Source organism: Pavona decussata, unplaced genomic scaffold, assembly GCF_977016875.1.
Source record: "Pavona decussata unplaced genomic scaffold, jaPavDecu1.1 SCAFFOLD_215, whole genome shotgun sequence".
NCBI classification, from domain to species: Eukaryota; Metazoa; Cnidaria; class Anthozoa; order Scleractinia; family Agariciidae; genus Pavona; species Pavona decussata.
This window is the reverse complement of record NW_028145620.1, coordinates 2,599,931-2,727,500: the sequence shown is the minus strand read 5'-3', so window position 1 is coordinate 2,727,500 and position 127,570 is coordinate 2,599,931. Positions and strand designations below refer to the sequence as shown.

The following is a 127,570-nucleotide window of genomic DNA, read 5'->3' as shown; positions in this document are numbered from 1 at the left end:
GGACATTTTGGGGTGATGTAAAGTGGGTTAAGTGATAAGTCAAAAACCCCCCGCGAATGCCGTGAATTCACCCCTCATCCAAGATATATGGTCAATTGTGCATAAAATGGGCATTTTGGGGTGATGTAAAGTGGGTTAAGTAGTAAGTCAAAAACCCCCCGCGAATGCCGTGAATTCACCCCTCATCTAAGATATATGGTCAATTGTGCATAAAATGGGCATTTGGGGGTGATGTAAAGTGGGTTAAGTAATAAGTCAAAAAACTCCGCGAATGCCGTGATTCACCCCTCATCCAAGATATATGGTCAATTTTGCATAAAATGGGCATTTTGGGGTGATGTAAAGTGGGTTAAGTAATAAGTCAAAAAACCCCCGCGAATGCCCTTAATTCACTCCTCATCCAAGATATGTGGACAATTGTGCAAAAAATGGGCATTTTGGGGTGAAGTAAAGTGGGTTAAGTAATAAGTCAAAACACTCCGCGAATGCCGTAAATTCACCCCTCATCCAAGATATATGGACAATTGTTCGAAAAACGGACATTTTGGCGTGATGTTAAGTGGGTTAAGTAATAAGTCAAAACACCCCGCGAATGCCGTGAATTCACCCCTCATCCAAGATATATGGACATTTTGGGGTGATGTAAAGTGGGTTAAGTGATAAGTCAAAAACCCCCCGCGAATGCCGTGAATTCACCCCTCATCCAAGATATATGGACAATTGTGCATAAAATGGGCATTTTGGGGTGATGTAAAGTGGGTTAAGTAATAGGTCAAAACACTCGGCGAATTCACCCCTCATCCAAGATATATGGACAATTGTGCATAAAACGGGCATTTTTGGGGTGATGTAAAGTGGGTTTAGTAATAAGTGAAACTCACCCCGCGAATGCCCTGAATTTACCCCTCATCCAACACATATGGTCAATTTTGCATAAAACGGGCATTTTGGGGTGATGTAAAGTTGGTTTAGTAATAAGTGAAACTCACCCCGTGAATGCCTTGAATTTACCTTTCATCCAAGACATGGTCAATTTTGCATAAAACGGGCATTTTGGGGTGTTGTAAAGTGCGGAAAGTAATAAGTCCGCGAAGGCCGTGAATTCACCCCTCATTCAATTTACGTGGGATCAGCAGAAGGTTGGAAGTTCCCCCATTTAATTTGGAGTGTATGCATCGATCTTTTACCTTTTTGGTCAGTAATCTGTGGAATGCGCTACCTCCAATGGTTAGAGAAACTGAAGACATTGTATCTTTTAAGCGGGCTCTTAAAGTTCATATGACTTGAAGCATGGAGAATTGAAAATTTTTGAAGTTTGTAAATTTTGTATATAGATTAATTACTAGTTAGTATTTCGGTAGTGTTTATTGATTAACTGATTAATCTTATTCTTTTACATTTGTACAATTTTATTATTTTACATTTGTACACACGTGCATGTCTTAACAAGCACTGAGGAGCTCCTTGGTGTCACGTGTATAAATAAAGTATTATCATTAAGTATTATTAAAGTATCCAAGATATACATCTGTATGGACAATTGTGCTTAAAAGGGGAATTTAGGGTAGCCTGTGTCCAACATACAATCCATTATGAATGTGATATTGTACCTGGGGTTGTGATGTAAAACCTTGAACGTACCAGATTTTTTGGTGTACAATTTTCTGCTGGGAAGCTTTTAACGCGTGGTCTTTACCTAGGGTTAGGGTTAGGGTTCGAGGAATGTTGATGTGCCAACAATTTTTTTGAAAGTTGAAGATTTTCGTAATTTTAAGAGATTTGTTATGTGTTCTGTTACATTTTTTTCGTTATGGGAATCATATTTATAATGGTGTGCAAGCCCAAAAGAAAAATTTTCACATTTTAAAATTTCTTCTTTCTTTTGGCGGCCATTTTGTATTTTTCTATTCATTTGTTTTTTCTTGTATTGCTTTACCGTTAATAAAGATTTTCATGGTATTTGCGTGTGCGATGTTCTACCCCTGACCTTTATAGGCATTGTCACATAATTAAGATTTCATGTATTTTTCCTGAGGTTTTGGCTTGTAACCACAATGCTTTTTGGGGGGTTAGGGTTGGGTTAGGTCAAATGCCTGTCAATCAAAGGGATTAAGATTTACGAAGGTCTCACTTGAAGATGGCATTACGAGGGCCTATATGTATATTGTGAGGGTGGCAGCAGGGTAAGGTATGGTGATAAGTGGCAAAACTGTCTGTTATGATATAACAGTCATTTTTGTTGAAGAACTTCAAAGATATGCGTTGGTTAGATAAAAGGAAGGTATTTATAGAAAGGAAATACCTATTGTTATATTGTTATTGTCTGGAATAAATAAAAAGTGCAAGAGACTAGGAAAAAATTAGTAAAGAAGTTAAGTGACTACATTTATTCATAGGTTAACCCCTTTAGAAATATTCCAAGATTGCCACCATAGGGAGAGTTGTGTGGTAGACTTGGGTTTGAGGATGTGTGGAGATGGGATTGGTTTCCTGGTCCCCCCTTTAACTTTCATTCAGTCAAAGGTATTAGCCTGTTAAACAGGGGGTATCATCGGGTAACCACCCCGACTCATTGTTGCCAGGATAAATGCTGAAGACTGCAAGGAACGGAGGAAAATTTCTTACTTCATAGTTCACTGGAGGAGCATTTGAGAGGCTAGAGTAGCAACGATGAAGACTGTCAGGAACAGTGGGAAATGTGTTGCTTGATAGTTCACTGGAAGAGTATTTGGGTTGCTTGAGTTCCAAAAATGAAGACTGTTTGAACAGTCTTGAAATGTCTTGCTTGATAGTTCACTGAAGGAGCATTTGAGAGGCTGGACTGGCCAGGATGAAGACCGTAAGAAACAGTGGGAAATGTACTGCTTGATGGTTCACTGCCAAGTTTAACCATTTGCAGATTTCTGCGAGGATTCGTAACTGTTGTGGGACTTCAAGATTCCAAACCTTTCGCCTGTATAAGGATTCATCATACTTTCTGTACAGTTCTGCCACTTTTTGAAGGATATTGTTCCACAAAGTTCAACATTTTTCTCGACGCCAGAAAGGATAGTACCCAAAGGAGGACTTCTTATGTTCTTTCCAGCAGATATTTTACAGCCAAATAGCGCATCAATGGACTCAAGTTCCTATAGAAAAAATACAAACAATAATCAACTGAGATATGTAAAATGGTTTGACATTGGTTTAAAAAACGTTAAAAAGCAAACATTTTGTAAAAAAAAAAAAAAAAAAAAAAAAAAAAAAAAAAAAACACTGAAAGACGTTTTGGCGTAAGAGCTTAGGTATTCATCGTCTATGATGGAGTGAAAAAGTGTAACTTACAGTCCAAAATTATGAAAATGTGAAGACAGCAAATTAGTAAAGGGAAGCACAAATGTCAGGAATGTCTATGTGGTCATTCTCTGCATTGGGGTCTATTTGGAAATACTACTTAACACTTCCATTAAACTAGAGTGCAGATGAAGATACTTGATGACAAAAAACATTTGAATTCATGATTTCCCACAGTTTTACAGTACAGTACAGTCATGAATTTCCCTCTTTGTGGCAATAATAATTATTGTGAGTTTGCTAGTACACATGCACTCCCATATGTCATGGGTAACTATACAAATAAACTTAATTTGGAACAAAAACTTTGAAGAACTTGAGTTGCAGAAAATTAACTACACCAATATTTCACAAAAAGGATGGGACACAAGAAATTCATACTGTAATCCAGTAGTTGAGATCCCAAACAATAGAAAAGAATTATAACATACATGTACTTAAAAGTATGAAACCTTTTTTGATCAATACATTTGCACTTTCTTTAACAAAACACAATAAGAATCTATTAGCCTTCCTTACATGTATATTATCAATCAATCAATCAATCAATCAATCAATCAATCAATCAATCAATCAATCAATCAATCAATCAATCAATCAATCAATCAATCAATCAATCACCCTAGTGGCCATTTACTTGAACACTTACATCAAAAGCAATTTTGGTTTCAACTTCTAAGCTCTGTAAGGCAACAAAAAAGTCTTTTGCTGCTATTTGCCATTTGCAGGTTTAAGGCATGGAGGAACTCTATAAGAGAAATGCTAAAAGCCAACTCTGGCTTGGATGGAGTAGAACACATTTAATTAAGGGGGAGCCAAATTAATTAGGAATGGAGGTAATTACATTCCAAATTAAAGAGTACCATAATTATATCTATTAATTAATTATCACAGCCCAATGTAAGACATTGTCACTTAAATGGTTCTTGCAACAGATAATAAATATTACACTCAGACACATATTTGGTCAAAATTATGGAGGTTTATGCAGGCTATCACATGTGATATATGTACAAGTCTGTTTAAATTCAAAGTCAACACAAATAACTGAACAGAAAAAAATTGGAAAATTCATTTCAAGAGTGTATTAGTTCCCTGCACCCTTATTTCCATGCCAATAGGTATATCCTCATCTCATTGTAAACACAATAAAAATGTATTTAGGAAAATACTGCCTGTAGGTAAATATTTCAGGGTAACATGATAACTAATGCACGTATACTTAGACTTTTACTCAACAAAACAAGCACTGTGATTGGTTGATTCTTGGTCACATGCCGCTGATCAAATACAAATGTATCCCAACAGGGATACAATTCCGCAGTTGTTGCCCTCTCAGTTGTTTGTTTGTTTGTTTTGATATGATTGTCGAAGGGAAAGTCTAAATATATAACAAAGCACTTAATGTATGGTCCCTCGGGAAACTAGTTAGTTTTGTTTTCCCAAGGGACCATACATTAAGTGTATAATATGTTACTGTCAAGTGACAATGCACTAGATTAAGAATTAAATCAAACATGCCTACGTAAAGTTCTCCAGGGTGAGGCGAAATGTAATTAAGACCAACCCTCACAAATATAAAGCAACTTGTAGTTGAAAAGTACATGTACAGCATGAAAAAAGGACCTGACCACAGACCTGACCTTTGAATGTCAAGACAAATAGTCTACTAATCAGCCATAGAGAAATAATGACTGTGGTTCCACCAGTTTTATGTAGTACTTATTGTCATGGAACTAAGAAGTTCATTACTAACCATTCATTGACAATCTAACTTTTCAGCAGTGGACTCCATTGGAACATTTATGATTTGGGGGGTTAAGTGAATTTTGTAATCAAAGGCTTCCTGGAGGTCGGCAATTTGACCTTCACAAGGTACGGGTGGGGAATTTGAAAGTTTACATGTAGCCTAACTCCAGCACTTGCATCTGGCAAAATCTGGCAAGAGTACTCTGCTTAAATTACACAATTTCAAAGGACAAAACAGCGCATTTGTTTGCAAGTGGCTGTAAAACAAAATAAGAGCCAGAAACAAAGAAAAAAGAGATAGTAGTCAAGAAACACACCTAAAAAAAGTATTCAAAGGAGAAATTTGACAGCTTCTCTTGATATTTTGGCAAATGAAAATGACTATACTGAAATTTATCCTGTAACAGTTGTAAGTCTAGCTTGCCTAGATTATTAGCACTGGCTACTTGTGGGCCAGTCTAATTCCTTGTTTTTCTTGGTTGGATTTTTGAAAAATATTGAACTTGAACTTGAAACTAAAAGACAAGATCTAGTGAAATGAGCAATGAAGAGATAATCTATTTCCTTTCTCATGTTCCTAATAACACCATAACGCCAAATTTCATGTAAAAAGCACTAGTACACTGTACTAATTAATCACAAAATGAAGAGGTCAAATGCGATCTAAGGTTTTGTTATCAAAATTTGTTATATTTCTATGGTTACCAAATAAAAGCTATATTGCATACACCGAACTGTCTGCTGATTGGGGAACAAGTTACATTCATTGTTACAAACAACAGTATGTCATCGAACAATGTTTGGTTCAAATTCGCTCGTGACATCTCTGGTGAAAACTTACTAGTGGTTTGACATCATGTCTGGGCAAATTTAATAAGAGATTATTTCAGAAAAATGTTTAATGCCATTGTTAGAACCATGTTCATGTTTGTGCAGTTATTAAAGAAGGAGAAACTCATAGTAACCATGACAGAGTCGGATGACATCCCTGTTTTGTCCACCCAAAATGGTGACTTGGTTGTCAAGGAAGAAAGATTATTAATTTTGCAGTTCTGTATAGAAGGATGCTACAAACAATGGTTGAAAAAAAATATGGTCGCACATTTAAGCACCTAAAATATACTTTTGATGGGGTATTTTGGGGGGTGGGGGGGATCAAAGTTGAATTTGAGTGCATGGCTCATAATGGACCACCATCCCATTTAATATCTGCATCCCCCCCCCCCCATTGAAAGACTGAGAAATCTGAGGGGGGGGGAGGGGGTCTTTAAGAGTAATTTCTGAGCTGAGGGGGCATGTATGTTGGTATCTTTGAACTCTTTCTTTTTTCCTAAGGGGGAATGTGTCGGCACTTTGATCTTAATTTCTCAAGGGGTCTTCAAAAGCAAAAGATATTTTTGATAGGGGTAGACGTGACACAGAAGCCTTCAATGGGGGGGAGGGGGTGCGAATAATAAATGAAATGGCCCAATACAAACAATAATATCACACGTTTTACTAAGCATTCGAATAAGAGGAAAGATTTCTGCACAGCTCATGCATAACATGCACTTATACATGCAACACTGTACTGACCAACCCTCTTGTAAGGAACCAACATGAAGAAAGTTTGAGTTTCAAAATCTGCAAAATGTATACATAAAAAATAAATCTATGGGGCTGTGCGGAAATCTTGCCAAAACATGTAACTTCTCACCTTCAAAATTTCAACATGGTGGAAGATGATATGCCCTGTGTTTGTTTACTGCACAAGACTTACACGAGCTCATTAAAGGGCTGCAGTTAATCAAGGCAACGAGAACAAGCGACTGAGGAACAGAAAAAACACGTTTCTCCAAACAGGGAACCTTTGATTTGAAGAGTGGTTGGTTAAAAGTGCGGTCTTCTGCACCTTTGAGCAAGCATCTCTACAGCTCTTCGAAGTCTCTAACATCATCCGTTGGGCGAGATGAAGCTGCACTGTAGTCCTTATTACAACGTCGTACCATACACTGACTTCCACTTTCAACCGTTTCCCCTTTCGCATGGGCCTAGCGCACGAGTGAAAAAGAAACGATCCACTTCAAAACTTCAAACAAATAATTACAAGCCTTTAAAAGCGGCCAAGATTGCCAGTTTCGAATATTACGGTATAAATCTCGAACAAGCAAACTCAGTTATAGCAAAAACACTTACCGATCCATAACCGAAGAAAACACTGTAGTCGGAGGTTCAACGAGCTTATGGCATAACCAGAAGACCTACCGAACTTCTGTAGGAATCATCGAAGCAAAAAACAGTCGTAAAAATAAAACCTATACTGTGTCATAAGCAAACGCGATCTCAAAACAGTAAAACGAAATCATCTGACACTTCGCCAATATGGCGTCCCCTGAATGCTATACGAACCTCAAACAAGTCGTACAAAAGTATACGATCACCGGCTGATAGCCGGTACGATGGGTATCATTTTTGCGGCTGTCAGCCAGTGCTGTCCGAGTGAATCGGGGGCCCGACGGGCGCAGGACCACGATCCATTGGGTCAGTGGATTTCCATTGGACGCATGCTCCAGAAGGTCAGTACGAACAGGAGGCCAACATGGCGCTCCTCAACCAGAAAGCGTTTGAACGCAAGCTGCAAAATATGTCGTCTACACAGGACAGTGTACAAACAGTGTCGCTGTGGATGATTCATCATAAAAAACAAGCAGACGATATGGTAACTGTATGGTTGCAGCAGCTGAAGAAAGGTAGCGCTTTCATTGTTTACCTCGATAAAGTCAACGATAATTTCTCGGGGTTGTGATTTAAGCTTAAATTTGAAATGAAATTGGCGTAAATTTACCGTCTGTGCTTTTGATGCATTTGCTAAATGGATGAAATTATCATTTTAGCTTCAAAGGCGGATAGACGTCTGGTTCTGTTTTATCTGGCAAACGATGTTCTTCAGAATAGCCGCAAAAAAGGAAAGGAATTCTCCAACGCTTTCACCAAGATTCTTCGAGATGCCATGCTTTTTCTGAGGTTCGTCTTGTTTTAATGTTGCGTTAATCCTTATCTCGTGCCTTGAAAGATCAACTAGTATCTCAAATTTGTTTACATCTTTACTTTTAGTGAGAAAACCATCAAACCAAGTGTTGAAAGAGTTATTAAAATCTGGGAAGAGAGGAGGTTATTTGAAAGTGATTATCTGGAGGCCCTGCGAAGCAAACTAGGTATGGTGCTATTGTAAGTTTATGGGATAAGCTGCATCACTGTTTTGTTCCACTCTGAAGTATCAATATGTAGGAACACAAAGGGGTCTAATATTTATTCTTTAAATATGTAAATAAAATATTTTTTGCCTTAAAATAATCAAATCGTTTAGTTTCAAGTCTCAACTTTCAATTAGTGAATTACCACAGATGGGAGAGTCAGCTTTTAATAAGCACACTACTCTTCACACCTGCTCCATGGAGGCACCTATGGTATATGCCTAGAGATATCTCTGTAAAATGGGGAGGTGGATCACAGCCTTCCTATACAATCAGGCATTGGTTATGTGAAAAATGCTTTTGTTGGTTGGAAACTAAAGAGCCTTCTAATCCATTAGTCAACAAGTCATTTTATCTGTCATGCAATGATCATGGCTGGGACTAAGACTTGGCTGGTGAGGCAGTCACCTTAGGAAAATCAGGGGAGTCATTGACAAATTAAAATGCCCAGTGGGTTTTCTTTTTGCAAAAACAGGGAGGGGGTAGTGATAGTGTTTAGAAGTGTATGAGTTTTTTAGTGACACTTGCATGTATACATGTTAACATACACATGTATATGAGGGCAATAAATTTATTGTGGGTATTCATTGTAATACATCATGTTCTTGAAGAGGTTGTTATAAACTGTAAATGAATTTTGTAAAAGTATTTCATGTGCCCATTACTGTACCTTCAATAACATGTGGACTCTGAAGTTCAAGATTCAAACAACGGTTACGCTTTTCACTGCCATCCATCACTGCAATGGACCTCTATGACAACAAAAATGTTTGGTTCAACAGGGTTGAAAGGTCATGTTCGTGCACTTTGCAGCCAGCCTGTTTTTGCCGTAGTTATGATTAGCAGTAGTAAAATAAGCAAAATTGTAAGTTGGGGTTGAAGTTCAGAGTCTGTATGTTATTGAATTGAAAGGTGCAATAATGTCTAAAGTATAATTTCCATTTTTACCAGAATCAGGTGATGTGCCAATAATTATAAGCAAGAAGCCAAAAGAAAAGGCTGTAGAAAAAGAGAAGGAAAAAGAGGTGAAACCGCCAAAGCAAAAAAGATTACCTCCAGCAGATTTTAAGGTAATAGATATTACACTTATATGGAAGACTGAAGTGATTTTTTTCTTCCTCATTTTATATGTGCTAAAAGTCCTTGAAATTTGTCATGTACACATTTCTTTTGTTTCCTGACACATTTTGGTAGATGGTTGTTTATGTTTGCTCTCTAAATCAAGCTCTGGTTGTAATTTGCAAAGAAAGTTTGTGGTCTTGAAAATATGACATGAGTAATGGTACATACAGTAAATGTGAAGTATGTTTGATTGGGTCTTGTCTGACAACAGCTGTGTGAAGCATGTTCTCAAAATCAAATCTACATGTTTTTATGTATCAGATTCACATTTATCATTAGAAAAGACACAAACAAGACTCACAAGCCCATGCCGCATGGTTACACCAACCAATAAATTTGGTACCACTAACAACTTGCCACATTTTGATGTCATCTGTGTATTACAGACACATGGCAAAATAGAATAAATTCTATTAACTTTTTGTTAAGTAACTGATGTTTGCATGTCAACTTGTCTTCAAGAGTTAATTGTTCTAATGTGCCGCTATCTTTGACTTCATTAAAAGCCAACCAAACTGATAGATGCTCTGAAAGCCCTGAGGGATTTGGAGGGTGAATTGACTCTTAAGGAGTCTCAGTTGAACTCTTTGAGGATAGATGCATCAGATTTGGAAACTGTGCGCCAGTTGAAAGGTTTGTCACATGTTGGTCTTGTCTTTAGAAGTTGTGGTTCACTATATTCTAGGTTCAATTTTTATTTTCCTTTATCTTAGTATATGGACACTGAGTATGACAATGAGTATAAAACAAAGAAAAATAAAACTTGAACTGAGGATAAAATTGAACCACAACCATTTCTATGATCTTCTGTGATGTATTATTTTGTTTTTGCTCTTTTGTGCTGTTTAGTTTGAGCTACATGCAGAGCTATTTTGTTATTAATAAAATATTTGCTTTTTAGTACCTTTTGTTGCCCATTTGTTGTTCAAAGGGCCAATCGTTCTGTTGGTTGCCAGTTTTTTTTTTTCAAGTTTCATTTTTTCCACAGAGCTGCAAATAAAAGTCAGATTTCAGGCAATGTCCAACCAACATCAACCCTTGTGCTATAAAATCCCAACTTTGATCAGACATTGAGTTCAGACAATGATTTAAATACTGGCAACCCGTGTGTTGTAAATTAATAAAACTCTGTCTTGAGTCTAATGATTTCTCTGACCAAAATGAAAACTAAATAATTTGCAACCCTGTTTCCATCTTGAAGTTGTGGTAATACCTGTAGCTAGAACAACTCCCTATTTCAGGTGTATAAATTAATTAATACCAACAAACCATTTAGGAAACCTAGCAACAGTAGCCTGTAATGGGCAAACATTCAGCTAGAGTACACAGTGATTCTGGGTTATAGTTGCTTAATATCTAACTCCACTGAGCCTCCTGGCTTGCATTGGACAGTCAGTCTTGTTATGGAATTTTGTTGTATAATTTCTGCCAACACTACAGCAAAACATTACTCAGATGTGTATGTGAACAGCTATTCTCTTATTCACAAGTAAAGATTTGCCAGTTTAGAAACCTTTTATATTTCATGTTTGTAAAAGAACTTTAAATTACCATGACAGCAAGATGCTTCAATCAGAAATACAACATTCAAGTTGTTAGTGCTACCAAATTTATTGATTTGTGTAACAATGGGGTATGGGATTGTGAGTCTTATTTGTGTCTTTTCTAATAATAAATGTGATTCTTATACATTAAGAAGCTCTATAGTATTTTGATTTTTTTTAAAATTTATTATTGTAAAGTTACAGTAACTGTTATTTTATACCCTTATCTTATGTACTGCTGTATATTTTATTGCTGCATGTACTGCTGCATATTTTATACCGTTTATAACATATGTTAAACATTACAGAAAGTGAACATGTTTTGGTGTTGATTGTGGTTAGAGACATGAAGATACTGTAGCAGGGCTGGGATTAAGTTTTTAGCCACACACTGACTTGAGCTTCACATCCATAACAGTTGTCTTGCTCTCTGAGTAAAATGACCGTACAACCACCAAGATCAGCTGTAACATCAAGGATCTTTCAAGGGTATTTGGCTGTATCAGGTGTTACAGGATACAACCCTTAATGACAGCTCTGGATAGTGTAAAATACTCTAATTTACATGTATAAAATGTAAGCAATGCTTTTTGATGCCTTTTGAGCCACTTTTGTCACCACAGAAGTCCAGCATTTGCTTCTGCTCATGTTCAGTGTTTATCTTTTTTTTTTTCTCAGATCGCACTGGTGGTGGCAAATTTTGTGAAGAATATGAACTGGCTACAGCCAAACTTGAAGAGTTTTCAGAGATGCTGAAACGAGAACAACAGGAAAGGCTGGATATAATAAAAGTATTGGAAGATGGGGAAGCGTTTTACGATACTTCATATGGAGAAGTAAAAGTGATAGTAAATGTAAGTGTTAGGGTGTTTGCTAGATTGAAGGTAGTGCGTATGTGTGCAGCAATAGGGGGGGGGGGGGGCAGGCAGCTGCTTTTGATCTTGTCGCTTTTTGGCTGTACATGATTGCCCAAGTAAAGAAATCTGTCAATCATTTGAGGATTTATAGGGAGCATGTGTGGAAGTAGTTCAACTTCATTCACTGTCCATCATAATTATTGCAATATGGAGAAGTCACTTGATGCGTTTCTGTCTGAAGAGATGTAGCAAATACTAATGATTGCCTCATCACTGTCAGCCCATCCCATGGGGGTGGGGGGTTGGCTGTCAAAATTGGGCTTGTGTAAAACAAAACTCATTTTAAAAATGACACGTGAAACTAAAGGTAGATAAGCAAGTTAATCGGTGTTTTCTTAACAGTCAGTTTCTAGAAATTTAGGTGCTGATGAAAGCTGAACAAATAATTGTTTTGGTAAATGCCATCACTTGGAGAAAACATTTATAGCTCAAGTCTGTCTGTTATCAGCATTTTAGGTAAAAAGTGTTGTATTCCATTTGAGAAAGAGTCCAGAATTTCTTTACAAACTCAGTAATTTGCAAAAAAAAGACTTTGCTCTCAAGAGGACTTGAAAAATTCCATCAAGCAAACGATCCTGTTACAGAGGTTTCAAAGATAGTGAAAATTTCTTTCAGCCCTGTAATGTTCAATATGATGAGCAACATTTAGCACAGCCCAAAGAAGCCATAGTAGTAACCTAATCCGGAAAAAAAACTATCTAGAACATCTGCACTCATCAACAACTTGATAACTTGCATTCAATGTTGACCTTACATGCACAACCATCAAATGCACAAATGTAATCTACTAGGCTTCAAAGTAAAGGACTTGGATAGTTAGTAATAGATTAGAATTAAATTATTTTGGTTTAGAGCATAAACATCAGCATTTTCATGTATTGAGACTTCTTTAACAGTTGCCCTCAGAGAGATCTTCTTGAGTTGCCAAATCTAGTCAGGTCTTACTCTACTACAACAGACATTTCTTTTCTTGTTGAGCTGCAATATGTGACACATGGCTGACTGACAAGGCACTTTTTCCCTTGGACCTCTGCTAACTCAGCACATGATTTTAAAGTGGATTTGTCATTCACAATGTCCCCGATTCAATGAGTTGCTGTTTCAAAGCTAGAGGAACAGCTCATTGAACACCGAAACATGGAAATATTTCAGATATTTTTTCTCTTTGAAACACAAATTCATGGCTTCCATGCTCGTTTTCAACCAATTTAGTACTTAGTTTTACTCTGTTAAAATTCTTACTGGGACAATCATATAAATAATATTAGGTTCCAGACCTCACTGCCTGTCCCCCCACCCCCTTCATACGCAGTGATGTAAATGTCTTACTGTAGTTACATACTGCCAATGTTCGCCAAGGTCCCTCATGACATGTGCAGCCTCCATCCCACAGACACCTCATGCCATATTCACAGTGGGCACAACATATGCAAAAGTTGCATTGTACTACAGTAGGACCCTGTTACCTCAAACTCACTTATCTCAAACTTACCACTATCTCCCTTGGATTTTGCTAGTAGTTTTTCAGTCATTTACTTTAAGGTGGTACTGGAGGCTAAATCGGATCTTTCGGATCATGACCTTTTTTAAACATACGGGAGATTACTTAAAATGGGACATGTACGCCAAATTTCAGAGATCAAGACTGAAGCGTTCACGAGTAATAAGCGAGAGAAGTTTGGTTTCTACGGGGTCTTTCGCGGAAAAAAACACGGACTGCCTACTGCGAAAATCCTTGTGTTGTCTTCGTGTACAATTCCCCAAAGAGTATGATGTTGAGAGATCTGTCAATAGTGCTCTCTTTTACGTGAAAGATGAGACCGTTCTGGATCTCTAGATGGATGAAATAAAATTATTGTCTTCGCTAAAGACATCATCTTTTGCGATCAACTCAGTGGTGACAATTTAGGAAATGGAAACATGGACGCTTTTGACGCCGGAAATTTCCTCAAAACCGGTAATTTGAACATCTCAGCAGTCTATTACATGATTAATATTGTTTGTAGTAATATCGCAATTCGCTTCTTGGCGCGATAATTTTACAAATAAACGCTATTTCTTATTTTCACCACCTAGCCAACTACCCAACAGCACACGCTATTCCAATATTTTTCTTTCAGGTTTGCTGAAACGCCGAACGGATACGGGTCGCCTTGTGTAATCCAACGAACGGCGATCTATGACTGCGAGCAGCCGTACTTTCCCCCCTCATATCACGCACGAAAAGTGACGGTAAAATTATGCGACTTCGCCGCTCGCTAGATCTATCGTGCGCTAGATGCGCGCTCCAAAAATTAGGAGAAGACAGAGACTGCTCGCAGTCTAACGGCGATCTCGAAGCCAGGAGAAAACAGGAGAGAAATGCGTGATTCTCCAGCCAGCTTCCCTCAACTTATCAAAATCTAGCTCTATCCTCGACTGTGATCCTGAACCACAAGCTTCGTTAGCCTTTTCGGACTTCTCCTTCATAGTGTGTCACCGCTTTCTTGGCGGCATCACTTATACTTTTCCCTTTTTTTAAACGTATATTTCCTCTCTAAACTAGCTTCTTCGATCACACGTGTTTGCCTGTTTGATTCAACGCCGTCACACTGTTGGGGTTCTGTTGCGGGTGCCGTTGCTATCCAGAGGTGTCATTGTTTATAATCGCTTCTCCTGATTGGTTTCGCGGGAAAAATAGCACCCCAAAAAAGGAAAGAAAGGGCCTAAAAAGGACCGTTTTTGATGATTTACCGCTGTAAACTGTTATTACAGGCGTAAAAAAACATGGCTGCCATTGAATCCAAGCCGACGAAAGCTTTCGAGATGATTTTTTGACGACTCCAGCGCAATTTTGAGAAAAAAATACATGTTGATAGGAAGGTGGGAGTTGGATCAGTGCAATATCTCTTCATTGATTTATAGCATGGACTAGAAACTTGGCAGACGTAAACTACATTAGCGAAGGAAAATTTTTGTGCGAGTACGTCAGATAGCTGCGAATGCGAGACAGATAGCCTCATTGCCTATTTCGAAAGGGTGCATTGATGACATTTCTAGTGGTAATTCGTTTCCATTTGACTTTTCTGTGACGTACTCCTACCAAAGTTTAGATTTTAATGATATGTGTCAGATGGCCCAAGTTTAAATAAGTGGAATGAATTCTCTTTAAGCTACATTCGAAAACACGAATTGGGAAGATATCAACCACGCCCATTGAGAGCTCAAATTTCACAAATTCCTTTCATTCTTTCATATTGAAAATGTTTTTTGCAGGAACTACATACATAAACGTTTTACATGTGAACATATGATAAAAATTGAACAAGTATTTCAACAAATATGATTCATGTAGATATGTGACAAAAATGCGAAAATTAGCCTCCAGTACCACCTTAAAAGGAACCCCATAATACACTTGGTTATCTCAAACTGCCTGCTAACTTGAACAATTACTGTTTCGCTTGATTTAAATGTAACCTTATTTAACCCCTCTATCTCGAACTGCGATAATGGTGTTGATTCACTACCCACAAGAACAGCTGATCTTATGGAAAAAAGCATTTATTTGCACCAAACAAATGTGCAGCTTTTCCTCATCTTACAAAATGAATGTCAGTTTTTGTTACCATAACTTGCCGAATTTAATGTCAAACTCTGTGATTTTACGTTGAATTTTAACAGAGAATTTACATTAGTTAGGAATTTAGGTACCTAAAGTACCTGTAAGTTATCAGGATTTTGAGAAATAGGCTGCTGGACTATCAGACACTCTGTTATTTTAAAGTATAACAGTTTGGTTCTTGTGTTATGCTATTGCTTTTTTGCCCACAAGCTATGAGCCTCAGGCAACCTTGTTTCACTTTTGTACAGTTTCAAAGAATCTGTGGTAATGCTGTAAGATACATTATTTTACTGTGAATTGCACACTAATGAACGTTGTTAAACCATAGGGACTGGTTGTGAAACCTTTCCATTTAAACAATGGTGCTGCAATTTATGTTGGAAGGGCCGTCACCATGCACAACCCTTTGTTTTAATGTTCACACTACAGCTGAATATCTTAACAGGAATGATTCTGTTGGTTGGTATCTCCAACACTTTAAAATCTATTGTGGTTTGTGCACGGTCAAGGCCAAAAACGCTAACAAAAACATATAATGTACAAGTTTGTCATGCTTCATAACCATTGCCTTTTGTTAACTATGTTTAAGCAAGGCACAGAGTATGGTTGAAAACCATTTGTATCAGGACACTGTTTTTCTTTAAAGAAACAGTAATCTTTCACTTTGGTTGTTGAAGTTGCAGAACAAGTTGCACAAAATATTACCTTTCTAACAGTGCCTATTTGTCTCCTTCAAATATAGGCTTACAAGACCTTTGGGAATCGCCTGACCTCCTTGAAGAAGAAAGTGGATGCCAAGGTTAACAGGCTTGCCCAGAAAGCAGCAGAAAAAGCCAAAACAGGTCCTGTGTCTGCACCACAGGCCTCTTTTCTGACGTCAGGTCTCCCAGATGTTGGTGAAGGATCAGCATCGTCCACTCCCTCACAGACACAACCAGAAACAGATAAATCACCAGACGAGAGTAAACCCATTGATCCAACTGTAGACAACATTGAAGTTGCTGACATGGACATTGAAGATGATTCAGATGATGAGAAGTCAGATACAAGCGAGGAAGCAAGTGCCGAGGACCCCAAAAGTAGCACTGATCAAACTTCCAACTCCACTGAGAGTCCCGACTCTCAACCAGCACAGTCAACTCCACAGGAGCTTGAGAATACTCCAGTGATTTCTGCTGCTGTTAGTACAGCTCCTGCTCAGCCACTAGTCCCAAGTGTGAGGGCCATGATGCCGGTTCAAGGCTCCCTGTTGCCGGGTCAGCCACCAATAGTTACTCCCCAGCCTGCAGTTGGAATGGTTATTCGCCCATTCATGGGTGTGCAAGGTTTTTCTGGTCCTGCACCCCGGTTCAGGCCTGCAGGTCCTCCAATGCAGCCTGTCCCTGGTGTCGTTCGAAATCCATTATTACAACCATCAGGAACTTTGCCTGGTCATGGACAGATGCCTAATCAAGGACAGCCTTTTTCACAAATTCCAAGACCAGCAGGCTTACGTCCTACTGCAAATGTACCGATTCCACGTGGCATGGGAACTATACAAACATTTCCACTTGGAACTGGCTTTGTGCGCAGCCAAGTACCACTGCCAGTTGCTGCAACAACTGTTCCAGGACCTGTTCAGATGACACCTAATGCAGTCCCAACAAGTAAGCCATCTCAGGACAGCGGAACTCTTCTGCAGGGTGTTGCTAATGTGGGATCGCCAGATTCAGAGGCTTCTGCTCCTTCACCAGTAGGATCACCGGAGCTCCACTTGGAGGAAGGAGATGAGACACCAGAAACAACTCCAGCCCCACTTGGAAATGTGGATGTCAACGACAAGACTGGTTTTGAGACTAATGAGTCCTTTTTGGAAAACCCAGTAAAAAATCCGACAGCTAGTTTAGGAATTGGCCTTTCTGGGACACTGACTGTAGCCAAACCATTTTCCGGACCTCCATCCTCTTCCAACAGTACACCATCCACTCCTGACCAGTTTGGAGGACAGCTGCAGGATGCTTCATTGGCGCAAAAGGAAAACGAACAGAAAGTGACTGCTGTAGACATTTTGGCTCAGTTACTTAGCAGAGGAAGGAAGTTGAAGGAAACAACCGACCAAGGAACTTCACATTCTACACCCATGTCTGTTAATCAACCAGCCCCTGTTGCTGCTGCTGAAGCCCCAAAGGAAAACTCTGGGAAGCCACAGAGTAAACCACTTCTTTCCTTAATTGACTCGTTATTTCCAAAGCTGAGTGATTCTATAAAGACTCTGAAAGAAAAGGAAAAAGTTGGTAGCTCATCCGAGGCTCAATCCCAACCTCCAAACATGCAAATTGGTAACACTCCATCCAGTTTACCTGCTCGTCCATTGCCCAGTGAAGCCCAATTTCAAGGTCCCTCGGGTGTTTTGAGGGAGCCACCATTCCAGCAGACAGGGTTGAGAAGCATTCTGAAAAAAGGACCGAAAAAAGATCAAGAAATGCTGGAAGTTGAATCAAACCATGCTGATGTTCTAGGTGTGCACAACCAAGGTCCTCGAGAAGCTCCCCTGTCCTCTAACTTCTCAGAGGAAATACCTACGGGCATGCCAGTGCAAACGCGTCCAGAGTTCAGGGATGATGCACAAACTGGACTGAGACATGGTCATGATTTGCGGGAACAGCAAAGTAACCGGCTGGGCCCCAAACAGGATGCCCCTCTTCCTTCACCGACAAGCCACGTTGCCCAGCCAGGGGCCCAGTTCCATACTCCTCCTGTCAGAGGAACTTTCCCTCAGTTCTCAAATGAAAGGCCATTTGAGCGGCCTCCTGAAATGTTACCCCATGGACCAACACCATTTGGTCCAAGAGGGTCATTTCATGGACCTCGTGGTCCTCCATTTGACCAGTCCAGGGGTAATACGGGTCCGCCTTTTGTTGAAGGGCCACCAGATATGCATGGGCCACCCCATATGCATTTACCCAGAGGTCGACCGTTTGAAAGACATCCTGAGGGGCCAGCTGATATGCCTGCACGTGTCCCTACTGATCATCTACAACATGGCCGTCCTCCCAGAGGTCCTCCAGATATGCATGAACAAGTCTCTCCCCATGGACCACCACTTATTCATCCGCTCAGAGGTCCACCATTGGAAAGACATCTGGAAGGACCACAGGATATACCTAGGCGAGAACCTACTGATCAACCACCACATGTTAAATCTCCCAGAGCACCAGATATACACGAACAAATACCTCCCCATGGGCCACCTCATTTCCATTTGCCCAGAGGTCCACCGTTTGAAAGACACCTGGAAGGACCACCAGATATACCTGGACGTCTACATACTGATCAAACACCACATGGTAATTCTCCCAGAGGTCCACCAGATATGCACGAACAAGTTCCTTCCCGTCGACCTCCGCATGCCAGTTCTCCTAGAGGTCCACCAGGAGATATGCTTGAGAAACGTCTTCCTGTTCAGTCACCTCGTGGCCATTCACCCGGAGAGCCTTTAAAAGATGGTCCTCCTCGGAAAATTTCAGACACTTCACATGTTCAGTCTACAGAAGATCCTGTCCCTTCCGTTGGTGGTCCAAGCAAACCATCTGATGTGCTTGTGGAGGAAAAACGTGCAACTACTAACGAAGAGGGCACTTACGTTAATGGCCCTCCTGCGTTTAGAAGGCCCTCACGTGAGGGTCCTCCTCATGTGCCTCATGAACAAGTGCCCAGGAACAATGGTCCCCCTCCCCACCGTGCGTCTTTCCCTGGAGTCATGGATAACTTAGAGCGACGAAAAGAATTTGAGCATTGGGAAGATTCCCGAAGAGAACCATACAGAGATCATGCAAGAGGTCCGTGGGACTTTCCCTATGATCGTCCAGGGCTTCCTCCTCCAGACTGGAGGGCCCCTCCTGTGTCACCTAGTGGTGATTCAAATCGTGCGGATTTTCGCGAGGAAGATCCTTCCATGTGGACTTCATTTGAAAGCGCAGGAAAGTCACCTGGCCGTCGTATGGATTTTCCTAATAGAACTCACGAAGGATTCCGAGATGGCACAGCTGATTTTGACAGATTTCGTGATTATGGACCTCCTGGAAGGAGGCGCCATTCTGTGGGAGATTTTGAAGGTGACTGGATGCGCTATCCAGGACCTTTGAAAAGACCCGGGCCACCACCGGTCCCATTCCCTGGACCTTCAAAGCGCCCTTATTATTAATGTACTCGCTGCCTGTTGTCTTTGTTCTCCCATTTGTATGTTGTAATTGGAAACGAAACTATGCAAACTATAATGCAGTCGTCAGCCAAGAGTTCACTCTCATTACGAAGGGATACGTTTGAGTGTACCTTTTGGTAGTGGATCGTACGTGTCTTTTATCTTAGCCACAGTCAAAGAATTTTTCATCAAATCAGGGCAAAATCAGATTCAGTGAAAAGAGAAGGAATGTCATTTTCAGACTGATGCAGTTCTTTGATTGTCTTCGGCACTTTTAGGCATTGAACTAGTTCAAGGAAATATTTTTTTTCGTCAGGAAAATCTCCGAATTTTTCTTTTCTTTCCTGATAGATTGCAACCCAAGAAAGCAAAATCTTTTTTCTTGTCATCATGATAATCGTTTTCTCAAAGCTTTCCACGTGTGTTTGCTGTGTTGTGTAGTAAATAGAGTTCTCGACCAATGTTTTTGGTAATTATGCCATTACGACCCCGATGTAACGAAAAAAGAATCTGTTGTACGGCAAAACAGTTCTACTAAGACTGTTCGTTGTATCCAATCCCCTCGCTCTTAATTGTTTCCGTCTTTCTTGGAATAGTGACAGTTCCGACCAGGGGACGAAAACAAGATGAAAAATTTCTGTTACATCAGAGTTACGCTATACAGATTCAGGGGCGGATCCAGGATTATTGTAAAGAGGGGGTTGTCGGTCCGCGTGAGCGTTCATGCGAGGTCGAGGGTGGGGGCGTGCTACACCAGAAGTGTTTGAAAACGTATGTTTTATAATAAGGTAAATCAGGTATTTTTAACTCCTTGTAGTACCCTCTCTCTGGATCCGCCCCTGAGGTTTCATTGGTGAGGAGATATGGTGAGGTGTTTACTGGTTATATGGTGAAATGCGGCGAATTTCCAGATATTCCAGAATTTCGGTGAAAACTTGCCCCGCCAAAAAATTTGTAAGGAAATGTATGGATTGTAGCCTAGCCTCCAGTCTCCAGTTTCTTGCCAACCCATCTATGGTTGCGCTGTTTTCCGTGGAAACAGTTTTTTGTCTCCTTTACTTTTTGCTTCAAAGTGTTTAAAACCGCATCGCTTTCAACGCGGTTGCGCCTCGCCTTAGGCTATGTCTACACTGTGCTGGATAGCATTTTACGCTGTTGTGAAAAATACTCCGGCCTGGTGTGAACAGAAGTGGCCCAATGCCGCCGCCGTCTTTCCACTAGAATCCAATTCTCGCTCGTCGTTGACTTCCGTTGCGGTTCGATTCTCTGTTCACACTACTCAAGAAAGTGTCACGAAAGCCTATCCGATATGTGACGATTCACTTTCAAGACCGAAGCAGCGCTGCATCGCTCCGGCACAAAAAGCGATCCGAAATCCGCGTTTTGTTTGTGAAAGAAAGCCCTATACGATATGTTTTTGGTGCCGGCACAAGAGCTATCCGGTATAGTGTAGACATAGCCTTCTTGAGCACAGCGTGAACGCTGTAACAAAATGGAGCGTGAAATGTACCGTGAAACATCGAAACGTTTTGAAATTCGGTCGACAGCTTGTGTTCTAAATGCGCCGCATTTTGCTTTCCCAACAGTTCAAATTCGGTAGTTCAGTTATGTCATGTAAACAGACAGTAAAAAGGTAAAATATCTTGGAAAATACACTGTACCTTTTCTTCGTCTTTGATTCTGATTGATAATTCAGTTTGGACACCTCGAAATTTTGGTTTCAGCAAGGATTGGTCACTGGTTTTACCATTTTTCCCATCGGTGCGGGGCGTGGTATTGCTTGTGAAATTGTAACCTTCGTCAATGTTACGATTCATGAGGCTGTTTTGATAAATCGTATACTTGCATGTATATTGGGCATGGGTGGTAACAGCAACCACCTCTCCTGATTTGATATCAGTGCTGTCCTTCCCCTAGACAAGCTGCCCTATGGGGTACAAGCCTCATTTGCCTGATGCAAGCTGAGAACTATGGCGTCAACCTTCCCTGGCACTTGCAGAATGTGCAAAACTAATCTCACGACAGGCACGCTTCTGTTAAGAGCTTGGCTAGGAGAGGCTACCGTAAAGTGCCGGTTACAAGCTTTCTGCTTGTAGGCTCATCCACCTGTAAACAAACCTGAGCAAAATAAAACCAACTAAAAATTCCCCTAGTATATGAGTTCGAGCTTTCCTCTCCCATTCGTTGTTTCCTAACAGCAAACTATAAGCAAGGAACCGCACAACGAAGATGCTGTAGGTATACGCAGGATCTGTAAAAGATCCAATCAGCCAAAAATATAAATGATCAAATTTATGCAAGGCTGGACTGCGTAGAAAACTTAAAACGACAGCGACGTGATAGAGACCAAACCGAGAATCAACAGAATGCGGCAACCGTGGACAGCTGTTTCGAGCGTCAGCACGGTGTAGCACAGTAAAAAGTAGAACACTAACGCGAGTCGAGTGTTCTACCAAATGCACGTGGTAGCCGATTTCGCATGGTCCCAAATTCAGACATCCGTCCACGTCATAGCGCGTGACTACCGCCGTTGTTTTAGCCTTGCTACGGGCCTACGGGCCTGCCTAATATGAGCACGTTTACAGACTTCGCATAGAAAATTTGCACGTACACCGTACTATTTCGTCCAATACCATGAAAGCAACTCTTCAATGTTTTGCGAGGGTCTACTTAGCGGTGCTGTATTCCAAGCTATCAGTTGAAGCTAAAATTTCGGCTACTTCTCAGCTATCGGTTAAAGATGCCAGTTTCGGTTGACTTTTACCTCTCACGTTTTTTTTTTCTTGCGGTAACGGTGTCCCTCTTTTAGCCAAATAATGTCGAGCGTCATCCGAAGATTTCCGAAGAACTTTTGAGTGATACCTTTACGAACACTGCTTATCGTGTTCTGATGACCTCGAAGAACTTTTGAGTGATACCTTTACGAACACTGCTTATCGTGTTCTGATGACCTCGAGCCATCTTCGTTAGCAACTTTCTAACATTTCTCAGCTATCATTTGTCGGAAGACAGTTAAAATTTTGGTCAAATCACAGTTATCCTTTAACCCATTCTTCACCCTCTTTTAGTAGAAGCCGGTATGTAGAGCATTCCTTCGACAGGCTAGGCTATTATATGGTTGTAATACCGCTTGTATACACCTCCCCACCCCCCCCCCCCCGCTCACCGTTAAACCCACCCAGCCCCTTACAAAGTTGAAGAAGCGTAGGGCTTACAATTTTACGCGGACATTTAATATGCCACTGAACGATCAAATCCGGAGGTCGTAGGTTCGATTCGCGCTGAGATCGGAAATTGTTTTCTTTACCTCGTGCGATCTCTCATTGCCTTGCTACTAAATTCATGGGTTCACTTTTGCACTCTCACATACACTACAGAGTTAATTCTCTGATCCATCATTTGTGTCCTTAGTGCTAGCGGCACAACTTTTATTTAAAATACCGGCAGATAAATCAGAACATTTCCAACTTTAGGGCCCACTGTTCTGCAGGGAAATTTTTCTTGCAACCTGTACCACTTTTTTGTTGCGACACAAGTTCCACGAAATGCTATCGACTATTGTAAGACTATTGTAACATGCCCTTAAATGAACGCACAATCGTTGCGAAAAGTTGAGGTCCGTTCTACTTCTTTTACTGATAGTGACTGCAAAAATACTCTAATTACGTATACGTTGCGGGACATGTTAATTTGGAGGCATAAAACGCCTGCATTTTACTTGTATATCCGCAGTTAGTACGTGCGGTGATTAGTCAATTTTGCGGGCTGTATTTCACTGTACGGCCCGCTTAACTTCAACTAGTTTCCTTTCCTGCTTGGCCTATATAAATCAACGGGAACAAACCAGAATCCGTAACTTACAGTACGGACCTCGGACTAGGTTGGTAAGGTGTGTATGAGGTGAAAATGAACTTCCAGCAAAATGAAGGGTTCGTGCTATCAGAGGTGCTGGTGACGAGCAGTACGACTGCTCAAGTTGAGAAAGCGTTTTCAGTTTTTTTGTTCGAAATGTTGTGTATGGCCGGAACTTTGCGCACAACTTAAATGGGCTAATACGATGTCAAGTATATTTTTGTGTCGGGTTGTCGACCTTTGGGATGAACAGTCTCCTCCAATATTCCAAGGGGAGCACACAAAGTACAAAAACTGTTTTCACAGATTGCGGTTTGCAATATACCCAACGAGTAGAGGTTCATTTATTGCAGGCATAAAAGGCCCTCTGTCCCCAGGCCGGGGTATTTTCAATCATATTGAACTCGGCATAAAGGTACGGTGAAGTTTTCAGACTTTTCACAATAGTTTCTATCGATTCTGTGGAGAAGTAATTTTTATCGAAAAGCATATTTGCTGGTAACAAATTATTTGCAGAGTCTTCCTGTGTGGAGTGTAAAAAGGTCTAAAAATATCCCAAAAACCCACGAAAATTCACGGCAAACTGTATGCTCCTCGAATTGGTAGCCCGTGAAGGACTGGTAACAAGATAATGAAAACATGGCGGTCGTGCCGGCGGTCGTATAAACTCTGATAAACTATAATTTTTTTTTTAACGCGAATGGAACCGCAACTTTCAACGAAGCTTGACAGAAGTCATACGACCTAAATACACAAAATGAACATTCTTGAATGAATAGCGAATAGCAGCACAATTTAACAGGTATGCTAAGAATATCTGCGAACTAGCAAGAGCCTGGAAAGAATCAGGATCCACCGGATAAAAAAGTTTGGAAAACCCTAGATGACTACTGTCTCCGTTACAGGGCACACTACACAATATTATGATCAGAACCTTAGCTGTTGCAGTACGACATCAAGCAATCGCAACGATATTTAAGCCATGGAAGCCAAGCCGCACGCGCATTTGTCAACACGATGGAGTCTTTTGGCATGGAACCCTTTCACAACATTTTTGTTGTACGTCTAAATCCGGGAAAACTGACGATCTTGTAGTGGAGTATCCATTAGAGGTATGTAAATTCAATATTGTCATGAAAGTTAGGAGAGAAATGGCAGCATAAAGGAACGGTTTGGGAAATTGGAAATGGTCCGCCATATTGGATGAGTCTGTGAAATGTCAGCTGTTTCGATATTTGAGTATGGTCAGTAAGCTTGATTCATTTTTCGCTCCCAAAAATTAAAAATCCACGTTGACCTTTAAACTATGTCGGGTACCGGCTTGGAAGAGAAAGTAGAAAACATGAATGTGGATGAGAAGGAGGCTAAAAGCCATAAAGGAGGCAAAGGTGCGGGAAAAGTTAACGTAGAGAAAAAGAAAAAGGACGAGCACAGTGGTTTTCCTCTTGAAGTAAGTTGTTTCACGCACGATTGCATGCGTGTCACTCCCTGATGCGTGGTAAACTTTTGGTAAATTTGATTTATCTCCAGTTTTGATACTTTCTTTACCTTCATTTAAGATGCACCACTTCTACATCATTCAATCACAATACTCTTTTTCTTTCAAAGACAGTTTCCAAGGTCAACGATATAGAGTTGATTATAGACGTATGTTTAGAATGGCTTTAACACGTGCGCCCGATACAGTGTATAGGTTGCATTTCCAACTAGGATTTGGTAAAAAAATTTTGCCGGTCATTTATAATATTATTGAAACACTGTCGGAACTGTCTGCTAAGAAAATAATTGTATGCAGGTCGTAATTCTGAAAAAACGCCTAGTTAAGTGGCTGATGCAATATTTTGATCGGGTGGTTATTTTTGACAATGGTGATTTTTCTTTTTATTGAAATTGCAATACAAATTAGGACAATTACTAGCTAAAAAGCGAAGTGTGGATGGATTTGTACAATGTACATTATTTTTTGCACCAACCATAATAACAAACAATAGATGACACTGTTTAATAAATTTTCATATTGAACTTCATTAGTGATCACTTAAGGAACTATCCAAGTTATGTATCAATCAATTCCAGTAGTGCCCATTTTCCTCTCTTCGGGTGTAAGTGGGGTATTTTCCCACTTATTTTTCTGTCTTGGGGATGGGGCATTTGTCTATCCCAGGGCATTTGCAGACCTCTCAACCTCAAAACATCAAAAATCTGGACACTGAGGTAAAAAAATCTGGAGATTGATCGACCAGCGGACAAAACCAAGAAAACACAGGTGCTAATCAAAAGAAAGTGCAATTTCCACCATTTTGAAAATATGAGTGACCAAAATGCGACAGACTGGTAATGAAAACCTAACTTGGCAGATGTCTTCTACATATGGTCATGGACTGTGTTTCCAGCAAACAGACGGATGAACTTAGGGTTGTTTACTAACCATGGATTGATTTGCACAGAATTGGGACAAGAAAGTCACCTAAGCAAGCCAAAAATGAAATTATAGAAGGAAACTACAGTAGAACCCCAGTTACTCGAACTCTAAAGGGAGACGAAAAACTGTGCGAGTTAGAGGGGTTTCGAGTTATCGGGGTCGATTAAAATATTCAATTTTCCAGGTTAATAATATTATTAATAGTTTATTGATTTTCAGCACATCGGTATACAATACAGTGCAAATTAAATTTATTTCACAAGAAACTAATCCATTTTGTATCTGTTCGTTGCACTAATTAAAATCAAATTGCTCCAGTCTTTGTTCTAGAGTTAGAATTTGATCACACGATAAGAAAAGCTAATGGGAAATCTCAATGGGCATCCGTGACGAGTTATAAGAACCAGAAATTCAAGTTATCAGGGTAAATTTTGATGAAGGGAAACAAAATTTAGTTTGAGGTAGCGGGGTTTCCGAGCTATCGGAGTTTGAGTTAACCGAGTAAAAATGACTGAAAAGTTGGGTCAAATCTAAGGGAATTGAGACTCAGTTCGAGTTATCGGGGGAGTTCGAGTTATCCGAGTTCGAGTTACGGGGGTTCTACTGTATTTTCAGCTTGTGACTCTGTTTATCGTGAGATTTTTGTGTCTCGTCGTGAGACCGTGGGACTGAACTGAAAACCGTGAGTGTCACTGCAAAATTGTGAGACTTGAGAGGTCTGCATTTGACGACGTCAGAATTTTCACCTCACAATGGAGAATTTTCTCTTGACATCAAAGCTGCTATATTAGCTTACCACAACAACAGATTTTCAATGAGTTTCTTTTGTTAGGTACAGTAAAGCTTCCATGCCCTTTGTCATTCAAATCTCTATGCACTGCTTGAAAATGCTCTCTATATACTGTCATTTCCTTAAAATGATAAGTTGATCGGGAAAGATGATAAATTTGTCCTGAAAGGAGCTCTGTCTTTAGAAGTAGGAAATTAAGCCCAATATCGATGATATCAAGTTAGCATTTGGTAATCATGTTATTCCAACCTTACCTTTATTGTTGTTCCTAGTTTTGCTACTTTGTAACTTGCATTTGTTTTACGTCTTGAAGAAAAAGTTTAGGTGGAAGTTAAAAAGCAGCCTTGTTTAAGGTCCATTTAACTGTCATATAAATTTTAGTTAGGCATGTGTCAATCATCCTGGGAGTACAGCCTCTCTTGACTCCCCAGAGAAGGAGGAGAAAGAGAGGCTCTGCAAATATTGAATCAAGTCTTTCAAGTTTTCTAAGTTGTCTATCATTGAGCCAGTGGTTTTGGTACAGACATACATTTTGTTGATAGGCTGAAGGTTGAGACTGAATCCAAAGCAAAATGGTTTCAAAGTAGCTCTTCACTATATCAATAATGAAATCAAATATTTAATATTTTTGATAGCTGGTACATTTGTGGGAGTGGATTTTTAGTTCTATATTCCTACCACATAACCATTAAATAAATGTTCTTTTCACAGTTGAATCCACAACCAGCCTTCATTAACAAAAGAATAGTATTGTTTGAGAAACGGAAGGCAGAGTATGATGCACAACTTGAAGGTAAAATGTCTTTATCGTCATTGATACATTTGAACTTGTGGCCCTTTTAGTTTTGATGGTGAAAACGATAATATTAATGATGATGATGACGAAGATGACAAGAAAGACAACAAAAGAGTCCTTAAGTGATGACGTCACAAAAACTAAATTTTTGAAATCATGGGAGTTCCAAACGTTTAGGAACTGAGACAAAATTAGAAGGATTTGTATGGAGTCATCGGGGCATAACAGAGCTAATATCTAGCCCCCAAATTGCAATAAGATGCTAATTTTTGGCAAGAAGGCATTTTTCATCATGCTCTTTCCAAATATACAGTACTAACAAATCCCATAATTTAAAAAATTCAAATATTTGTGACGTCACACTTTAGGACTCTATGGCAGTAATAGGAACAATTATGATGATGTTTTCTTTTTATGGTAATCAGATGGTGTTCCAGCCTGAATTTCTTTAGACGCTTTTTTCCCCTACTCCTTAAGTTGTGTTCAGAACTGGGATGGTCCTTTGTTTATTTAATCATTCATCTGCAGTTCACATAGATCTATAAATTTTCATATATTTAACATTGTTTATTTATCCCCATGGGTATATTATGAACACAAATGACCAGCTCCCAATAACTGGATAAGCTCTACTCAGTTGGTAGCACACTACAGTGGTATCATAGAGGTCTTGGATTTTAATGGTCTACCTCCCATGAGTCTCCCACAGCTCGGTGGTAGAGTATTGCATCTGAGCTAGTAATTGGAAAGTCATAGGTTCAACTCCTGTTGAGAGAACTCGGATTTTCTTTTTCTGACTACGTCTATTTCACTGACTGAATAAATACCTCTATCATTAAATTTTATTCACCATGCTTTAGACAGAACATTGCATTTCTTTCACAGACCATCATATTTATTGTGGTTCTGGTAGAAACTCTGTGGTGATGATTATAACATTCTTTTTCACATTGTTACATGTGCTTCTTATTTTAGCCAAAGAAAAAACACCTATCAAGGTGACTTTGCGTGATGGTAAAGTTGTAGATGGACTGGCTTGGAAAACCACACCGTATGAAATTGCAGCTTCAATCAGGTATGAATTTCTGTTTTAAGGTGAAGTTAATTTAAATTTATTACGTGGATTTATTATGGAAGTTAATTTAAATTTGTTGCGCGGTATGCCCTGAGGGCATACTGTGTCTAAAACTGGGCTCCCTATCTCTCTTTTTTTTCCTTCGTCGTAGTCGCAAATGTGCATCTTTCAATAATATTAACTCGTTTTACGTGTATCAAATTCAGTTTTCTCCTAGAGGGGATATTTTTGTCTCCTATTGTCCTTATTGTCTTTAAGAAAAATGGTCCAATCAGAATTCCATTTTCTAGTGCATGTCAGGAGGGATCGGACGGGAGTTTTTTACTATTGTGACGTCACATACCTGGAACTGAGAAGGAGCAAGCGGCCATATTGTTCTAATGTTTTAGATTCAAATGCGCTGTTTACATAAAGAAAATTAACCCTTTTAAGGCGGTAAATCAAAAAGATAAGTTCTAAGAACTACTCGACATTTTAAATGATGGAAAATGGACAACTCGTGGCGAAGAAATTTGGTATTGACTGCGGAGCAGATTGTGTTCCACAGTACGGAGAGTAAAGGGCAAGCTTAAGCTTAAAACATTACCTGCGCTGCAGACTTTGTTGAACTGATGCCTAAACATTACTGGAAATCCACTTCATTAAAAAATTAAAGGTTTGATTGTCAATTTCTACTTAAAGTTTTTGTGTTCATTTAGGAAAGCTCTTTGTCTTCAACAATAATATTGTCTATGAAAGAAATGTGATGGTATATTTCCAGCCTGGTGAATGAATGAGAATGATGATTATTCAACTCCTGATAGGAGCACTCGGATTTCTTTTTTCCGAGTATGCCTGCGTCACTTTCTTGAATAATCATCATTCTCAATAATATTGTCGTATGCCTTCTTAGTCAGATAATGTAATCTGCCCCGGGTCATGACGTTTTCTGAAAGCAGTTTCCGGTATGATCTCAGATAAATAGGAAATATAAATAGCCGTGAACAGCGCGCGAGTCAGATATGTATCTGCCCCTTTCATGACGTTTTCAGAAAGAAATTTCTGATATGATCTCGAGTACCGTAACGCAATATTTCGGTGTCAAGTGTAAATGCCAGTATAGGCATCTTGTTGATTAATAAAAAACCATCTATTTTCTAGTACCTCTCTAGATATTGATCTATCACTGTTCCAGTACATTTCTGGTACTGAGTTCCCTGTATTCCCTTGGATTTTTTATATTTACTTATTGCTCCTGTTTTGTATGAAAGGTTTCAACACCTTTGTCACTGGCACAGTAATAAATCATAAGAGACATATAATTATGTACTATACCTTATTTATTCAAAAACATGACCCCCTGCCCTTGCTCAAAGCTCAAACAAGAAATTAATGGCCAGGAGTTTCTGAAAAGGGGATGTTTATAAACTATTCACGCTCTCCTGTTATTTTAAAACCATAATTAACAATAATTCCAATTTAATTTACCAGATTTACCTTTTATTAGTAATGTAAAAAATGCCAGAAGCATGTAAGGCCACATTGTTACCTGAAATTGTCTTAATTCCAAATTGTTGGTGCAGCTCATCAGTGAGAACACCTGGAAATGGTTCCAAATATATACAAATATAATAAAGATGCTACTGAACTACTTTAATTACTACCACTATTAACTACATTGCGCACTACACTAAATAAATGAAACTATGCCACCCTGGGCGTTTGTTTGAGAAAATGTGATCCTTATCCTCAAACAATAAATTCCTTGTCTCACTTGTTTACAAATGTACATGTATGTTTTCATTTTAGCCAAGGTCTTGCTGATAACACTGTGGTTTGTAAGGTAAGTGACATTTATCATAATTGTATTTTAGTTACTATACTGTAACTTATCAGTGTTTGAGGTGTCTTCTGACCAACATATTTTTTGTGAAAGTTTGTCTGTTTCTTATCTTGTAAACCCATGGACAACAGCAACAATGTTGAAATCTTCAAAACCAAAAGGACTTTTTTTTAACTTTCCAGACATGTTTTGATGGTACATCCATCATCATCGGTGTGATGGTTCTTAAAGAAAGTCAATAATTGACTTTGTTTAATAACCATCGCATTTTTTAGATCTATAGATGTTTATGTGTTTTAATGATTGTGTTACAAGCTGTACATGTAACTAGTGCTATTATTGAACTATCATTACTGAAAATGTTCAACTATATTTTACTACTGTAGGTAAATGGTGAGGTGTTTGACTTGGACAGAGTTCTTGAAGGAGATTGCTCTGTTGAGTTTCTTAAATTTGAAGATGATGAAGGTGAGTAAATTTATATGGCTTAGCCAAAGTGGTTTTGCAAGTTGCTTTTGTTGTTACTGTTCTTGTCGTTAATTATTGAAACAGGGTCTGAAAGTGAATTTTATTTATTGAACTTTGTAATTAGCACAGAAGAATGAGCAGCTATGCTAACAAAATGTCAAAGGAATTTTTTCCTGTTTCTTATGTTTTAAATGCACAATTTAGCACAAGTAATTTAAAGAAACACAAGCCACATGTTAAAATATCAAATAGCTTCACACAAGTTGTTGTTGTTGTTGTTTTTTTTTTTCATCTAAAACTTTATATTTGTCATTTATAGTTATTAGCTTAAATGAAAGTTTTGAAATACCAAGGTTGTATTATACATGTGGGTCAAGTGTCGATACACACTCGGCAAATGTTGTATTGATAATGCTGGTTCATTTTCTTTAGCCAGAGCTGTGTTTTGGCATTCTAGTGCACACATCATGGGTGAGGCAATGGAAAGACACTATGGAGGACATCTGTGTTATGGGCCACCAATAGAAGAAGGATATTACTACGATATGTTCTGTGATGGAAGGTTATCTTGCCTGTTTATTTACATGTAGTTTCATTTACTAATTTTCATCATTCTCCAATTGCCAATTTTTTTTGAAGGAGGTGGTGGTGGGGAGGGGCGGGGGGGGGGGGGCAATCTGGTAGAAAAGTGGACAGGAACATGTGTAGAAAGTGTTCATCTCCAGGATAAAACAACAGTTGTGAGATGGCAGGTAGTGGTAGGGGAAATTGTTTTAATTTGCATGCTTTCTTGTAGTATTTGCAAAATTTAGCAAGGATGTAAATTTTTGGAAGCCAATGCAAAAAGGTGGAGGAACTGGGAGGAAAGAGTGTAAAGAGCGGAAATGTTGACACACCCTATACAACTTTTTAGGAAATGATAAGTACCCTATTTGTAAAAAAGTTGCCTAGATTTGGATCAGTGTTTTCTCCCTTTTGATTATCTTGAATGTGTTAAGTGTCAAAAGTTTTAAACTCAACAAAATAAATATCGACACAGATGTTATTCTGAGGTTATCTTTGTGTTGGCTACAGACAGGTATCATCCAATGACTATCCTGCCCTGGATACCTTGACAAAATCCATTGTGAAGGAGAAGCAGCCATTTGTCAGGCTTGAGATGACAAAGGAAGACCTTTTAGAGATGTTTAAGGTGATTGGTGTTTTTATGAGAATTTTGTGTAGAGGAAGAGTTGTTATGCTCATAAGATTAACATAAAATTGAAGGGTTGTATGCAACACTATTATCAGAATTTAGCTGGAGTTGTTTGGTATCTCTGACATCTTGGGTTGTTACCAAGAGAAAAGTCTACAGCCTTGTTACACCCAGTTTGGATGCTGTACATCTTATGTGCGGAACCTAATAAATTTTTGCTCAGATGTCATATTATGTGTCAAGCTTTGCCATACCTTGAGATTTTACCTTGGCTAATTGAAGGGGTGCACAGAATAAGGCCCTAAGTGACTTTTGATGTAAGGTCAAATTCTCCTTTTGTTTCACAAGGGAATACGAGGCAATTTGTAAGGAGAATCTAGCAATTTATCAGAAGTCACTAGGGGCATTTTTCCAGGCACCCCTTCAATTGAAGGGCCTGTTGAAAATGGGCTTAAGTGACGATTTGGATACAGATGCATACATTGTGATTCAAAATGTTTTTTGGTTTAAAAGTTTTCAAACCAGTTTGATTTTCACTTAATGTGGCCGAACACAGTTTTCAAGTATACAGGTGTTAGTAAACATTATTTGAAAACTACGTACTTCTGAGTACCCGAAATTAGCATGGTGCAAGATTAACTAAGAAGAAATAAATTTTGATACTTCTTGTTGAGCAAGGTGCCGTTGCCATGGCAACACAGCAAGCTATTAACCGTCCACAAATAAAGGTTTTCCTTAATTTTTAGAAAATGCACTCGTTAGATTTTTTCCATTTTTTGTATCCAGAAAAACTCACAAAATACTGACATAGTGACGCTGCTTTCATGTAATTTTAACAGAGAGATCTCCTGTAAATGTTGGTTTTGCACATTAATGTTTTTTGAAGACACCCTCTGTTAGATTTTGTTTTTTGTTTGTAGGCGAGTTATGCTTTTAGAGAACTACCATTTTGCTAGCCTCCCACACAGACGTTCTTAGGGTTTCGTCACGCGTTCCTGCCCCACGAACGTCTGCTGAAACGAACAGCCACTTCCGTTCGTCGACAAATTGCCTTTGTCTGAACAGACCAATCAGCATTGACTCATTATGACAAGTAAAGCCAATAACATACTGCGAAACAACGGAAATCATCACCCATGGAGATATTTTCGCTTCCGGACGTGCATATAGTTTATACGATTCAATTTTTTCCTTCCACAACACCCTGCATTTTCTTCGGTGATTTCACTGAGAGAAGCGGCAAGAATTCCAAGATTGCCAATTTGTCTACGTGGTCTTTAATAAGATTTACAAGCGGCGAAACCACAACAACAATCAGTGACCAGCAGCTTCAAGAATTAAATTGTAAACAAACGATAGAGCTTGATAAATAAGTGACTTTCCATAACCAATTGGAAGGGTTACGAACACATCAGTTTTCTTCTGCGCAAATTGCACTATGACTTCTCTTTGATACGCATTCAACTCCCTTATACCAAACGTTTGGCACACATGACCAAAAACCACATTTAAGTCCGCCATCCTGTCTAGGGTAATATTTTTAATATCAACACGAGTTTACCTAAAGTTGGGAACCGGCTCCTGGTTGGTCCGCAGTCGACGAACGGAAGTGGCTGTTCGTTTCAGCAGACGTTCGTGGGGCAGGAACGCGTGACGAACCCCTAAGAACGTCTTCGTGGGAGGCTACCGTTTTGCCAAATTTTACGAAATTCTAACGAGCGGTTCCTTAGAAAACAGTTCATTTTCATTAAAACAACCAGTAGCAATTTTTTGCTCAAATGCGCATGCGTGGCTTTTAGATTTTTTCAGCAAAGATGAAAAGCGTACAACAAGGCTTAGCTCTTCGTGAAGTCACTTTTTTGGTTGGCGATAAATAAAGAAGGATTCACAAACAAGAAACTGAGTTATTTTAAGAGCTAAACTTACCTTTGTGATCTATTTGGTATAAAATCGAGGGATCGATAGTATTTGCTTACCACAACCCTAGCACGCGCTTAATAGCACCACTAATAGAATCTGTAAAGCGCGCGCAAACTGTGTTCGGCCACCTTTTTAAAAACGCTCAGAAAAAATTCTCAAAACGCAGCTTTTTATTTTGGTTTGTTATTACATCAACATGTGCTTCCAGGTTCTTTAAATCTCCAAGCTTAGTTCTCATACCAGTATGGCTTCATTCTGGTACATGATGAAATCTACCATATTTCAATTAAATAATAATACTGATGTTTATTATTGTAATGGAATGAACGTTGGGTTTTTTGTACCAAATGAGTGTTGACTCTACATTAATCACTTGCCTGAGATTTTGGACTGGCTGGTATTGTGGCGATGGGAACAGGGTCACAAAAGGAACAGGGAAAGGGATGAAATTGTGCTGTTTAGAACACCTGTACTGTAGAACACAACCTTGTGTTGTACATCATCTACCAGCCTTTGAGCTTTTGAGGTTCTTATCCATGGATTTAATGTTGTCATTATGTTTCAGTATAATGAATTCAAGTGCAGGATTATAAGAGATAAAGTGAAAACTCCAACAACCACTGTTTACCGGTGAGTCATTTTAGGATTGTAGTTTAGCGTTCAATTTTTTTAAATTGTTGTTTGCAGTGTTTTGTCAATACACTAAGGAAAACCCAATTTTTTCAAGTTGAAATCCATTTGTACCCTGGCCATCCACAGCCAAAGGTAATTGACAAGCTGGCGGAATAAGGGGCCTACATCCAAGAAAAAAGTGGACATAAGTTTCTTGAATGAAGTGTTACAGTCCTCATGGTAAAACATGACGGTAATCCAAAGAAAATAGGAACAAAGTAAGGTTTTTCTGCATTTGACTTTGGATTGTTCTGATTTATGGTGTGTCCACCTGTACAACAGTTCATCGAAGAAACTCATGGACAAGCTTGTTATCTTCCAGGAATTTGGTCATATTTGTTTATAAAATTCAAAAGTGTACAGAAACTTTTGCATACCTGTAGGCCTTTATGCTGCCAGCTCTTCAATTCGTACTAGTTTCTGTGTAGCAGCAGAGTAATAATATTAAATATTGCTAATAAAGTGGACCATTATAATTTTAACATTTCAATAAATACACAATAATATTTTTTTGGCTATTCAAGGTGAGGCTGAAGTGGGTGACATTGCTGTTTTAATATCATTTCTACACACAAATAGTGGAGTACATCCAATCTCATGTATCACGTGTTTAAGTGCCACACATATTATATTAATCTTTCAAGGTGTGGTCCACTCATTGACTTGTGTCGAGGACCTCATGTACGGCATACTGGCAAGATAAAGGCCATGCAAGTCACTAAGGTAACTTAATCACCTTGGAGGTGTACATACATGTAAAGTTCTGAAACAAAGCAATGTTCTTTTCATTGTGTAAAGGAGTATCAGTTTGAGGACTACCTGTAATCAGAGTTTTCAGTAGGAATAAATGGACTGGCAAAATCTATCCGTCTGATTGATAATGTTTTGATGTAATGTTTAAAACAGGAGCAGCAGTGTTTTATCGGGATTTAAAACCACGAGCGCAGCTGAGTGGTTTTAGACCCGATAAACACGTGCTGCGAGTCTTTTGAATGGCTTCAAAAACATTCCTGGAAAAGCGTGTGTCAATAGAGTTCATAACAATGATGCTTTTGTGAACACTGGAAATTAGCATATGAGAAAACATTAAACACTGCATACTAATAAGGAGGAGGTTTTATCAGGTTTTAAAACCACTGCACATGATGTTTTATCAACCATTTGATAGATCAATGGACTTATGAATGATAAATGAGTTTTTGAAGGGAAATGAGCTGCATCAATCTACCACTTCACAAATTTTTACCATCTATATGTACTGTAAAATGTATACAATACCTTGGTGTCTCAGCTTTGGTTCATGGAAATTGTGTCATGTTGATTCGTCCTTGCTTGTTCTCTCCTCACTAAAACGATTTCCTCTGCTTTCCTCTGTCAACATTCCCAAATTCCAAAATAGAGAACTTACCACTGGTGGATGATGTGACTCACCTCTGTAAATGCCATGAACACAATTGATTTTAAGTATTAGGTAACAATAATTTATTCATTTTTTGGTACTGAATTTGTTGGTTGTCGTCACTTTTAGAACTCTGCTACATACTGGGAAGGAAACTGTGAGGCAGAATCTCTTCAGCGGCTCTATGGAATCTCATTTCCCAATGATAAACAGGTTAATATACATTTACCACTACATAGTTCAAAGACTGCACATTGCTGTAAAATAGTCTTCCTTTGTCATTGGAAATTGAATTTGTACCTCTATCTTACACTAGAGTTAATCATTGTTAGTCAGTGTTTTTGTGCTATTGGTAAAGTACTTACTGGAACAAAATTTTTATGTTCATTTTTTTATTGCCTTAATTTATAGTTTGAAAGGTTCTTGAGCAAACAAAACTCAAACCTACTTTTGAACTGTGGTGATAATGCAAACTGAAATAAAGTTGTTCAGGGTTTCTAAAAGAATAAGTGTTTGAAATGAAGTGAGGATTTTCTCCTGGATTTACTGAAAAGGGATCTCCTAAAGGAATTAGCACCTACATCTCAAAAAGTTAAGGTTTTATGGTCACTCTAATTTTTTTTGGCAAAGATGAACTTACTTTGTTTGAGGGAGCAGTGATGGAGCATTGGTGAGAGTACTCTCCTCCCACCAATATGGCCCGGGTTATATTCTCAGACTTACCCCACATGGGTTGAGTTTCTTGTTGGTTCTTGTCCTTGCTCCAAGGGTATTTTCTCAGGATACTCTGGTTTTCCCCTCTCCTCAAAAACCAACATTTCCAAATTCCAATTTGATCTGGAAAGTGTCCTTGAGTAATGCTCTGCACTAAACACATTGACACATAAGTAAAGCGATTTATTTTTATTTTATATTTTATCATGATTCAGCTGAAAGAATGGAAGAAATTCCAGGAAGAAGCTGCCAAAAGAGACCATCGAAAACTAGGCAGGGTATGTATGTTCAAGGTGCCAGCAGCCTGCAATTTTGCCGCCTACAGTGGAATATTTTCTGCTAACTCTAACACTTGCTAATTTTAAATAGGAGGCGTTACTAGTTCAAATTGTGACCAAACACAAAGGTCTTAAATCCATACCTACAAGATATCCATTTGTCATTAAATTAGGTTAACCCTTTCGTTGGCAGTTTCCTGTGGAAAAGGAGTTTGACTAGGAAATGTAGGTTGTTTATCTAATGTAACCAACTCATTCTTTTTTTTTTTCCATTTTTTCTTAGGATCATGAACTGTTCTTCTTCCATGAGTTGAGTCCTGGAAGCTGCTTCTTTTTACCCAAAGGAGCTCACATATACAATACACTTATAAACTTTATCAAGGTTAGACTTCTTTATTGTAACTTTACTATGCCCTTCTTGAAAATATATCACATTCTTTAAATGTAAACTATCTAAATCTTTCTGTTTCTTTGGTAATCAGGAGGAGTATATGAAGCGAGGATTCCAGGAAGTGGTGTCACCAAACATTTACAGTACCAAGTTATGGGAAACGTCAGGCCACTGGCAACATTACTCAGTAAGAACTGTGTATTTATCCGTGGAGCTGAGATTATTCATGTGTGGTTTTAAACCCGGCCTGTATTGTACATGCAATGAGTGTCACAAAACAGTAAATGACATTAAATGACAGTAAGCGACAGTAAGCATTGATTTCCTTGTAAATGAAAGCACAAGGATGTTGATGTGTGTGATACATACACACACAGTTGGACATATGTGTGCAATTGCCTCTAAACTTTGATTTTGACGAGAGTTTTGTATGCTAGATTTTGTTTTCCTCATGTTTGTGTTTCTACATGATTCACGTTATCAAGCGGTTTAAACAGACAATATAATGATGCAAGCAGAAAAGCAGGAACATGAAAAAGAAAGGTTTCCCTTTCTTGTGCTTGCATTTATTTTTGTGTCTCTTTTTGTAATATTATGCTGTTTGCTTGTTGTTTACCCGCAGGAAAACATGTTTTCTTTTGAAGTAGAGAAGGAGAAGTATGCTTTAAAACCTATGAATTGCCCAGGACATTGGTAAGTCTTATTATTTTATGTGAGCCTGTATAGGCTATAGACTTAAGGTGGATTCCACATCACATAACATTTACACACATGGACATGAATTTACAGTACTGAAGTACTGGCTTTTTTGTGCATACAAATAAACTTATCTACATGTATAAGAAGCAGGTTACACTTGGTGTTTGCGTAAACATACACTATTTAAGGAGCAGGTTTTTAGCAAGGAATTAGAAATTGGGCAGAAGGCATGTCTCATGTCTCATTTCAATGAAATTTGGCAAAATGTGGGTGTGCATAAGATGCCTAGACACCCTTCTGGCTATAATGTATGTAAGGAATTGAGTGTAATTTAATTGTCCGTGAAATTTTCACCCAATATTGGCTTCAATGATTGTTGCAGCCGTTGGTCATAATCTGGACAATTACCCAGCCTTTTTATTCAGCAGTTTACCAACACTGATGAGGGGGCGGGGTTGGGGGCTGAGTTGTTGATGTATGTAGATTGACAAGAAGTTTCTTAACGGTTTTGTCCAAGATTGTAGGTATCTTCACTGAAGGTAGTTTGATTTTAATTTATAGCGTAATGTTTGATCACCGTCCACGTTCATGGCGTGAACTTCCTCTAAGGATGGCTGACTTTGGAGTTCTCCATCGTAATGAGCTGTCTGGTACACTGACTGGTTTGACACGTGTCAGGAGGTTCCAACAGGATGATGCACACATCTTTTGCCGTCCAGATCAGGTAATGTAAGCTGCTTCTTGAAGTTATAATCCTAGATGTGGCTTCATGACTGAGTTGAGTTATTTTGTTTGTTATTTTCATTTATGATCAGAAGGTTTTTCTCCAGGTTCTTATTTTTTCTTTAAGAATTGGTTCATGCTTTTAGCTGTGCGTATGTTGAGTTATGGATGTATGCAGGAAGTTTGGAGAGCATGAGAGAAGTGTAAGAGTTGCTGAGAGCAACTCTAGCTTCTTGAGTGCTCTCCAAACTTCCCAAGTGCATTTATAACTCGACATACACACAGCTAAAAGCATTAACCAATTCTTTCATAACACAGTGACAACAAAGTATTGAAAAGTAGTACGTGGGAGCAGGTTTTATTGGTGACTGATTACAAAATTCTCTCAATGCACTGTACCGAAAAACAAAGGTTCTTATCAGCTGTTTACAAACACGCCACAATGGTATGGTCTGAACAAGAAAGTTTCATTTGAAATTGTCAATGAAAATTTGCCTCTTTGAATTAGTTTGTGTAAACTAAAACTGAGCGAGGGAAACCTGAGTTTGTCTGCAAGTTGCACACATCATTTTATGGACGCACGGGCATGCGTATGTTGAGAAATGTACCATGATGATGCCAATAGGAATAAGATAGAGAAGCACACCCTTCTTAAAGTGCTACTGCGACGAAAATCAAAAAAAAAATTTTAACGAGATTTTTGGGCTTCAAGGCCCAACTCTCCATGTGGTTCACAGACATTTTTGAATTGGGTAATGGCCGCAAACCTAATGTGGAAATTACGCTTGAAATAATTGAGCTTCCGGTTAGGAATTACAACTTAAAATTTGGCATCGGTAATACTTTCCTCCTATACTTTCGAACGATTAAGATAAAAGGAAAGGTAAAATTTTGATCACAGTAGCTTTTTAATTAAAATAATTATTCTTTAAATTAGAGTGTGATGACCACTCTTATAGCTTTCTTGTTGTTCTTTTGTACAAAATCCTTCAATTTGAACCTAATCCTGAATAATTACTGCATGTTTTTTGTGATGTTTTCCTTTATGATAATAAAACTATTATTTGTGATGGAATATTTTTTGAAATATTTTGTTCCCTGTTTTATATCAGATTGGAGAGGAAATTAAGAGTTGCTTGGATTTCCTGAGATTTGTCTACAACAAGTTTGGTTTTTCCTTCAAACTGTATCTGTCCACCAGACCTGATAAGTTCATGGGCAAACTGGAGCTGTGGGACAGTGCTGAAAAGGTAACAAAAGGAATGTCTGTAAACCTAAAAACAATGGTTACATTTACCATTACAGTAAAAGTTTGGCTGCAGATGACGTTTGGGCATTGACTGCAACTAGCAAACATTGGCAAACCTTGTAATGTTCTCCTCCATTGCTTTCCAGATTAATCGTAAAGAAAATTGTTCAGAGTTTGTTCCCTTAAAAAGCCGATTCATAAGATTAGCACTTGGTGATCTAGGAACAGTTCTTGTAGAACCAAGCTGCCAAGGCGTACTGTGAGTGCAGTTTGGAGAGAGCCATTCCACTACTGTACTGAGTGATCAGCTTACATTGTGTCAAAACAGACATGTCAATATGACATCCATCTGAGCCAAGAAAAACCCTTTTCATTAATCTTCTACCTGCTGGAAACAGCTGGTGCTGAAAGACAAACTTTGACATTTTTTGTAAAAAAAATCCAAAAATATATTGCAGAAATTCAATGTTTAAACATGATACCAACAAAGGTCCTTTTTTACATTTGGGGATATTATCTAACCTTCTTTGCTGTGTACATGTAAGTAGATGAAATCCAAGACTTGCTTTTTGGGAGACAACTTTGATTTTATTTCCGTTTATTTCAGGAGCTGGAAAAGTCATTGAATGAATTTGGAATGTCTTGGACTTTGAACCCAGGAGATGGAGCTTTTTATGGGCCAAAGGTACAGATTTTCCTTAATGTCAACAAAAGGTTTTTATTCTATACATTGTCAACATTGTGGAGTGATTTAAGGACAGTGCCTACTTTTGTTACTGTGCATACGTTCTGCGCGTCTCGAGATACTTGGGTTTCCTATGGGTGGTGCCTATTAATACGGGAATATTTTTGCATGGTTTAGAACTATGCGGAGAAAGTAGAACTTACCAAGTGCTCTTGGTATCCAAAAAGAAAATTGGGGGTAACCATGCATTTTTCAGAGATAATAAAGCTTCAATTTGGAAAAAACACCATACATTGCCTTGTATTTTACTGTTTTTAAGAATATTATTGTTGCTTAATTATCTCTGAAAAAGGCGTGGTTACCCCCAATTTCCTTTTTGCATTTTAATAGCCCTTGCTAACTTTCCCAACATAGTCATAAACCGTGCAAAAATACTTCTTTAATAGTAGGCACTGTCCTTAAGACTTTTCTAAGTTGACCATAATAATTATTTAACTTTTACATTACTTTTGTACAAGCCATGCAAACATGTTTTCAAATAAAGGATACACTAAATCCATCCAGGAGAACAACTGATGGCATTACCAGTATAAATGAACATTGTTCTTAATTAATGGACCTCTTGATGGAAGATTATACAGTAAATGGTTTGAATTTAATGAGTCTTTAGTAGACCATCTGGTAAGAGCAACTGGGCGACAATAGGCCTTAGTCAATGACATTGCACAGAGGATTATACACAACTGTCAGTCATAATTGTGTTATTGTCTGCCGCAGATTGATATTCAGATTCAAGATGCATTGCGCAGATATCACCAGTGTGCTACCATCCAACTTGACTTCCAGCTTCCTGAGAGGTTCAACCTGCATTATGTCAGGTCAGTGCTCTCCTGAAAATAATCAAATCCTATCTTGCATTCCTGGCTGAACTAAAAGTTTATCCTTTCAGTGTGAGAGTCAGACTATTTAGTCTGCGTGCAAAATCTTAGTGTGATCATTATTGGGCTTTCGCTCTTTAGCGGAAAATTTTGTGATGCTGTTTGCTCCTTAATCCTTAATATGAACGAGCAAATTCCCCTACGTATCCCCATACTTCAATTTGTTATAAAAGTACTGAGGAGAAGTTATTAAAATATTAAGAAAACTCACCTTCGGTGATCATATCCTTAATTCTCATGACCTCAGGGGTTGAGCAAGCATTGATATTACAAGGAGAAATTTGATGCTGATCACTGTTAGGGCTTCAAGGGTTGACAGTTTTCAAAACAAAATGTAAGAATAAATTATTTTACCCTGATTTGGCTTCACTCAATCTAGACTGTACTGTTCTGTCAGACTAATACTGTGAGGTGACGAATCTTATGAGGGAATGTGCTGTTGAGCCCCACTTTATGAATACAGCTTAGTGTGAATACTCTGTTATCAGAGAGCGCTTCCATGGTCTTTGTGCAATATACTTTCTCTAAAATTAACCTGCTTAATACGGACACCTGTCAACACACCCACCAAATACCAGTATTGTCCACAGTAATGGCATTTGACTGTACATTTTATAGAAATGTTTGAACATGTCGGTAAATCTGAATACAAACATTTGCTATGGAATTGGATTGGATGGCATGACTGACTCTCCCCTGATTTTGCATGCCTTACTAGCCTCAGTGATTGAACGCTGAATATAAGCGGTCTGATGTGTCTTTCTTTTATTGTAGTGGCGAAGGTGATGAGAAGAAAAGACCGGTCATCATTCACCGTGCTATTCTAGGCTCTGTAGAGAGAATGATCGCCATCTTGACGGAAAATTTTGGTGGAAAATGGTAACGTGTGATTAACAAACTCTAAGTTGTGGTTCAAGACTTTTTTCGATGTTATGCTTAAACTTCATAAACACGAAATTGCATTATTAAGAACTTGAACGAGCCACAGACTACAGAGGCCTAAACTTTCTCGAAGTTCGCTTTTCACTTTGTTCACACTCGTGTTTAGCGACTTGGATTCGTGGCAAGTCCAAACGTGAAAGTATGGTGTAACAAATACTGTTTTTGTGCTGAACCCAATTGGTTTGGACCAGTTCCTTATAAATAACTACCCCATGTTGTTGATTTTACTGGACTGCTTGTAAGCTAACAAGGTCAACCTTTTGAGCCGCTCCTGTGATTTTTACATCTGCGGATGAAATCCTAAATTGTGACCAATGAAGTGAAAGCTACTAAGGAGCACTTTCCTGTGGTATTGTTTATTATGCTGTACAAGGGATTCTAGTTTTTAGATCTGTAGACGAAATCGTGAAGTTTGACTATTCAGATTAAAGCCACGGGGCAAGTTTGGGGCATTTCTTTCCTGTGGTGTTGTTTATTATGAATTCTTCTCACTGAGAGCTGCGTTTTGTTGCTTGTCCTTGCAGGCCGTTCTGGTTGTCACCAACCCAAGCCATTGTCATTCCTGTGGCTCCGAAGTTCGAAGAGTATGCAAACAGAGTATGTTTATGATTCCATTATTCTGATGATATTATGATCTTAAATTGTGAATTAGTTGTGCAGTTTATTCACGAGTGTGGTGCATATTGATTAAATTCGGCCTTGTTGAAAGTGCTGTCTATCAGTTCCCGTTGTAGCTCAGAGTCCGTTTTTGGGCCACTCTGGATTGAAATACTTTTATCTTGCGTTTGTTCAAAGTTAATATAGTTTCGTTGTGCTTCGATCCTTTTCAATTGATGACGGCGCATGGGCAGAAGTCCAAAGCGTATAAAATATCGCTGTATTCAAATGAAATTGATCGAAATTGTATACGTGTAGACAGTGCTTTAGTTAGTTCGAGACTACATCAGATACATATTCCAATGTCCTGACTGTGCTGTAACTGAGGAGACACAACAGATACCGTTTACATTTTGGAAGACGATTTCGTGTCGAGATTCTACCATGGCCCCGATCATCTGAACTGAAAGCCATCATTAGTCCAGTGTTTGTGGCTTAACCGTTATTTTTGGATATTTGTAGGTGAAGCAGATTGTGTGGAATGCAGGCTTTTTGACTGATGTGGACATGGATCATGGAACTACACTCAACAAGAAAATCAGAAATGCCCAGCTTGCTCAATACAACTTTATCTTTGGTAAGAAAGCTTGACAATGTGCGATGCTGATGGAGCAATTTTGTTTGAACTTTCGAAAGTAAAGACGCACCCCTCCCCCTCTCCCTCACCTTGTTCCCTAAAACTGAGGCAAAAGCGATAAACTTTAACGGTTTTTAGTTACATGTAAAAAAACCGTGTCATTTTTGTAACACTTTGGAATGGATTTTCTAGTGTACAGACCAGACACTGTTCTTGAATATTTTCGGCTATTGATGGCTAAGATGGAAATGGATACAAAATTGCAAAGGTCCCACGGACGTTTTCAAGTTCTTCCCGTGTGTCCTAGATAGCTTACTGTTGTTCATTTTTTCTTGAAAATTTACCTGATTCCATGTTATTGGTGATTTAAAATCAATTTATGAATGAGATTTTTGACCAGGATAATCCTCTTAAGACCCTTCGAGAGCAAAGAACCCCGGACGGTAAAAATCTTCCAACGAGTAACCTTCCTCTCCGCCAAGACAACGATGCTAGAGTGAATATTGCAGCCAGCAAAGACACCAAAAAAAAAAAAAAAAGTGATGTAAAAAGGATCCTAAATCCTAAAACAACGACGATCGTTTCTTGGGATGTATTGTATGTTCTTATCCTGTAGGGTTTTATTTTTTATTATTATTTTACTATTATTGTTATTTTTAAGCCCGTCGGGTTTTATAACGTCCAAGTAGATGCTGTCTTAGATCAATGTATCTGTGGTTATTTATCAAATAGTTAAATGGAAGTAAGAATTGTAAAAAAAAAAACGGATCTGAAGTCGTACCACCCCTAAGATTACGCACGTTTTCCCGCGCTTGGCATCAGCAGTAGAATTTTCTTCTCGCGCTCTGATTGGCTGATTTTGTCGTGAGTGGTCACGTGTCAAGAGGGGATATTATCCTTATACGATGACGCACTCAGTGGTTATCAGTTGTTCCAAAAACGTTGTTTTGTGACCACCGGGTAACAAGATAAATGTTGCGGCCTAAGATACATTTTAAGTTCCCATCTTTCTTGAGGTTTATTTATGGGTGTTATTCCTTTCAGTGGTTGGCGAAAAGGAAGAAAATTCCAACACTGTCAACGTGCGTACACGTGACAACAAGGTTCACGGAGAGAAAAGCATCGATCAGGTGCTGGAAAAGTTTGCCTATCTCGCCAAGGAACGAGTCAGGAACAGTGAGGATGAGTTTTAAATGAAGCCTCCAGTTTCTTGTTCATTATAGAAAACCCAGGAGCTAAGTGGACGAAATTAAGAAAAGTATTGTTTGCGTGGATAGAGAAAGGGAACACTTGGAAGGTGAAGATGGGGGAGGGGAAGGTGGGGTGAAATTGTACTACACTCGACGTTTTGTAATAAATGAATGCAATAGAGTCGATGAAGCGTTTTAGATAAAACTGAAGGCTTCCGTTTAAGTATTAACACTCCCCACCTCTTCCACCTTCAATCATTCTGTTATACCTTACAGATCACACTTAATACATACCTCTTACTAACGAGTTCGAGGTCTGAGTTGTTTTCGGGCGCGCGGGAAAGGAAACTTTTAAATTTACAGTGAAATACGGCCCGCAAAATTGACCAATCACACCGCGCGTACTAACTGAGAGATATAATAATGAGCAATAACTCACACTGATGGATCTTCCACCATCAGGCCTCAAGCAGCGACAGTTGGTAGAATACTGGTGGCACCAAATTTTCAAAATAAATAATAAATTCAAAACTCTGCTGTTATTGCCCATTTGAATGTACTATTTAGGAATGGATATCCACTGAGGACAATAGTGTAATAATTTGACCTCAGGTTGAAGCCGTGTGTTTTCTTGGTTTATCGTACCAGGCTACACACTTCTGTGTAGATCACCAGTGTAGCACGGGCTGTAGTTAGAGTTTAACTTTTTGTAAAATTTTAGTGTTGTTATAAAATATGCTAAATAAAGCATCTGCAAGAAAAATATGGTGACGTGATTATTTTATTTATTTATTTATTTTTTTGAAACAGTTACCTTCACTCCGGTCCTTCAGTTAGTGTTTCCTCGCTTTCTTTTTGGGTTTGTATTCGTTGTCCTCTGCTTTTTGTACTTTTTTGAGGTCCTTTTCGAAAACCACACTTTCTAAAAAAGTTTCCTCAATAAAGATTATTATTATTATTACTTTAGAAAACGATTGTCGCTTATTTGCCCCTCTATACTAATAGTTGTGATTCTTACAAGAGAAAGTTTGTAATTTCGTTTGTTGTTCTTTCTCCATAAGCGTGGGATTGTAAAGCTTGACCAAAAGACGGACAATAATCCTTTCTCGGTAGACCGCTTGAGAGTCTGTTTCTCTCTCAAAGCTTGTGTATGTAGTGGCAACACGCAGCGAAAAATTGGGACGAGCAGGATTGGGACCAGACGAGATCGGCGCGCGAAAAGAGAAACCCTTCTCGTCTCGCCCCAATCCCTTCTCGTTCATACCCCTAAATTAGCTCGCGCTCGACGGATCGATTAACACTAGACGGATAAGAGAAAAAGGGGTTTGTAAGTAGTCTATTTTCTCGGCGAAGGAAATATTCCTGTATTGGTCAAGAAGAGAAGGACACTGTAAGAATTGATTTGCACTGTGACAAATTAGACTAGCGTGCAGTTCAGCACGCGGGCCGTGAGCAAGGCTTGTAATTGTTTCCTTAGGGGATGAGACAAATACGTAAACACTTCACTCTCACCAATTTGCAAGGAGCTTACTTACATTTTTTCCGTCAAGTCAAAATTGCAGTGACGTTTTGAGAAGATTGTTATCTCTAGTAAGGTCAGAACGTTGTGAGTTGTAGAAACAGGAAACAGGTATAAGTGTTTACAATCCAGTGTACGTGACTAGAGTATCGTGTCATTACTGACCAATATACTGATCTGCGGTTTGTAACCTGGATCATGATCATGAATCTTGTTAGTTGCAAAAATGTCGAAAAACGAACAGAAACAAATGAAAGTATTGTTCAATGGCGTTATTTGATTGGTCGCTCTCTACTGAGGATTTCATCCACGGACTCAAAAAGTAGAACCACCTTGAAATGCGCAGGAGACAGTGCAACAGGGCTGTCCCGCTCAATAGCTTTCATTTTACTGTTTTCACGAATAAAAACGGAAATTACATCTGGATAGAGCCTAAGTGGCCGCAAGCCAAACCAGTTGGTCTAGGCCTGAATCCACTGTATATGACAGGAAACTGAGAGCTAAAACAGAAGACAAAATGCGCTTCTATTACGTTCGCTTTTATTTTGTCATCCGACAGTCTGAGAGATTGAAACAGATTACCTGTGTAGAGAATACCCTCATGAATGGAACTCTTTCCTTCTAAATGTTTAACAGTTTATATTCACCGAATGGGAAGCCGGTATTTACCTCGCCACCTCGCGGTTCCGCGGTAAATATCCACCACTATTCACCAACACTGGGGGAAATAATATGTTTTAAGGTGGTTGGTGCTGGTGTCCCATACTTTCCAGCACTTACACACGGATCGATAGTACCACTCTTTATAAGTTTATGCAACAGTAATGATACCAAAAACAGCACTAATATTGGTGAACAAGGTGCGGTCATTCTCTCCACATAAAGGGTTACCATCGCAACAGTGTAACCTGTTAAAACAGCCCTAATTTTACCTTCGAGTGGTTATAGTAAAAAACAAGCTCGGCGACCCCATTTTGTATTATGGAACTGTAATCGCATGTTTAGATACAATCTTTGCAAAGTTTAAAAAATTTTACCAGAGGGGTTCAGAGACACTTTAAATTTTCGAATGAAAGTGGCAAAACGTTTTCCTTTAGTTTTACCTATTGTTCACCATGATAAATTATTGTAAATTCTCCCGCCCCCGGCTCAATCCTCTCGCGGCTCGCGCTATCCTCAAAAGAGAGCTTGCTCGCAGGCTAGGAAGAACTCGGATTTTCTTTCTCCGAGTATGACTGTGACACTGACTGAAAAACATCATTCTGTCAACTTCAAGTATAAGTTCTTGTGAAGAGGTGGATACTATGATTGACAGCAACCATGATATATTTCTTGAATAAACCAATGGATAGTGCTCATTCAAGGGGGGTGACAACTCTAACAAACGCTGTTTGAGCAATACTAGGTCTTAACCTTAGTCGTCCCGGAAATTTGGATCATCCTCCCGAATTTTTGGGATACATCTCCTTTGATGTCCCGATTTTTTTCTGCAATGTCCCAGAATTATAACGTGTTTCCCGGAAAAATTTCTAAGTGTCCCGATTCCCGGAAAAATCTCCAGATTCCCGGAACAATTTTGGCTTTGTCCCGAAACAGTGTTTGTTAGAGTTGTCACCCCCCGTAAATTGTTAGAATAAAACGGTGAATAAAAGCGACGGTCGGAAGCACGGCAACTGATTGATTTGTTCCGTTGATGAAAATGTATAAACTGCGCAGCGCCTTCAATAATATAAATAGGAATTGATACTGAAATAAAGCGCTGGAACGTGAAATGAAGAAAGAAAAAACCGTTTCTGACCTGTGAGTATGGATATTGTTCCTTCCGCCTTGTTTCGTGGAAATAAACTAAGGAAATAAATACATTCCACTGAAGGAACAATGATATTAGGAAATACAATTTACTAGGATTGGAGTGGTAGGAAATGTCCTCACGCCTCATGTATGTTTCAGTGTCACGTTTTTGAAAATAAGATCATAATGTGCTGAAATGTTAGAACTCAGCAAGTAGATCTTGATGATGATGGAAGCCACTGGTAGTGAAAATTAAACCTTGTTCTTTCCTCTCTCAGTCTCTCGCTCCTTCCCGCCGGCACTGACACACATGGACATGAGTTTGCCTCCAGGCTTGGCTTTTTTCAAAATCAATGCCGAAAAGAAATTGATTACTATTACACAATAAACCAAAATGAAGTCAAGTGAATTCAAAATACTTTTTCCTATCCTTCAGTTTGTATCACAGATAGCCAACACCCTTCAGCTGTGACGCAACTGGATCAAATCTGTACACAATTTACTGAATCATTTGTTCATAAGTCTTGGTCACGAGCGACAGGAGGACAGTTTTCAGTAGAAAGTTCTATCATTGACTATTTCTTATGGCAACACTCAGTATGACGCGCGATTTGCTCTCGTACAAAGCGTGATCATGAGTCAGAGGCCAACCTGTGACCCCGTTTAGTTTTGTGGCAACATAGCACGTCCAGTGTGTTGGCTAATGCCACGTCATCTGCGATATTGACACCCCTACAATTTACCAGTCAAAATATTCGCTTAGCTTTCCTTTTCGACTTTTCCTTAGTGTGTTTTCTTAAATGTACTGGGAGACATAGAGCATTTCAATTTATTTTTTAAATTTAATTGATCGGACATATATATCTGTGACGTGCGCTTGTTACTTCCTGTCCTGTCCTTAAATGGCGTTTTTGCATCATGTCGTGTTTGTTCAACAGTTGCTAGGTACAGCTCCATTTCAAAGTGCAGCGATTGACAGCGACGAGACGTGCAATTTCTAACAAAAGGTCATTACCCTAGTTCAGGAAAACTTAGATCTACAGGTTGGTTAACCATTCTTGGAAAGCACATTTCGTTAAAGCGGTGAAATCACATGCAAACAGGAACTTTACGGTTGATTGGCGATTTTGCGGTTATTGAGCACAATGCACGCAATTTTCTACACAGCTGTGTGTGAGACGTAAAGACTTCCTGTCTTGAGTCGACGAACATTCAGAGTGAACTGAATCTCTGAAAACATTGTAATCAAGTGTACTATTACTTTACATCAGTGGAGCAATCTTTTGAGTCGTAACCAAGTTATCTTCAGAACGAACCGTGTGTGAAATATTGAAGTACGCGAGTTAGAAAGCGAGATATCAGAGGGATTTTAATACTCCTCCCGTGTCAATTGTCGTATTAGCCCAGCACTTCTGCAATTGCATCTTTACTGAACCATGAGCAGCTTGGAATTGAGCGATCCTTACGAGGATCAAATGATAAACATAAACGGCAAGCCGATTACACTGGACGACATATTAGAGGAGACCAGCTTGTACATGAACCCCAGCTTGTTTCCGATGCCAAATGATCCAGGTACGTAAGTTATTTTGCAGAGTCAGGAAATCTAGCTACAGGAATGAGCTTAGTTCGGTTCAAACTAGTTTTCCCTGAGATGTTGTGAAGACTTGTGTTATTAGTATGTGGCTTTTTTTTAAATAATATTGCTAAATCTACAGCTTTAATCTTGGAAAACTTTATACAACGAGCCTTACGGAAGGAAAACGATGAAATGCCGTACGTTTCATACTTTTTCTTCAAGCTCTATTCTAGCTGCTTAATTTCTAAAAAGAACTGATAATTTCGGGGATACAAGTTCCATCTGCTTGTCTGCCGCACGTTACGTGCAGACTATACGGTCATGAGCAGATTACACCATCGGTTCAAATAACTCCTGTAATTATTTATCAAATGAGCAATTGTGTTCATATTGTGTTCATGATTTCCCTGCGTTGAAATTTGTTTCTGTAAAATCGTTTATTTAATAATGCCACGGTGTAGCAAGTTTATTCGATGTGGCGTCGTGACAAACTCCAATGGCTGAAGTGAGTGACAGGACATTTGTTCCGTTAATGTTAGTTTGTCTACTTTCAACCTGTCAGATGCATACCCTTTGACATCACAGTGTTATCCTTTGGCGATGCATTTCAAATGACTGCTAATCTATACCGTTTATTTTATCGACCTGGGTTTGTCAATTTCCTAGCAGCCCCGAGAACGCGCACTACTTCGTCGTGTATTTCGCTCTATGCAAGCTTTACATAATTTGTATCCTATCAAGTTTCTGAATAAGGAAATAAATGGGCAGGTAATGAACAGGCATTGAACGATTGTATGTTTTGTTTGCAGTTAAAAATACTCCATGCAAATTTTGGTACTTGACAATCGAACACTTTATTATCAGTTAGGAAATCCGATGACGCTCTTCACCGGCACTGCTAGCCGCAAGGAACAGTCTAATGGATCAAATCTAAATAGACTTGCATTAACATTTGAGTATGTTTTCTTCTCTAAATAGTCCAAATATTAAAAAATCCGTATTTGAAAGCCATTTCCGACCATAAATTTCTGACCATAAATTAAATTAAACTTTGACCGTGTTAAGGTCGACTTTTACGAACTTCATTCATAAGTTTGTTAAATCCATGGAAATTATTGGTTTCTAAAGGCGTGGATGATCTCAGTGAAAGCTCCTAAAGTTTGCCCCTATGAATTTGAAATAAAACGAGTACCTTGAATGTTTGCAAAAAGAACTGGGAAGCAAATCTTCAGCAGTGAAATTAAAAAAATAATCGACTGTCGCGAAAACATTTATAGCCGAAGAAATTAACCGAGAAAAGGACAAGTGTACTACATGTGGTGTCACGAAAATCTCTTTGAAATAAAAACTATATCATTATTTCTTCTAGGCAGTGGGAGGTGAAAAGGGCATTGTACATAGCTATAGATATTGCCCGACATAAATTGCAATATCACGAAACTGGGAAAGTTTTACAAGCCTGGGTTTACAAGGTGGAGATTGCGACTTAACTTAATCGGGGTTGTTTTATTTCATGACTTGATGTACGTGAGTATATGCCAGCGGGTGTGTTGCAACACACTAACAGGACGTCATTAAAATGCAAGACACGTCTGCGAATTACTTGTAAACTTTTGAACTGGAGTTGAATAGAGGTGTGAATATTTTTAAGACTAGGTCAAACCTCGAATTTAGCCAACTGTAACTTTCGAGACCTAATCGAAAGTATTTTAAGAAGCAATTTACGTCATAGAGTGCGTAAATACGGTATTTTCTTTCTTGTGTATTGTGTAACCATGGTTGAAAAACAAGTCGCAGAAATATCAGCCATAAAGTTTAAACATCGCTGAACAACGGGTCCAATATATTGTCATTTGTGGTTTGTTTTCTTTAATTTACATTCTTTGCCACCAAAAAAGACAAACTGTGCACTATTTTAGTGATGTTGTTTTTTGTTGCTCTCTGTCAGCCGTTTTGAAAGCAAGACAGGAAGCAAACAGCCCCGCATTAACTCAATAACTGTCAATGCTTTCCATCCAGATTTGCAAATCCATGCTTTTTACCTCTTTATATGACGTGACATATTGCGTTAGCTCATGATCAGGATGCCGTGATGTCTTGACTTGACGGCCACTCAGGCCGTCACGCGCAGTTTCTTTAGCGAGAGTTACGCACAAATTTTATTGCTTGAGGTTCGTTTTCTTTGCTGGAAATGTCAGATAGACAGTTATTGACCAAAATGTTCAACCGAAGTTGTTGCCGGTTAAAGCAGTTGAGCAACCAATTGCCAAAAATCAACCGAGTACTGTACCGTAAAATTCCTAATATATTAGCCGCTGTAAAAATCGACCCCTACAACAATTTAAGCCCTACAAATTTCCTACTTACGTAAGCCCAAATATAAGTCTGGATTGTCATGGTTAACTGTTTTAAGTAATGTTAGGCTGTTATGAATGTTATCTTAGTATTTGATCTGTTTTCCAAACCATTTTGAAACAATCTTAAAACATTCCTATTAGAAAGGCTATTTTTAGAGGATTGTCTGAATAAGCACTATTATTAGTTGTTTTTATTTCCTGCTGGATTTTTTTTTCTGGGGGGTGGCTGGTTGTCTTACGCTGCTTGTGACGGCTGTCTGGTATTTTACTGTCAATTGTTTTTCCTTGCCTAAAATGACAGGGTTTATGTTGAATGTAAGATAAACAGGTTTTAAGACCATTTTTTCTCTTCTCAGTTTTCCCATCTTTGGATCTCAGCTACACGGACAATACAAAGGCAAATGTCACTGTTTTAGATTTGAAAGATGTCTACGAGAAAGGACAGAGTCGTCGAAAAGCCAACTCGGAACAGAGATTACTAAATGCTGATGTTCATCTTAAGGCAACGGCGCAAAAACAAATTCAGGTAACTAAATTGTAACAAATCAAAACATAAGCCCTGGTAAAACGACAGTCGTTAGGCGGCCATCAACATTAACGATGGTTGGTGTGGATTCAAACTCTTTGAGAGCGCATGAGTGAGTGTGCGCGAGAGTTAGAAAATAAAACGAGAGCGACAGTTAACAGGAGTTCTTGACAACGTGAGTTCAACAACACGAAAGCGCGAGCTTAATGCCCCATTCACACCAAGGCTTAAACACGTTTAAAAGCTGTTTAGTGAAACACAGTTTAAAATTGTTTCGTTCATAAAAGCTGCTTTAGGATTTTTGTCGGCGACAGATTTAGCTCAATTTTAATCAAGTGAAAGCATAAGTTAAGGTTTACTTGAATCCTATGTCAAAGCCAATGGTTCAGCTTTCTGTTGCCAATTTTCATTTTGTGAAACCCTGTTTAATTACCCATGTTTTGAACAGAGCTTAAGACTTCCATCGATTCTATGAAGTTTTGGGCGGATTCAAACTTGTTGAATCAGTGCATGGGACTCCACTTGTTATCGCACGGAGGAATTTAAGTGATGTCCTAAGCCGCTCGAAAGTTGAGCGAAGTTTCAGAAAGAGATTTTACTCTTTCACTCCTAACAGCAGCACCACAGACAGTACTGCTCGACAACGTTCATTGTAATAGTGGCACTTAGCATTCGGTAATCAAGGCTACTGTATACTGAGGCTACCACTGAAGACAATCAGTATAAGATACATCACAGATAGAGAGTAGATCATCTCAATTTTAACATTTGATAACCTTGGGTGTGTTTGTAGTATGAGTCTGAGTCACTGGCGCTTGTTTATTTTCCCTACAGAGTATTTTTGCATACGTGGAAAGATGTCCCGAAGCAGCGAGGATTCTTCAGGACTTGAACGGTCGAGTTCCGCTGGAGGTTGAGTACAGCAAAAAAGAACCGTTCTTTACAAACTTTTCTGTGAACCTCGACTCAGTTTACTTGTCTCACAAAGGAATAAAAGTGTACGAACTTTCTCGTGTTAAAGGCGAAGAGAGGAATGTTTTCCGTTTGGTCGTTGTGCTACACTTTTTGGATGGAACGACAACAGAGTTTACGAGCAAGCAATTTCAAGTTCAAAGCAAAAAGAACCAAAAGCTTAGCCTAGGTAAGAAATGTGGTTAGCAAGTTTTCAGGTTCTTTTTAACCACAGCGAAGACGTCTGACTCTTCTAATCATCTGCTTTTTCATTGTCTAAAGAAAAATTGCTTAGAAAGAAGACTTTCTTAGGCGGCCATGGCTTACATTTCACTGTTCACGTTACTATCTACAAGAAAATGGAACTACTTGCCTATTTCCCTGGCCTGGATTAAAATTAACGATTAGGCGGAAACCTGAGGTTTCTGTTAGCGAAAGTTTTTACTTTAAGGTCAATGGAATCACGATTGCAGTCAAAATACTTTTGCAGCGTATCGGTAATTTTTAAATTACGTTTAAAAACGTTCTTGTCAGTTGTTCTCGCGGGCATTTCCAAGGAATCTATTGAAGTTTAGACCTCTCCCCCACTCCCCACTAGTTAATTACATTATTAACGTAGTCGCCGTGATATTCTTCTCAGCGTTGTAATACATTAATCAAAGTTTTAGTTGTAGAGTTGACTGAAATGTAGAGATTGCTGGGAGCCATTGAAAGACTGCACTTGAATATAAAAAAAATAGAGCAATCAGTTATGTTGATTTTATTTCCTTTTTATGCTCTCAGATGAAGATGCAGGTAGTGATCATGGATATTTCGGTACTCCTAGTCCAGAAAGCAAGAGGAAGAGACCTAAAAGTAAGTGCTCATATTTCTCTTGTCTTCAGTATTACATCACTATTCTGACCCCGCGATGCTAAAAAGTTATCTTGGTTCAAACTTTTCTCCTCCCTTTTTTAATCTCTTACTGTTAGCGCAAAGTGAAGCCAAGAATCTGTTGCGTGTGTGTTTGACAGAGGGAGGGGGTGGGGCTCGACTTGGGACGTGTGGTCGAGGTAATGAGCTATTACTGACATTTTGCCAATCAGCAAGTTAATATTTGTTTCCTGGGTGATATTAAAAGGCAATTGAACTTAAGTGGAGTTTTAAGCCGGTGTTTTTTCATTCTTAGTCTTGTAATTCTCACGATTTGTTCTTTAGTTGAAGAGTCAAGTCCACTCGGCAGCCTGAGTAGCGAGCTGAATAGCGTCAACAGTAAGTTGTTTGGTCATTACCAGTATATTTCACTTAGAGAATGATTAAAATACCACGAAAGGAAACGATCAAGGCTTAAGTTTCCTCCTTGTATTTTGTAATACAGAACACATAGAATTAAAGTCATTTGTGAGTCGATTCAATGAAGTCAAAATTTTTGATCATCAATAAGGACTACGAATTGAAGAGAAAGCGTTTAATTTTTCCTTAACACATTTACTGACATCTTGTTTAGCAAACTTGGCAGTGAGATGGTTTACGTACTTTAGGCAGTTCAAGCCGGTTAAATTAAAAGAGGCCCAAAGAAAAAGTAAATATCAGCGAGCTGCTTTAAAGCTTTCCTTGGCATATTCACTTGAACACTCACTTTGAGTTCACGCGCCATCTTTGATTTCTTTAAGGTATCAATGCTACAGAAGTAGTCACAGAACGCCTGGAAGCTAAATCTGCCGTAATCGATGAGCTGCAAGTCAACAAGCCTATTCTGACGGCGAGGGGAGACATTGCTTATCACTTCAGACTGGAGAAGTCTACCCACGACCTTCCTCTTGAAGAGGGTGACGTCATCGGGTTTTTTGAAGGGCCTGATGGGAAAAGCCACATTGAGAAGCTGACACATTTCAATGCATCTAAAGCCAAGATGGCCGGCGTTATTAGTAGATCAGCATATCTTGAGGCCAAGACTCCTGCTGAAGCAGAAGTTAAAGGTAAAGATGGACACTTGCGAGAAACAAGTCATTTGTTTGAATAATACTTACAGAACCAGGGCTAGGGACCAGCAGTGGTGTACTTCATGGCTTGGAGGGGGTGCTTATATTGGGGTGAGGAAGAGGTGGGCTGTTCAAGTGTGTTTCTATATTCGGAATGTTCCGGGAACAAGGGACTGTTTAACCTTTTTACAGTCGATGACTGAGGGGATTCACGTGCAGTTGAAATGTCCCTTCAGATATCTCCTCTGAGACCTTTTCCCTTGGGTATCCCTTACAGGCATCCCTTCAAACATCCTCAGGTATTCCCTCGCTGGTATACTCTTAACACCCCTGCGACATTCACGGGATAGCAGGCTTGGATTCATATGGAACTTATTTGTATTCAAATTAACTGTCGAGTCTCAAGACGTGTAATAATAATAATAACAATCTTTTAATAAGATGCTCCATCACAAGAGTGGTTTACATGGAGGTCCTATTACTAGAAGTATATTATATGATACAATTAAAATATAAAAAAAATTAAGCTAAAATCGAGAATGAGAGTCATCGAAGTTTTCAAAGATTTAAATCATGCCTACATTCTTCTTTTTTCCAGATTCAACCGACCTCGTGTGTGTAATCGGTATGGTTAACGTTAAAGTTCTCGGTCCAGTTGAAAACGGCGAACGACTCTATGCTTCACTGGAACATCCGGGAGTCGCCATACCTCAGAGCCGCGTGTGCGAAGCTGTATCCAGTGACGTGTTTTTGCTTGGCCAGACTCTTGTTGGTGTGGAAGTGGAAGCTCAGTCCAGTGAAGTGAAATTGGTACAGTCCTTCGTGTCGGTCATGTTGAGTATTTCTTCCGGTCATGTAGCACGTGCTGTTGGTGACTTGCGGGAGCACGTGAAAGAAGATGTGAAAACCGAAGTGCATTTGGCCAAGAAGAAATGTTTGAGAGGTAACTGGCCTGCTAGAAATTCTTGAAAATTCTTTGCTCTTTCAAAGCTATCTTTTGCTGACGAATCTAGAATTAGACATGACTGGATGGAGAAAATGTCAAAATGGATCATCGTTCTTATTGTTCAGAAGTTCATATTTATATTTGTTGTGTTTAAATAACCCATACTGGGTTACGTACAGGTCGGAAAACGTTAAGGTGTCCATCTCATTGACTCTGTCTTTGACTACTTCAGGTTTTCGCCGCTGGTTGCTCGCTGGCTTCATCTTAGCAGTACTATTAGGAGTTCTGCTGTATCAGTTATTCGCCCCAGGAACTGCTCTTCGTTATTATAGATGTCGTCAAGGCCGTATCGAAGACAGTGAAATGTGGTTCACATTCACAACTAATGATCTGCAGGTATTCCTCTTGATTCCGTATAAAATATTTTTACCAGACATCACATGTGGCCAAGAGCTTGCTCTTCGCGAGTTGCGAGTTACGTTGTCGTTTGGCCATGCACTCTTTTCGTCTCTCAACTTTCTCAAAGAGTTTCATCTTTCAGTCCTTGTATGATAGTGTCGTAATGGTTTAAATGCGGCCTAGTGTTTGTTTCCACAAACGAAGAGTTTTTCGTCCCCCGTGCGTTGGAAATTCTGCTTAGTGTTTCTTATACAAGAAACTGGTATATAAATGTGTACTGACCAGGGACAAAGTGTTGGAGGTAATCCTACGATGGACTGGCACTCCATCCCAGTTTCTTCATGATACATGTACTGGAACCGGGTTAATCAACGACTGTATTGGTGACCTTGGCCCAAAGTACAACTTTACCTTGCGTGTGCACTGGAACCTCTAGCCTAATGATATACTGTGCACACAAGTCATTCCAGTTTTCAAATTGGGCATTCTTGGGTACATAATTATGTACGGATTAACCAATCAGGAAATTACACGCGCATTTATGAGTAAGGGGTAATCACGGCTCTCTGCCTTATTCCGAAAGAACAAGATATTTGCGAGTGCGTAAGGATCTAAATATTGCAGCTTTAGAGTTTCTTTCAGTCGCAAAAACTGTTATAAAGCTAATGGATCATTGCTATTCAACTATGGTGTGTTGTTGTTGACCACTGTCCTTTGTTTCTCAAACCAGATTCCTCGCGTACATGGCATCGAGTTTACTTTCAAGAAACTGAAGAAGAAAATGGATTTGGACTTTGGCAAAATAAACTACACAGGTAACGGAACGAAAAAACTGCAGATTGTTGAGATATTAGTTTAATTGAATTAATTAGTTTAATGGCTTGTTTGTTTGTTTTTTTTGTTTTGTTTTACTCCGGTTTTTATCGGCCATGTTCGTAGAACTGTGAAAATAAACCGTTATTATTATTATTATTATCATCATCATCATCATCATCATCATCATCATCATTATTATTATTATTATTATTATTATTATTATTATTATTATTATTATTATTATTAAGTAATATTTGGTCCGATTAGCGTCTTCTTGGATGAAAAAACCTCAGGTCATATCGATAGGCGGAAAATAAATTAGATACATCGACCAATTAACGAGGCCAGAATAACCTATAAAACCATTTCCTATCCGTCATTGATCAGTATATTTTTTCTTTTACTTCTCTTTTCAGATGCACATTACTATCTGAATCTAGACCGATGTGCTTATGGCGGAATTCGACCCGTAGGTTCACCAATGGACGGCAAAGAAATGGTTCGAGGAGCAGAAGTTGTTGCTGTGGATCATAATTGCACAACTGTTTATTTTCACTCAGAAGAGTGGCACCCGTATGATAGCGGTAGAGATATTGTCTGCACCGCACATCCATGACGACCAGAGTTCTGAGAGTCTTTGGGTTTGCATTGTCTTTAAGACACAGAAGTAATGTCTTTTAGGGTAAACTCACCCGCGATGGCAATTGCCTTCATTGTGGTACGTCAAAGGACCATTTTAGTTCCCTGATGTGACGCCTGGTTGGTGTAAATAAAACGTTTTGTTCCAATGCTTGCGTTCCTAAGCAGTATACCAGTATACACTTAAAGAACCGGAAGTGAAGAACGCACTGAGTTTGACGTTACGAATTTACGTGGTGTTACCAAAGCATTTCGACGGCTGGGCCAGGTTTGCACGGAACTCTCGAAGAAGCAGACATGAATAACTTTGTTGTTTACGTTCATAATAATCATCGTTTGTATGTTGTATGTTCCCTAACAGCGCGGCGATAGCTGCGCCTAATTTTCTTCGCAGTCAGGTGTGGGTCAGATGTCGATTGTTTGTTCAATGATCGTTTTATCGAAGTTAACCGTTTTCGTTTTGAGAATTGTACATTAAGAAATAGATTGATTTTAAACATTATTTAGTTCTTAAAAATAATTTGAGTAACTTAAATTACCAGACATTAGGATAAAAATATATATCGTTAAGTTTGCCTAAAATGTAAAAATAGATCAGACGACTCCCTTGCAAGCTCATAGGATGTCACGTGATTTTTCAGCCATAATTCCCCCTGGGTCCAGTTTCTGCAGAACCATTCAGCTAGTCCAGAATAACCATTATCTTTGTTGTTGATTAGGATCATAATTTCTGTGAAATTGCTTTCTTTCGTTCTAAATTTCATGAGAAAGGGCTAAGAGAAGTAGTACTCTTACTTAGCCTGTGATTCAGCTTTACCAAGGCTGGCCACAGCAGGTAAGACTTTACTATATTTCCCAGAAAATAGAATATTTATAAATAGTAAATCTTGAGTGGAATTTCATCTGACCTGATCATGTTGTTTTCATCGATAGTTTATTTTAATTTCGACGGAGTTTTTCTTACGCATTCAATACGAAATTTATTATACCCAATGGACGGTTTGTTTGAAAGGGAGAATACTTATTCACTTAAGGGAAAACGCTAATGAATGTTGTCGAACATAGAGCACTATTACTCGCTGAAGACAGATTTAGTTGCTTGGCAACCTCGCTGAACAGAAGAAGCCTTATCCGTGGGCGCTTGTAAATTGCGCCGTTTCCTTAACTAAAGCATAATAATTACTTCGCGAAAGAAAACGTAAACTAGCTGAAAACAATTTAGCGCAAAGAAGGCTGGTCCTTCGAATGAATCTAAATGCAGTTATCAATTTGTAATCTAATAATTTATGATTGTCATTTTCTCTATCTTTTTTTTTTTTGAATATACAAAACTGAGATTTATTTAACCAAACACAGCAAGATTTCGCAATAAATTACTGATATGTGAAAGAAATGAGATGTTATGTAAAAAACCTGGTGATTAAATGAGAGATGAATTTTTCAGTCATTGACACAGGCGTACTCGGAAGAACCTAGTTTAATTGCTTGGCTCCCACGATTCTCCTGTACACCGGGCTCGTAGCGGCTCAGTGGTAGAATATCCAAACTACTAAACGGAAGGTTATAGGTTCAATTCCTGTTATGAGAACTCGGATTTTCTTTTTCCGGGTATGCCTGTCACTAACTGAAACATTCATCTATCAAATTATTGATAATATGGTGCTTTTGTTATTTAGTCTTTTCATACTACATACATTGGCATGTGCAGCAATAAAATCATGTGTTCTTGTTAAATCTATTCACTCTTTGCAAGAATGATGTCATGGGTAAATTAATACAAATCCAGAATTTCTTGTCACCAAAAGATCGATAAGGCAGCTTTTAACACGGTTTGTGGGAGAGGGGTGGGGTGGATAGCTTGAGCGCTGTCAGATAACCGATCTTTGGTTGAACAAGGAGAGCTGAACGCCCGTTTAAACGGTTTCAACATTTGCCCAACATTCGTTTAACAAAAGTTGAACGGATGTTGGGCAAATGTTGGATGAACGGAGGGCTCAACGCCATTCAACATTTTCAAGAACAAAGGAAATGTTGAAGCGATGTTGAATGAAAGTTTAAACCAATTTAAATTTGATTCAACACGCTCTCAACGAGCTTTCGACATTTTTTTTACGCTTTCAACAATGTTGAACGACCTGTTCAAACGCTCCCGACATTTGAGAGCACGAGTTCTAGAAAGCCAAAAGTAAATGGCTCTAAACAGTGTACAAGGGGAAGGAGTTTCTGTTAGAGATAGCGAGAGATTCGAAATGCCCAGCAATCTAGTATGAGGGTCTGCAGGAGGTTAACAGATAGCTGAGAATTGGCCAAAATTTTAACTGTCAGCTGAGAAAATGGAGGCTTTTTTTTAATTGATAGCTAAGAAACGTCAAGAAAACTGTTAGCTGAGATGGCTAAACTTTGCCTGGGTGCCCTCATAGTGTGAATTTTACCATAAAATAACTTAGTCAAGTAACAGTTAATGCCTGGAGAATGAGTTGCTAGCGAAGATGGCTCGGAGCTCCTCCTAAGTTGCTTCTAGAAGTCGTGTGCTCGTCAGAAGATGGAAAAATTGTGTTCGTAAAGTCTCAGAATACTTGGAATTACTCGAAAGTTCTTCGGTTAGGTTCGGACGGTACTCGATTCTCTTCCAGACTAAGGAGAGACACGCCGTTGATAATTCAATACTTCTAAAGTAGTATTTTATTAATCTAAGCATAACCATGGCAAATCACGCGTTTTTGGTCTCTATAGTTTTGCCTAGTTTCGTCCTTCATATTTGCTCGGTTCTTCAAAATTCTGGAATCAGTAGACTTATCACCATCCTAAGTTATAGAAATTCAATTTGGGGTCCAGGAACAGCGCGCTGATTTTGCGGTAACCAAAATACGATACTATAAAAAAATCTCAAAACACGAGACAAGTAAAAGCTAGCTGAGATCCGACATAACTGATAGCTTCGAAATAGCCAAAACATTAGCTGAGAGCTGAGATATGGCCAACCTCCTTCCCAGGGTCCTCTCTCTTCCTCCCTTCCTCTAGGGAGGAAGAGAGAGGACCCTGGGAACGAGATTGAGAAATGGCTTAAATTTAAACTAATGGCTGAGAATCCAGCGTTCCCATACAGACCCTTCAATGTGTTCGGCTTGTGAAAGGTGCACGTGGAGTTGAGGGACGATATCTCGCCTTCCCAGCCTTATGGGGACAACATTCAACCTCGTTCCCACGGTTAGCCATGGGAACGAGGTTGAGGTTGGACAACATTAGGAGTGTGGCCAATGTGCGAGCCAGCGAGCCAAACGTGCGAGCCATGCGAGCCAAACGTGCGAGGCATGAACAAACATAGGAGGCTCGCGAGGCATGAACAACCCCCAACATAAATGCTAACTGTTAAGCTAACCGGCGAGCTATTTAAGGTGGGGGTTCACCTGAAAGCCGTTTTCATGCCGCTTAAAATCGTTCAAATGGAAATATCTTGTTTGCATTTCAAGCAATACAAAAACCCTCCATTCATAACACAAATCAATGATTTGGGGTGTTTTACGAATTTTTGGGTGATTTTTAGGTATATTTGGAAGGAAATATTTTTTCTTGAAGGATTGGTAAAATTAAAAGAAATAAGAAATGTTGAAGATTTAGTGAAGTGAAAAATTAGAATTTGTAGTTAATAATTAATAGACGGATACCAAGTTGGGCCACTAGCAACCTGGGGTGCTCTTGCGTGGTTATCGACTGTCTGTTAGTGTTCCAAAAATCATTTTCTTTCTTCTATCCATTCTTAAAACCTCTTCAAATTTCACTCAAATTCAGGTAGAGCCCCACCTTAAGCTAACCTGAGTACTGCCGGAGTGCTTTTTAGGCTAACCGGAGTGTTTTTGAGGCTGGCTCGCTGGCTCGCAGATTGTCAAGACCCCAACATTAGAGAAGTTGAAGTTAAGAATGACGTTTACGGCAAACGGCAAAACCTGTCTCTAAATTTGTTTTCTCTCCCTCAAATCCTTACAGTCGAACCAGGTCAAGCGTACCCCCCTAGATTCTATTAATGAATCTATTATTTGAAAATTGAACCCGTTAGTCGTTTCAAGTATTCAAATCAAAATTAGATTTCTGATTGGATTATACGAACCAGGGTACAAATAATGCATGAAACCAGAAAACCAGAAAGCCCGCGGGAAAAACCCCTCTCAATATATTCAGAGCGGCAATTCTTGATTTATATAACAGTGGATTTTCCAAAAAACAGATTTCTCGTGATTTACAGCAGTCAACGCGTACTGTCAGAAAGAAAATTCGCTATTTTAAACCGGGCACGGTGGGTCCTGTCGCGTAAATTTAAACTCACTAATGATCACTAAATGAACATTTTTCGTTTGTACACTTGCGTTTTTTCCGTTAGTTATTCAAAAACAAAAATGAAAAAGGACTGGAAGCGTTTTATTATAACAAACGGTTCTCTTTTTGAGGTATATGCAAATTAATTTAGCGAAAATTATGCGAACTCACAGTGAAAGATGTTCATTTCAGTTGACCTTCGACAATGGCAGCACATGTGTTGCGCTATTCGTCGACGTATAATGGACAGTCTGGTGAAATAATAATATATACCAAACTTTTTCATGCTACAAGGTAGGTAATGCTATACATGAAAGATAAATTGGAATTTTTCAGCCCGACTCATTTGCAAGCGCTTGACTTTGTCAGTTTGTGCTCTTGCCATGACCAAATTTGCATAACGAATTATATGAATGTGTCAACAACATGCAGGAACAGTTTGAACGAACGAGCTGTTTCAGATGTACTGTAGTTTGAATTTTACAGGCTATTGCTTTTACTGTTAGCGCGGATCTATGTTCTGCGAATTTTAATTTGATCATTGATCCGCGTTAACAATGAATAAATGAATGCATTCTTTGAAACGACTAATGGCTTCAATTTTCAAATAATCGATCCATTAATAGAGTCTAGGGGGGTACGCTTGACCTGGTTCGACTGTAAATAAATCCAACACAATCTCCTATTCACAGCAAATCAAATATTCTCACTCTAGTGTACAAACGGCTCAAAGTTTGATTTTGCCGTTTGCCAGCATAAACGTCATTCTTAACCTCTCTGTTGACGCTTCACCGTCGACATAAATTCAAACTAACGTGTAGCAAGCTGCTTGAAGACACGACTTAACGGGCCCACGCAAAGGGATCAACTGAAAGAGCACACAACTTGACAATAACTGATAAAGGCATAAAACTTAGTATCAATTAGCGGAACAACAGCAATGTAGTCTTGTTCAACTCAAGGCTAAGCAAAGGCACGCACTGATGTGCAAGAACTCTTAATACAGTTGACTCAATTTTACATGTGAATCACCATACATGACGGAACTCAACCACTTGGCACTTTTACTCTTTATAAATTAAAATTAAATATATTTTGCTGCAACCAAATCGCTACAACCAATGAACTTTAAAAAGTTCGTGCTTTAAAATATTATAGTCTTAGGGGTATATATACGAACCAGGCCCGTTTCTCGAAAGTAGCGATAACCTACGAAGCTTGGAAACTATTTTGTGTGCACAATAAGTCCTAAACAGAGATTCAGTTTCTATTGATTTTAAAAGCTGAATAGTTTTATGGAACGTATCGGGCAAGTTTGCACTGACATTTATCACTTATCGATAAAAAAACGGTTTGTTACATGAACCTAGTTTAACGGCCTAAGCTCTCACGAGTCTCCTGTAGCTCAGTGGTAGAGCATCCGAACTAGTAATCGGAAGGTCTTAGGTTCGACTCCTGATAGGAGAACTCGGATTTCTTTTTTCCGAGTATGCCTGCGTCACTTTCTAGAATAATCATCATTCTCATTCATTCACCAGGCTGGAAATATATCATCACATTTCTTTCATATACCACACGTTCGACACTCAAATCCTAGCAGTATGCAGGATGTTTGTCCCTTGAACCTAGTTTAATGGCCTTAGCTCCCACGAGTCTCCTGTAGCTCAGTGGTAGAGCATCCGAACCAGTAATCGGAAGATTATAGCTTCGACTCCAGTTGGGAGAACTCAGATTTCCTTTTCCGAATACGCCTGTGTCACTGACTGAAAAAATACATCTATCAAAAACGGGTTATTGGAAAACGGTACTTATCAGGCAGGATTATCCTTAGAGTATATGGAGACCATGTGGTAAAAGTGCCTTATCAATGACTGGCAACCACAACATTGTAAAAAGAACATCGACAAGCCTACCAACTATCCCATTTGAGCTGATGTCATGGCACAGACAATATGTGCAGATTGCACATGAGTTTTTCGGATGTATAGTGTCTTACGGTTCAGTGACTTTTTGAAAGACCGCGAGCGTTGTGACCTGGCAGTTATTATGATATAAATAGGTATTTATACCCGTTTGTTTAATTAAAATATACACACTGCCATTTCTCCTCCATGGTAAATAATTGCTTGGTTGGATAAATCAACGCTTTCTGCTTGATCACCGTGCGTTCATATATCTTTGTTTAAATTTTACCACGTGGCTTCAGTGGACGGTGGCGGGTTGCACTTGACGTTCCGTGCAGAAGTGTATTTCGTCCATTTGTGTATGTCGCACTCCACATAATATACGTTTTTGCAGTGAGGGTCGACTGCAAAAAGCTCAGGTCCACGTATTTGAGGTTTGTGGTCCAAAACGATCCGCTCATCATATGCACAGCGGTCCAAATTTAAGTAATAGTGCATACCTGTAAAAGCAAACGAGAAAAAATTGCACTCGACGAATAAGACAGCATATAATGAAGCAAATTTTTAGGGTACAGGAATTATAATGAAAATGGCAAAGAAGAATATAATCACTTTTTGTATGTCTGTGTCCCAAGTGACCTTCGGGAAAAGAGCCGAGCTGATGCCCAATTAATGCATGAAAATGAGCCCGAGCTCGGTCTGGGGCGAGAAAGAAAGGGAGAGATGTTTCGTGATACCAGATTCCGGTATCTTGATCTGGTACGTTAGACAAATGATTGTTGAGAGCATTCTTTCTCGCCCCGGACCGGAATCACCCGGCGATTTTTCTCTTCGCCTTATACCCCACTTGGGAGCCCGTTCACAGGCTAACGCGCAATTAAATCCGAATGGGCATTATGTTTCTTTAGAAACTTGCAATCATATAACGGAAACTCTGTTCAGCTGCGTATCGTATTTACAGAGACGATTATCTTGGGTTCAGTTACAGTGTAAAATGACTGAATCAGTTCAGTTGTATGGTTGTCCTGATTGGGGAGATGATTAAATGTGTTGACGATTTTCCGTGTTTGAAACCTTGATCACCTATTCCTGAAATATGATCGAAGGACAGTTCGTTAATCAACAGGTCGTGATTGCGAATTCGTCCTGTAGGTTCCTCTTACTGTTTCATTATTTTAACTAGAAGTTGTCAAATACTTCAAAAAAGTCTTAAAGGCAAACGTTGCACGATGCCAAGAGCGGACAATACTATCTAGTTTCTGTACCAGAGGTTGTTACCCATTTACACACCAGGGTCAGGAGAGACAATACAGAGTAAAGCTTCTTGTCTAAGGAAACAACAGGACAGTGGAGACCCCACGAAAGCTTGAACCACCGACCCTCCGATATTCCGCTTGAAACACCAATGCGACTTATGCGCTAATCACAGCCCAACACTCAGCTAGGTTACACTAATTCTTAACAAGAGGAGGTGAAGAAATAGAATTTGGTCGTATCTGATTCTGTACCTGTGGCGTTGTACTTATCGCAGCCTTGCAAATTAAGCTTCTTCATCAGCCTGTCCCAGGTGAATTCGATCCCGTTAATCTTCGGATACTGAAAACAGAGAGCAAGAAGCAAGTCGTATAAGCTCCATTAAGGCACGGTCGGTTTATTAGTATTCTTCATTGTTGTTAAAATTGGCTATTTTTTCTTTTTACAGGGATCGCGGGGCTTTGCCCATGGCACTTTGAGAAAGGTAAAACTGTTAGGGGTTTATCATCTGCAAAAATATTCCGGAAATTTTTTTTTATCAAAAGTTTGCTTTTTGTTTTTTTTTTCTTAACATAAAAGCTACTGAGCATTGTTTTCCGCTATGATTCTGTTCGATTAGTTCAATATTTTGTGCAAAATTAATTTGATATATTTGCCGTTTGCAACGGTTTCAGTGTACTCCGTTCAAATGCCTCCGTAACCAAAGCGGCGAGAAATACTCCAGTTCAAGAAGGTGCTGGTCTCTGTATGTTACAGATAATCATGGGTCATTTTTTGGTGTTACAAAAGTTTTCCATTTCTCAAAACAACCTCCTTAGCCCCAGAAATTAAAATGGCTTGTTTAGTCAACCAGTCGGTAAATGAGATTTGCGATTGACCACATAATTGTATGCGTGGCGGCTACAACATTATCATAATGAAAGTACTGAGTCCACCTGCATTTTCAGTGGTTTCCAATGGAGTGTCGAAAGTAATTTTGCGTTTGGATTGGTTTCGCTTTACCACGCTGTTTTGGTTAAAAGCTCATGACATTTTCTCAAACAGTTAGTAAGTAGTAAAACCCAAGTCATTCGTGGCACATTCACGGACCATTTCTGCTTAGTTCATTTTGTAGGTTAGTATTTGTTGTGATTTGCCCAACTGGTTTTTGGTTTAACCAACCTCAGTTATAAGAGACGGATCATTTTATTTTATTTTTAAGGGGGTGGGGGAGGCCTAGGGCATAAATACAAAAAGGATTCCTGGAAAACGTTTGCAGAAGGAAAAAAAAATTGTGGACAGGAAAACAAAGAAATGAAGTATCTTGCAACCTAGTTTAAAAAAAAAATCCATTTGGTCAGATAAAATAATTCAGAAAGAATAAAACTCCCCCCTCCTGTTAAAATAAAAGGTCCGTCCCTAAACAGTTCTGTCAAAACTCAAAAGTGCCTGGAAATTAAAGGGGAAGTATCATGGGGTTTTAGACCTCTTTTGTTAAAAATGGTGAAATAAGATCTTCACTCTGCCACAAAATAATTCTAGAACAACGAGAGGAGAGAAATCAACTCAATTCTTGACAGGAACAACTCGTACTCTGTTCTAGCGCATTTTGGAAACAAAAACACGAAAACTTGAAAAACATTAGCCTAACATTTTTCAAGTTTCAATCCATTCCGACCTATTCTGTCTCTGGCCAGAGGCACTGATCGATAGTTTTATTGCACTGGGGTGATAACTTATAACAAAACTTGACAATTATTTTTTGTTTTTGTTGTCAGACAAACATTTTTGAGTTTTGAAATGACATCAAATTTTCGTGATACTTCCCCTTTAACGCATGCTAGAATTATACTTCTCTACCATTAAAGTACATACCTGGTGATCTTGGGAAACGAATTCAAAATAAGCTGTATGACCCTTGATGCTTCCTTTCTTACACTTCCAATACTGGAAGCAAGTTCCAGGGGCAAGCAATATATACAAGATTGCAGCTAACACTCCGGCAAGGATGAGTAACAACACCAATTTCCACGTCAGTCCTGGAAACAACATAAGTATGTTCAGTATACTAAGTTGTGAATGAACGAATTTTCACTGACGTAGTCAGTTTTTATACGGTTTTAATAATTTACAGAAATACTACGTCCTCTCTTTTAGTACTTGCGGCAATTCAATATTTCATTTATCACTTGTGTTTTAAATTTTCAGCTAGCTTGAATTTAAGTCTATTCATTGTAATCGGCAATAAACCTGGATTAATTTCCATTTACTTTTACTTGCCACTGCTTTTTAGGGGGGAGGGATTGTGCATTAATTCAGATTTTACTTAGTCTTAGAAAGCTTTTTTTTTGACAGAAGGGCAATGTGAAAGAGTCTGTTTAATCGTTTAATCGTTTTTTAAGTTTATTGGGTAAGGGATAATTCACAGACAATTTTAAGGGTAAAAGGTTATCTGGTGTAATAATTATAACGGGTGGAAAGCGATAAAGCAATTTACAGATTTAGTTCAGGTGACAGTCGAAAATAACAGTTTCACCTCGTACATCTCTCGCTTCATTCCTTTTTGTTTTGATATTTGCCTCAGTGTGAAGATACATCTAGGTCGAATTTTGATCTGACGCCAGTGAGGTTTCTTACAATGACCTATATATATATATTTAGTACCGGTTTTAGGATGAAGCCAAGGGATGTTTTAAAGTTGTGTTTTTTGACAAGGGATAACTGTCTCTAACATCATTGGGATAATATACTAACTGACCATTCAGGGCCCTTAGTCACCTTTCAGCCATTTTGTCCTGTCCTTTACCATAACATCCTCAAATGCCCCCTGCATCCTTTCTTGAAGGCTGTTTATGGCGTTGGCAATCTGTCCTGACTGAATACCGAGTACTACTGACACAAAACATTGAACCAAGTGAACACCATCTTGTACATGGCTTCTCTTACTCTCCAAGGCTTGACCAAGTAGCGTTGGTGTGCGATCAGCCATTGGTCGTAACGGAATCTGAGTCTCTGGAACAGCGACTCCGGGTTTGTCCAGTGACACATATACACGCTCTCCATTCTGAACCGTGCCGAGTACCTTCACTTTGACAAGACCGATAACACAAACTGTTTCGGTTTTACCTGAAACAAAAGACATATTTTGTGACCTTGTATCGCCCGCTGTACCAGTGTGTGACAGTCGAAATGGTTGTTATACCTATCTAGACTGTTTGACCGGCTAAACTGAAAGGGCCCAATCCTATTGAAAGCACAGCTAAATAGTTCTCATTCATTTGCAGTAATTTGAGAAATCGTTTACCTTGTCTTTGCTGGAAGGAACTTTTACGGACTGCAGATTGCTTGAACATGGCAAATTAACGAAGTAACGAATTCATTCCTCTGTAAAATAGGTCTAATAACTTCGCCATTATGCACATTCTGTGAACGTGAGAACGAATCCCTCGAACATTTATTTATTACGTGCTCCTATACTACGAGTTTCTGGATGGACTTTATTTGTTGGTGCAAAAAAATAAATATAGACTTAGAGGAACTTTCTAACACTGATATTCTTTTGGGAATCTGGCAGAGAAATGAAGATTTTCTTCTATTAAATCATCTTGTAATTTTAGCTAAGCAATATATCTATGATTGTCGCCAAAAAGGTACCCATCCTTCTTTTAGAATATTCACCAATAAGATCAACTACGTTTATCGATTAGAGTGGCAAATAACAAAGTCAAATAAGGACGAGTCCAGTCACAAACTTAAATGGAAAAATATAGACTGTACGCTTTAGATACTTTATAACGGTACAGTGCTCTCGTTTTTTCTCCCTGAGTTACAAACTGTATAAAACTAGGTTAATAAATAAAAATTATATGTATTATAAAAATAACTAGCATAACTAATATAAGTGTGGCATTTATAGTTAGTATTGTAAGTAATGTTACTGTATTGTAAATAGTGTTACGCATTGTTAGAAATTTAGTTTTGTAAGTAATGTTAGTATTGTAAGCAGTGTTAGTGTTGTAAGTAATGTGTGGTACTCAAATGAAAGGAAAAAACATTACAAAATAAAGTCTAACTTCCTTCCAACTGGTTACTGAGACATGGTGTCCACAAGGAAGTTAATTTTCTTTCATAACAGATTCCTTTCGGTATTTACCTTTCTCAACATCATGGGTTGGTGCATGTGCATACAGGTAAGCCGACCGGCTGATAACGCCCGCCATCAGAGCTCGTTGAGAATTTTCGTGTGTCAGTTTCTCTATCTCTGTTTGTCCAGTTTTAGGATTTGTCAGAAACGCAATCACATCGCCTTCCTCAAGGTCAGGGCGTCTTCGAGCAGATTCCGTCAGATTCAGATGATAGGCAATGTCTGCGTTCTTTGTCTGCACCATGTTAACAACCGTGAGATTTTCGATGCGAGCCCTCTGTGCTTCCAGATAATCTGTTAGAACTGTTCAAACGTATAATTTTAATCAAATTTCCGAGTGAAGTCCATTGGTATACTAAGAGGGGCATATTGACGTTCTATGTTGGGAGGCCGAAAAACAGGTTGGGGGGGGGGGGGGGGTACTCAGGTATATTGTTGACGGAGAAGTGCAAATGAGGCCAAATTGTTAGGCACCCCTAAAACCCAGTTAGGCTAAAGCTCGACACAATAAAGTCCAACGGTCGAGATTGTAACCAAAAAAGTTCCTTTTTCGCCAAGGAAATGAGAACCCTGGGTTTTGTTCCGTTATGCAAACCCCAGAAATGTTCTTACCAAAATCTCTCACCCAAAAAAGGTCACCACAATTTTTTTTTCAAGTAAGGAATCTCGTCCAAGCCTAAATTTCTTTCAGGCCTTCTTTTCGCAACTGTTTACTGCGATGATCATTCATTTACTAACATAATAACGTTTATCAACTACCATGCAGATTTAAATAAAATCCCGGCATTACGAGAAGGGCCAAATGTTTGTGAGTAAGTGAAGCTAATGGACATTTGGGAATCCTTGCAGAGGTAAAGAACCATGAGACGATTTTGTTGTTACGAATGAATTATGTGAATGACACTGAATATGATTTAAACAGGGGAGGGGGTTGAGAACCCTTCGGAGTCTGGAGCAACACACCTGGAGAGTTTAAATCTTCCCTGCCCCCGTTCCACCCGTAGTCCTAGAAGATAAAAACCCCTACGGCCGTCCAGTTTTCCTTTTAAATATATGGCCCGTTTCGTTTTACATTGTGGGTATGTTGGAAACTATTACATCGTTGATCCTTGATCAGTTGGAGAAGAAGTCATTGATTCGTTCAAGGGAGCTGCCCCTGATTTCGCAATAGTCCAAGACCCGTCCAGTTTAGTCGATACACCTCTCGTAAGCGGCCAAGCTGTAGGTTGTTTGATTCTCAGACCTCTCAAAATGTCGCTCAAATTTAGAATGCTCTGAACACAGTTTGAACGTTCCTTGAGGCCTTTCAAATGATAAATTCTGACTACTTGTCCATTTCTGGGACTTCGTTACTAATTCTACTGAAAACAAGTGTCCGTGTCCACCCACGAGAAGAAAGCAATAATGGAAACTGACAGATGCAGAGTTAATCAGTGCAACCACCGGCAATTAGGTGTCCATTTATGGCAGCTTTCTATACGCGAAACTAGTTGGACTGTAGATTGATCATGAATTCCAAAGGCTCGCCATTTGAAGACGATGAGTATCTCGCCTATTGGTCTAAGTATGCTGCATGAGTGTTTTTCCTTTTTTGTCTACTGATCCTGTTGTTATTTTAGGGAATCCCTTCGCATGAAAATCATACATTTTTCAGTCATATCTGGTGACCTCTTCACCCATAGGCTAAACCTGTTACGTTAAATCCATGCTAACAAAGGGCTCATTACGGCTTCACCTGCTTGTAAAAGAAAAGATAGCACCCCTTTCTCGAATGATGAGGTCGCGCCCTAGCATCTGGAGCGGGGCGCTCCTTAGTTTTCAGATCTAAAACAGTAAACGATAAAGTAAATGAGCTTGCCCATGATCCAGAGTGCGAAATTCTCTGCAACTAAGGCTTTTTCGATCAGGGTTGAAAAATTTGCTCTTATACTGATTATAATGGAATTGACCTTTGAATTCTGGCAATCTTTATGTCCAGATGTAAAAAGTGTGTCAATTTTTTTCCCCCATTAATTTGCCTTTGTATTTTCGGTCTTCTTTTTTTGCGATTTGACTGAGGCCTGGAAAATCCCTTGTAGCTCAGGGGCCTGAGGCATGTGTTTATTTGTCCCTATGTTAACCCGCCATTGAATCAAAATGGGCATCAATAAAAAAACCATTCCAGGATCAAATGAATTGTTAACTATATACTGCGGTTTTGGAAATAGTTCCTGATGTTGGCAAATGCTCTGTCGCAGTCATTTTTTTATTTACAAAGGTGTAAATTACCATATTATATATCATAGAGTGATATATTTCTCAAGAACGGCTTATGGCCGTGACAGGCAACTACTACGTTGCAGCTCATTGAGATAATACATTTTCAAGAATTGAAAATGGATGCCCCCTCCCCTACCCTGACGTCCCCCGACGCTAAGACGACGTGAGCGATTGTAAAAGCGCGCGAAATATGAGACGCGGCCGCCACTTCACTGTTCACACCTCCCGGCGACTTTCCGTTTGTGCTTTTGGCTTGGCGTTGCGTAACTACATCGATATTTTACGCCATAAATATGAGTTTTTACCTGGATTTTCGTGTCGAAACTCAGAAAAAGGTAAGATACCGTGTTACTAAGTATACTGAAAGAGTTGCCAACCGGCCTCGACAATTAAATTCAGTGTCCGAGTTCTCCGAGGGTAGTGTTATCGGGAATGTTACGAATATTCAGTTTAATTTTTATGTATAACCTTATATGTTACAAATCAAACTTCTACATGCAATCACGCTCGCCGTTTTCTGAAGAGGGTTAGTATGGTGATGCATATAAGAACTTAACAATGTATGGATCTCCCTCTATTTTTTGAGGCGCTAAAAATTCAGACTGTTCTCGCCACAAGCCGTGTCTAGGTCGCACTTAACTTGAAAGAAACCTGGGAAGAACTCTTGAATCATGAGGATTCTAATGTCTAAAGACATCTGAAACATACCTTCTGAACATTTTGCATGAATTCAAAATCCCCCTTCCCCGGGCATACCCGGGCATTTAACTATTTACGGGGGATCACGGCAGGCCTGCCAGACGCCTGGGGGGAGGGGGGTACTCCCAAAAAAATTGGATAGGGGTGTGCGGCCCGCTTCCCAAAACCCTTACCCTATTTATGACCAAAATCTGCTATTTTCCCTACCCTATTTATGACCTGACCCTTAAATCAATACCCTGTTTCAGACCTGCCTTATAATTCTTTCCCTAGTCCAGACCAATGTTAAAAGCGTGACAAGCCGTTGCCGCACGTACACAGTTGCCGTAAACATCATGAAGAAGTAACTTCTAAAAAAACGAATTCAAGACTAGAGTGCAAAAATCGATAGCCTATTTATTACCAAAATGGCGGCAAAATGGCTAAAACCAATACCCTATTTATGACCAAAACGGCTGAAAAACCATACCCTACCCTGGTAGAAAGCATACAGTCACGCTGGCCTCTAATTATCTCAGAAATTTGTTGTCATTTTTTTCTCTGCACACCTTGACTTCACACACTTGTAAATGAGTGAAAAAATTGGAACTGGATGCATTCCATCTTTACAGCTACATACTTCAAGTTGGCACCATGCATGAGAAGGATTGTATTTGGACTGAACCTATATCTATTTTGCCTTCTTCTTTTGCCATGACAGCAATATACATGTACAGTAAACTCCGGCTATTTTGGACATCATTGGGACCACAATTTGTTGTATTTTTGGTAATTCTTTGCCAGTGTTTCATCTTCTGTCTGTGAAAACAGGGTGACTGCATGTAAATGTAGGGTGTCTTGAAGGTAGATTGAGTTAAGTGTACCCGCAGGATAAATTGGGCATGCTTGACTATAAAATACTAATGCAAGATATTTAAATAGAAAGTGTGCCTTAGTACTGATTCACTCTTATTGTGAGGGTTGCAAATAAGTGCACAAGGCTGCATGATGCAAAAGCAGATTTAGGGAAGTGACTGAGGAAGAGGGGCCCCCGGCTCTTTGTCTGGGAATATTTTTAATAAACAAAACCTTCTGTCTTTGTCAGTCAAATCAGGACTGCAGGCCGGAAATGGCACCTTAGCTGTACAATTGAGTTAATTATCAAGGTCAAGATGAACGATAGTCAACAAAGGCAAGCAAAGAAGATAAATGTGTTGCACAAAACCAATTTATTTTCTTTCTTTGGGATGCAAAGATTAACTGTGTTCTGGTTGAATTGTCAAGCTCAAGGTGAATGATAAATATGCCAACAAAGGCGAGCATAGAACACAAAATGTTAATGCATTTGCACAATGCAAATTTCCATTCTTAGAGATGAAACCCCCTGGAAGGTGGTTGATGCAATGTGCAAGACTAACATTGTAATGCCTATATCACTTACATCAGATTAAACCTAGATTGATAAATTTTCCGCACATCTATCCCTGGGGTTAGGGGTAGGGGGTGAGGGGTGAGGTGTAGGGGGTGAAGGGTTGGATGTGAGGGGTAAGGGGTAGGGGGTACTTATAGTACTGTTGTATTAATTTGGAATCTTAATACTGTAAGTTACATTAACTTCCGGGGTCATAAATTCATGAATTTGCCATACTGGCTTTTGAAAAACCAGGTCAAAGGCTGCTTTGCTGAATTTATCAAATAAAGCAAGCACTCGATCATTACTTTAAATAGCAACCAGTCTCCTTCTTTTTCTCCAACCTTTTTATTTTTGTGGTGCAAAAAGAAAGAAACTGGGTTCTGACCGTGAAGGGGAGGGGGGGGGGGAGGAAACCATCCAACCCTCTTCTTGTTTGTTTTGGTGATTTAGCATGTTACATTTTGGCTACTCATTTCTAATCCTCTCTAGAATCAGAGAAAAAAGGCCACTCAAATTTGTAGTTAGAGTTCCATAAATAAAAAAAAACAAAAAAAACAAAAAAAAAAAAAAAAAAAAACAGAACAGAAAAACAAACTGAATAAACATGTTATTATAGTAAGTAAAAGATGCTGGTACTGCTTATATTCGATAGGTAAAGTAATGTGGTTGTTGATTTAGACTTTTCAGTTGTTGAATTGTCAAACTGAGTCAAGTGTGAGGTATGGTCGCTATAGTGAGATTGGTCCTTAAAATTAAAATTTAAAGTTCTGGTGATGATACAATTATCACTTCACTCCAAACACATCTTATCAGTTTGATGACCTTAACTGGCCACCTTGGGTGGATCAGTCTTACATTAAGTGACCATGGCTGAACCTGATCATCCCGTAATCTTTTCAGTTCTATGCAAATACTATTTGGGTCCTCACTGAAGGCTTTTAAGAATAGGGGATGCATTCTGTAGCAAACCTAATAATGGATGTGAAGGAGACTACTAAAACTTTATATTTCGAACTTCATATACAATACTAAGTATTACATAACTTTGCGATGCTGAATTGCATATTCCTTGAAAAACTGAAAAATTCAGTGTTGAGAAAAAAAGAAATCACTAATTTAATTGATTTGTTGTAAAAGCTTTGAGAAAATTGTTGCAAGTGCCGCGAAATATGCACACTTCAAAATCGCAAAATTAACGTGTCATGAAAAATTTATTTATTAGTGTAAACTTAAGCCAATAAATCTCATCTTATGGTGGTATTCACTGTAGTCATGTTGGCACACAAAATAGAATGCACCCTACCTCTCACCCCCTACCCCTTATGCCTTATTCCTCACCCCTTACCGACCTCACCCCAGGAATAGACCGGCTGATAAATATTTCAGTCAGTTTAGGCAGGGCCCTCTACATCCCCATACACATGCACAGTAGTTTGTTGTTGCAAGAGGTTTTCCTGCTTGCTGCAATTTTTATGACCTTGATCCTGAATTTCCTGTATCCACCCCTGTGCAGCCCATGTGTCCGTCACTTAACATTCTGCATACTTAGCCCTGTTTTCTATGGCATGATGCAACTTGGAGTAATATCGCTCCCTCCCTGGATGGTTTATTAGTCTATTAGTGGTTTGCCTTCAGCATTTAATTACTCATCCCTCAAAAGTACCTGAATATACATCTGAGTAGAGTGACATGTTTTGGTTAAAGAAACAATACTGTATGATCCTTTGATCTTCTGACTGAAAGTGTGACCTGGTAAGTCCAATGTGCTCACTACATGTACTACAGTACTACAACACATTCACCTGACATACATGTATCTGAGCCAAGCTTTGATTGATTCATGCAACCATGGTATTTTATAACATTTATTTTGTAATTTTAGCTTCATACTGGCCGGAGTATTAGTATTTTGCTTTTTTGGAGAAATGCCTCTTAAATGGTTATCAAAATCTGAAAATTCTCTGTCAGAATGTCCCCTTGTTTTCTCCACAGGACAGTATTATGTATAATGATAACATGACTTACGTTTTTTGTCTGTTTGTGTTGTTGATCCACCAGGTGAGCTATCATTTATGTCTAGGAGACATTGAACAAAATTTATATATATATGAATACAAGATAACCTTGATAATAAATTATAATTAATATGAATTAAGAAGAAGTTACTTGGAAATACATTCAATTACTAAAAAATTGTGATAAAACTTAAGAAAAAGTTAAACAAATGGTTTAGCATGTATGGAGTCTGAATGCTGTTCATCAAGAATCTCAAGCCTAATATTATTTAAATATCCAATCGGACTTCGTACGACTACTTAATTATTATTTTGTTTAACTTTTTCTTATCCTACAGCTCTTTATAATAATCTATTAAAATGTTCTTTTCAGTATTTATAGATTACAACTTAAACTATAATAACTTAAAATAACTAAATAACTTAATAACTAAAAAACTAAATAATTAACAAATCGACGGCAGTTTTCTATGGTCTATACTCTTATAGACCATAAAATGACGTCAAAAATGTTCAAAACTCAAGTGGAACCACGAGCCGCAGGCGAGTGGTTTCACTGCCAAGTTTTGGACATTTTATGGCGTCATTTTATGGTCTATAAGAGTATAGACCATAGAAAACTGCCGTCAATTTGTTTTTTACAATAACATGGAAAAAGTACGAGCGGGATTGGCTATTTTTTCCGTTGATAAAGCGCGCGCGTTACATCTGACGTCATTTTTATTGTCTGTACTCTTATAGACAATAGCTACGAGCCAATCAGCGCGCGGGAATTTGGACGGTTATTGTAAAACTTAAATTACTCTTTTTTCTTTTTTCAGACACGATCAAGCAAATATACCTGAATGTGGTGAGTCTTCAGGGATATAAGGGGAACTTGAGTTTGAACCAGAGGAGTAACAACTACCTACAAGGATCAATGCAACTAGATTAATAAGAGGTACATGTAAGTGGAAATTAATAGCTCTTACACAAAATTAATTGATACACGTAATAATAGTCAGTTGACATATAATGATGATAGTGATAATTAATAATAATTTATTACTTCTTAGTTCTATTGCACAACTATAATAATTATGTAATATGTTGGCAGATTTAACAGGTGCATTTAATGTGGTTTAATGGTGTCCTTACAATTTATTAAAATACTCTCACAACTATTATGTTAATTTTTATGTTTTGCCCTGATTTCTACATTACCTGATGCTTGTCGTTTTCTTTTATTTGCATTAAATGGGCCTTCATTGGTTCCTAAAGAGAATAATGTATTACCATAAGTGATAATTTGTCCATTAAGCTGGATTTGTCTATTCACTTCCTTGGTCATAATATATATAACTATATGAATTATTATAGTTATTACACATGTTATTGAACACTAAAATGTTTTTACATATGCAATACACGGTTGTAATTTATTTATTATATGCACAGAATACAATGATTATCTTAATTCCATGTAGGAGTTAAGGAAAGGGCTTATTCATTCTTGATTGTTCATTGGTTTTGAAATCGCAACTGCTAATAATTGTTCCCTTATTTAGGTAATAACAGTCATTGACTTTACTTAACAAGTTCTATGTTTGAATATAAATCATTGTAACAAGCATTCTTAAGGTTTTTTAATTATGTAGATGATACTTAAAATAGCTAGTAGTAAATTGTTTAAAATCAAAATACATTATTTATTTTAATTAGATAATTATTAACTGTGAGACCACACAGGGTACCTGTTGCTTGGAAATCTGGTTTGGCTGCCTTTGGTTTTGTTCTGACACGGAACTCTTTTGATATAAATGTTCCTGTAGAACCATCAATAAGTTCCACAATAATAACCAGTTGCCATAAGTTCCTTTCTTCCACATCAACTTTGTCAAGTGCATAGACCATATCACCAGCTGGTGTCTTGTACACAGAATCCAAATCAACTGAGAAATGAACTGCATGCATTTCATATTTCTCATAAGTTATTTCCAGCTCCATTGGTTCTGTTAAGAACACAATAAAATGATATTCACAAAATTGTTAATTTTTTTTATAACAGTAACAAATACTTAAAAGCATACCAAGAGTCAAGGACTATAAGCTCTGCCATAACACTATATGCAATGTTCTCCTGCAGTCATAACACCAATAATATTTTAAAGGTAATTCTTTGAATTAGGGTAAATTCTTTGTATGAGGGCCCAAAAATTAAGGCCCCTTAGGGGCTTTTTCAAGGAGAGGATCCAAGATACATGTATTTCAACTTAATTCTCATACAGAAGCTGAGATTGGTATATAATAAAGTGGGGTACATTCATGATCTTTATTTGTTTACGCTGGCCACTACAATTAACACATGCTGATTTCCAAGTGGGGTGTAATGATAGTATGAGATAAAAATAAAATATATCTTTGAACAACTCAGAATGAGGAAGAGATGGAGCAGACACTCTTCTTAAACTCCCGTAGAGATTTCGCTCTTTTAGTCAATTCAGGAAGGTTGTTCCATAACATAGCACCTCAGTGACTGTACTTAAAGCTTCACTTAAGACTATTAGATCGCAGCTTTGGAATTGCTAGTTAAGATCATTCTTTTGAAGGAATTACTTAAATTTGGGAAAATTTTTATTTAGGATTTTTACATTACATTGTTTGCATCTGGCATGCAACTCACAGGGTTTTCCAACCTAAATTGGCAAAAATGTCAGTTGATTGGATGTCGTAGTTTGCACCAGTTATCACCCTGGCGGCGCGAGATTGTATGCATTGCAGTTTTGCCGTAAGTATCCCAAAGTATTTTGAGGTATGAAATTTTTTATAAGTAATGTTTTGATAGCAAATTAAATTATTGCTTAATGATTTCAAATGTAACCTAGCTTGTTTCCAAAAGGTTTTCACCTCTCAAAATGATCTCTTTGTACAGTGGAATCCTGCTCTATGGACACCCCCTTTTTATGGACATTTGTGTTTGTCCAGATGAAAATCTCATATATTATTTTCTCTTACGTTTCCCTTTGGCATCCCTTTTAGCCAGGTTCCACTCACAGGAACAATAACCTTCCTTGGTGAAATCTGGTGCCACAAGTGATGTGCTTTAGCTTGTTTTTTTTATTTGTGGTTATCCTGCAAGGCTGCATTATGGAATAAACCCTGCCAGTCAAACCCCTTATATATTAGATGCCTCCTGTAGGAGAATGTCCCAGTGTCGCATACAAACATTACATTTTAATGGGGACCCATAATATAAGTGGACATGATTCTTTTGATTCTGAAGGAGATGCTTAAACTTTGAATGCTTCAACAGTGTTTTCAGTAAATTATTTTTAATTATATAATTCTACCAGTTATAATTTAATTATTAATTAAAACTTAAAGTACTGTTAAGACCATACTTAGTTAATTTTTTTGTGTCTTTTAGACAATTAAAAACATGTAGATAAATATCATATACCCTTTCATTTGTAGTACATTAATGCAGTGCTGAGTCAAATGGTGAAAATATACTAACCTACATGTAATCTCTGACTGACTTTCTTTGTTGCCTCAGGGGTGCGCTGAACAAATGCCCTAATGTTTTTAACTTGACCAATCGTCCAAGCAACTCCTTTTACTTTTCCTTGGGCGATACGCTGTTCAGAGCTTGGCGGCTTCTTAGATTGGTATTTGTCATACACATCTCTCAAGTCATGTATCTGGACTTGAATTTCTGGTTGCCCTGGTTATAGTGAACACATTACATGATTAGGTTTGAATTATTTGAATAGAGTTTCAAACCGTGCTGGCATTTATCAAGTTGATAAATAAATTAAAATACTATATAAATTATTATACCATTCAAATCTTGCTAATTGCTTCAGGTTTTAAGCCAACTAATTTATACAACATTTTAGTTTACTAATTTTTTAAAGATTGTATCAAGAGTTTGTATTTTTGAGGGATTCAAGCTTAACCCATGTTATTGTTCTAGCCCAGTTTTTCAAAGAGTGGCCAGGGATATAACTTTATCCAGCGGATAAAATCGTCAGGGCCGGGTTGTTCGAAAGCCGATTAACGTTAATCCACGATTTAAAGTTTACCGAGGTTTTCATCTCCCTCGTTAAAAATGTTTTTAAAAGCTAATCTTAAGCTCATGATAAAGGATAATGTCAAAAACTGAGGAACATTTTTTTGTTGTTGCAAAATTCCTAATTGGCTAGTGATTAAACTCGAATCAAAGTTCACGTTAAAATTAGCTTAATCGGACTTTGAACAACTGGGCCCATATCAATAGGAAGACTGAAATTAACCACAACGGAACATATAAGTTTGCCATTACTTTCGGTTCAAATGGATACTCTCTGCTGTATCATCTGTCACATTACAAACATCAGCATCCGTGGTAGACTCTTAGATACTTTTCGTAAAGTTAGCTGTATGTCTGATCAATAGTATTCCATTCCCTAAAGTTGTTTTTAGTGTTCTTCGCCCTTCATCATTGTGAAAGCGATAGGAAGAATATAAATGCGCTGTGCTGGTTATTTTGTGGCCTTACCTACGTCTTGACCAAGTACTTCTTCTATATCCAGAAATTGCTGATCAAGATTATCATAGCCAGTGCCAGCCATCGTTCGATCACTACTGACGACCGAAAGCAACGTGTTTCATCAATCACACAAGGAGTATTTTGCTTTTCGTCCTCCTTACACTGGGGTGAAAACTTGCGGCCGGCGGGAACCCTTATCCTGAAAGTATTGCAATGTGATACTTCCTCTTCAAAGTTTGCGCTTGTTTGAAGATTTCACTGACTTCCAAGACTTCAATTTATAGAGTTTAATGCCATTAGCCAAACGATAACTGCGAAACTGATGTTGAAAATGAAAGGTGATCGATAATCTTGTGATCCGTTTTCTGGGAAAACCCCTTTTGCACCACCCATTTATCTAACTTTGACATCTTTAGTAATGCTTTTAAATTTCCTAGAATCCAGACCCTGATGTTCGTTGTGCTTCCGGGTCAGTTCTTCTCGGCAGGCGCCGACTGTGATTGTCACGTTCAGTTATCTGCAAACTGATCTAAAACTAAAAGCCAAACGAGACCTGTCACTTATGGCTAAAACTGTTCACCTGCGCTTGATTTCTGTCGTTGGAATGAGAGACGTTGCTGTTATCCTGTAATGGTTTACCCCCGGGGGTTTACCCCTCTAATCACTGAGTTTACGTAGCTCAAATAGGCCATCGGAAAAAGTGTGGGTGCTCAGAAATCATGTTTGTTAGTTTAATATGTGAATATGTTTTGATTCGTAAATGAATTCTTCATTTTTATTTCCAAGTTCGTATGTTGAAGACGTACAAGGAACACCAAAGCTGTCCACTCGAACGGTTTGGTTGTACTTATCGGTCAATGTCAAGAAATCGTTTATACCATTTGGAAACCCTCTGACTAGACAGCAAAGCTTCTCGTTTCTTAAACCGAAAGCTTATTGAATAGTCCAAATGTGAGAAAATACTGCGTGTTATATAAAAGTAAAGAAATATATGCTTGTGCATCAAATATCATTTTAGTATTCATCATTATTATTGGAGACTGCTTAATGTTTTCTTATAAACGAGCATTTTTCACCGATACTACAAATTTTTTTGGAACTATGAAAATGATCGCGGTAAAAAAAGTTATATTATCTGATGTCGGTGTAAAGGACGTCTTATGAAGTTACAACTTATGAACCTCACTCTTCCGCTAAAGGTCATACATCCCAAACTTACAATGTAGTACATTGCCGCTGAGCTCGTCACACGTATTCAGTCCCGTAGCTCAGTGTTTTATAGAATATTCGGTCGTTGAGTTGTGCGGGATGTCTTGAGTGGGACTGAGACATTTCCGGTTGACTTCTTATTAAAAGATATTTCACAATATTTGTAAATCAGGTATGTATGAAAACAATTCTGTGGATTTTCTTTTTTCCGAGTATGTCTGTATCACTTTTATGAAAAATACATCTATCAATACAATGGATTGTTTGGTGGACTGTCAAGGCGTGACCTGATTTCTGAGAAACTCCACTCCCAACAAGTGATGTTTTCGAGAACCAGACAGAATACAGTAATGTCATGATTTTTTTTATTACGCCTTCGGGTACAGTGGTCACAGTGCCTAAAAACGACGTACGTAGACCGTTAGTGTACGTTTTACGCTTCGTTATGTGACCTATGTATGTTGCTCAGCTGACAGATACCCAGGACGTCCCACGCCGAAGAAGTATACCGACTACACCAGGGAAATGTTACACCAAATGCCTAGTAGACTCTAAATCCTACGGCGGGAGAGAAATCCTGGATATTTTTTTTAATATGTTTCGGTTCGTTCAACGGTAGAAGTTTACAAAATCCTAGGTAATCTTACGCCAGCTACTACCTCCGTCTAACGCCGCTTTACCGCCAAAGACCACGACCGTGCGCCAGTGCGCCGAGCTATTTGGCGTAACAGGCCAGCTGTGACATGCTTTCACAGAATCTGTGTTGTTTAAAACGTCCTCCAACTTTTTCTCTTTAACGGCGAGCTATTTAACCAACCCATGGTCTGTCAGTTTGTGGCAGGGGCTGGAAGGGATAAGTATAGGAAAAAATAAAATAAATAATTCCCCTACTAACCTCGGTGCCAAGTCAGAATTAATAACAATTATAGCTATTACTAAATCTTTGACCCTGGTGTGACTTCTTTGGATTATTCTCTTCGCCGGCCTCGAGGCCAAGTAAACGTAACAATTTTAATCCATCCAATTAAGTGGTCTTATTTTTTTGCAGGAATGGAAATTTTGCAAGACTAGAATTGTTCTTTATAAAGAACTTTAATGCGACTTTACACGAAATGACATACTGAAATTGAACTGCTCAGTCAAAAAAAGCAATAGCTTTGATTAAATCAAGGACGTTTGCTTGAAGTTCACGATGTGAAAAACCGTGTTTCATTTGACCGTCGATGAAAACCGGAACATGGAACATTCCGGAACATTTTGGAACATTCCGGAACATCCCGAAACGTGAAATAGAACAAAATAAATTAATGAAAATAAAATATAAAAAAATATATGTATGAAAACTGAAAATGAAACAAACTAGAAAATAAACAAAGTGGAACAAAAATAAAACCTGACAAAATAAATGAGCTTAACTAGAACTGATATGAGAAATTAAATAAAAATCTCTGTGCAAAGAGGGTTCTTCATTTAGTTGGTTAGCGATATTGCCAGTGAAGTATGGACAACACAATCAATATGCGGATGCATTTTGTCATCATGAGCTGGGATACATGTAGTCCGATACGGCGTCGTCTGATTGTGAGAGCCTGGACTTGTCTAGAAGTGCAAGTAAGTAAGGGGGCGGAAATCCGAAGCTCCCGGGCGTTTAAACCAGGACATGAGGGACCATGGACAAATGCAGTCTAGCATTGGCCGTGTAATGTTACCGTAAATTTTGCGTATCGCCTGTTTGCCCAGAATTTGACTTTAGGATGTTGAGGACCAACAAGGATGGAACTTTGCCTGACCATTACTGAGCATAAAGGAGAATATTCTTAACTCGGAATCGAAGGGCTAATAGTAATGCCTAAACCAAGCATTGCCTAGTAAACCACAGTCAATATACTGGTGTAAACAAAAGGTGGAAATCACCACTAAGCTGCCGCAATGCAACGCCAAAGTTATAAAGTGGAGCGAGCAAAGCATTCACAAACACAAGGCCGTGACTTAAGTAGAACGTATCCTTCTATTACACGTCGTGCCACAAAGACTAATAGCCGGACCCAGCATCACAAAAGCTATAGAATGAAGCTAACGATTCAAGCGATGATTCCTCGATCCTATCATTAGTTAAAACTATCACGCACTTAAACTAGCCAAACCAAAGCCAGCTGAAATGGCCTAAATGGCGTCAAAAACACAATCGTTAAACTGATAAGAGGTCATATTCAAAATAAACTGAATGAGAGGTTTTAAAATAGGAGCGGAAACAGAACTCGTCATGCAAAAATGACTTTTGATGTTAGTGAACATACGATGGTTAAATATGGCTCTATCAAATCCTCCAAACCCGCTACAAAATGCTCCGGAGTAGCGCATGCCTTTAAAAAAAACCAATTTAACGTGCATTGCATCATCTTCAGTCTTCATATATACATATTTTAAACTTTTTAATTTATTTCGTTCTATTTCCTGTTCCAGAATGTTCCACTGTGTATGTTCCGGATTTTAAGGATACCCACTTACCGGGCGCCCTGGCAAAACAAACTGTATTGGATAACTGAACTCGGCTTTTTTAAAAGCCAGAAGCCGAGCATAACTTTCTCTGATCACGTCCGCAATGGACACGACCAGGCGGTGCTCTGATGGGCACGCAATTTGAACGCTTGCAGCCGGATAACATTGCTTCAGTGTTTTTATTTTTGAAAATTAATGTTTGAATGTGTGGAACATAACATTGTGTATTAACATTTCATTTTCAATCCCCACTGCCTGTATAATGGCAACCATTCCTTTCTTGTTATTTGCCGTCTGAGATGAGGTATTGTAGCCGCCAATTGTCTATTTGAAACTTGTATCGCGTGAGGTCGTTAACACTTCCGCAACCCACGTGCCAGTTTAGGAAAGGAAGGTTATCATCCATGTAATGCCATTAAATAGAATGGAATGGAAACTTTAACAATGCCCTATTTTATAATAAGAAACAAAGCAAACAGACAAAATGATGCCTTGAGTTCCCTGGCGTTCCAGGGGCCCGTTTCTCTAAAGTCCCGGTAACTTACCGGGCCCGATAGGTGTCTTTTAGGGATAAACGTTCAGAACAGAAGTCAACTTTTGTTAGCTTTGAATACTAAATTTTAAAATCTTATAATTCTATGAAAACATTGGCCAAGTACCATGTCCGTAATCACTGTGTAATTGGCGAGAAAACATTTTAAAATATACTTATCGGGCCGGTAAGTTACCGGGACTTTCGAGAAGCGGGCCCCGGTCCGGTAATTTGAGGAGCGGAAATAACCTTTAGTTCCAGGACCTTTTTTTTCCTTTTTACAATTTTCTTGTTTGTGTGTTAAGGTTGGACGTTTTATGTGCTTTATCTTTTAAAAGTAAAGGTTTCTTCGTGATCAAAACACAGTCCGCAGGAGCAATTTTCCGTGACATTTTTTTTGACTATGTTATGTAATCGTGCGTGAAGGGTGAGCAAGTAGTCCATGACAAGTTACATTTACTCGACCATTATAATGGAGTAACGCACTCAGTTTTCCTCTTTTGCACCTCAACGAAAACTTCAGTGCTCTTCAACCACACAAGAAAGGTTTCAGCGATTAACACTTGTCAAGGATTACTTGTGCGTATGCAACCAGTCTAAGGCAAGCCAGCTGCGTTAAATGGAAACGTGACTTGATAAATTCTTCACATATATCGAATATTGTTTTCGTTTGTCACACCTGATTAACAGGCAGAAGTGTCAACAGTGTAGATAAAAAAAATTTACAAACTGCCGCGATGTAAATAATCGCTTTTCGTTCCCTATGTTGTAAAAATCTTTTATACCGCTAAACTACGTAACTAGATCTGTTGAAGAGTTTCTCAATCATCCACTCAGGCATCATTTTTTTGCCGCAAATTTTCGTGTGTATTTAAAACTGCTATCGCGTGACTATTTTATAACTTCCAAAAGATTATCGACATTTGGTCACGCAGGCGGCTAAAAATCGCTTCTAACGGGCGTAGATACTTCACAGCGGTAGATGTACGCCTTTTAGTGGGTAAAGGTTCTTCGGTTTATTAAGTTTGCGACTATTCTCTATAAATTAAATTAGTTGACGAGCTTTTTTGACCGCAATCACTGCAGTGGAAATTAAAAGGCAATAATTCAGGATCAAGGGTTTAATTCCATAATTTTGGAATTCTTTTCTTAAAGATAGATTGCCCTTGCGTGACTGGTGTTCATAGTTCCATTATTACGTAATTAGAAGTCTCGGAAAGACCTGACAGAAATCTGAAGTGTCGATGTTTTCTTATTAGTCCATGTATGCGAAATATTCGTTGGTATAGTAACGTGTGCAATAATAATAATAATAATAATAATACGTCTTTCTATAAGCTGTTATATAAAATACGACCTGTGCTTCGCTGGGTTCGAAGAAGATAAAATAGACACCTGTTACAACAAATACGGTCGGACAGTGTTTGTTAGGACGAGATAACCTAAGTACTTACTGAAGCTAAAAACTAATCACTGGCAAAGGCAACAAACTAATCAGTGGAAAAAAAAAACCCTCAACCAGTTTCTGCAAAACTGATATCAGTTTTCGTAACAACCGCCCAGGTACGGTGTTTATTGCACAAGGGTCCCGCTTCGTGACTAATGAGATGATTCCAAAAACCGCCCCACGGAATTCCAGGGGTCTAGATACGACTTCCACCGTGGGCGTACAAAACGTGCCGATACCTAAAAGGCGTGAAGAATAGATTGTAAACCACATTTGCTCCAAATGAGCTACTCACAGATCGATCGTGAATTGGATGAAAGACTCAATGATATTGATGAATTAATACAGTCTAAGCTAGGATTCGACTGCTTAAATGCCGAGAACCTAGTACTTACTCCGGCGGCAGACGCACACCAGTCAGGCTGCGTTTTGCGTACTCGGGAGTTCTTTAATGGATCTTCCTCGTTTAACAACCCAGGTCAGGATAAATTGAGTGTACATTAACGTTTTACATGGTGCCTCGTTTTTGACTTTGAGAGCGTATTTTATGTAGCCACTCGCTTTTAGAAGCGGCTGGTTTCTGGAACTCGCTTATTAAGGGCTAGCATGAGTGACCTTCAGGAACCGTCATTAGCATTTGATTTTCCAACTAAATACGAGGTCAAAATATAGCTGCATTACTTGCAAGGAAATTGCCTGATATCTTGAAATCTTGCTGAAATTTTGCTCCTTAGCATGGGGCAGACAACGTGATTGCAGTCTCTAAACATGCAGCTTTCACGAGGGAAAGACTGTGTTAGGTTGTCTTGATTTCATTCGATGTTTGTTTTTGATATAGTTCGCGTTGTTGCTAAGCAATAATCATTATCTTCTACAAAATGGTATCACCACTTACAGTGGCTACATTTTTAACAAAAACTCCGTAAGTTTCTTAAAAAATGTATTTTTCTCAAGGGCTTTGAAACTGGCATTGAAGCTTGCAAATGTAATTTTCATTGTTATCAGTAGAAAACCCAGAAAACGTGGAAGAAACCCTGAAGACTAGCACTGAGTCCTCAAGTAAGATTCCTGAGGTTGAAGTCGAAGTCGAAGGTTCTTAAAAAATTTATTTTTCTCAAGGGCTTTGAAACTGGCACTGAAGCTTGCAAATGTAATTTTCATTGTTATCAGTAGAAAACCCAGAAAACGTGGAAGAAACCCTGAAGACTAGCACTGAGTCCTCAAGTAAGATTCCTGAGGTTGAAGTCGAAGTCCAGATAATAGACTTAAAGGATGCGTATAACAAAACGACGAAGAGAACTCGTCAAGGATTGGAATATCCCTTGGAAGATTCGAAAGTAACTGTTGTGATGCAAGCATCTGAGGAAATCACCTGCGTTCGAGCTTATATTCAGAGGTGTCCTGAGGCTGCAATTAAAACACATGACACTATAGGTAGGCCATTCAAAATTTACTTCTGCAACGTGCCCATTTTGTAAGCATTTTCTAACACAACACTTTGCATAGTAACATGATTCAGTTGGTTGTTATATAAGGATAACTGAAGCATTTATTTGAAAAACTGAAATTCAAGATTGTTGGTTATTATTGTAACGGTGTGGCTTTGGGTGTCTAACGTGTATATTCGTCGCCTCGTGTTTTTAGTTTTCCTTTATTTTAAAACCCGTAGGTCTCGTTGAACTAGATGTAAACACTAAACATAATGAGGGTAGACGTCGAGTTGTCAGCATAGATCTTGGCTCAGTGTGCAAAACAAAAGACGGGAATCCAGTGTACTGGCTTGAAAAGGCAGACGTCATGCAAAGGAATAAATGGGAACTGATCATCGCAATGGAGTTCAGTTCAGGCTTGACTGGGAATGTCACTTCAAGACCTTTCAGAGTCACGACCAAAGCAAGTGACAAGATGAAAAGGAAAGAAGGTTTGTATTTTGTTATGAGACAAATAGTAATGGTTGAACGTGCATGATCCTCAAATCTCTCGATCTTGACCGAAGCTCCCAGAGGTCAATTGTTGCAGTGTTGGGTCCTAAGAACTCCAGAAGACAACAAACAAAGCGAGCGATTCTACAGTCACCGCTACGGGCGTTTAAAATTTAACCAACAAATCTGACTATTACCCTTTTACATGTTACTCAAAATATTTGCTTAAGTGACTGATTATTAATTAACACAAGTATTCTTTGGAGAGCTGGCTGATTTTACTCTGATCTGTAACTGTTTATAACAATAACAACAACAACAACAGCAACACATTTATTTTCTTATTAGAAATTTCAAAGTAAAGGCAAACCCAACCCCATCCCCACCTCACAGAAAAGCACAACATCTTGCACTAGAATGCTGAGTTGTACCAAAATTGTAGACAACAAACTGTTTAGGTTTCGTGGAGATCCCCCCTCCCACCCGGAAAAAAATTTAATCGCAGCACTGCATCTTGAGGGACCAACAAGCGTAGTAATATATTTCTTAGCACACAGCTAACTCAGGCAATCTTAGTCTGGTTTTGGTGATCGTGTGGTTCCTGTGTGTTACCAGGCAGAAATGCTTCAGATTGGAGGGAAGGGGCAACTGTAATTTGGACCTCCACACGAAACTTACAGATGCACTTGCTTCAAATCCATGCTTTTGCCAACGAATTCATGTTGTCCTCTATAAGGAATTAGAAATGGTACTCCATTTTACATAGGCAATTTGACGTTCAGTGGTGAATCTCAGTAAAACGATGGTGCTGATGAATTGCCAACTCTCTGTGACATTTCAATGGAAGACTTTTTAGGTCTTCCGGTAATGAAAAATGGCATAGATATAGCATTGAAGTGACCTTTTGTGAGCTCCTGGTCATGCCGCAATAGTGCTTCTTGGTAGACCCCACCCCCACCCAATTCCCCTCATTTAGGCTCTGCCCTCCCTGGTTTGAGAAAAAAATATTTATAACTCTAGACCAACACAGTATCTGTTTTAAAGTCGCTCAAACGTTTCAGAAACCCAATAGTGATTAAAATCTTATCTCTTCAGAAAGTTGCAATGCACATGTACAATCAAACACTCACATGCAGAGCAACTAGGATTAGAGGTTTGCTACAGCAAGAAATTTTCCATACCTTGGCACTTTTGCTGCAAAGCCGGTGTGATCAAAGCACTTTTCTATGGAACCGTACATTTTTCAGCATTGAACAGAAAAGAGTTTTTAAAAGACTTTTGTTTTCTAAGCTCTCTTCGGTTTAAAAGGGCTTGAGTTATGGACTGGTTTTGAAAAAAAGGATTCTTTCCTTGGCTGCCGTTTATACCGGCGGGGATTGTCGGTTAACGTAGGAGTTTAGAGTGTCCAGTTTTTTAGTGATATAAATTTTCTTTCTCATCACAATTTAGTGATCGAAATTTACCAGATATGAAACCTAAGGCAAAGCAGACATAGAGTTTCTTATAGCGAATGATGACATTGTAGTAATGGTCATCAATGGCATGTTTTCAGTTGATGCACTGCGAATTGAAAACACTTCCTTTGCATATCTTTGTGTTTTTCAACAAACCCAATAATCTAAGGATGGAATGGTTTCCTTTTTAGGATCCTTTGCTACCTCCTATAAAGTGCAACGAATCGTTTGCAAGATTGCAGGGTCAAACATCCACCCCGAGGTTAACAATGACCATTGTAGAAGGGACGAGTTCAATTCTATCAGTGGATTTCAGAAAGGTTATAACCATTTTGTTGTATTCTATTATTGCAATACTAGTTTAGTCTGGAGTTATACAACTTAGTTACGTCAGAAGTTATAAAAATTCTCAATTTCAGAGGGGGAAGAACGTCTCATAGCAGCAAATGGAGACAAATGAAAGAGAGAAAAAAAAATACCGACAATGTAACAAACAAGACAAAACCCTTTCCAACGACCACAGCTACAGAGTGTACCAAAGTAAATGAACATAGATTTTATAAACAGGTATTCCACTCACTCACTCACTCACTCACTCACTCACTCACTCACTCACTCACTCACTCACTCACTCACTCACTCACTCACTCACTCACTCACTCACTCACTCACTCACTCACTCACTCACTCACTCACTCACTCACTCACTCACTCACTCACTCACTCACTCACTCACCCACCTACTCACTGATGATATATGCTTTCGACTAAAACATTGTGGGAGTGTAACAGTCTTTTGTGACTTATTGGAAGAACAGGCCTTAGAAGGGGTCATGCATGATTTTCACGATTTTACAGTATCCTTACTCTTTCTACCATCAGAATTTGCAAGCGATGCATGTGCTTTGAGTGAAGAATTCAGAGAGTCCAGCATGATTGCAGTAGAAGGCTCTTCAACCAACCTCCTTCCCGTTGAGAATTCTGGTCATTACTTAGAATCTTGCGACCCGCTTGAAGGAAGATTCTTGTTTCTGCCAAACACGTTTTTGGACAAGCACGCGGTAAGAGCTCAGCCCCTCTTCCCTGGTAGTCCTAATGCGTTTCTCGCACTTCGGTTTGGACTTCTTCACAATCTAATCGTCTGGAACACGTTATCGACTTTCTTAGTAATAACCTGGTATTAAAATAAAGTTTCTAATCTAAACTAATAAATGGCTCTTTTTTAGGTTTTAAAGTATTACGATCGCGAGCAAAAGTTGCACTGCGCCGTTGAACAGGCAGAGCTTCCTGGTTTGCTGAAGTTGGTCAGAAAAAAATCCGAGAAGGTCAGCTCTCGTCGACGGGCAAGGGGACCAAAGACTTTTAAAGAGGACCTTTGGTGGGCTTGTGGTAGGTGTTTCTTTGAACGTCGCAAGAAATCGACCTTAAAGGATCATGTTATTCGGGGAGTTTGTCAGAAGTCAATCAAGGATAAAAATTCAAAGCTAAAATTTGAAAGGCGTCGTCTGCAACGCCACTTCGGTCGCGACTTTGAAGAAGAAAAGTTTGAGAAATATTCATGGAAAGACTCCCACACATTATAGATTATAATTGTTATAAGCCTCGCGAAAAGCTATTTTGCCAGCTTTTTGTTTCAACATCAAGCAGTGAACTCTTACATCTCATGACTTGTGCTACACTTCCTCTCGATTGTACAACCCCACAGGACAGCCTATATGAAGACACCAAGTACCACCCTTCCCTTAAGTTATGGCTTAAGGGGACAGGCTTCCTTATGTAATATAGGTACTTTGTATATCTTTACTCTTAATGAATTTTTCAACTGATAGAAATGACCATGCTATCCCTTTGTTCACCAAAGTAATACCCTGTCTGTAGGTTTTCTCTGAGTTAAATTCACTTCTGGTATTCTAATGTAATGTGTAGGATAATGTATAATTTCTTTTCTTACGGGCGGCAAAAATGACGCAAAACTATTTGAAAGCATAACAATAAAGATGAAGTTGAAGTTCTGTCGAATTAAACTTATTTTATTACAATGGTGAAAAGATTCCTATACGAAAAATGCAAGCAAAGTTTGTTTGATTTCTTTGTTTTATAAAGGATTGCAGAGATTGCTTAGTGGAAAGATAGTAGCATGAAGTTAGGGATAAAAGACACAATATCTCACGTCACACAGACATACACACCACGCATTCATATACACACAAGCTAAACACAATTACTGAGCAATCGGAGGAAGCACACCTGTAGACTCAGTTAACTTAAAATATACCTAAAACACTTATAGGTAGCTCAGAGGACGAAGAAGTAACACTTTGTATTAAAACAGCTAGTAATGTTGGATGAAATCAGATTTGATTCGACGGTGTGAGAGGTTTAATGTTTTCATCGATAGAGTTCCATGCTCAGGGCCCTTGAAACCCGATATTAAAAGTTCCATAGTTGGTTCTTACTTTCGGCAACGTGTAGGAGAGTCTTGAGGACATTCTTGTGTTACAGTTATGTGACTTATTTTCTCGCATAAAAAGTGCCCAGTTTGTTCAGATCACCTGTGCGCCATAGCCATTCCAAGAGCCTGTGGGAAGTCATCCGGTCAGAGGATTACCTTTAGGGATGCCAGGGACCTTCACAAAGCTAAAATGCTAACTGTTCTTCAACAGCAGGACTGGAACCCCTTTTCTAAGATGGAGGATCTGGAAGCATTGGTTGGTTATTTATCTCACACACTCTTTAATCTATTTGATAAATATTTCCCCTCATAAGGGTGAAGACGTATTCAAAAGACCCTCCATTTATGTCACCATCAGTTAAACATCTACTTGACAAGCGAAGTTGATTCGCAGGGTATTCGCTTTCCCTGATCTTCAGGATCGAATTGATGAACTTATTCGCAGAAATCAAGTCAGTGTCGTTAAACATGAGAACAAGAAGCTCAAATCCTGTACAAAAAATGGTGGAATACTGTTAACTCATTGACTGGAAGGAAGCAATAGACCCTTTTGGCTTCGTTGTCTTGTTGCTCCATTACAGATCATGTGACAGTCCTCTAGGGGGTAGTCTCTTTTAGAATTGGTCATACTCACGCTGGCATGCATTCTTTACTTTCAGAAAGACAAAGGATCGATCCTTCTGAGAATATAGCGTTGTTAGTTTGTAATGAATAGCGAATTAGGTCTATTGAACACGCCACTAACTGTTATCTTCTCTACAGAAGACATTAACTTACATCTTAGCTATGTGCATTCTGAAAGGATTCCCTTTCCAGATAATACGAGGATCCCATATAACAATAAGTTCTAATCACCACTTTTAAGTTCTTAACTCAGCCGAAAAGAACTGCAGCTGGTCCTGTTGAACTTCCTTCCTGGATGAGGAAAGAGTTTGCACTCGAGCTCTCGCCGGTTATCCAAAAACATTTAATGTATCTCAGAAGCTTCAAACGCTTAGCAAATTATGGAAGGTTGTCAATACTAATCCGATATCTAAGGAATTTCCTGTCACTGATAAACAACAACTTAGACCAATCTCAATCACTAATATAATTATGAGAATTTTTGATCAATTTGCTTATAAAGAGAAGTGCAGCACAACTATTGCCCTACTTTTAAGTGCCAGCATATGTGGTTACAATAGTTGAATGGGCCAGCTAAATATTCAACGGACGCACTTTCTCAAAGGCTTTTGATATGGTTTCCCATTTGCAGCAAACTCAAAAAGCTTCCTCCTAATCTCTATACTGTAAAATGTATTATAGATTTTCTTAGCAAAAGATCAAAGAGGGTTGTGGATGATGGACAGGTTGCTTCGTTTCTTCCTATCACTAGAGGAGCTCCCCATAGTACTGTCCTTGGGACTTATTTGGTTTCCACGATGGTAAATGACATCAAGACAGTCTCGCCGTCTACAAGCATTCTCGTCAAATATGCAGATTATCTTACTTTAAGTGTTCTGGTAAATGCGAACACTGATACCTCTGGTATTGAAGTAGAAAATATCACTAAGTGGGCAGATATCAACCTTTTGAATTTAAATTTGAAGAAAACCTGGGAGATAATAGTTCGTGGTCGCAGTAATATATCACTCCGTCTCCCTGCCCAAACTGGAGAAATTATTGTGCCGCATTGTGCCACATTGGAGGAAGATCGCACCAGATGGGACCTTCAGTTCCAGGCGTCTACTCAGTAAAGCCAAGAACAAGTTATATATCATTAGGGTATGTAAACACTGGCTACCGCTTGACCAACTTGATTTTCTTTTAAGGAGCCACATGCTGTCTTTAGTCCAGTATGGCATTGAAATATGGGCTTCTTCCTTTTTTTCCAAGTACCCTAGGTAGGTTAGATTTCCTCAGCTCTCAGCATCAGGAACACTGGAGGTTTTTTTGATTCTTATTGTCGATATACTCTGCTAAGGTTTAAACTGAAATTCTCTGAGTTTTGTACTTTTTGTGATTTTAGGGGCCAGTTGATTGGCCGTGCTCCGCTTTTTTTCATTTTGACCTAAGTTGCAGGCTTCGGTCCATTTTCGCTGGCTTAGGGTAGAGGAAGCACTTCCTCTGTAATTAATTTATCATACACCATCCTGCTTGCTTTTTGAGATTTCATTAGTTTTGTGGAGTAACTCTCGTATCCATTGCCTTCGTTTGTATCGTCTCCAAGGTTAAATGTTTACCATAGCGTATTTAGAGCAGATATTGTTCCAAGGTATACCATACAAATGCTGGACCTTGATGCTGTATTTCTTTTGAAACCATGATAGAGTAGGGAATTTTTTTCGTGTCTGTCTCTTAAGTGTTTAACTTTTACGATACCATTCTTTGCAGTAAATGGGGTTGCCGTTAATTCTTATAAGTGAGTCTTACCATACACTTTGTTTTGCTCCTCTTGTCTTCAAAATTGGGTTCTGACCAGATTAGGAGAATTTATTTTAAAAACTGTCGTGCGTCTTGAAAATATTTAGCTTTGTCTATCTTGCGGTGAAGGTTGCTTTTGAAAGGTAGGGTACACTCAAACTTTTTCAGCTCAAGATCGAAAAACAGTTTCCATTTACCTTGATTGCCTGTGTCCAAGTACTTCTTTATCCAAGTGGCTTTTTGCGCTTTATTGAAAGATAGTATGTCACTCATTTTGAGGCCCCCAGCTGGGAAGTTGTTCATAATCATTACATCTTGCTCAGTTTATTTTATCAGCCTTTCCATTCCAAAGAAACAAATGGAAGAATTTGTTAATCTTGTTAATTATTTGTTTCTTTGTAATGCTGGCAAACTCGTCAGGACCGACATAGGCAAGTTGAGAAGCACTGGGCCTTTTAGAACTGTGATTTTCCCACTGTAGCCGGTTAATCTATGGTACTTCCAGTTACTTAGAATATTTATAACTTTTCTTCTTTTTCCTTGTAGTTAAAACTACAGTGGTTTCGGGGTCAGTCGTAAACCCGGCATAAGTCTAAATATCTCACTTTACTATTTTGCCATCTGAAATTTCTGTCTGTAAGAAGAATTTCATTTTTCCCACTATTTGCTCCGATCCACAGAGCCTGAGCTTCTGTTTTCTAACTATTGAGTTTGAGTCCCGAGACTTCGCTAAATTCGTGTGTTTAGAGCAGCCGTGAGAGCGACGCTATGAAGGTTATATCATCTGGATATTGGCTTATTTTAATTTCTTCTTGATCGACAAAGATTCCTTTGATACTTCTGGGTTTTTTTTAAATGCTTTGGCTAAGACCTCAATTGAAAGGACAAAAAGATAGGGAGACAAAGGGCATTCCTCTTTCAATTGTAAAGAAGTTGCTTGTCCAGCTGTTATTTAAGAAGCACCTTTCTATGTTGCTGTAAAAGCATTTCACCTAGTTAACAATGGTTTAGGCGAAACCAAAATATTGAAGAGATTTTACGATTTACAATTGTATCCGTTGATAGTCTTTTATAACAACTATTTTTATACAATTCAAAAAATAATTTTACATATGTATAAAGCACATACACTTAAAATCGATCGATTGTGTTTCCAACAATAATAATAGACAAAAAGAAAAACCAACCGACCAAACAAACAAAGAAAACACTTAAATGCGTTTCGTGTACAATCATAGCCGAACATCCGAGCATAACTTTCTTTTGCACGTCTAAGGCATTCATTGTTTGCATTATTAATTTCTCACGGTAAAGCCATGCGAGAATTGTTTTGCCCTTGCACCTTTGAACGTTAAATAATATAACACAGCTGACGTATTGCAAATATAGATGGCCAGCTCACACATCTTTGTCGACATTATAAATAGCGAGGTCGTACTAATAATAGCGTTTAATGAGCTCTTCAGTTCTTAAATTAATCAGTATTCTTTAACAAAGATTTAAAAAAAGAACGATGTCTTATCGTCTCAAGTTTGCATGCCAGGATATACAAGCTTTTTATAAAAGCAAGGGCCACAGGGTCATCGGCGTACGCTGTCACGTGTTACACTCTTTAAATATCAGTTGACGGCAACGCCGGTTCAAACAGTGTTCTAGCGTACAAACGAGTGTAGCCTACATTGGAAATAAATCGTTAATTGAACTGTTGCAGAATTGAACAGATTGATAAGAAAGCGATCTCTGTAGTTATTAAGATTGGTTTGCGTCGCGTGACTTCCTCTTAATTTCGTTTCACTTCCTCCAGATTGCGCAACCCTATGTGACCCCATGTTTCTCGAACATTTCAATGTACATGACGGACTTCACGCGTTTTGTCAGCCAGGTAAATAACAATCAATAAATTCGTTTCCTGCTGGCAACTTCAACGAAATTTCGGGAAAAAAATGAAATAGTAATATGATGATGTCTTATGATCTTTGGAGTTCCACAACAATCATACACTGTAGGCTTCAATGAGCAACCCTTTTGTTCCGTTATTTAATTATAAAGGAAAATAAATAGGTCCAATAAATATGCGGCATAACGGTGGATTTTTCTGCAAGATATAAAGCGATAAATTGTTTTATGTTAATTGTGATCACAGCTACAACTGTAATTTCAATTTGTCGGCGATTTTTTTCACTTTTGACGTGCTCGTTTATATACTTATTAGTGCATTGTCAACTCTTGTTAGGAAGTAACCAAAAACGGGGTTGCCGTACGTGACTTATGTTGTTATTTTATCTTAATATGTTGATATGAAGTAAATCGTGGTTGAACTGCTCTTTGGTGAAATAATTTTGTAATTACCAGTTTTTAGAATGCCACTAATTACGAAGCACATCCTAAAAATACATTCAAAATTTTGTACGAGTCTAAATCTGCATTCGAAAGACGAATTCCAAGGGTATCCTTGGGAGCATACATGAAATGTACAGGTACCTAAATAAAGCGCTGGCATCGAAAAGTCCGAAGAATGGATCGTAAGTCATGTCAGTGTTCCAAGAACAACACACGGACCAAGTTTCTCCCCGAATGAGCTACTCACAGTTCGATTCTCAAAAGGAAGAAAAGCTTAACGCCATTGAAGAGTTTATTCAGTCTATACTGACGCTGGGACCAGAATGCCTTACTGCTGGAGAGCCACCTTCAATGACGTACGCAAATGATTACGTTTTGCCAGCTCTGGAGTTTTTACGTGGATCACCCAGTGCAGGTCAGGATAAAATAAGTATGAATTTTACACCGTCTCTCCAATTTGAATAATAGTGATAATAGCAATAATTCGAGATCGCAACATATTAAAGAAGCGTGAGTGACACGTGCTTTTTATAAGCGGCCGGTTTACGTCGTCGAGCATTCAAAGCCCGCTTGGGTTTGGGAACCTTCATAAGGATTTCATTTTCAGCCAAAAGTCTGAAGAAGGAGATGCTAAAAACAAGCATGGTGGGTGTAAATCTTGTGGGGACAAAAAGAGCTTGACCCAGTCTACATATTTGGTTTGTGTGCCAAAAATTCATTTTTTGTTAATCATGATAGCGTTGTTTTGTTATCAGCGATGGATTAAGTGACTACATGTACAGTAGTTTGCTGCGAACATTAGACTTCTGAAATCCTTGACCTTATCCATGCAAACGTAATTGTTGTTACAGGAGACGTGGACGCTAACTCGAATGCTGAGTCATCGAACAATGCTCCTGAAGTTGAAATTGAAGTCCAGATAATGGACTTAAAGGATGTTTACTACAAAACGACGAACAAAACTCTCGACAGATTGGAATATCCCTTATAGGACTCGGAAGTAACTGTTGTGGTGCAAGCTTCTGAGGAGATCACTTGCGTTAGAGCTTACACTCAGAGGTGTCCGGAGGCTGCCATCAGGACACATGACCCAATATATTAATAAGTAGGCCACTGAAATTTACTTATGTGATGTGCCTATTTCCTGATAATCATCCAATACAAGACCACAGGTGGACATCCGGTCTACTGGCTTGAAAAGGCCGCAAATATCGTGCAAAGGAATAAATGGCAACTTATAATTGCCATGAAAATCAGCTCAGGCTTGATTGGAAATGTAACGTCCAAGCCATTTACGGTTACGACCAAAGTAGGACATAAGATGAGAAGGAAAGGAGGTTTGTATTTTTAATGCTTGGACACATAAAGAAACAACGATTGAACAAAAAAATGAACCTCAAATGTCTCTTAACTAGACAAAGTGTTGCCGTCTGAATCGTTGTAGAATGGGGCCCAAGTACCCACTGTAAAACAGAGTGGTCATGCGAGAGCCCGTGTTTGGACCACTGCACAAATGATATAATTTATAACAACTTGAACATTATTCTCTAATTAAAGGTTTACTTTAATTTTAGTTGGTAACAGAAATAGATAGACCAGCTATGGGGAATTATATGAAGCCGTTGAACGTTAAAGGCCCTTAATGATTGAAATGCAACGTATAACCAGTTTATTTATTTATTTTTTTTTTAAATGTGCTTTCCTTCGTGGCCTTGAACAGTTCTGGGATAGCTGCATGATTTTAAAAGTTTCCTTGGCTACTATCAATTTCTTTAGAGCAGCTTGTTTGAAATTCAAGTTAGCAGTTGGTTAAAGTTCAGAAGGAATCATCTCACAAAGCCATGTTTGTAACGTAGGTGAAATGTTTTTCTCTTCGAGTGGTACTGCATGTAAATTGTGAAAACAATCTCACGTGTTTGTCTTTCTAAACATGCTGTCAAGAAACCCTCGAGCACCTTGATTTATACTGATACAGTATGTTAGCAAGTTACTAAACCTTACTTTACCAGGGTATCAAATATCGTAAGGTTCTCGTGGTAATAGATGTACCGTGCATAATCAAACGCTCATGTTGAAAAGAGGAATTTACAAGGAGCAACTGATAAAAGAAGAAAGGTCTTGACGGCGCAAATTCTCCCGCTTGGCCTTCACTGGTATAGTAAACATAATATTCATGTGGGACAATGTCACTTGTACTTCATGATGGTCTTGTACTGCGATGCTAACGTTTCTGAGTCGATCTGTGGGTAAATTATTAAAGTGTGACCACTCAATTGAAAGTTTTTAAATATTACTTTTCTGTGTAGCTGCTTGAAATTTTTAACTGTGACTTTCTGCCCATTTTGCGCATTTTGGGTACTCTTTAGAGTAAAATGGTTAATCATTGGTTACGATTCGGTTTTTATTAAGGCATTCTGTCTTTGGCTGCTGCATATTTCACTGTTATGTCTGCTGCACCATTTCTGGAACTTTTATGAGGAAGTCAAGTCTCTGAACTGAGATTCTGTCTCCCACAGGTCTTTGGTCATACCTGCATGTGAGCAAAGAAACCTTAAAACCCTTAAGATTGGAAGCGTCAGTGGCAATGCTGTTAACATCAGTAGATTAGACAACATGCCATCATGGACCCTGACTTTGTGATTTTCTACAAATGAAGGGATACTTGACATGTAGTTTTTTGATTCCACACTGAAACTTTTGTCAGTTAAAGCAAGCGATTATGGTCTCATGCCAAGGGCATTGGGTTTCTTAGAGCCACTGTAGGAATCGTGTATTGAGGTTGGTCCTAAAGGAAAACATCCAACTTTTCAAATGAATTTTGATGGACTAAATACACAGTCAGTGACTTCAAGAACACATTCCTCCTGTTGTCTTATTTTCTGCTTCTTTGTCTAGCACCCAAAGGTAATTGGTAATCTTTTGAATGAAGCTTAGGGTTTTCTGTCTTGGGGTTTCTCCTTTTATTTCAAATGGGGCATGTCAGGTATCTCCTGGGCTAGTTCTATAAATTGTCATTAATCAGAGCTGGTTGCTTAAAAATAGTTAATACTGTAAACATCTTCGAAATATTTTTCGTTTGTCTCTGAGGTTGTCTTTTGACTTTATCCCTAAAACATTTGTTATGTTAGCCGAGGTGTTTTGGTGATATAAAGTGACGGTCTCTTCTTCGTATTCAGTAAAAAATGAAAAAAGGGAGACAGGCTATGCAGTGTGTGGTGTTATCTGACACTGCATGAAATCCTTTTGCCACTTTTCTTCTATACATTACTTTGACCTTAACAGTTACTTATTTGGTAGCAGCAAAATCTCTGCAAGCTCGCTGGAGCTTTTTTTAGGAGAGCTTTTCAATCATCACATCAATGTAATAGTAATCATCTTATCATGGTGCCTATATTGAGATATAACTTAGCGTAACAGAACTAAAATGTAACAAATTGATGAAAAACAGCTATGAATGGGAAGGACCATAATGACTTTGAATAAACCGTTTTCCTGTTTTGTTTTTTAAGTATACAATGATTTAATTTTCTAAACCTGTGTGGGCAAGCTGTTCCAAGATACAGTTTCTCTATATTTTACTCAAAATTTTCCATAATTTGTTCTTTGAAAGTTTAGATGTGATTTTGTGGAGCATCTGGTATTGTATACGTATGGATTCGGTATCATTGTTTCTGAAGAACTTATTAAAGGCAGACCAACCGAGAATTGTTCAACTCATATATACTTAGTAGTTCTAATGATAGAAATAATGGCCTTGATTCCCATCTATAATTTGGTGAATTCCTTCAAGTCTTGTAGGTTGTGTAGTTACTTGCCCAATGAATGTTACAACATAGAAAATATGAATAGATCAGAGCGTTCTAAATTCTACGTTAAGTCTTTGGAAATAGATCATTCCTATTTAACAACAGAACAATAATTCTGAAAATTATTCCTGATATCTTTGATAGCTTAGTTGTTACCTCTTCAATATGGTGTTTCCACGAAAGTTCTTTGTCTGTTATCAGTATCAAAAACTTTGCTTTTACTACCTGTCTAATAATTTGATCATTAATTTAGCGGATTTCAACATTGTTCGCTATCGTTTTGTTCCCCGCCTTGAAGAGTATAAATTGGGTTTTATTTACGTTCCTTAGGAAACTTTATTAACTGCAAGCCAATTAGCAACTTTATTCATCTCCTGATTTGCAGTAATCATTTTTAAAGTTGCAACTATAAGTCAGTGTTATCTGCAAAGATAAAAATGATTACTAGGGGTTGAGCTTTCAGATATATCATTCACATAAATCAAAAACAGTAAGGGACTAAGGGCTGATCCTTGTGGCACCCCACAAAGGTCAAGAAATATCCCAATTGTGTACTCATTTCTTTCAATGAAAAGAGATATTTATCATCCCTGGGGAGCAGGGATGACGCAGTGCGTGTGAGAGCACTCACCTCCCACCAATGTGGCCCTGGTTCGATTTCCCGCGTGTTGACGCCATATGTGGGTTGAATTTGTTGTGTGGCAGGAGCTTATGCTCCTGTGTGTGGCAGGAGCTTATGACCCTCCTGTGTGTGGTTATCACCACCCCCCCACCCCCCCCCGCCGAGGTTTTACTCCTGGTACTCCGGTTTTCCTCTGTCCACAAAAACCAACATTTCCAAATTCCAATTCGACCTGGAAAGCACGGTCACCTTTGATCGAGTTCCTAGAGCTCTTTGGTGCTCCATCAGTAAGCAAATTGCATTTACATTTTTTTTTTACATTTACATCAACAGGCTCAAGAATTGCTGGTTTGGTGGACTGCCCAGCTCTAAATCCATATTGACTTTTAAATAAGATATCATGATTGTCTTAGAAACTTGGGAAAATAAAAATTGGTCAAACAACGATAATTTGAAAGTTTCTCATTATCACTGCCTAATCGGCCCTAATCGACCCTCATAAACTGGAGTGACAAGAGCTACTTTAAATGTTTCAGGGATTTTACCTGTTACCATAGTCAGGTTAAAAATATATGTAGGGGTTTCATAATAAAATCTGCAATACTTTTTACTACCTTTAAGGAAATGTCGTCATCTCAACCACTTGGCTTATTTGTACTTAGCTTTGTTATCTCTTTGTCTACCTTAGCTTCTGTGAATGGATCTAAATAGATGGAGTCGACTGTTTTTTGCTTTCAATACGATTTGAACGTTTTGTGGTTTTAGGTATTTGAGCCGCTAAATTTGGTCCTACATTAATAAAATACTCATTAAATTTTCATGTCATATGCAATCTTTTGACTTATTTTTATTGATAATGTCATTAATCATCCTTCATGTGTTCATTAATTAACATGTTTTTTTGGCTTTTTTTTTAATTTGTCAGTTTATTTGCCATCACCTTTACATGAGTTTGTATGTGTTACCTAGATTTATACAACGGCTGGGTTCACAGTTACCAGTGTTCAATCACAATATGGATGGCGATATTAAATTCACTAAACCACTTGGTAAATTAGAAGTTAAGGAACAGAGTCGATTGAAAGCGCTCAAATAGTTTGAATTTTCACAAGAGCCGTACATCTTTAACATGTTAACCCATTTATCAGCCATTTTGGGTCAGTAGTTGTTAATTTGTCGTCCGTTTCTTTAGATGACATGTCGAAAGATTGTCGCTATTCACTGCTATGCACGTAACACTTAGCCTGCGTCGCAGACTGATTATAACACCCGCTGCGACACAGGCTAGTAACCGACTGAATGTGGTTATACACTCTCTCTCTCTCTCTCTTTTTTGTTATAATGACCTTTTTTTTTATAAGAACGTTGAGGCTGAGATAAACTAAAATTTAAGAACATACTAAGAACATTACCCAGGCTGAGAACAGTTTTGTTACGACCAAATGTTTTTAAAATGAACAGTATAAATACGGATAAAATAATACATGAAAAAATTCAGTCAATATTGTCCAATTAACCCAAATATTAGGTGTCTTGGTCACGTCCGCATAGATTTATTGAACTACTATAACAGATAACAAAGAACACCTTAAGAACTTTTCAGGCTCAAATTGCCAAAAATAATAAGAACGTTCAGCCTCAGCCCCAAAATTAGACTTCTAATAATAATAATAATAATAATAATAATAACAATAATAAAGAATAAAATCTACTAGATACAGTTTGATTCTATTAAAACCTGAGTGATTTTACAGTTTGCTGTCATAAAATTGTATAATAATAATAATAATAATAATAATAATAATAATAATAATAATAATAATAATAATAATAATAATAATAATAATAATAATAATAATAATAATAAACAACAACCAACCAAACAAACAAAAGAGTGTAATACATCAGGCTCCAGTCATTCATAGAGCAGATACCTTATCCAGCGGATTAAATGTACTCCAACTAATACATTTTCTCTCCTGGATAGCGACTTATTCGCATAATACCGTTCCCCGGGTTTTGAACGACTAGTTATTAAGAGACAATGTGGAGTAAAGTTTATTGTCTTTAGAAGGAAACCGGCAACATGACAATGCAGGCACCAATCAAGCCGCTCGGACCACTGAACCTCCGAACTCTTCTGACCCAAAGTCCCATCAAAATTCAGGTGTTCTAAATGGTCGTGATAGAGATAGGTACACCTAATATGCGGTTGAAGCCATGATCAGTGAGCTATATCATAGACCACACGTGTACTCAAAGTGGTCAGTCCCTTTTTACGTAGTCCTATTTACAGCAGGGGGCTGCAATGAGCATACTTTGAATTTATCAAATACTTACATACGAAAAGTCTCCGTCAAGGTAGACGTGTTTCACGTTCGATTTTTTTCTTGCAGTGGCTGTTGATAGTTTTAGGAGAGCCATTAAGATATTTTAACAGAAATAACTTGTACTGTAAATTCGAACATGCTTTCGTTGTCAGATTTCTGCTTTTACAAAACCCTCATAAAAATATAAGTTTACCTTTTTTGAGACGGAAATTGCGGTTTCCTATTCAGAATACGTGAATAGCTCCTGTAAAGTGCAACGACTATTTCGCAAGATTACAGGGTCAAGTAATCTCATGGCCTTGACAGACTATGACAATTGTAGAAGGCACAAGTTTCTTTCAAGCTGTGAAGTCAGGAAAGGTTTTTAATCATTATTTTTTATTGTTTTGATCATTTTTTCGGCGGTATAATACCTAACATTTCAAGGTAAACTGATGAAATCGACTGGTTAAGTCCTGGATTATGTTACACTGAAGGCCATTTCCTCAGAGTACTTTTTGTATGATTTAAAATTACCCTGGTCCCTTTCGCGATTCGCGTCGGAAGCTTTCCTAATACTGTCAAGAAAGACAGAAAACGGACAAATAAAATTTTACGTGCTCGAGCTCGAGCCACGCATCTTGCCGCCGTTTCTTTTTGTTGTCGCCGCTTCGCGGCACAATTTTGTTTGAGGTGCACTATTTTATAAGAACGTCTAATTTTGGGGCTGGGGCTGAACGTTCTCATTGTTTTTGGCAATTTAAGCCTGAAATGTTCTTAAGATGTTCTTAGTTATGTTATAGTATTTCAATAAATCTATTCGGACGAAACCAAGACACCTATTATTTGGTTTAATTGTACAGTATAGACTGAATTTTTACCTGTATTATTTTATCCGTATTTATACTATTAATTTTAAAAACATTTGGTCAAAATAAATATGGCTTAACTGACTCTCAGCCTGGTAATGTTCTTAGTATGTTCTTAAATTTTAGTTAAAGGCTGGTTTCCATATGATCGCAGATCGCAATAAGGTCTGCGATCGTCTGCGATCCTGCGATCGTGATCGCAGACGATCGCAGAAGATAGAACCATGTTCTATCTAAAGGCTGGTTTCCATATGATCGCAGATCGCAATAAGGTCTGCGATCTGCGATCATATGGAAACCAGCCTTAATCTCAGCCTCAACGTTGTTATCTAAAAGGTTCTTATGTAAAAAAATATAAATAATAATAATAATAAAAATAAGAAAAAATTGTAGCCTGCGAACGTAACGCAGACCTATTTCCGGCTGTCGCTTCAGGAAATTCGTCTGTGTTCGCAGGCTTAGAGGAGAAGGGGTTAAGAAAACCTCTGGGTCCAAGGGTAATGGTTCATGCTTGTATTGCGTGATTTGTGTTTTCACTTCCTCTTGATATCATTGCGCAACCCTATGCAACTTTCTTCCGAATGATATTGTTTATCTTCATTTAAATAAGTAAACTTAAAGAGATGGTGCCTTACAGTCAAGGTCAAAAATATTCCTGCCCGGTTTGTTCTTATTGATACTGTGCGACGGAGAACCCATATTCTATTCTCAGTGTACGTGACCTTATTCCAGTCGGCTGCAATGCATGTATGACGTGCAGACCGAAATATAGCTTCTTATCTATATGAACATGACTGAAGCGACAAAATTACTCTCCTTATCTCTCGAAGTCGTCGTCTTATAATTAACATGCAACGTTTTTTTAGAGATACTAAGTTATTAGTTTTATTTTGTTTTGTTAGCGTTTTCATTAGTTTTTCCTTTTATTGTAAATTTTAACATAAAGCGCATTGCGAAATACGCTGTAATATGTAAAATTTCGTTAACCGTGAAGTGTTTGAGCCACTTGTCAATGTACTCTCCTTTGAAGAAGGGGTTTAATAAAAGGATTTAACGAAAGTTGTTTGAGTGTAAACTTTCAAAAGATTTCAAACCCAGACGGTAATTTGAACGACAACCACTGAGATCCGTTTGTCATGAAGCAGATTTGAAACATAAACAGATGTTGTTGCGTGACTAGCAGTAAGAATTGTGAATAAATTTGTAAACGTTCCGTGACAGGTATAATATTTACACTATAAATAGAATATGCCTAAAATTAACCTTCTGCTGTTCAACTCTATAATGAATTAATATTTTTTCGTTTAAAATGAGAGGGCCAAATTCAAACTACATTCCAGCTCAGGTTTGTGGAAATTCCCAAATAAACATTGCTTTGCAGATCTGTCGGGAATCGTTTTTCAGCAAACGTCGTTCACTGCGTATCACGCGACCTTCTATTTACATGACATTTCCCTCACCAGTGTTAGATTGCGTAACTTTTGTAAGACTTTTAATTGTCGGCCAACCCAAAGTGAAGTGGCCGACAGTCATGCATGAAAAGGCCGAAGTTAAATCAACACCCTCGCATCTCACAAATGTTGAAATACGATTACACCGTCTGACGGTCGTGAGTTTTCCTACCAAGTTGCTGATGAAAAGAAAATTTTTTTACCGACTTGTAAACGCCAAAGGTTCATCATCAGTGATAGCGTGCACACGAAATAAATCATGAATTAAACTGTTGCAGGAATGAAGAGATAATGGAGAAAGTAATGTTTTGAATTATTTTTGTTCAAGCGTTAAATGCGTGACTTCTGTTTACACTTCCGCTGGATTGCGCAAGTTGTCGGCACACCAAATTATAATTTCACGTGTCTTGCCTTGCGGACGACGGCCAGCGATCCATGGAAAGGATGTCTATTAATTGAGTATTTCGCAACTCATAATTGTTGATAAACGATGTCTGAATGTGATGTTTAAGTTCCGGTCTCGCTCTTTAGCCAAGATTTTTTTTTCAATCGTGTGAACACCAGATGTGACGGACGACACTATTAGTAGAATGCTCTTCATATTGCCTCATATACATTTGAAACAAGAGATTACAGGCTTCAACGGAATCAGTTCGCATCGTTTTTAATACCTAGGGCCTATGGAGATTATTCCCAAATTTCTGCCAATAATGCTGTTCTTTATATCCCCAAAAACTGACATTCCTAAAAATCAACTTTTTAGAGGGCTCTTGAAGTCTTCCCTCTTCGGATCCACCGCTAAAAATGGCCAGTTCAGAATATTGAGAGTATTGTGCCCTTTTTTGTCGTTAAGTTGAAATGCTTGGATTATCACCACAGACTGTTTGATTATTTTTATATGTTCCTTGATATGATAGTATTACTTTGCGTCGCTTTAATCCTCACTAGAATTTACAAAATTTGCTCTTCTGATTACTCTAGAAACCTTTTGCTGGAATTATGTCTAAAATAATGCTGGAATAGTGGACGTTGGAAGAAAGTACACAAGGCGGTGAGATTTGCATATGCATGGTTGTAATTATTCGATTTTTTTTTTTTTGTCATTTGTATATTCTCTGTAACGTAAAATAGTGTCTCTTGGTCGATTCTAAGAGGGTCTTTTTAAGGTTAATTTCAGCCGGAAGTAATTGGGATTCTTTTCTCTTCGCCCCCGCAAATCGGTATTCTACAAAAGCCAACGCTAGCAAATAGACACGACTTCCTCTCCAGTGCGTGACATGCGTGTCTACCGGTAGTTAACCTGTGTTTGGAAATTGAAAGACACTTAATAGTCCGCGACAGACAAACTGCATCTCAATGCATTTCAGCCTTCCATGGAGTAAACATATCGGCGCTGGTTCCAAAACTACTTGCTCCAGATGGACACTTTCTTAGAAGAAAAACTCGATGACATTGATGAGTTTATTCAGTCTGAACTGGGTTTTGAACCTTTAAGTGCGGCAGGAGTGAACACTTTGGGTTCCTTTTCGCAAACGCGGGAATTTCTGGATGGTTTAGCTGGCAATCCAGGTAAGAAAAAAATTGAAATAATTTTTAAAACGGTGTCCGTCGAAATCGCCGGTACAACGTTACAAGCTTCAGGTTTCAAATGAGATAATTTCGACGGTTATGTGGTCACGAGAATCGGTGGTCAAACAACGTATGAGAAATAAATTGATCAGTGAACTTTAGAGAAACTCAAACACGTTTAATGTTGATAAAAGCTTGCCCCTGAGAGTTGACGTGGGTACAAAGTTTTTTTTAAAATTAATATCAGTCGGCTCTCGTTTGGTCCGTGCTTACGTGGCTCGACCAGCCTTTTCAGTGCAATTTCCGTGCATGATTTTTGCTTGCAAAAAGAACTCAACTGAGGAAAGAGAAAACACGGCGAAACTTACGCCAGCGTATTTTTTCCAGGGAAAGAGAGGTTTTAGAGCCAGCTCATAATTTTCTCTCGATTTAATCTCTTGCTCTTGGCATTGTAGTTAACTTTTTTTTGTTGGCCTGCAATAATCCATGTTTTCGATCGTTATATAGATAAATGCAGTGTTCTCTGTTTGCAGGTATAACGGAACTCCTGAAAACCTACAGCATAAATGTTTTAAACGAAGTTCATGTTATTGTTACAGGAAACATGGACGCCGTCTTCATGAATTGTGGTAGGTCGCCAAACAAGATTCATGAAGTTGAAGTCGAAGTCCAAATAATAGACTTACAGGATGTTTACGACAAAAAGACGAAGAGAACTCCTGAGGGATTAGAATATCGCTTGGAAGACTCGAAAGTAACTGTTGTGGTGCAAGCTTCTGAGGAGATCACTTGCGTTCGAGCTTACACTCAGAGGTGTCCGGAGGCTGCCATTAGGACACATGACACAATAGGTAGACAGGTTCAGGCTTTCCCTCTTTTATAATAACGTCTAGTTTATACGCTGATGCCGAACCAGGAATAAATGTTTGTAATTTGAACAGTATTTGAACAGTTCAAATGTTTGTAATTTGAACAGTGTTTGAACAGTGCTAAAGATTAACTTAACAATTGCATCAGAAAAGTTATGTCACTAAATCAATGTGGACGTGACCAGGAAACCTAAATGGAGAACTAATACGAGATGATGTGATTAGAAAACTACCACACTTTATATAATACTGATATGCGTTCTAACATTTTGGGCTTCATGGCTACAATTTGTCAAACCAAACTGTCAACTTAGCAACAAGTAAACAAAAGTGAAGAACGTTCTTACTAAATCTCGGCCTGGAAATGTTATTTTTGAAGGTGTTAATTTTTCGACCTATTTCAACCTCATCGTTCATATAATAGAGAACTGGTCTCATTAAAAAGAAAGATTAGATTTCATGTACATGTTATATAATTGCTAAAACTATCACCGATAAATTCGAGGGCTGTCAGATTGGCTGAAATGTATTAATATAAGCGCGTTTTTAGCTCGTGGAATAACTGCAGTGAAACGAGGTATTGGGATGGCACAGCCCGAGAAATTACAATAAGAAATCCCATGGGAAAACAATCGTGCCCGATGGTTACATTGTTTATCGTAGCTTTTTTGGATGAAACTCGGCGTTAAGAAACTCACTGAAGGGTTCTTGTGGCGTGTTAAGATAAACAAGTGTCGTCATACCGATAAATTCTGCAGCAGGTGTAAACACTAACATCGACAACTAGCGAATCACTGTATTTCTTTGAATTCCTGTCGAATGAAAACATCTTGCTTTCAAAGTTTTCTGATCGTGCTTTGGCGGCGCTTCACATCAGACCTGTAACTGATACAGAATTCAGTTTTGTCAGTAAAGTCGTCGACTTTGCAGGAATAATTAGAAGCGCTACTGACTCAGATACGCAGTTCTTAATCGTATTCTGCGCTACTGAGCGATAACGGCACCATCGATAGGGATATTTCTGAGTCTTCGTATTTAAGTGAAATCCTCGACCGGGATGTTGTTGAGTCTGTATTCAAGTGAAATCGTCGATCGGAATGTTTTGCACTCTTTGTATTCAAGTGAAATTCAACCTAATCCTCGATCAGAATATTTTTGAGTTTTTGTATTCAAGTGACATTCTTGACAAATTTGCATAGGTTGTCCTATCAGCTAGGGAGATAACCAGGCAACTCTTCTTGACTTGAATACAAGTGAAACCCTTGACGAACGTTTCCATGCAAAATAGGAAGGCAGATCTCGTTATGATCGATAAGTTCATTATCAGTAGAGAAAGAAGACATTGAGCACTGAGGTAGAGACAAAGAGATGGCTATGTTATATTTCCTTGCATTCTTTTCGATTTTTTCTATAAATATTTCAAATCAAGGCGAGGTTTAAACACTCTCTCATCTAAATATTCAATTGTGTCATCCCTGAATATCATGCAACCAATTCAATGGATGCCTTTGATTTGTATAGGTCCCGTTGAGCTTGATGTAAATACTCTACAAAATGAGGCAAGGCGTCGAGTTGTCAGCGTAGATCTTGGCTCAGTGTACAAAACAGACCATGGAGATCCAGTCTTCTGGCTTGAAAAGGCAGACGTCATGCAAAGGAATAAATGGGAACTGATAATTTCAATGAAGTTCACTTCAGGATTGACTGGGAATGTGACGTCAAGACCATTCAGGGTTACGACCAAAGCAGGTTACAAGAGTAGAGGGAAAGAAGGTTTGTAGAAACTATTTTTGTTTGTTTTATGATGAGATTGGGTGTAGTAAGGATTTGCCTCTAAACTCTGTTAATATCGGTTTGTGGGTCCTTTGTTGGTGGGCACGTTAAGCTTTGACTTAAAATTTGCAATATAAAAATAAATATAAATAGTAAGATTATATCCATTATGAAGTAAAAAAACGTTTCGGCCGAATAATAAGTTCAATGATATTACATATCACGTGGTTGCATGGGAGTTTTGATATCAGCTTTGAACAAAAAGATAGATATTCTAAACATTGACCCAATGATAGTATGATGTGCCTTATCATATTTTTAAGGTCTAAGAGTCAAAGCGAACCTGTTTAAGGATCATGAATAAATTTTACTTGTGCGATGTCAGGTAGCATTATAAGAGAAGATTATCTCTGTCAACATAAACCGGCTGATTAGTTGATGAATTGACGAGTTCAATATGAGCTTCGGTCCTTTTTGCTTGTTTGCCCTAACAAGTCTTTATGTCAACTGAAGATTCCTATGAGATAATGATAATGAGATAACTATTCTTTTCTTTTTCAGTAGAATTGGGCGCTGGTTCCTGTAAAGTGCAACGACTACTTCGTAAAATCACAGCAGGTTCAAACGGCCACTTTGTGACTGACCATTATGACTGGGGGAGACTCAGATCGGTGTCAAGCTGTAGACTGGTTAAAAAAGGTTTGTCAGTTACCTTTGGTTTTCACTGCATGCGACACTACTGTATACATGTACTTGGTTAAAACGCTGGTTACAAGCCAGGTACTTAAAGCCATTTTTCTAAGAATTGTGAGCGCTACTGGATTTGTTTGCGTTCAGGATACAACTGTTTAGACACACTAGACATGCAAAAGGTAATCTGAAAACGCTAGGGTAAGGAGACTGGACTTATGTGAAACATTCTGATGATGGGAGAGGGGTGACGTTTCCCAGACCTGATTCATGACCGTAAAACGTGAACGGTTCTGTACGCAAAGAGCACGATAATTTGTCTTATTGAAATATACTTTATCTACCTAGAATTACCAGATGACGCTTCTGCCTTGAGTCAAGAGTTTAAGGAGTTCAGCTTGTTCGTGAAAGATGATTCTGTAACCCGGCAACTTTCTGATTGTAACTTTAACTCAAAATGTTCTCCTCTGGATGAAGGAAGAATTTTGTTTCAACCGGACACAGTGCTAGATAAACAGATGGTAAGTCAGTTAAACTATGTACACCGGCCACGCTACAGGGTGAATAGTGGCTGGACCTAATCTTTTCACTTTAAAAAATGGGATTTGAGGCACTGAGTTTAGCCAATGGGTCGATTGCTTCCATGGATGAGATTCTCAAAACATAGCGTTGGGATGACTTTGAAACCAACTTAGGGAATGGAATTTATATCTCTACTTCAGTATCCTCCACTTTAAACTCACTGTATCGCTGTCTGTTGTCACAGTCGTAGTTACAACTTGCCTGCATACACAAAGAAGTCTTTTTCGGAATGCAATTAATGACAGCGTGTAACATAATTCTTCAACAACCAATTCACAAATTGTAAGGTCAATCACAGAGCAAGACTCCGTCGTAAAATATCTTTTCAATTCCATTTGCTTTTGCTTCTTGGTCTAGGAAAAGCACTAATAATCGTCGGTCAGTCCATGTTAGTATGCAGCAAACGCAAAGCGCTCTTAAAGTGTTTTTCATTTTTATAGCTCAGTTTTACTTTCTTATGAGACGTACTAAAACAAAATACTGAACAATTTGGTAAAAGTAACACTAACTTTCTAGAGAAGGTTATTAGGAGCTGCTTATCAAGGTAGCCTCACAGCATGTAGTTACAATGACTAACTTTACTGCATCAAACAGAACTTACTGGATAAAAATAGTTTATTTTCTTGCTCTTATGTCTTGTGTTTATTTTGGTTCTCAAAAGGTGAGGACGTATTACGAACGCGTGGAAAGGATTCACCGCGCTATTGAACAGCCTGAGCTTCCTGGTTTGCTGAAGTTGGTGGAGAAAAAATCCCAGCTGGTCAGCCCCCGTCGAAAGGCAAATGGACACAAGTCTTCTGAAGAAGATTTCTGGTGGGCCTGTGGGAGGTGTTTCTTTGAACGCCGAAAGAAGTCGACCATAAAGGCTCATATAATACAACGAGTATGTCAAAAGTCAATCGAAAATAAAAAGTCAAGAGGAAAAGTCGGAAGGCGCAAAGTGCAACGCCACTACAGTTTTGGCTTTGAGGAGGAAAAGTTTGAGAACTACTCGTGGAAACAATCTCTTTCCGTTTAAGGGACTCCATGTACGAGTTTGTCTCTATGTATGCCTTTATTGACCAGTCGGTAACTGTATGTTAATGAACATGTAGCCACCTCTCGTTTTGTATAAAGAAAACCTCTGTAGATCAGGAGGTACAACTATTTTAAGTATTTTTTAAAAACTTTTTTCAACCAAGAGACTTAAAGTCAACTTATTTGCATGGTGCAAATAGAACTCTCACATTTCACAATTAAGGAATTTTGTACAAGTCATGATAACGTGCAAAAGTGAAATTATTGTATGTTGCACCGGCTTGAAAGCCAAACGATTTTCTTTTTATTTGTTATTAATGTATGAATGTTCAATTGCGGAGATTGTATATATAAAAATGAGTGTGTATATAAAATTAATGTAAGTATTGGTCAGTCCAAATGACCATATTGCGTAAACCTTTTTCCAAGAAGTCTGAAGGTTTTTGGAATCCATATCTATTATTGTAAGAATTTTTAGTGGCAGGTCCACACAATACATGTTAATCGCCAAGGTGAAATTCTGAAATGTAAATATTTAAAAGAAATCAGAAGTTTTGAATCATTCAGGGGCCAGATTCACGGAGCTCTCCTAGTAAGTGAACATATATCCTATGTATTGTTTCCTAACAATAGACTATTGTTGGATTAACCATAGACTATTGTTGGATTAACAATAAGCTATTGTCATCAAACAATACTTAGGATACATCTTGACATAGAAGGGCTCGTGAATCCAGCCCCAGGTGCATTATTGTAATAATTTTTTTATGCATGGCTGGTCCACACAATTACTCAACAAGAGGAAGATGTGAATGTAAATAGTTTTAAAATCAATTTGAATTAAAATATTTCCAATGGGCAAGTCTGGTTTCCTTCTTATTTCATGTTTATCATGATTGCAGTAATCTTTAGCAGTTGGACATGTGAATTGTCGAGATTTAACACGTGGCGCTCAAATTAACCAATAATGTTTCTAACTACTTGAACCTAAAATGAAATTACATGCTCAGGTTCAAGGGATTTTTTTAAAAATTGGATTTGTTCAAAAGACGATGTTCCCCGAGTAAAGAACGACGAAGAACTCAGCCGATTGTGAGATTTCCGGCGCAGTACTCAAGCTTACAACGAAGAAAGAAAATTAAAATACAAATTAGTGGTGATCACCCTCATGCCGCTCAAAGGGTTCTTGCACAAACCTCTGCTAACAGTATCGTAATATATTTACTTGTTGGAGTGTGTTTTTGAGTTACGCTAATTGTACAATTCAAGTTTTGGCCATAATTGAAACAAGGTTCGACATTATAATTGGGCATGTCTCTAATAATTCTGCGTAGGAGACAAAGAAAGTCTTACCCCGTTTACAGATTTGTTGACCCTTTAGGTTTCGATAAGTCTACACTGTCAAATAAAATGTAAAAGGGATAATTTCATCATCGTTTTGAGTCTAATAAATCAAACTGTATCACCTCTGACAATAACAGTGATGCATTTTTAAAACTGATAATAAGAGACTGTATTCAGTCTGCACTTTCGGTCCGTGGGGGGATTACACGTTGTAAGTAAGAAATAAAACAACGAGGAAAAGAAAAATAGGGCAGCCATGTCTCCACCCCCTCCCCTCTCCACTTCTCCCCCATGAAACTAGACGCGTTAGAGGCAGGGTCCTTGGGCTTTCTCTATTGTACTGGAATAGTCATGAAAGTCTAGTATAGTAGGTCTACTCCCTAATCTTCATTTTGTATGAACATTTGTCTAAAAAGGGAAGATTGTGTTTTATCAGTATTTCAGACACAAAACACGAATGAACTGCCAGATGCCCACCCGCAAAACCCTCTTCCACCCCCTTTCCCCTCCCCTCTTTTGACACAGTTTGTGTATCGAGGTTCAGGTCAAATACACAAGATGTGAACAGAGCTGTATGGGTCATCTGAAGGCAGGAAAATATCTTTAGTTACTGAAATTTCCCTTTGTTACTTCGCCTAAAGTGGATTTTGAATTTGTTTCACAAAGATTTTAAGGTGGTCGGGTTCTTGCCATCATTCTCACGTCATGCAAATTTGTTTTATAAACAGTAACAACAACAAAAAAGCATCCAGTGAGCAGAGGTTGAGCAGCAGTAATTTTTTAAATAAAAGATTTATTTCAATTTCCTTTGTGTTGGGGCCAAATATGAATTGTCTTGTAATGGAGAACATAGAGAATTGTAAAATGAAGATGAATTAAGCTTAGGTAACACAGTTATCAGAAATTTCGACCAGCTGTGTTAGCAGTCTGTTACTCATCGAAACCTGTACATGATGCCGGTTCGACTTCATAGCATAGTCAATGAAATTGGACAAAACGTAGATGTAATAAAAAGGTGTTTTTACCATAATTTCAGCTCATTCAGGGATCACTTGAACCCGCGAATGGATATGCGCAGAGAAATTGCACAGAACCTTTTTCCGCCCTGAAGGTACGAGATTGCACTCCACACCGATAAACCAATCATCTTTGAGCACAAGGCTCACATTCCACTCTTGCATTCTCTGTCATCGCCTAATGCTTCTTTTGTTGCGTGTTGCTTTCTGCGTTTGTTTCGTTCACGTTTCTTTACCTGTATATCATGGTTATCAGCTTTTATTGCTCGGGGCGTAGCCACCGAGTTAAGGATTTCACAGTTGTTTACATGCGCAATGGGCGATGATTGTGAGCCCGCGATATGCTTTATTTGGTCTCTTTTTAAACTGATCGAGCGCCTTGCGGATCGATTTCATTTTTTATTTTTCAATTAAGATACCTCTCTGTGGAATTCAGAATGGAAAGACATGTCCCTGAACAACAATCAACCGCCGAAACAGAGGACATGGAGGTTTTAAAAGCAATGAAAATCCATTTCGCGTTCGGATTTGAAAGAATGTAAAATTGAAACCAAACCTCGGACTTCAAATTTATCTTACAAGACCTGGGAAACGCTACAGTACGGTAATCTTTTTGTTGTTTCAAATTTCGATGCACTTTTCAACAGCAGTGTAAGTGATCTGATCATTTGAGCCTAAATTCTTTAGTTAACTTCTGTAATTTGCCTCATAAAGCCGCACATCCAAGCGATCGCTTCCAACAGAGACGAAGTGACTGTGAAAGTTACGTGCGTGTTTGCGCGCAGGTATTAAAGACGCAAGGGTTTTTTTTTTCTTTTCTAAAAGTATATGAATTGTTTATTAGAATAAAATTTTTGGCTGTAGAAGCTGCTGTCATTTTCTGTTTTTGATAATTCATATTTGCGTTTGGGAAAGCGACGCTGTAAACATTGACAATTTGCATATAAAAAGCCCTTGCGGCCAATTTTAGCACTACTCAACAAATATTACGTAACAATTTTTAGAACTGAAGTCATTCCAAATTTTGTTGATTAGTTTGCCCTTCCCAGATCGGTCATTGTATTTCCTTGTGATGCAAAGAATTAAATCTGGTTCTCATGTTAATTTTGCAAGTCACAGTTGTTGCGTTTTCTTTTTAAAGTAGAGGATAGTTGCCAAATGAATTTTCGTTTATTTATGTTGAAATGACAATTTCAGATCAGTTGGGGGATCATTAATTCAGTTGACCTGAGAGCAGGGGGAACCTTTTGAGCCCAGACTGCAACTTACCTTCAATCTTTACACCGATACTAGTTCACATCACTTTGTCGAAGATGCGAAGATGCTTCTACATAGCCATAATTTTTACATTTTGTCAGTTCATGAAATCTTGCCATGGACCTAAAAAAAAAGTGACGTGGATGCTCGAGGCATCTTTGAGAGGTTAAACTTAGCGATATGGCATCTATCCTGCTACCTGGTGGGGATATTAAAAAAATATGACAGAAATTTATTGCTTGTGAATTTGTACCTTTTAGTGGTTAAAATGAACTTCATCCATGCCCTCAAAACGAGATTCTGGTACCTCCTCGGGGGTTCCTTTCAAAACTTCTGACTAGCACCCCAAGTCATTTTTCTCTGGAAGCCCCCCCCCCCCCCCCCCAAAAAAAAAAAAAAAAAAAAGAAATAGAGTGTTTAACCATCAATTTACTTCTTACGGCTGAAATGTTCAACGAACATTCTACTTCTTGCTGCTACACCGTACTGACGAGAACCAACCAGCTCGAAACAGCCGTCCACGGTTGAATTTTGACTCTCGGTTTGGTCTCAATACTCCAACACCAAGATATCATAGCACTCATTGCCATCATGTAGCCGCTTTTCGCCTTTTGCCAGAACCTAACTACAACGTACAAACATGTATACATACATACATACTTCAAGTTATTTGTAAAACAGGTTAAGTAAGAGAAATGGCAGCAATTGCTGATGTGGACCTGCTGTAATCACAATACATAATTATGTTAATAAATACAAAATCATAAATAATAAAAATAATGAATAAACCAATAAATGAAGCAATAAATTTTTTTCATATTTTGTTTTTCTTAGTACCCCCAACAGGTAGCTAGCGGGATAGGTCCACAGGGATGCCATATCGCTAATATAAGTTTAACCAATGTTAAAGGAGCTCCAACACAAGCTGTCTACAGCTTCTTGTTCCTAAATAGACCAGAAATAATTATTGCACTGAACATGTATTTGTTTTTCAAGTTTTTTATAGTGTACGGAGACGAAAATATCAAATGACCTTCACCAGCAAAATACCGCTCAGCGGACCCGTTGGCTTTCACTTGTTTCGCCTAAAACACACTCAGATCCAGCCATATCAGCGCTGATACTCGAGCGAAAGAAAAATACTAGCCTCAAAACCCGAAGAAGCAAACAAAATTTTACGTTATCGCGTTAAATAATGACAGATATTTCGTTCCTGCTATAATACAGCCTGACAAATGTCATGTTCACATGTCCAAGAGATAAAATCAATCTCGTTAAGTGACGTTCATAACAAGAGAAATGGTTCGACTTACCTGGACAAAGGTTTAACTGAAGTAAAATTAGATAAGAAGAATCACTATTTCTGACAGAAGTTGTTATTCTGTCTGGCCGCTTAACCAGTTTTTGTCAGAGTTATCTTGATTGAAGCCTCATTGAGATAATCTGCTTCAGCTGCTCTCGGCTCTGCGATGCCGATGAATTGCATACGTTTGACCGTGACATTGGAAGAGCGTCCAGCTGCCTTACCCTTGAGGCAATGCTGAAAATAACTAAGCGAAAACGCTAACCTTTTACTGTATTTCAGACCGGCCCGATAATTAGAGGCCTTTTTTCATAAATTGTACTTCTTCGTTTGTTTCGGATCATTTTCAACTGCTGCAACATATCGCAACATATCATTTGATATGTAGAATAATTGTCAAGTATCGTTCAGTTGCAACTTGAAGAAAATGTTTGAGAAGTGTTCACACCCCTCCCCCCCCCCCCCCCGCTTTCTCTAGGGAAAAAATGTTTCCAAATGACACCGTAAACTATTTTCTAAGACTGATTGCTTGTTTTGTTTGAGAACGTTGAAAGACCCTTGAAATCTGTATTGCGTGAATTCGATTAATACTTCCTCTCAATTGCGCAACTTTTCCGAAGAAAAGGCCATATCATATTTACTTAGTCTTCCTGTTCTGTTGGTTAAGTAAAGAAAAGCACCATTTTCGCAGTGACATTGGTTTACGTAGACGGTTCATTATTTGATAGCGATATGTCGTATATTTACGCGCATAAGAAAGTGTGCCTTCTGTGCAAATAGATAAAATGGCTGCAAGAATTTAATGTATGTATTATGTATAAGGTAAAGCGCTGTATATATTAGGACAAGGAGTCTACTCGCAGTCTTTTAGGTGTTGACTGAGGTAATTTTTCCTACAACGTTCAACGCAACGTCGTTGCGAGTCAAGTTGCGTACAAAATTACAATACGTGTACCACCCTTTCTTCGCTACTTGCAGGAAGAGTAAACTACAAGTCTACGTTTCAGCGTCTAACATATTTTCCCGGGGCATATTTTCTGAAACTGGCAAGTGCGAAAAACAGCATCGTGTAACAACACTTGAATAAACTCTAAAAGGTTTTTGTCCGAATAACATCCCAGTTTGCTGGACACACAATCAAGTTGTTCATCTGGCAGCGGAGAGGAGAGACGGGAATACCGAAAGCAAAACGATAATGGTGTCACGGATGCAAAAACAATATCGTTCTCCCGGGCGTTCTTCGACGATGACGCGTGAGACAAAGTTAAAATATGATAAGCCGATGCACAAACATCATTCCGCATACTATAAACACGATTTCTTGAGGAATGTTTACTTTTATTGTGTCTTCAGGATTTGGAATCACGTCATGGCTGAACGACCAGTGGGAATGCTTTCTACTGTACTTTGTCCTTATAAACGGGAATAAAATGACAGAGCATTTGTTCTGCCATAATAATAACAACGGGACTTCCACTGTATTTGCGATTTGAAGCTTCAACTGACGGGATCTGAACACAAACATTTAGCTTAGCTGGAGGGACCTTGTATGGGCTTTCGGAAAATTATTCTCTCAATTTTATCAAGTGTCTTTTTTATTTCAGTTAAACGTTCTTTGCTTTTTTATACACGAAGCACTGCCAGGTGGCCGACAAAAGCAAACCAAGCTAAGCTCGCTGTACCTTTTTTAAGCCCTTCCCTTTTAACGATAACTAGACTTAGGGCATGTTGGATGTAGATATTCAAATACAATAATATAAAGATTTTATGGGTTCCTTATCTTGTTGGTTCCCTTCTTTCTTTCTCAAAGTTGTAATTTAATAAATTAGATAAAATGCTCAGGACATCATTTCAAATGTCCCTATTATATTTTACTGTAATTTTTCTCCTGCAATGCGCGTGTGAACATATTCAAAGTAACACGCGCACGTCGTAAGTCAATAAATTACTATTGTTATTATTATCATTCGTAACTCTTTTCAAGCGTTTGCTGCTATTATTGTCGAAAAATATCTGTAAGCCTTGGCATCTTGGCATAATCTCCAGGCTAAAAAGAACCGAAAGCACATAAAACAAATCAAGGTTGCCCCATCGTCCTTCAGTTGCTGAGCAGTGGCAATGAATATACGCTGAAGGTGTTAAAAATTGCATCCAGGAGATCGCAGTTTTTCTTCTGAATTGTTTTTGGCTTCGAACTGCTTTTCCTTACTGGATCTCAGCTACTGCGAATGAAAGCCGTTTGGGATAATCCCATCAGGGCCTTTTTGAAGTGAACCACAGACGTGATCAAGAAATTCGCGTCAGTGGCTCAAGTAATTATGATCGCAGAGGACCTGACCCCTCCCCCCTTCCCAATTCCCGTACATTGCTGCTGAGGAACAAAGAACGATCAATGCATGTCAAGTCTGTAAGTGTTGTTAAACATGTTCGTTATAATGTCCCACCCCCCATTCAATGTAATGTAAATTGGAACAATGAATGGGAGGTGGGACTGTATAACGAAGTTGTTGATGCTGTCGAGGTAGGGAAAAGCAGAGAAAAAAATTTCCAAGAGTCCCCAACCTTTCTTGCGAGGATTGTAGACAGATGCGATCAGCTTTCTTTCTTAATTGGTACACCAAATTCTCGCCGAACCCCACAGATCGGTGTTCAAGAAGATAATGACATGCGTCGTGTCGTTTTAGGGTACTTAACCTAAAGTTTTCACGTGGAAGTTAATTAAACACCCGCGACACACCGGATCTCAATCCATTTCAATCGATCTTCCAAGACGAACAGACACACTTCGTTTGCTACAGATGACAGATGAGCTGCTCGAAGATAGATCCTGACTTGGAGGAAAAGCTCAATGACATTGACGAGTTGATTCAGTCTGAACTGCTTGGATTCCAACCTCTAAGTGACGGTAGGGTGCTTAAGACGACAGATGTAGCCAATTGCAGTTGCTCTTTGCAAACTCTGGAGTTGCCGAATCGATCAACCTTCGATTATTCTGGGTTAAAATTAATTGGGCAGAAGTTTAAAACGTCTCAGTTGAGATCACTATTTTTATCCCTGTCCGGTATGCTACAAGACGAAAAAGAACGGAGTCGGTGATCAGGTGGTCACGAGAGTCGACAACAAACAAGGAGTGAGACCTTAAATGCTCGTGTATAAATGACAAAATTTCCCAGATTCTAATGCGATTTAAGTTTGGCACGAGAGTTGACGAGAGTGCTTGCTTGCACTTGCTCGTCAAACAAATTTCGGTCGGCTTTCGTTCTCCTCCGTTCAGCTTGTCGAGTGCGGAAACAAAATGTCGCACAATATTGTCCCAATCTCATTTCTCGTTCTTGATGCACGTAACGTTTCTTTGCTGCGGGCAGGGATAATCGGCATATCAGTCAGCGTAGTTTTTACAAGATTAGTCAAACGTCTAAAACCTATAACTGTATTTTTTACGTTTGCATTGTTACAAAATTGCCAGTAAGTGATGCATATGTATATTTTTTTATTGTTACAGAGAACGTGGTCGCCAACGTGAAGACTCACGAGTCTTCAAATGACTTTCCTGAAGTCGAAATAGAAGTCCAGATAATGGGCTTGAAGGCTATTTACAACAAAAAGACGAAGAAAACCCCTAAAGGATCAGAAAATCGCTTGGAAGACTCGGAAGTAACTGTTGTGATGCAAGCATCGGAAGAAATCACCTGCGTAAGAGTTTACATTCAGAGGTGTCCTGAAGCTGCAATTAAAACACATGACACAATAGGTAGGACATATCTTTCATCTATGGTCTGTTAAATTTTTTAACAATGTCCATTGCCAGTGAAATGGGAGGGGTGTGTTGGTTAAACTGATATCATTACACTGAGTAAGGTTTTAAATTTCTAGGTCTCGTTGAACTAGATGTAAACACTGTAGAAAGTGACGCGAGACGTCGAGTTGTCACGGTAGATCTTGGCTCCGTGTACAAAACAGAAGATGGACATCCAGTGTACTGGCTTGAAAAGGCAGAAGTCAAGGAAAGGAATAAATGGGAACTGATCATCGCACTGGAGTTTACTTCAGGCTTGACAGGAAAAGTCACGTCAAGACCCTTTAGGGTTACGACTAAAGCAGGTTACAAGATGAGAAGGAATGGAGGTTTGTAGATGATGGCATGCAATGGTTTGAACGAGGATGAAAAGTGAAATGTTTTAATAGTGTTCTCTTCGGAGAGGTATTTGCTTATGGAAGATTTAAATGGCATTACCTTTAATCTAAGAAATAAGTATAATGTCTGTGTCTTTTTATAATTTAAAATAAGCTAGACTCAGTTCTGGCTGTATAATTTATCACTCATAGCAACAGTTTTTTATTAGCAAGCAGAAGCAACAAAATACAATGCAATGCAATACAATAATAGTGTTACAATAGACAGATATAACAATAAAATATATAGTTTACAGCCTTGAAGATAGAAATAAAACTACCACAATCAACATATGGATTACACACAGAGAGACTTAACAGCAATAAGAACGAAGCAGAACAATACGTGCTTTGGGGCTGTGAACTGATGTCAATTTGTTACATATCCTATTAACTCTTTATTAATACGAGAAAAGTTCAGGAAGGCTTATTTCCTACTGCCTTCTCTTTTTAAGTAAGGCTGGCCTGATCGCCACTCCTTTATTTGGAATACTGTCAAACTAGTATCGCTTTCCATTAACTGTTTTGTCGATGTTAGACGCCTTAGTTCCGTCGTTTTTCTGGGCCTCTCTTAGTGCTGGAATTAAATTTTTCTGCCGGATCTCACGTGAGGCAGACCTCCGATTCCTTTAGATTAGACATTGGCGCCATGCAAGATAGATCGCCGTCAGCCGCACGGCACGCGAACCGTGCAATAATTGGCCTCGGTTTGGTGCAGTTCCACGTTTCCTCCTTCCGAGGCGGTGAACGCCGCAAAACATGGCCACATTAATAAAGAACATTATCGCTTTGCTTGCCTGATGGGTGTAGGAAGAATAATTGGTTAGTTTGTCGGTTTTAGAGAAGAAAATGTTTATTGAAAAATTGGAAATGTATTTTTGAATATTACATTCAACAGGTATTAGGACCTCCATTGAATATGTTTGCAACGGAACAGGTGTTTTGAAGTCAAGGTCATTTTGCTGTCAAGTGTTATCTATAGGCATAGCCTGTCACTGTTTAAGTCAGGATCGCTAATTCCATTTGTGCAATGCGGGATATGGTGTCATTTTTATGATGGTCATTTCTATTATGCTAACACAAAAATTCAATGATGTACAAGACGGTTATTATGTATGGGCTTCCTTTTCAATTATTTGCCCAACAAACACGAAGTTTCGATGTTTAAGATAGACACCCGTTTTCCCTTTTATTTTACTGAGAACTCGTCACTTGTGAAGTGCAAGGAATATTTTTCAAGATTATGGGTTCACCCAACAACTACCTGACTTACCATTTAGTTAGAAACTTCTTTTATATGCGTTGGAATTAGAAAAAGGTCTTCATTGTTTTACAGTTCTAGTGCATATGTAGTTAAAAGGCAGGGTCGCCAATCTCTTCAGTCAGTGAAATAACAGTCCTTTTCTTTGCCAGTAAACGATAAAGGTGATATTGGTTAGAGTGCGGACGTATATCTGGGTACTATTGTCTAAAAATATATCAGAGCATGAGTGAGGGACTCTCTCCTTACGCTAGTGATAACTGCACGTAAACAAAATTCCTGTTTTTACTATCGTTAGCAGTGTACCGTTTTTTATTATAAGTTTGATGACATATATTTATCTACCAATTTCCAGATGACGCTTGCGCACCAGATTTTACGGAATTCAGCTTGAAGGTGAAGGACGAGCCAAAGCAACCTTCTGGCTGCAATTTTAACCCAAAATGTCTCTCCTTGGCTAAAGAAAGAATCGCCTTTCAACAGAACACAGTCTTAGATAGACATGCGGTAAGTGTTACTCTGCTTATACGTGTAAACTGGATGAAGAGTATCTTGAAGGGATGTAATAGGATCTGGGGTAGACTTCACTTTTTAAATAGGAAAATCTCTCTCCAACTCGCCTTGGAGAAATTTCACAAGAAATTCGCTATTTCACTCGCACAACTTGAGAGGTTCAGCAAACAATCTGTTTATGTCTAGACCACTCGCTGAAGGAGGGAAACGCAGCTTGCACTATCGAGGTGCTACACTCTGGAACGGTCTCCCGGCCTCCAATACCAACAATCAGTCTTCTCCATCTTCTTTCAAAGCTTCATTCAATGGTATTGCCTTTGTCCTAAGAATAAATTTGTGCTGCTTTTACTAAATGTTATTGTGATTCGCCCATTAGGAATAAATAGCTTGCTTGTTTTAGTATTATTTTTTTTTCTTTTTATTGGAATTTAAATTTAAACGCATGGCTCGATGGAAGAGTATGTTTTTATATATGAATTGACGCAGTGCTCTCATGCACGTATGTCTGTATGTATGTCCTTGACTGACTTGAGCCACTAGGCTGGCTACCGGGACAGAGAAAACTTGAAACGGCTTGAAACAATTTTAGGATGGAAATAAAGCCAAAACAAAAACGCAAATAGGGATATGCCAGAAGTTGATTTATTTATAGATTATAGGAATTGTCTCGTTAAGCCGTCCCCTACAACAATGTGCCAGCCGCAATTAAGCAGTTAATCCACGTCAAAATTTCTCATTCCCAGAATACCTTAAGTGGTATCTAAAAGCAAGTTTATTCCTCGATTAAACCCAGAATCTGAACCGCTCAGACGCGCGGGGAAATGACAAATACGCGGAAAAAAGCGCTTGCGCGAAGCTTGCAAGCTCTGCAAGCTCTATACGCTTTTTACAAAGCTAGTGATGAGAGGGGACTCGAGCCATAGGACCTCTAGGTTACGAGTCCGCGTCTCTAACCAGTCTGTTACATCATCTCCACTACCATATTTATTTTCTTTCCCGACTCGTAGCGTGTTATTTGTACTTTGAGTTCCAAAGGTCTTGAAAGAAGTACTGACTAGTAATAATTTTAAGAAAAAAGACAACACATTTGATTTTAAAATAAGACTAGTTTCGATCGTCCCACGGTCATCGACAGTTTGGAATAAAGTTACAGCACATTTGAATTTATTATAAAGGCCGGGGTAGTAATAAAATTTTAAGTAAAGTCGAACCTCCCTTAAGCAACCACTCATAATGAGGGTCTATTATAGGGGGTCGTATATTCCGTAAACCGCCATATTTTGTTCCTTCGAAACCTTCTAAAAACCGACACCGCCCTACAGGTAGGACGATTATCCTCATAACCGATCTTTTAACAGCACGTAGCAAATTCTTTGCGATATGTTAGCTCAATAATCGTATTTCTCCTCACAAAGACCACAAGATCTTAAGAACAGAACAAATTGTTTCTATAACTCCATTCAGTAACCAGCGAACAAAAAGGTTTTGACGTCTAATGGGCTGTTCACAAACACAAAGATTGCTCGAGATGTTTATAACGAATTGTAAAAGTACACTGAAGTTTTTAGGGCTGGGTGTGTGTCTGTTCTTATGTGGTCGTTCTAACATGGATTAACGGACAAAACAAGCTTGTGAAATTTACGTTACCTTTACCATGGAATGATCTCAACCCAGGACAGAGGCCTTCTGATATGCGCCAGGGATCTAGCAAGCCGATCCAGCAGTGTAAATTGAAGACCATTGGATGCTATTTTTGTGTTCAGGGCCTCACAATACTTCCCTCTCTTATGCCGTGAAAAAGGTCGCTGTTCTTAAGTATCATCCTCACGATGTAGTCGCTTGTGACGAGAATGGGCATGTTTCAAGTCATTTTCAGGCGATGAGGTAGGATGATAGCACGATGCTTTCCTGTGGTTTGGTTAGTTTTTAAGACTGAATTTGAAAAATTCAGTCGTTATGTGCTGAAATGAACTCTCGCTCACTTCGGTGGTTGGTTGGTCGATCAGTCGTAAACATTTTTTTGTAATAATGCTGGCCAGTTAAAAGGATCTGTGTATACGTTCGCAGTGGTTTTGTCGTGGAGCTCACACTCCATCGTAGTCAGGTTGTGCGTCTCACACTGGAATGTCTTCAGGCAACTTTCACTACACCACACAGTTGCACAGAAAGTATGAAAACTTCCGTCATGGCTCACAGACGCTTTTGATTAGCAGCTGTGATTGGGACATTTTCATCGTCGCTGCTCCAGTGGGTTGGACGCATTGCTGACAGTCAACTATTGTACAAATCTCCCTTTGAAACGAATCGTCCTTCCAAACCTACATCGGCGTCCAATAAGGAAAAAAGCATCAGGAGCCAACTGCGGTTCATCATAGCTGGTGGTCCTTGTGTCATCCTCAACACCATCATTCTCTACACTTTCGTCGGAGTCAAACTCAATGTTTTCATCTTCGTCCTGACTTTCACCAGAATTTGATTCGACCGGCTGAAGTGGAGCGTCTGAATCATCGTGGACACCATCGCGGCGCAGCATCACTCTTTGAACAGGGAGATTGCTTTCATAACAAGCAGATGCAATGTTCCTGCCTTCGCCATAGTCGTTTCCTGGCGCACAGACCTCTGTCTGACTGCTCTGCCGTAAACATTTGCAAATTCGGTCAACTTCTGGCAACCATCTAAGCTCAGCAACAACCGAAAACCGCGAGCTAAATTTATGATTTTCCGCAATCGCACGATAATTTCTTAACCGTAAACCGCCAGATAAATGTGAATGAAACCGCAAACCGGCACTCAAAATTGGCCCAAACCGCCAAACCGCCACACTGTAATAGACCCTCCATAATGTCAAGTATATGTGGCCTTGACTATGCACAAACCACAATAGATTTTGAAATGTGTTGGAGCAACTGACCAATAGAAACGTTCCTGTTAAGATATTCAACTGTAGTGTGAACATTAAAACAAAGGATTGTGCACGGTCGTCGCCCTTCCAACATAAATTGCACCTTTGTTTTCATGGCAAGGTTTCATAATCAGTCCCCCAATTAGCTATGATTCCGACCTACTCTGTCTTTGGCCAGAGGCACTAATCCACACTTTTTTGTACTGGGATGGTTTATAACAAAATTAGACAATTATCGTTTTGTTTCTGTTGACAGACAAGAAATTTTTGGGTTTTGAAATGACTTCAAAATCGCGTGATACTTCCCCTTAAAAGGGGCAGTGCCACCTGTTTTTAGTGTCACTTTGAGTGGCTAAATAATATACTTGAATAGGACCCGGTGGAATCGTTAACATAATGGTTCAGTGGGGCAGTTAACAATAACCCTACTGAAATAAATGTGATGGTATATTTCCAGCCTGGTAAATGAATGAGAATGATGTATTATTCTAGAAAGTTACACAGGCATACTCGGAGCCTAAGACTTTCCGATTACTAGTTCGGATGCTCTACCAATGTGCTACAGGAGACTCTTGGGAGCTAAGGCTATTAAACCAGGTTCAATTCACAGAAACGACTATTAATCAGTTATCTTTGGCTGCGGATGGCTAGATGTAAATGCCATTTGCAACTTGGACTCCCATGAAAACGAACTTTGAGAAAGTCTAGTTTTCACAGTACGGCAACCTCCTTTCAGGTCACGTGACTTTCTTGAGCTTTCGCCTTCTGTGTGATTGTATTTGGTGTGCTAAGTTACGGTTCCGTTGATTCTAGACTGTCGGATACATTTTTGCTCACCGGTGCCTACAAAGAAACATCAGAACGTATATACACTGATGTATAGGAAAGGCAGGCATTC

General features: G+C 38.7%; 8 protein-coding genes, 2 long non-coding RNA genes and 1 other non-coding gene across 18 annotated transcripts in view; 8 read left to right on the top strand and 3 right to left on the bottom strand.

The window, feature by feature from the left end:
• Positions 1-7,627: 7,627 nt before the first annotated feature.
• LOC146460020 (uncharacterized) lies at positions 7,628-20,092 on the top strand. The gene is made up of 7 exons (XM_085088702.1): positions 7,628-7,811; positions 7,956-8,085; positions 8,176-8,276; positions 9,267-9,385; positions 9,944-10,070; positions 11,660-11,835; positions 16,245-20,092. The coding sequence occupies exons 1-7, from the start codon at positions 7,661-7,663 to the stop codon at positions 19,683-19,685; spliced, it is 4,245 nt and encodes a 1,414-aa protein (XP_084944828.1). The 5' UTR covers positions 7,628-7,660; the 3' UTR covers positions 19,686-20,092.
• Positions 20,093-24,183: 4,091 nt separating this feature from the next.
• On the top strand, positions 24,184-45,901 carry LOC146460019 (threonine--tRNA ligase 1, cytoplasmic-like). 3 transcript variants are annotated; one of them, XM_085088592.1, is made up of 24 exons: positions 24,184-24,650; positions 24,743-24,767; positions 24,840-24,984; positions 27,458-27,539; positions 28,518-28,617; positions 30,406-30,439; positions 30,826-30,907; positions 31,340-31,469; positions 31,982-32,099; positions 34,588-34,652; positions 35,339-35,417; positions 36,223-36,306; positions 37,023-37,085; positions 37,369-37,467; positions 37,568-37,663; positions 38,099-38,169; positions 38,737-38,899; positions 40,011-40,148; positions 40,755-40,832; positions 41,610-41,710; positions 42,545-42,649; positions 43,237-43,309; positions 43,832-43,946; positions 44,991-45,901. In XM_085088592.1, exons 1-24 carry the CDS (start codon positions 24,458-24,460, stop codon positions 45,137-45,139), a joined length of 2,388 nt encoding a protein of 795 aa, XP_084944718.1. In that variant the 5' UTR covers positions 24,184-24,457; the 3' UTR covers positions 45,140-45,901. The 3 variants fall into 3 exon arrangements, with proteins under 3 accessions (XP_084944718.1, XP_084944715.1, XP_084944717.1); XM_085088589.1 differs by lacking the exons at positions 24,743-24,767; positions 24,840-24,984 and having other exon boundaries at positions 24,185-24,646; XM_085088591.1 differs by lacking the exons at positions 24,184-24,650; positions 24,743-24,767 and having other exon boundaries at positions 24,779-24,984.
• A 3,358-nt stretch (positions 45,902-49,259) lies between these two features.
• Positions 49,260-60,358, top strand: LOC146460017 (uncharacterized). The gene is made up of 10 exons (XM_085088595.1): positions 49,260-50,021; positions 52,739-52,908; positions 53,743-54,049; positions 54,643-54,714; positions 55,057-55,110; positions 55,512-55,817; positions 56,419-56,763; positions 56,999-57,162; positions 57,896-57,980; positions 58,398-60,358. Exons 1-10 carry the CDS (start codon positions 49,883-49,885, stop codon positions 58,595-58,597), a joined length of 1,842 nt encoding a protein of 613 aa, XP_084944721.1. The 5' UTR covers positions 49,260-49,882; the 3' UTR covers positions 58,598-60,358.
• On the bottom strand, positions 50,499-51,151 carry LOC146460018 (uncharacterized). The gene is made up of 2 exons (XR_014857764.1): positions 50,976-51,151; positions 50,499-50,941 (listed from the first exon to the last, which is right to left on the bottom strand). It is a non-coding gene; the product is annotated as an uncharacterized LOC146460018 (long non-coding RNA).
• On the bottom strand, positions 59,926-63,729 carry LOC146460016 (uncharacterized). The gene is made up of 2 exons (XR_014857763.1): positions 63,590-63,729; positions 59,926-62,597 (listed from the first exon to the last, which is right to left on the bottom strand). It is a non-coding gene; the product is annotated as an uncharacterized LOC146460016 (long non-coding RNA).
• Positions 63,730-64,325: 596 nt separating this feature from the next.
• Positions 64,326-64,398, top strand: Trnat-agu (transfer RNA threonine (anticodon AGU)). The gene has a single exon. It is a non-coding gene; the product is annotated as a tRNA-Thr (tRNA).
• A 354-nt stretch (positions 64,399-64,752) lies between these two features.
• Positions 64,753-81,632, bottom strand: LOC146460014 (uncharacterized). The gene is made up of 11 exons (XM_085088596.1): positions 81,098-81,632; positions 80,075-80,281; positions 78,312-78,569; positions 77,782-77,832; positions 77,420-77,485; positions 76,589-76,639; positions 70,222-70,515; positions 68,847-69,194; positions 67,944-68,107; positions 66,344-66,431; positions 64,753-65,335 (listed from the first exon to the last, which is right to left on the bottom strand). Exons 1-11 carry the CDS (start codon positions 81,168-81,170, stop codon positions 65,121-65,123), a joined length of 1,815 nt encoding a protein of 604 aa, XP_084944722.1. The 5' UTR covers positions 81,171-81,632; the 3' UTR covers positions 64,753-65,120.
• Positions 81,633-87,021: 5,389 nt separating this feature from the next.
• On the top strand, positions 87,022-92,160 carry LOC146460013 (uncharacterized). 2 transcript variants are annotated; one of them, XM_085088605.1, is made up of 6 exons: positions 87,022-87,253; positions 87,949-88,209; positions 88,445-88,696; positions 90,343-90,471; positions 91,034-91,212; positions 91,378-92,160. In XM_085088605.1, exons 1-6 carry the CDS (start codon positions 87,058-87,060, stop codon positions 91,732-91,734), a joined length of 1,374 nt encoding a protein of 457 aa, XP_084944731.1. In that variant the 5' UTR covers positions 87,022-87,057; the 3' UTR covers positions 91,735-92,160. The 2 variants fall into 2 exon arrangements, with proteins under 2 accessions (XP_084944731.1, XP_084944730.1); XM_085088604.1 differs by having other exon boundaries at positions 87,023-87,253; positions 87,946-88,209.
• Positions 92,161-96,257: 4,097 nt separating this feature from the next.
• LOC146460012 (uncharacterized) lies at positions 96,258-99,030 on the top strand. Its single transcript, XM_085088621.1, has 2 exons — positions 96,258-97,761; positions 98,198-99,030. The coding sequence occupies exons 1-2, from the start codon at positions 97,536-97,538 to the stop codon at positions 98,335-98,337; spliced, it is 366 nt and encodes a 121-aa protein (XP_084944747.1). The 5' UTR covers positions 96,258-97,535; the 3' UTR covers positions 98,338-99,030.
• A 7,214-nt stretch (positions 99,031-106,244) lies between these two features.
• LOC146460011 (uncharacterized) lies at positions 106,245-113,765 on the top strand. 4 transcript variants are annotated; one of them, XM_085088599.1, is made up of 6 exons: positions 106,245-107,972; positions 108,506-108,823; positions 110,363-110,614; positions 111,176-111,313; positions 111,653-111,825; positions 112,548-113,765. In XM_085088599.1, the coding sequence occupies exons 1-6, from the start codon at positions 107,822-107,824 to the stop codon at positions 112,902-112,904; spliced, it is 1,389 nt and encodes a 462-aa protein (XP_084944725.1). In that variant the 5' UTR covers positions 106,245-107,821; the 3' UTR covers positions 112,905-113,765. The 4 variants fall into 4 exon arrangements, with proteins under 4 accessions (XP_084944725.1, XP_084944726.1, XP_084944727.1 ...); XM_085088600.1 differs by having other exon boundaries at positions 107,425-107,972; positions 111,179-111,313; XM_085088601.1 differs by having other exon boundaries at positions 107,430-107,972; positions 108,572-108,823.
• Positions 113,766-120,502: 6,737 nt separating this feature from the next.
• LOC146460010 (uncharacterized) overlaps positions 120,503-127,570 on the top strand; it is a 14,785-nt gene continuing 7,717 nt past the window's right edge. For both annotated transcript variants that reach the window (XM_085088810.1, XM_085088809.1), the window contains exons 1-4: positions 120,503-120,728; positions 121,326-121,574; positions 121,697-121,948; positions 123,613-123,764. In XM_085088810.1, the coding sequence (XP_084944936.1) occupies positions 120,629-120,728; positions 121,326-121,574; positions 121,697-121,948; positions 123,613-123,764 (753 nt within the window). In that variant the 5' untranslated portion in view covers positions 120,503-120,628. The remainder of the gene's footprint in view (positions 120,729-121,325; positions 121,575-121,696; positions 121,949-123,612; positions 123,765-127,570) is intronic.

Excerpts from the sequence above, each read along its gene's own strand:
- LOC146460020 (XM_085088702.1), top strand. The coding sequence starts at position 7,661 with ATGGCGCTCCTCAACCAGAAAGCGTTTGAACGCAAGCTGCAAAATATG. Across the intron at positions 8,086-8,175 it reads GATGCCATGCTTTTTCTGAG|TGAGAAAACCATCAAACCAA; the intron begins GTTCGTCTTGTT and ends CTTTACTTTTAG. Across the intron at positions 11,836-16,244 it reads AAGTAAAAGTGATAGTAAAT|GCTTACAAGACCTTTGGGAA; the intron begins GTAAGTGTTAGG and ends CTTCAAATATAG.
- LOC146460019 (XM_085088592.1), top strand. The coding sequence starts at position 24,458 with ATGATCAGAACCTTAGCTGTTGCAGTACGACATCAAGCAATCGCAACG. Across the intron at positions 37,086-37,368 it reads ACCATCGAAAACTAGGCAGG|GATCATGAACTGTTCTTCTT; the intron begins GTATGTATGTTC and ends ATTTTTTCTTAG. Across the intron at positions 37,468-37,567 it reads CACTTATAAACTTTATCAAG|GAGGAGTATATGAAGCGAGG; the intron begins GTTAGACTTCTT and ends TTTGGTAATCAG.
- LOC146460017 (XM_085088595.1), top strand. The coding sequence starts at position 49,883 with ATGAGCAGCTTGGAATTGAGCGATCCTTACGAGGATCAAATGATAAAC. Across the intron at positions 52,909-53,742 it reads CGGCGCAAAAACAAATTCAG|AGTATTTTTGCATACGTGGA; the intron begins GTAACTAAATTG and ends TTTTCCCTACAG. Across the intron at positions 56,764-56,998 it reads CAAGAAGAAATGTTTGAGAG|GTTTTCGCCGCTGGTTGCTC; the intron begins GTAACTGGCCTG and ends TGACTACTTCAG.
- LOC146460014 (XM_085088596.1), bottom strand. The coding sequence starts at position 81,170 with ATGGCTGGCACTGGCTATGATAATCTTGATCAGCAATTTCTGGATATA. Across the intron at positions 80,282-81,097 it reads AGTACTTGGTCAAGACGTAG|GGCAACCAGAAATTCAAGTC; the intron begins GTAAGGCCACAA and ends CACTATAACCAG. Across the intron at positions 77,833-78,311 it reads ACCAGATTTCCAAGCAACAG|GAACCAATGAAGGCCCATTT; the intron begins GTACCCTGTGTG and ends TATTCTCTTTAG.
- LOC146460013 (XM_085088604.1), top strand. The coding sequence starts at position 87,058 with ATGAGCTACTCACAGATCGATCGTGAATTGGATGAAAGACTCAATGAT. Across the intron at positions 87,254-87,945 it reads TTCCTCGTTTAACAACCCAG|TAGAAAACCCAGAAAACGTG; the intron begins GTCAGGATAAAT and ends CATTGTTATCAG. Across the intron at positions 91,213-91,377 it reads CGTTTTTGGACAAGCACGCG|GTTTTAAAGTATTACGATCG; the intron begins GTAAGAGCTCAG and ends GCTCTTTTTTAG.
- LOC146460012 (XM_085088621.1), top strand. The coding sequence starts at position 97,536 with ATGTCAGTGTTCCAAGAACAACACACGGACCAAGTTTCTCCCCGAATG. Across the intron at positions 97,762-98,197 it reads ACGTGGATCACCCAGTGCAG|GAGACGTGGACGCTAACTCG; the intron begins GTCAGGATAAAA and ends TTGTTGTTACAG.
- LOC146460011 (XM_085088599.1), top strand. The coding sequence starts at position 107,822 with ATGGACACTTTCTTAGAAGAAAAACTCGATGACATTGATGAGTTTATT. Across the intron at positions 108,824-110,362 it reads TAGGACACATGACACAATAG|GTCCCGTTGAGCTTGATGTA; the intron begins GTAGACAGGTTC and ends TGATTTGTATAG. Across the intron at positions 111,314-111,652 it reads CTGTAGACTGGTTAAAAAAG|AATTACCAGATGACGCTTCT; the intron begins GTTTGTCAGTTA and ends TTATCTACCTAG.